Source organism: Moschus berezovskii, chromosome 6, assembly GCF_049115385.1.
Source record: "Moschus berezovskii isolate FMDL1 chromosome 6, NW_MosBer_1.0, whole genome shotgun sequence".
Classification (NCBI taxonomy): domain Eukaryota; kingdom Metazoa; phylum Chordata; class Mammalia; order Artiodactyla; family Moschidae; genus Moschus; species Moschus berezovskii.
The window spans coordinates 22171243-22315421 of NC_142465.1; the positions used below are offsets into that span (position 1 = coordinate 22171243).

At 40.0% G+C, this 144179-nt stretch overlaps 1 protein-coding gene across 4 annotated transcripts; it reads right to left on the minus strand.

Annotated features, from left to right (window-relative positions):
• Positions 1-17701: 17701 nt before the first annotated feature.
• KITLG (KIT ligand) lies at positions 17702-119925 on the minus strand. Of its 4 annotated transcripts, XM_055394360.2 has the most exons (10): positions 119728-119923; positions 78668-78781; positions 65123-65185; positions 44961-45131; positions 41968-42127; positions 41151-41234; positions 32325-32434; positions 31607-31674; positions 30536-30612; positions 17702-22015 (listed from the first exon to the last, which is right to left on the minus strand). In XM_055394360.2, exons 1-9 carry the CDS (start codon positions 119740-119742, stop codon positions 30573-30575), a joined length of 825 nt encoding a protein of 274 aa, XP_055250335.2. In that variant the 5' UTR covers positions 119743-119923; the 3' UTR covers positions 17702-22015; positions 30536-30572. The 4 variants fall into 4 exon arrangements, with proteins under 4 accessions (XP_055250335.2, XP_055250337.2, XP_055250334.2 ...); XM_055394362.2 differs by lacking the exon at positions 41151-41234 and having other exon boundaries at positions 119728-119924; XM_055394359.2 differs by lacking the exon at positions 30536-30612 and having other exon boundaries at positions 119728-119924.
• Between the last annotated feature and the right edge of the window lie 24254 nt (positions 119926-144179).

The following is a 144179-nucleotide window of genomic DNA, read 5'->3' on the forward strand; positions in this document are numbered from 1 at the left end:
GCAAAATGACAGTGACGGTGCAGATTATTTCAATTTTCAAGGGAAACACAGAAGCATCTATCAGACAAGGTGCCATTACTAGCTGAGGTAGTTCAAAACTTCTTAAGATCACACCGTATTTCTTTTAATGGTATCACATCTTTTGTACTGACTGTGCCCTGGGAATATTCTCCCATCAGGTATCTATTATGGTGGCTTACTCCCTCACCTCTTGTAGGCTTTGCTCAGATGTCTGCAATAACAAGCAAACATTACAAAACCCAAGGTGCATCAGGAAATAAGAGTAGTGTTGTCCATTATTATTATTATTCCAAGTGTTGACAAGCCATTCAAGGTCCAACACATAAAAATATCCCATTAGTAGGTAAGAATAATTAATTATTTAAGAATAAAATGAACATTTTTTCAAATGGCTACTAAGTTGTTTGGACCTAACTATCTAGTAAATGGCTTCCCTGGTGACTCAAGTGGTAAAGAATTAGCCTGTCAATGCAGGAGATGCAGCCAGGGGATGTGGGTTCAATCCCTGGGTCAGGAAGATTCCCTGGAGAAGGGAATGGCTACCCACTCCGGTATTCTTACTTGGGAAATTCCATGGACAGAGGAGCCTGGGTGGCTACAGTCTATGGGGTTGCAAAGAGTCAGACATGACTTTGCAACTAAACACTCACGCACATTTAATAAATGGAATTAAATATTTCTTTTGAGGCACCATGAACTTATGAAAAAAATGCAGAACACAGTAATTAGTCTGAGTACTGGGAGTAAAAAAGGGCAGGTTGCTATTTGAAATAGCCGGGATCGTTTGGACTTTGCTGAGACAAAGCCTAGGAAAGGTGAGAAGAAGGCAATGGCACCCCACTCCAGTACTCTTGCCTGGAAAATCCCATGGATGGAGGAGCCTGGAGGGCTGCAGTCCATGGGGTCGCTACGAGTTGGACACGACTGAGCGACTTCACTTTCACTTTCTAGGAGAGGTGAGGGAGTGAGCCACCAGGATGCATACCTAAGGGAAACTGTTTCCAGGGCACGGTCATTGCAAAAACCCCAAGATGGGAGTGTGTCTGGAATACGCAAGGAGTTTAGTGTAGCTGGAGCAGAGTGAGCCAAAAGCAAAATGATAGGAGATAAGGTCAAGTAGGCAAGTTATAGGGGCCATTAAAGAACTTTAGTTTTTCTGTGAGAAAAATACAGAATCAGTTGCATTTTAAAATAAGCTTTTAAATTCATTTGCATTCCCAAAAGAATGAATAGTTTAGAGAAAAAAAAACACATCTGACTCTTTTGATATTTCAATAAACCCTACAGCTGTTAGAGTTGAGATATAGAAAGTTTGAATTACTATTATATATCTTTCAGTGTTCATTTTATAAAATTAATAAGTGTATCCATGTGTATTAGAAAACTTAGCTCTCTACCTTTGACATAAGTTAAGGACATCATTGTTTAAAATGTAAAATGCCCTTGAGAGTATTACAGGCTACAAATTCTTCTTTCCCCACCCCATTTTCTCCCACAAAAGAAATCCTTCCAGTAAGTAGTTATACATAGCAGTGCCCAATTTTCTATGTAAAAATAATTGTGCATGAAGAGTAGACAAAGATAATTTATTTTATAGTAGTTTTCATCATCAAACATCTAAAGAGTTGTAGTGTGAGTTATTTTTAAATGGCAGTCCCAACCAGTCCATTCTAAAGGAGATCAGTCCTGGGTGTTCATTGGAAGGACTGATGCTAAAGCTGAAACTCCAATACTTTGGCCACCTCATGCGAAGAGTTGACTCACTGGAAAAGACGCTGATGCTGCGAGGGATTGGGGGCAGGAGGAGATGGGGACGACAGAGAATGAGATGGCTGGATGGCATCACCAACTCTATGGAGATGAGTTTGAGTGAACTCCGGGAGTTGGTGATGGACAGGGAGGTCTGGCGTGCTGTGATTCATGGGGTCGCAAAGAGTTGGACACGACTGAGCAACTGAACTGAACTGAGCTGAAAGTTACATTATGTTCTGAAAACTTTTAGAGGGAGTGTTATTCTGACACATTTAAAAATATTTTTAATGACTAATACTTTACATTATATGACTACTACATGAATATATTTAATTGTATACATGATTTCCTTTTGCCTAAGATTAAAATCCTAGAGAGTCTTTACAACCCAACATAAATACCACACTTGAGTGAGTTCATCTCAGAATGAGAATTATGAGGGTTACTTACAGACAAACAGGTACTAAACACTGTTCATACACAAAAATATACTTTGGGTATATTTAAATCACAGCCGAATTAGTATTAGCATAAAATCATTGGCTAAGTTTTTAACTATAGTAAACAACACTAGTCATAGAGCAATTGTCAATTAATAGAAGTATAAACCTAGGGTAAAATTTTAATATTTCCAAGCCTTTATTTGGATAATAGAAACAACTCAATTTAAAAGCATTAAGTTAGGCAGGGGTTTTGTATTTTTTTCTTTGTTTTTGTTTCTGTGGTGAGATCAAAAGTTCAGTTTTGAACATTAACTTTGAGATTACACTCAGATATCCAAGAGATAGATCTGGGCTGGATACATTAATTGAGTGTATTTGCTATATCTGTCGGAGAAGGTAAACTGACCAGGTCTAATTAGGAGTCACTAGAATTGAATACAGAGAAGGCAATGGCAACCCACTCCAGTGTTCTTGCCTGGAGAATCCCAGGGATGGGGGAGCCTGGTGGGCTGCCGTCTATGGGGTCACACAGAGTCGGCCATGACTGAAGCGACTTAGCAGCAGCAGCAGCAGCTATATCTGTGTTTGTTACTTACAGAAAGTAAATTGAATAGGAAATCACCAAGTGAGTATATTCTGAGAAAAGAGGGTCAAGGACTGAGCCATCTAGCATTCCAACCCAGACCGGACAGGAGGAAGAGGAGGAGGAGGGAGATGGAGCAACGAGGAAGGAAGACAAACCTGAGGATGAGTGGCAGAGAGTGCACAGTGAATTAGGATCTCACCTGACCCAGTGGAATTCATTGAGTAGTGATTTTGATAAGAAGAGTTTCACTGGAGTAAAGGAAATGAAAGTCTGATTGGATTAAGCAAAGAATGGAGGATTTCCACTTCAGTAATCCTGTAGGTAAACTGGATCAACCCTCCAGATAAGGAAGATAAGCTAGACAAAATGGTTTAAAAAAAATCTTTTCAAGCGACTGGTGAACTAAGACAGAAAACTCACAGAGAAATGCAAAGCATTCAGAGGTGCTTTTTTCTCAGAACTGTCTGTGAGTAATGGAATTGGTAATGGAATTGCCAGCTAAAGGATTAAGAAGTTTAAGTAGAACTAACAAGAAACTCTCAGGGCTGGTGGACAAACACTGGCATTGGGGTTTGCCAAGGAGTATGAGCCCTGGTTAAAAAAAAAAAAAATCCCCAATATTGAGTTGGGACTCTAATTTTGGAATGGATAGGAATAAATGGACCCTCCCAGGGATCCAGATAAATCTGGATCTGAAGATTTGAGATCTGAGTTTCAGAAGATGTGAGTTTCTCATGGCTGTTGTCATTCGGTTGATAAGTCATGTCCGACACTTTGTGACCCCATGGACTTCAGCATGCCAGGTTTCCTGTCCTTCGCTATCTCCCGGAGATTGCTCACACGCAGGTCCATTGAGTTGGTGATACGATCCAACCATCTCATCCTCTGTCACCCGCTTCTCCTCCTGCCCTCAAATTTCCCAGAATCCGGATCTTTTCCAAATATTCAGGACTGATTTCCTTTAGGATTGACGGTTTGATCTCCTTGCAGTCCAACGGACTCTCAAAGTCTTCTCCAGCACCACAGTTTGAAAGCATCAATTCTTCGGTACTCAGCCTTCTTTATGGTCCAACTCTCACATCCACACACGACTACTGGAAAAACCATAGCTTTGCCTAGAGGGACCTTTGTTGGCAAAGTGATGTCTCTGCTTTTTAACATGCTGTCTAGATTAGTCATAGCTTTTCTCCCAAGGAGCAAGCGTCTTTTAATTTCATGGCTGCAGTCACCATCTGCAGGGATTCTGGAGCCCAAGAGAATAAAGTCTGTCACTGTTGCCACTTCTGTTGTTGTTCAGTCACTATGTTGTGTCCAAGTCTTTGTGGCCCCATGGACTGCAGCACACCAGGCTTCCCTGTCCTTCACCATCTCCCAGAGCTGGCTAAAACTCATGTCCACTGAGTCAATGATGCCATCCAACCATCTCATCCTCTGTCGTCCCCTTCTCCTCCTGCCTTCAATCTTTCCCAGTATCAGGGTCTTTTCAAATGAGTCAGTTATTTGCATCAGGTGGCCAAAGTATTGGAGCTTCAGCTTCAGCATCAGTCCTTCCAATGAACACCCAGGATTGATCTCCTCTAGAATGGACTGGTTGGATCTCCTTGCAGCCCAAGGGGCTCTCAAGAGTCTTCTCCAGCACCACAGTTCAAAAGCATCAATTGTTCAGCGCTCAGCTTTTATAGTCCAACTCTCACATCCATACATGACTACTGGAAAAACCATAGCTTTGATTATGCAGACCTTTGTTGGCAAAGTGATGTCTGTGCTTTTTAATACACTTTCTAGGTTTGTTATAGCCTTTCTTCCAAGGAGCAAGTATCATTTAATTTCATGGCTGCAGTCACCATCTGCTGTGATTTTGGAGCCCAATAAAATAAAGTCTGTCACTATTTCTGTTGTTTCCCCATTTATTTGAATGAAGTGATGGGACCAGATGGCATGATTTTAGTTTTCTGAATGTTGAGCTTTAAGCCAGTTTTTTCACTCTCCTCTTTCATCTTCATCAAGAGTCTCTTTACTTCCTCTTCACTTTCTGCCGTAAACATGGTATTATCTGCATATCTGAGGTTACTGATATTTCTCCCGGCAATCTTGATTCCAGCTTGTGCTTTATCCAGCCTGGCATTTCGCATGATGTACTCTGCATATAAATTATATAAGCAGGGTGACAATATACAGCCTTGACATACTCCTTTCCCAAGTTGGAGCCAGTCCTTTTTTCCATGTCTGGTTCTAACTATTGCTTTTTGACCTGCATACAGGTTTGTCAGAGGCATGTAAAGTGGTCTAGTATTCTCATCTCTTGAAGAATTTTCCACACTTTGTTGTGATCCACATAGTCAAAGACTTTAGCAAAGTCAAGGAAGCAGAAGTAGATGTTTCTTGGAATTCTCTTCCTTTTTCTGTGATCCAATGGATGTTGGCAATTTGATCTCTGGTTTTCTAAACCTGACTTGCACATCTGGAATTTCTTGGTTCATGTACTGCTGAAGCCCAGGTTGAAGGATCTGGAGCCTTACCTTACTAGCATGTAAAATGAGTGCAATTGTATGGTAGTGGGAACATTGCTTGACGTTGCCTTTCTTTGGGATTGGAATAAAAACTGACCTTTTCCAGTTCCATGGCCACTGCTGAGTTTTTCAAATTTGCTGGCATATTGAGTGCAGCACTTTAACAGCATCATCTCTGAGGATTTTAAATAGCACAGCTGTCATTCGTTCACCTCCACTATCTTTGTTTGTAGTAATGCTTGGTAAGGCCCACTTGACTTCACACTTGGGATATCTGACTCTAGGTGAGTGATCACACCATCTTGGTTATCTGTGTAGTTAAGACCTTCTTATCTCTCCCTGCTATTCTCTGGAACTCTGCATTCAGTTGGGTGTATCTTTCCCTTTCTCCCTTGCCTTTCACTTCTCTTCTTTTCTCAGATATTTGCAAGGACTTCTCAGACAACCACCCTGCCATCATGCATTTCATTTTCTTTGGGATGGTTTTGTCACTGCCTCCTGTACAATGTTATACACCTCTGTCCATAGTTCTTGAGGCAATCTGTCCACCAGATGTAATCCTTTGAATCTATTTGTCACTTCCACTATATAATTGAAAGGAATTTGACTTAGGTAGTACCTGAGTGGTCTGGTGGTTTTCCCTATTTTCTTCAGTTTAAGCCTGAATTTTGCAATAAGGGGCTCATGACCAGATCCACAGTCAGCTCCAGGTCTTGTTTTTCTTGAGTGTATAGAATTTCTCCATCAGATTTCCTTGTTGACCATCTGGTTAAATTAAGACAGTCAATAGGGAGGCACCTGGATTTGCCCTTCAGAGGATATTTGGATATATCTGAGACATCTAGTATATAGAGATCAGAGATGCTGCTGAACATCAGCAGTATTACCATTATAACTCCTTAAGGGGAAAAAATTGCTTTTCATATAATTCATTATCCAGCAAGAGTTTTACTATCCTGAATTGCTTAACAAAACTTTTCTAATTGAATTGTAAGAATTAGGACCCCAAATCGTTCTCACCATAAATCTGCAAGACCAGTATTCAAAGAAGCTTAGCTTCTTGCTTTCTCCTTCCAGAGGAGGCAGTTTTCTTCTTCTCCATAGTTAGTTATTTAGTTTTTTATTTATTATTCTGCATTATGAATACAAGCAATGATACATACAATTATATTCATAATAGCTTCCCATTTCTAAGCTAAATAATAGCACAGTTACATTTTCTTTTACTACTTTTGATGTGATACTTTTGCTGCTGTTGTTACAGTTTTCTTCTTCACCTCATGAGTGTGCATGTTAAGTTGCGTCAGTTGTGTTCAACTCTTTGTGACCCCATGAACTGTGCAGGCTACCAGGCTCCTGTGTTCATAGGATTCTCCCAGGCAGGAATACTGAAGTGGGTGCCATTCTCTTCTCCAGGGGATCTTCCTGACCCATGGATCAAACCCGTGTCTCTTATGTCTCCTGCATGGGCAGGTGGGTTCTTTACCACTAGCACCACTGAGAACTAGCACCCCTCTTAACCTCATAGTAATTTAAATTTACTTCCTCAATCATCTTTATTGATTTTGTTTCACATCTATTTATTTTTTATTTAAGTAGCTTTTCAATTATTAAATAAATACAGAAATGACACGATTTCCCCAGGTGGCACTAATGGTAAAAAACCTGCTTACCAATGCAGGATACATGAGACTCTGGTTCGATCCCTGGGTCAGGAAGATCCCTTGGAGGAAGATAATGGCAACCCACCTCAGTATTCTTGCCTGAGAATCCCATGAACAGAGGAGCCTGGCGGGCTACTGTCCAGAGTTGGACATGACTGAAGTGATGGAGAATGCATGCATGCACAGAAGTGACAGAAACGGATCCTTTGTTTTACGTGTTGAATCAGGAGTTTGTAATTTCTGAATTGTTTTTATAAGCCATTCCAAAATACCTTTCCAAATTGGAGTTAAATGATGTGTCCAAATTTCATCAGTTTTTTTTTTTTCTCATGTGTTTTGATTTTTTGTTTTGGATCTTTAAAAAGTATGTGTTGGAAGTCTTTAAAATGTCATCATGTCCCAACAGCCTGATACTGGGGAGACCATCTTGTTATACAAAAGTGCATTAGAAAGTCCAAGTTTGCTTGTGTTTAAAATACTCTATTAAGAGGACCCTGGAAAGAAAAAATGTATCAGTTACAATAACCAAAGTGATGAACAATCATAGATACTGTGTGGACTGCTTTTACTCTGATGAGATTAAGGGAATGAACTGGATACATACTCTATGTTCTTGCATGCATATTTTAGAAGAATCCTGCAGCTGCTCTGTGAAAGGCACTAAGAGAATGATAAGCCACAGACTAGTAGGAAATATGTGCAAAACACATATTTTACGGAGGTCTTGCATCTAAAATATGCAAAGAACTCTTAAAATTCAACAGTAAGAAAATAATTTTAATGGACAAAATCTTTGAGCAGACATCTGACCAAAGAAGCTGTATAGATAGCAAATAAGCATATGAAAAGATGCTCATTTATCATTAGGGAACTACAGATTAAAACACTAATAATATACTATTACCTACATATTGTGAAAGTGGTACCTCGGTCCATGGGATTTTCCAGGCAAGAATACTGGAGTGGGTTGCGATTTCTTTCTCCAGGGGATCTTCCTGACCCAGGGATTGAACCCAGGTCTCCGGCATTGTAGGCAGATGCTTTACCATCTAAGCCACCAGGGAAGTCCCACCTACATATTAGGAGAGCTTAAAAAAAACTGACAATAACAATCACTGGCAAGGGGGTGAAACAGCAGGACCTCTGATTCATAGCTCCTGGGAATGTTAAAAGGTACAGTCACTTTAGGAGACAGTTTGCATTTTCTTAGGAACCTAAGCAGTCTTACCATACAGCTCAGTAGTCGTGCTCGAGGGTATTTACCTAACTAATTTGAAAACTTATGTCCACAAAAAAATTGAATGTTTACAGTTGCTTTCTTTATAATCACCAAAAACTGGAAACAACTAAGATGTCCTTAATAGGTAAATAGATGAACAAACTCTAACATAGTCATACAATGGGATAGTCTTCAGTGAGAAAAAGAAATGAGCTATCAAGCCATGAAAGACATAGGTGAATCTCTGATGTGTATTGCTAAATGAAAGAAGCCTGTCTGAAAGGGTTATCTATCTATCGCAGGATTTCAATTCTGTGGCATTCTGGAAAAAGCAAAAACTATAAGGACAAAATCAGTGGTTTCCAGAGGCACGGGGGAGGGAAGGAGTATTGAATATGTAAAGCACAAGGGGTATTTTAGACCACTGAAACAATTCTGCGTGATGCTATAATGGGGACATACAGTACAATGCATTTGTCAAGACCAGTACACTGGGAAGCCTAAAACATGTGTCCTTAAGTACAGATTCTCCGGTTCCATAAACATGGCAATTTTGTTAAATTCTATTGTGCTTCCTCACTATTAAGAGGGGGAATAAAGTATGATTTGTTTATAAATGTTACTCGGCATTACTGAGTATTTTCTGGCTGAGGAAAGATACTGCTTTTTTTTTTTCTTCAGTTGCACTGGATCTTTATTGCTGTGTGCAGACTTCAGCTGCAGCAAGCGGTGCACAGCCTTCTCTTTTCAGCGACTTCTTGTTGCAGAGCATAGGCTCTGGGTGCTCAGGCTTCACTAGTTGCAGCACGCAGGCGCAGTAGTTGCGGCTTGAAGGCTCTCGGGTGCAGGGCTTCAGTAGTTGCGGCTCACCGGCTTAGTTGTTCCAAGGCATGTGGAATCTTCCTGGACCAGGGATCAAACTTGTGTCTTCTGCATTGGCAGGCAGATTCTTATCCACTGCGCCACCAAGGAAGTCTGAAAGCTACTGTTTTGATGGAGCATTAGTGAAATCCGCAGTCTTCCATTTACAATTTACAATCATTTATGATGATTGCGACAGTTTTCCCTAAATTGGCTTCTGTTCCATTCATTTTATTTTTTATTTTTATTTTTTTTTTTATCATTGGTGATCAATCATGTCACTGCTTTTATTTTTATTAAAAAAATTTTTTTGTGTGTGTAATCAAGTTTTATTAAATTATAAAAGAGAAAGTGTCTGACATAGACATCAGAAGGGGGTAGAAAGAGTGCCCCCCTGCTATTTTCTTTTTTTAAAATTTATTTTAATTGGAGGCTAATTACTTTACAATACTGTAGTGGTTTTGCCACACATTGACATGAATCCGCCCCAGGTGTACATGTGTTCCCCATCTTGAACCCCCCTCCCACCTCCCTCCCCATCCCATCCCTCAGGGTCATCCCAGTGCACCAGCCCTGAGCACCCTGTATCATGCATCGAAGCTGGACTGGCGATCTGTTTCACATGTGATAATATACATGTTTCAATGCCATTCTCCCAAATCATCCCGCCTTCGCCCTCTCTCACAGAGACCAAAAGACTGTTCTATACATCTGTGTCTGTTTTGCTGTCTCACATACAGGGTTATCGTTACCATCTTTCTAAATTCCATATATATGTGTTAGTATACCGTATTGGTGTTTTTCTTTCTGGCTTACTTCACTCTGTATAATAGGCTCCAGTTTCATCCACCTCATTAGAACTGATTCAAATGTATTCTTTTTAATGGCTAAGTAATATTCCATTGTGTATCCATTCATCTGCAGATGGACATCTAGGTTTGTTCCATTCATTTTAAACCTTGTTTCTCCTCCATTACTGACATACTTCTGTGGTCAGTCCACAGGACACATTCACCAGAGCCTCATAATACAGCCTCTGACCACACACCTTTGGGCCATGATGCCCTAGTGCATTGGCACAGTGGGAAAGTTGCTGGAAGCCACTGCCACACAGAACACCTACTAATAACCTAAAGATAAATGGAAACGATGGCAAATTTTACAAAAATATATTTCTGTGGGAATACATTGCTAGACCCCTTCCTATGACTTATAAAAGAACTATGAAAGCAAGGACCAGGCATTTAAGCTTCTCCAGCTTCACAGAAAATCACCCTCCACATGCGCAAGAGTCTTTGGAAGTTCTCTTTTACTTTCTTCAGCTTTCAAGGTGAAATAGCAATCAGGATGGATAACCGTGAGAATGAGGTGGGTAGTTTGGGAGAGAAAATTACATATGAAGTATCTATGAGAATGGAAATAGACAAGGGAAATATAATTGTTGAATGGCATTAGGACCTACTTCATGTTCTTGGGGAGGAATTTATAGAAAAACAAGTAGGTGTGATGGTGTATTACACTCTGGCCATGTTTAGTCACACAATTATAGACCAAAGAGTGCGTGGAGAACTGGATTTGAGCAGGGGCATCACTGCCAAGCCAATATTGCAAAGTGAGAGGGGTCAAGGGGGAAGAAGATGATGCAGGCAGTGATTTGAAAACTGGCTTATGAATTTTAACCTGTGTAAGGAGAGGAGAAAGCTTATCGAAAGTTGATGGTTAGTGAAAGGTGGTAAAATCAATAGGTCGAGGGGTCTTGTGGATCAAAGGATTGTTAGAATTGAATGCTCGAGGGAGTAAGCTGGAAAGACACAGAGTGATGACAAGAAATGGGGTGCACGGAGATGAGACTCGGACGAGCTGCTGTTACTGGCAGTGACGAAGCCCACAGGGTTACCGTCAGACTGAGTGGGTAGGGTGGTGTTGAGAACGGGCTGACCAGGAGAGACATTTCAAAGACCTAAAGGGACAGGATATTGAAAGGGTCATTTATATGTGTATCAAATTCCCAAGAATTAAGACAGGAGTACAGATGAGTTGGGTGACATGAACCTTGGTGCTCATACCAACAGGAAATGAAGGAGAAGAACCTAGGAGTTAGTACATGCAAGTAACAGTGAATAGCAATGGGTATGTAATCTGATAAAATGAGATGCAAATACTTGGAGGAATTAGGGAGTAGAAAAGAAATACCCAGAAGCAGCAATGAGGAGCAGATAACCCATTTCCAAACCCAGTTATGGAAGAAATGCAGCCACCAACTAAAAAGGGCTGAAGAGGCAGATATATCCACAAAAGAGAGCCTCATTTAAATTTGGAAGAAAAATGTCTAAAAGTACATTGGATTTTGCTAAGTATGGACTGGAATTCCAAAGGGCACATTTCTATGTCCAGATATAATTTCTGGGCTATGGTAGGGGGTAGGGGTTTATGTGGGCTGATGTACTGTGTTACACATTCTTCTAATAAATGGAAAGGGTAAGGTTAGAGAATATAGTATTGCATATAAATGTATACACACAGTATTTCTGATGGCTAAACTTAAATTGAAGAAAGTAGGGAAAACCACTAGACCATTCAGATATGACCTCAATAAAATCCCTTATGATTATGCAGTGGAAGTGAGAAATAGATTTAAGGGACTAGATCTGATTGATAGAGTGCCTGATGAACTCTGGACGGAGGTTCGTGACATTGTACAGGAGACAGGGACCAAGACCATCCCCATGGAAAAGAAATGCAAAAGAGCGAAATGGCTGTCTGAGGAGGCCTTACAAATAGCTGTAAAAAGAAGAGAGGCGAAAAGCAAAGGAGAAAAGGAAAGATATAAGCATCTGAATGCAGAGTTCCAAAGAAGAGCAAGGAGAGATAAGAAAGCCTTCCTCAGTGATCAATGCAAAGAAATAGAGGAAAACAACAGAATAGGAAAAACAAGAGACCTCTTCAAGAAAATTAGAGATTCCAAGGGAACTTTTCATGCAAAGATGGGCTCGATAAAGGACAGAAATGGTATGGACCTAACAGAAGCAGAAGATATTAAGAAGAGGTGGCAGGAATACACAGAAGAACTGTACAAAAAAGATCTTCACGACCAAGATAGTCACGATAATGTGATCACCGACCTAGAGCCAGACATCTTGGAATGTGAAGTCAAGTGGGCCTTAGAAAGCATCACTATGAACAAAGCTAGTGGAGGTGATGGAATTCCAGTTGAGCTATTTCAAGTCTTGAAAGATGATGCTGTGAAAGTGCTGCACTCAATATGCCAGCAGATTTGGAAAACTCAGCAGTGGCCACAGGACTGGAAAAGGTCAGTCTTCATTCCAATCCCAAAGAAAGGCAATGCCAAAGAATGCTCAAACTACCGCACAATTGCACTCATCTCACACGCTAGTAAAGTCATGCTCAAAATTCTCCAAGCCAGGCTTCAGCAGTATGTGAACCGTGAACTCCCAGATGTTCAAGCAGGTTTTAGAAAAGGCAGAGGCACCAGAGATCAAATTGCCAACATCCGCTGGATCATGGAGAAAGCAAGAGAGTTTCAGAAAAACATCTATTTCTGCTTCATTGACTATGCCAAAGCCTTTGACTGTGTGGATCACAATAAACTGTGGAACATTCTGAAAGAGATGGGAATCCCAGACCACCTGACCTGCCTCTTGAGAAACCTGTATGCAGGTCAGGAAGCAACAGTTAGAACCGGTCATGGAACAACAGACTGGTTCCAAATAGGAAAAGGTGTACGTCAAGGTTGTATATTGTCACCTTGCTTATTTAACTTATATGCAGAGTACATCATGAGGAACGCTGGGCTGGAAGAAGCACAAGCTGGAATCAAGATTGCTGGGAGAAATATCAATAACCTCAGATATGCAGATGACACTACCCTTATGGCAGAAAGTGAAGAGGAACTCAAAAGCCTCTTGATGAAAGTGAAAGAGGAGAGTGAAAAGGTTGGCTTGAAGCTCAACATTCAGAAAACAAAGATCATGGCATCTGGTCCCATCACTTCATGGGAAATAGATGGAAAAACAGTGGAAACAGTGTCAGACTTTGTTTTTTTGGGCTCCAAAATCACTGCAGATGCTGATTGCAGCCATGAAATTAAAAGACGCTTGCTCCTTGGAAGGAAAGTTATGACCAACCTTGATAGTATATTAAAAAGCAGAGACATTACTTTGCCGACCAAGGTCCGTCTAGTCAAGGCAATGGTTTTTCCCGTGGTCATGTATGGATGTGAGAGTTGGACTGTGAAGAAAGCTGATCGCCGAAGAATCGATGCTTTTGAACTGTGGTGTTGGAGAAGACTCTTGAGAGTCCCTTATACTGCAAGGAGATCCAACCAGTCCATTCTAGAGGAGATCAATCCTGGATGTTCATTGGAGGGACTGATGCTAAAGCTGAAACTCCAATACTTTGGCCACCTCATGAGACGAGCTGACTCACTGGAAAAGACTCTGATGCTGGGAAAGGTTGGGGGCGGGAGGAGAAGGGGACGACGGAGAATGAGATGGCTGGATGGCATCACCGACTCTGTGGACATGAGTTTGAGTGTACTCCGGGAGTTGGTGATGGACAGGGAGGCCTGGCGTGCTGTGATTCATGGGGTCGCGGAGAGTCGGACACGACTGAGCGACTGAACTGAACTGAACTGAACTGAACCAGAGAGAAGTGTTTTCCTCTGGAGGAACAAACTAATGTTGGAGGGAGAATTTTACCTTTATTTTATAGTGAAATACTGCAATGTATAATGATGTGAGACAATCGAAAATATGAATACTTATTGGGTCTTTTCTTAATATTCATTTGGTTGAAGTGGGTCTCAGTTGCGGCATACGGGATTTTCATTGTGTCACGCAGGATCTTTCATTGTGGTACAGACTCTCCACTTGTGGCACACGGGCTCAGTAGTTGCAGTGTGTGGACTTAGTGGCTCCGTGTCATGTGGGATCTTAGTTCCCCGACCTGGGTTTGAACCCATGTCCCTTGCAATGCAAAGCAGATTCTTAACCACTGGACCACTAGGGAAGTCCCTTGGGTCTTTGGTATTAAAGAATTATTACTTTCTCTTAGGTGTGACAAGGATATTAGGATGATGTTTTAAAAGGCATAATTTAGAGATGCACATATATTTACTGATCAACTATTTGTAGATATCAGTCTAATATGAAAGGGGGAGTGGATAAGAGGAATAAATAGGAGACTTAGATAAAATAAGATCATTCACAAGTTGAGTAAGGTTGAAGCTAGGTTATGTTTACGTGGAGTTTCATTACACTGCTCTGTCTTCTTTTGCATATATTTCAAATTGTCCACAAGAAGTTACAGAAAATAACTTATTGAACATTGCAATAGGTAATATCTATTCAGATAAAATTTTGTTTCAATTCCATATTTTATTATTTGCATTAAATTTGGAGAATGAAAAGTCGCTCTGTTGTGTCCAACTCTTTGCTAGCCCATGGACTATACAGTCCATGGAATTCTCCAGGCCAGACTACTGGAGTGGGTAGCGTTTTCCTTCTCCAGGGATCTTCCCAACCCAGGGATTGAACCCAGGTCTACAGCATTGCAGGTGGATTCTTTATCAGCTGAGCCACAAGGGAAGCGCAAATTTGGAGAATGCAGTGATATAAATATTCAGTCCTAGTCCCTGTGTTATTTAGAACTTAAAGGGGAAAACAAACTATTAGCAAACATCCTCACCCCCACTCCCCGAGAAAAATTCTGAGGTGGGTCAAGGAGGGCCTTGAAAACTATGTTGAGTTTGGGTTCTCTCCAAAAATAATTAGAAGCTGTTTTAGGGTTTTAACCAGAGAAAAATATTATCCATTGTCTCCATATTATTCACTCTAACAGAGGAACTGATTGAAAAAGTGCTCATTAGTTGAGAACTGTGATCAATTACAAGGCTATTCTGATTTAGGCTTGTATTGATGGAAGTTCATAATATAAAACGTGAGTGGAGAGAAAATCATCAGAAAAACTGAAAAGAAATGGTGGATGAGTAAGTGTTTTGTCATAAAGCTGGAGGATGTTCTCAAGAGTCCAGTACCAACTAGGGGTTAATAAGCAGGATGATTATTTATTGCCTAAACCACATAAGCCATGGTGTCTGATCTTGCCATTCCATCCTTCTTCTCAGAAACATGCAATGGCTTACCCTAAGAATAATATGACTTCCTTGTTCTGGAATCCAAGGCTCTGTTCTCACCTCACTGTATACCTCTTTACGGGTTCCATGCTCAGGACACAACTGATTTGATTTGACGGGATAAGCTGAAACATTTTACAACTACTTGTTTTGGAAAACACAGGCTGGGCATGATTCTCCTTCTCTATCAAAATCTGTCTCATCCTTGTAAGCCTTGGCCCAAACACCAACTCCCCCATAACCATCCCTGGTCTATCCATTTCTCCTTCCTGCATGCTGCAACCATACTAGCTGGACCTCAGTTTTGCACTTAGAAAGTTCCTTCACTGTGGCTTTACGCAGTTGAAAGTGGTTTTCATATCTTCTCAACTTCCCTCATAGCTCAGTCGGTAAAGAATCTGCCTGCAATTCAGGAGACCTGGATTCGATTCCTGGCTTGGGAAGATCCCCTGGAGAAGGAAATGGCAATCCACTCTAGTATTCTTGCCTGGAAAATCCCATGGACAGAGGAGCCTGGCAGGCTACAGTCCATGGGGTTGCAAGAGTCAGGCAAGACTTAGTGACTAAACCAACTTCAATGAAGTTAGAAAGCGCTTGAGATCTAACAATGTGTTAATTCAGCTTTACTTGCTTTGATTACCTTACCTTTCTCAGTTACTTAACCAATACATATTTATTGGAATAAAATGATTCCTTTTTTAAATCTTTCTTATTGGAATAGAGTTGACTTATAATGCTGTTAGTTTCCGCTGTACAAGAAAGTGAATCAGTCATACATAAACAAATATCCACTCTCTTCTCAACCCCATCCCCAAATAGGTCATTACAGAGCACTGAATGGAGTTCTCTATGCTATACAGTAGGTTCTTATTAGTTATTTTTAAGCTTTTTTATTTTGTATTGGAGTGTAGGCAGTTGATAATGTTGTGATAGTTTCAGGAACACAGCAGAGCGACTCAGCCATACCTATACATGTATCCACTCTTCCCCACGCTACCCTCCCATCCAGGCTGCCACGGAACACTGAGCAGAGTTCCCTGTGCTGTACAGTAGATCCTTTTCAGCTATCCATTTTAAATACAGCAGTGTGCACATGTTGATTCCAAACTCCTTAACTATCCCTTCCCCACTGGCAACTGTAAGTTCCTTCTCTAAGTCTGTGAGTCTCTTTCTGTTTTGTAAGTTCACTTGTATCACTTCTTTTTAGATTCCACATATAAGGGATGTCATATAATATTTCTCTGTCTGACTTCACTCAGTATGACAATCTCTAGATCTATCCATGCTGCTGCAAATGGCATTATTTCGTGAAATAAACTGATTTCTTATCTCCTTGTGTGCATATCAGGCACTCTATCAATCAGATCTAGTCCCTTAAATCTATTTCTCACTTCCACTGTATAATCATAAGGGACAGCAAATCCTTGGCTGCGGTCAACGCCATGTGACACAGGGGAGGGGGCATCGCTGGGTGATAGCCACTGCCAGAAGGTTCCGCAGCCTGTGCCCCAGTCGAGCAGGTCAGCATGTAAACAGCAGCAGATCCAGCAGGTACTGCTGCTCCTGTGGATCTGACACGTAGCCCCAGTAATCCCGCATCACAGGGGCTGGGGGCTGCTCCGGGGGCCTGTCCTCACCTGGCCACCCTCCACTGCCCAGTCCATAGGAGCCAATTATTTATACCAGCAAAGCCAACCAAGATGAAGCAGGCAGTTCACGGACAGAGAAAAGCAAATACAAATTAAAATATGTACTCAAGGATGTGCTGTGCAACACGGGGAATATAGCCAATACTCTGTAATAACTGCAAATGGAAAGTCACTTGGAAAAACACACAAAAGATGAAAATACCCAAAACACAGAAAAAATGGTCTAGTGGTTTTCCCTACTTTCTTCAATTTAAGTCTGAATTTCGCAATAAGGAGTTCATGATCTGAGCCACAGTCAGCTCCTGGTCTTGTTTTCGCTAACTGTATACAGCTTCTCCATCTTTGGTTGCAAAGAATATAATCAATCTGATTTCGGTGTTGACCATCTGATGATGTCCATGTGTAGAGTCTTCTCTTGTGTTGTTGGAAGAGGGTGTTTGCTACGACCAGTGCATTCTCTTGACAAAACTCTATTAGCCTTTCCCCTGCTTTATTCTGTGCTCCAAGGCCAAATTTGCCTGTTACTCCAGGTGTTTCTTGACTTCCTACTTTTGCATTCCAGTCCCCTATAATGAAAAGGACATCTTTTTTGGGTGTTAGTTCTAAAAGGTCTTGTAGGTGATGGACAGGGAGGCCTGGCATGCTGTGATTCATGGGGTCGCGGAGAGTCGCACACGACTGAGCGACTGAACTGAATTGAACTGAACTGTGTGCATATCACAGCAAAATCCAGATTGATGTTTCCATAGAAAAAAATTGAGATTAGCTTAAATGCTCAATCAACCATGTTATGAACATGTGTGATAACCTTAAGCTATCAAATCACAGGACAATTTTGAGTGCATAAAATTCTTTATTTAGAACAATAAAGTATATGTATATATAATGTAATTTCAAATTCAAACCTGTATAAAAAAGGGTCAGGACATATACCTATTTTAAAAAGTACACATACAGTACATACACATACACATCACATTTTACAACTTTTTTATTTAATTAAACTTCAGTCATAATAAAACTATAGAATAGTGTTGAAAGACATTTACAATACAATATGCAAACTCCAATCTATGACTGAACTAGCAATATATCTATACAACCATCTAAATGTCTGAATACTTTAAGTCCATTGATTTAAAAAAAAAAAAACAGTGGCAAGTGGACACTATAATCACACATTAATCCTTAGAATATAGGAGAATAGGATATTTTGATTGGAAACTTTTATTGAGTCACAACTCAGAAATTAAGTAACTGAAATTACTATGGTTTTTAGTTTAAACAATGTTATAAAAAAACAATATAATTAAGATGTGATTGTAGATGGCACTTATAAATAAATTTACAATGCTTAGGAAACATTTTTAGGATCATGAATATCCATTATAATATGGATAATTTCTAAAACAATACCTTGTATTGGGAAATGAAAGTACCATTATTTTATTTTCACAAAGGGCAATTCCAGCAACATTATAAATAGCACAAATGAAGTGGTTGGAATTTCAATCTGAATGTTTGTATTTTAATGCCAATTTCAAAATAATACTGTTTAAAAACAAGCTGGCTTTCTTTAAAATTCTTATCCCATATTCCAATTTTGAAATTTAATTTATGGTTTACCCATCTCCAAATGGATTCTAAAGTATCTTTTGGCACTTAAAAATTTTATGAGCATCTTACATTTTCTGCCCTTAGCTTTTAAGAAAATGAGAGATTTAAATGCTTAATTTGGTGCACTTCCAAATGCTACACACATCTTATAGTATCTTTTCCTGGATAAAATATACTCGGTTTTCTTTCTTCAGAGGTAATCCAAAAATGTTTATTTAAGCAAAGGAAAAAGCCATCTCTTGTGTAAATGGTTATCCAATTCAACCTACAGTAGACTGAATTTCACTTTAAGAATGGACCATATTTACATTACAAACAAGAACAGCCATAGCTTTTTATGTTCAAATTGACTATTCACAGAGATCATAGTTGGGTATTTTGTATGCTATAGCTTCAGCTCTATTTTATCTATCATCTTTGTCATTCACATATCAATAGGTTTCTCTCACACTATGGTATGACCTGACTTCACCACACAGATAAATAAAAACTTGAGATCCAAAGAAGGGCAGTGATTTATCAGTACAGGTTAACAGCAAAGTGGAAGCTCCTGACAATTTTTCCTAACGTCCATCCCACTATGTCAAACTGCCTTTTTGAAAAATGTATTTTTTAGTTAAGTCAGAATAGGTAAGTAATGGCTAAAAGCCCCATACTGGAGTTACTTTTTGAAACCAGAAACTAGCTGCAGAAAAACATGAAGAACTATCTATGAATTCTGAATGGATTTTTCTATTAATTTAAAATTTCATTTGAATTAGAATATCAAAGTATGCCACAAAGTTTCTCCAAAGTACTTTAATTCTTACTAAATGTTTCATTGTGAACATACTTTATCATAAATTGTCATTTTCACATACTTAGTCCTTTTTAAAGAGAGTATTTGTTCTATTAAAGTGTTGAAAAAATCAACGTCTCTGACTCATTAAAAAGTGGCAGTGTGGTAAGCACAACAGATTGCAATACAAAATCCAGCAACACTTTATCACTGGGCAGGCATCATTTATCACAGAGCCAGTTTCTCTATAGATTTGGGTTCTACCAAAGAGGTACAAAGCTTTTAGTATAATTTAGAATCTGAAGACTTCTGAAATTATTTTAAAAGACAATTTTAAAACATTACAAAAGAAGACTATCAGATACATGGCACCAATTTATAGGGTGATTTCACTGTTTAAGATGTCAGTTGTGAGTTTCCCATGATTTATGAAGGCTATTCAGAACACATACTGGATAAAATAAAGCAAAGCTATATATATTAATCTCCAAGCAGATATGACAGTTAATTCCCAAGCAACTACCATCCAAAGTAATGTTCAGCATTTTCCTATTGTTCGTGTATTTTATTGAATTTTAGTGTTTTAAAAATTGGTATCCACACAACTGTCAATGAACCAATACATTTAATTAGGCAGAATACACCTCCCCTCACCCTACCATGCCAGATTTCATAACTTGCTGAATTTGTTTATTTAACTCTATTGATTTAAGACCATGTCCTTAAACCCAGCTACCAGTTTTGATAACAAAAGTACATTTATTGTTCTCTGAAGCTCATTAAGCAGCATTTTCACATGCCTATGAAAATCGAAACCATTGCTGAAATAAACAATTAGATTGAGAAGTAGCAATCTTCTCAATCTATACGTGACTTACACATACTCATGTTAATCTATGTCTATTCAAAACAGTATCACACACTGAGACAGGTCCTTACAGCCATTAACTTGATCTTTTATTATATCTATCACAGTTGTACCATGGGATATTTGAGGGCCTAAATAAATTCATGCAGCTTTCCAAAGCACCTGGGTTGTATCTTAGAGAAATGACTAGTATTTGAGGAACCACAGCACTTTGGAGAAGACAAGGGTCAGAGAAATCATCTGAGCTCTTTGGTATAAAAAAGAGCAAAGGCCACTTACTGGAGTTGTATTCTAATTAGCATTGAACGTAAGCTAAAATCCAACTCTACTAGAAATTCTTGGACTAGTAAAGTCAAATAAAAGGTAGCAGTTTTCCATGCCCTTCTGTGTCACTGCATTGAAGGTCATCTGATGGTGGTAGGGTATGGCAATAATGTTATCACAAGGATGAAATTAGAAGGAAAGCGTTGGATTCCTTTATGTTCATGACATATTGAAAGAATCTTCATCAAAATAAACCATAAGAAATCATTCTTTGACCTTAGTCAGATGTTCCTTTGATATAAAAAAAGAAAATTGGCAAGGGAAATTCACTTAATGTCTTCACAAGTTCTGGTTTAAAAACGCAATGTCCATCTTGGGAATTCCTGCCAAATTCACTTAATATGACAAAAATGCTGTCGCATATTTAAATAGCAAACTGACATGCATAACTACATAAAGCTGTTTTTATTTTTAATTCATAAACCTTAATGAATATAGAGTGCCTGATTTTAAATAAATGGATCCTTTAAACAGATAATGGTGATTATAGTATAAATAACTAAAGTTACCTGATTCCCTGCATTCTTGTAAAAGCTAAGTCACCAAATTTTCAACACCCATTATCAGCATGAGTGTGGTTTTTCTAATCTTAGATACTGAATATTGTAACTTATTTTTCCTCTCTCCCACAGCAGAAATTGAAAATGGGGCCTCCCATTCAGTGATTCCTCCTAAGTCCCTTTACATAACTCTGTAATAGTTTTAGAATATAAACATTTTGTATTATATTTTGCAAGCACAATTCATACACTCTAGAGTGATCAAGGGCAAAGGCCGGCTTCACTAGGGGTGCCAGATGTCCTCCTCGGCAGGTGGTTCTGCTGATCAGTGTCCACAGCTTCTTCATGTGACAACTCTCTAGGAGTCTCTTCTCTGCAAAGGCATCATGTTTTCATTCAGTACTGGCTAGCTTGTATGGATAGAGCCAGCCAGCAATGTCCATTTGTCTCGTGGGATACATGTGAGCACCTTCTGTCAGGAAGAGACCCAAGTTCAGACCCAAGTTCATCCCTCACTGATCAGCAGCTATGAGGCTGACCTGCACCCACTCCCACACTGTTTCCACTGCTTTCTAAATCAACAGTGGATGATGCTATTGAGTTTTTGTTTTTTGAACATTTTCTAGATCCCTTTGATACAAATGATGACCCCCACCCCCCACTATCCAGGCTGAAATCTACTTGCAGACCAAGATAACTATGAACTGCAGGTTGTCACTGTAAAATAAAGCTATGTGGTTTTTCAGCAGTTAGATGCTTCTGGAGGCATGCAAAATTGTATGTGCAATCTGGGACACGTGCTCTCTCTCCCAATCAGTTTGCAAGTTCTAATTGAGACCACAACTCCCCGTAGGTCCTTAAAATAGAGTCCCGCTCCATACAAGTTCTTCTTTATAGATGATTAATTGAGTGCCAGTTTCACAGTAAAACACTTTGTTCCAATTTCTCAATCATCCATAGAGAGTCATGGGTAGCAAGAACAGATAAAGATGCGGTCTGTCACTCCAGACAGAATAGGAATTTGTTTAAAGCTGCTTCATTTATGAAGCAAACATGAACTGTTACCCGCCTAGAGAAGAAAGGAAAAGAGAGAAATTATGTAGCATATCTGCTTTCTGCCTTCTTTTCATTCTCAGTAGCTAAATTCATGTGCCGACTGAATGAGCACTAGATTCACAATGTATTCTTCACAGCTTAAAACAACTTGACAAATATTTTCCTGGATATTAGCAATCACTCTCTGATCCCTCTAGTAACATTTTACAAAATCTGAAATGATCTTTTTACCTAGAAAGTCTTCCCATTAGAATGTAAGCCCTCTGAGGACATGAAGCTTTGTTGATCTTTTTCACTGCTGTATTCCAACAACTGAAACAGTGCCTGGTACGAAATCCATACAGTTATCCCCTGCTTTTTCCAAGTTCCCTTTACACTACTTTGCTTTTTACAAAAGACCTACATTAGTACCTGTTTTCAACACATGATAGAAATCTCAAGAGGATTTCTGCCTATGAAAAAAGGCAAAAAGTGACATAGCATTCAGGGTTTGTTTTGCAATAAGCCTGTCAGTGTGCTCCCCCATCAGTCAGAGTGGCACTGCCGCCAAGTTCTTTCCCCGGAACTACACTTAGAATCTCAGCATAAAGCTACTGTATCTTTGAACTGTGTCTATAAGCGTCTGTGCTTTACCTCAATTTATTTTGTGCATCCTGCTAGTAAGATGTGTCCTAAGATGACTGCTTCTTTGCTTTAAGCCATTTTGGCTTAAGAAAGCTTTCATAGGAATTCTCTACTCTTGGATAGTGCTGGAGTGGTCTGTTTGTGCGAGCTCAGTCATACCTGACTCTTGGCAACCCCATGGACTGTCTGAAGCTCACCAGGCTTCTCTGTCCATGGAATTTTCCAGGCAAGAATACTGGAGCGGGTTGCCATTTCCTCCTCCAGAGGATCTTCCAGACCAAGGGATTGAACCCATGTCTCCGGCATCTCTTGCATAGGTGGGCAGAGTCTTTACCACTGAGCCACAAGGGAAGCCCCACTCATATTTGATAAATACGTCTTGAACGTGGAGTGGATGAATGAATGCCCTGAGGCTTTCCTATCCCCAGGCACACCACAGATTATCTCCGTTTGTGATTTATCAATCTACGTAGCTGTGAATTTCTCTAACAAGACTATGGAAAGGTTGTAGTGAGGTATGAGGGACAGTGGCGGTGTCAGAGTGGAGAAGTGGAGTAGCATGAAATCTATCAGGGATCCCACAAATGACAGCCTCCCAGCCACTGAGCAGCACCAGTGTCTTGATTGCCTACCCAGGTTCTAGCAATCACGTCTACCAACCAAGGAAAGAACAGCAGCAAGATCTCCTCCAGTACTGTGAGCCAAAAAAGAAACAAAGAAATCCTGTCACCATGTCCTGACAAAGCCTCTGGGGAAGTTCATTTGGCCTCAGAGCAGCTTATTGTACTTGTTGAATCATGAAAGCCAGACTCTGTTTTAGTTTTTCAGTGCTGGGGTTAAACCGCTGAGCTGTGGACTCAGCTTTCAGATTTTTCAACTTATTATTTTAATTAATTGATAGATTTTTGGTTGTGCTGGGTCTTCATTGCTTTCTCTAGTGGTGAGTGGGGGCTCGTCTTCATTGCAGGGAGAGGGCTCCTCTGCGGTGGTTTCTTTGTTGAGCAGCACAGGCTCAAGGCACGTGGGCTCAGGAGTTGTGGTGCTCTGGCTTAGTTGCTCCATAGCATGTGGAATCTTCCTGGACCAGGGATTGAACCTGCGTTGGCAGGTGGATTCTTATCCGCTGTGCCACAAGGGAAGTCCCAGATTTTTCAACTTTCAACCAAAGTGTTTGTTTTTCCTTATCCTTTTTTTTTTAATTATAGGCAGCATTTACATCATATCTTTAATCCCAACCCCTAATAAATGTGTATTTTGCATTTAGTTTCTTCCCTGTGAAAAGTTAGTGTTAGTCATTCTGTTGTGTCTGTGTATGATCCCCATGGAGTGTAGTCCACCAGGCTCCTCTGTTCATGGGATATTCCAGGAAAGAATACATGGAGTGGGTTGCTATACCCTTCTCCAGGGGATCTTCCCCAACCCAGGGATGGAACCTGAGTCTCCTGCCTTGTAGGTGGATTATTTATCGTCTGAGTCACCAGAGAAGCCCCCTACTCTTCACCTATTTTTGTCCTTATTTATCAATCCCAGAATCAGAGGTCACTGGTTTTAAAATGTTTGAGATCATTACACAGGCTATATTAAAAACTTTATGACTGTATGAGTGGTAAGAAGTACAGTGTTTTTCCAGTAATATACTAGATGTATATAATCTCTAAATGTAATATATTTTGTATATTCTCTAAATGTAATTTACTAAAAATAAAAATATCTAAAATGTAATAATATACTAAAAACTGTATTATATGACAATTTACCAAACTCTGAAAAATAGGAAAATTATATTTAGGAAAGCAGAATTAAATCCTGAAGGAAAAATTAACAGACATTAAGAGAAAATTTCAGAAATACAAATTACCAAATTTAAAAATAAAGCTTGGTTAGAAAAGCAGAAGGAACTAACAAAAGGCATAAAAAATACATATTTTTTAAAAGCTATGAAAAATTTGAAATTCTAAACTTAAGCAGAGAGAAACAAGGTTGGAAATCTCTTCTGACTTTGTCTTTGGATCATTTAGCAAAAAAATAAAAAAGCCAACAGCTGGTTTCCTATAGAACAAAACTACTATTTTTATAATGATACCCTGGATTCTTACAACAACCTCATGAAATAAACAGGGTGAGCATTCTTATCCTTTCAGTTATATTTGAAAAGCCTGGGGTTAAAAACAACTGACTCATCCAGGAACCAACAGCTAGTCAAGGTGCAGCTCAAGGTGTGAACCTATCTAATTCCTTCTAATCCTCTGCATCACAGTGTATCAGCAGAGAGCGAGCTTCAAAACCAAACCGTCAAAGCTCTAGAAATTCTTAGGAAATATGTGGTAAAGAGTCACAGATCCGGCCCTTTGGTAACCAACCATTCCTGAGTCCTGTACATTAAATGTCTCAGCATAACTTGCCCTCATCCCTATTTCAATTCTAGGATCTCCCTTCTTCTGTCTTAGCTCAGATCCACTGGAAGTTTCCAAGTTGTGTTTCTTTTATAAATCTCTCCACCAGCCTAATTATAATAAGAATTACTTTCTCCACTTACTATGCTGGGATAAGTCTACAAACACTGCTATTTGCCTGTCGAGAGACTCATGCTTTTTACCCCCAACCAAACTGGGCTTTCTCCATGATTATGCAGCCCTTCCCCTAAGGTCTCAATTAAAATTCTTTGTAGATGACTTCCCAATCCCAAATCTACTATTTCCATCCCTGACTGTTCACTGAAGTTCCAGTGCAACATATCTGGCCACTGGTTAATAATTACTTACATCTCCTTCTCCCATTTTTTTTTCTAATGTTGCTGACATCTGGTTGGTCGTATAGGCTCCATCAAGAATCTACGTGCCAATGCAGGAGATGCAGGTTTGATTCCTGGGTCGGGAAGATCCTCTGAACAAGGAAATGGCACCCTACTCCAGTATTCTTGCCTGGAAAATTTCATGGGCAGAGGGGCCTGGCAGATGACAGTCCATGGGGCCGCAAAGAATCAGACCCGACTGAGCACATGCATCCCTGAGTGCTATAATATCAAGCCTTACATCCCATCAGGAACTAGGACTTGATTCTTTTACTGCCGTGTCTCCACAATGGCCTGTGCTTTCCTATTTCCGTGGCTGTGACCCTAGCTCAGGTTGTCATTCTCTCACATTTGTTTCGAAAATCCACTCCTAAGTGGACTTCCTGACTCCAGTTCACTACTCCCATCCATCCGGCCACAAAGTAATCCATCTGATTACTTTCCTAAACCTCTGCTTTGATTGTATTACTCACATTTTTTCTAAACCCTCCAACAACTCCTTATGTGATTCAGTAGTGTGTAAGCCCGGTATATGTAATTCAGACCATCTTTCACACTGATGTCCATCCTTTCTTAGCATCTAAACCCTCTACGTGTGACCTCCAGCTGTATAAACTCTTGAACACAGTCTGTACTTTTGGTCTTCTGATTTAGCTTATGCCATTTGCAGCACCTTCGCTACTGCCAGTAAAATTTTACCAATCATTCAAGACCTAGCTCAATACAAATGCCACCTCCATCACCTACACAATGAAGCTTTTCTCCTAGTGCTTTTGCTCCCCTGTTAAATAAGACAATTGTATCAGTTCAGTTCAGTCACTTAGTCATGTCTGACTCTTTGCAACCCGATGGACTGCAGCACACCAGGCTTCCCTGTCCAACTCCCAGAGCTTGCTCCAACTCATGTCCATTGAGGCAGTGATGCCATCCAACCATCTCATCCTCTGTCGTCCCCTTCTCCTCCTGCCTTCAATCTTTCCCAGCATCAGGGTCTTTTCCAATGAGTCAGATCTAAGGCTCTGTGGGTGGTGCAATTCTAAGGGATGCATCAATACCATTCATTATCTAGAGTTATGTTGAGGGTACATCCTCGCCAACTATATGCAATGGCTTTGCCTTTGATTCTTTACAGAGAAATTTACTGCATTTCTCTATCAGCTCCTTCTGTTGATTTTTAACCAACACCTCCTTTGGTGCTTTTAAAAACAGATTATTTATACATATGTCTTGTCTCCTTTTGCCAGCCCTAAGCAATCTGAGGACAGAACTAGGTTGTAGTAAGTTTTGCTATACTAGAGCTTGATGGTATCACATTTGTGGTTAGAATGAAGAGGAATGTGTGCCATGATCTACTCTCTCTCTCCTAAACTGTGCTACAGGCAACCTAATAAATGAAAAATTCTGGGATGTCACATACAAATACCTGTCATCAGCTAGTTGACTAAATACATTTTTAACTTTTCAGAGAGATAATTCCACATTTCATGTCAAATAATCACAGCTTTAATATATTTTCTCCTAGAGGCAACCTCTTTTTGTTTCTGGTTCATTATCTACATCCCTTCCCTGTATTTAAAATATCAAACCCTCCTCTTCATTTTCCAGTTACAGGTTGGAGATCTAACTATTCCATGTTTTCTAGTGTTCCAATATTTATCCTGGTTTAATTTGTTTTAGCTCAGGGAGAAATTTTTGCTACAAACCTGAGTCATTCCTTATATTTTCCCTTTTTTTGTTAACCAAGAAAATTTCTATAATACAAATTATATCCAGTTTTTAAAATATATAATTACAACTTCACATTTCATTTCTATTTTGATACTTTTTACTATGGTTATTCTTATTTCTTGGAAGACTTCCTCTTCCACCATGCCACAGCCTATTCTCCCTCCACCACATCCCTTTCCCCAAATTATATTCAAATTTCCTTGGCAGGTTTTAAACCTCTATTGTTACAGAGAACAAAGTTTTCTCTGTGTAATGGGTGCTCAATAAATGGTCACAAATGATACATACACATTTTGACTTTGGGGTTTGCAGATTCATGATAATGAGCTGCCTTTTACTTCCTTTTATATTTGTCTTTCCCTCAACATTTGAATTCTTATTTACTTCTACCTACACACATCTATTTTTACTACATAAAATTTATTCTCACATTATTGCAATTCTTTGATGTAGTCATGCATCTCTTCATTTATTCAACAGAAACAGTCATCATGAGTTGCATGTGCAAAGTATAAACTATATAGTTTAGTGGGATTCCATAAAGAAATTCAGAAACAAATCCTGCCCTCTCCGAACTTATGGTTTATAAGAGGCCACAAAATGTGTATGTAAGTAAATGTGATGCCTTCCTAATCTATTAGTATGGTAAGAAATGCAATATAAAATATAATTATGTGTGTGTGCTCAGTCAGGTCCCACTCTTTGCAACTCCAAGGACTGTAGCCTGCCAGGCTCCTCGGTCCATGGGATTTTCCAGGCATGAATATTGGAGTGGGCTGTCATTTCCTCCTCCAGAGGATCTTCCTGACCCAGGGATGGAAGCTGCAACTCCTGTCTACTGCATTTCTTTACCACTGAGCCACCTGGGAAATCATAGAGGTCACTTTCATTTGGAAACTCAGCTTTTCAGAGGGGGCGGTTTCTGACCTGAGCCTTGAGAGGGCTTTGCTGAGATAATGATGAGTAAGGTCACCTATTTCCCACCAACTCCTCAATTAGTATGTGACGAGTTTATTTCTGAATAATCCGGGGCTTCCTTAACCTGCTTCATTTTCATTCATTTAATTATATTTCAGATACTAAGAAAATAAGTTAGCCATTTCCTATATGGCCATCTTCCCCTTGCTGTACACACTTTGCTGTCCTGACCAAAATCAGCAACTTACACATACACATGTAAGATAAAAATAAACCTCACTGCACTTTTTAAAAGACTGTTCATCTTACTTTATTGCAGTAAGAACACTTAACACAAGATCCACCCTCTGAACACATTTTTAAATACACAACATCGCTTTTTTAAAAAAAACAAAACAAAACTCCAAGCATTATGTTGTACAGCAGATCTCTAAAACATACTCGTCTTATAAAACGAAAAGCCTTTTAAAAAAGGTCATTTCACAAGAACTATATTCCTCACCACTTGGTAAACTTTTCATTTAGGGTGTGTTTATTCCCTCGGTCACTCATTCAGTAGACTCTGACTGAGCGCCTGCAACGCTTAGGCAACAAGTGAAGCGCTCGCGAGGAGACACAGCAAGAACCACACAGCGTGGTTCCTGGCCTCGCATGTCCCCTGACTGGTAGGCACGTGTTAGGTGCTTGACTACAGCCTTTAAAATACCATCTCATCTTTTCTTTTCCTCCTAGGCCAGTGTCCTGGGCTTTTCCACCAAAATCCATTCTCCAAATGTCACAGGACAAGTACCACAATTAAACACCACATGACCCGTGTGCCAAAACAGGATCCCAGTGATGCCATCCAAAAGCAAACCACAGAGGACATTACTTGAACCTTGAAGGTTCAGTTAACCACTTAACGTGTGCTTGGTGGATGTCTGGCTTAAGGGAACTGAAACGGCAGATAGGGAAGAAGCAGTAGGTTTGTACTAGGATTCAAGGGCAGGGAAGTTAAGTTTTTAGGAATAACAATGATTTCAGCTTATAGGGAATACTGGGCCTGAAAATAAAGAGAGTCAAGTGTTCCTTTACAGTATTTGATAGGAAACATGAGTCTAGAGAGGGCTAGAATGGGAGCAGAAAAAAGAGAGGGTGCTATTCATGCCCCAGACATGGTGATCAAGGGCATGATTCAAGGTAAAAATGAAGTCTGCGTAATAGTAGGGTTAAAGTGTGAGAGGCATATGTGACATAATTACTATTATTATATGATGTTATTTTGGGTTGCTAAAAAATGACGTTTGATAAAAAGTGAGTTCCTGGAGGAGACAAGAGACTCTGTGACCCAGTTTCCCTGCAGAAGATTCAGGGTAGAGATAAATCTCTGAATCTGGGACAGAAGGGAGAGCTGGAAGGACAGTGGCATGAAGGTAAAGGGCGAAGCTCCCCAGAGACCGTGTCTGTAATAATCTGGGCAAATAAATGATCCTCCAACCACGAGGGGGTGCAGGGGGAAGAATGGAAGATTTAGAAAAATGAAAGAACACTCACACCCCACTGGAATACATGGGATTTCATGGGCAGAACAGAATTAATAGCCAGTTGGCGGCAGTAAAATGGGAAGAGCATGCATGATGTTGGGTCAGGTTAGTGCCATTCAGGGTGCTCCCCGCACCACATCTGCAACTTTGTTGGAAGCTAAGACTGGAGAGGGGAGAGCAGATGTAAGTAACAGCGCCCTCTAGTCGTGTTCTCCTGGTCTCCCTTCTCCCCAAGCCCTCCACAGACCCACACAACCACCAACCTCAGGTTGTATTCTCCCTGGCTTGTATTCAGTGCGTCCGGGGTTCTGGACTGTGATAAGGCAGTGAGGACCACTCATGTGGCAGGTGGCGCCGTACCTTGACACTTTCCCTCTCCTGACTATAAGGGATTTTGACCTTTACTCCTTTTCCTTCAAATAGCAGGGAAATGTGTTTGGTTTTTACTTGATTGAGCATTTAACAAATGAGATACTTTTCCTATCATGTTATAGTAATCACACCTAATTAAAATTGGTTTTATTTATTCTTCTTCTATTTTATTTTAGTCCTACTTTGCTCTATCCCCCTTGTTTATTTTCTGGCCTCAAAAATAAGAAGCACTTGGGAATTCCCTGGTGGTCCAGTAGTTAGGACCCTGCACCTTCACTGCTGAGGATGGGGGTTCAATCCCTGGTTAGGGACCTAAGACAAGCTGTATGGTGTGGCCAAAAACAAAAACAAAAAAAAGGAAACACTCCACTCTTAATGTTTTGTATAACTCCTGTACAAGATGAATCCACTAATCTGGAATAACACTGCTTGCCTTTCAAAACTTGAGAATGCACATTTCAATGTAACAGTTTCAGCTGACATACTGACATCAGCTTGATAGAAGACAATAAATTCTGGCATCGAGGATGCAGTGTAGTTCCTGTTGTATCTTTTAGCTTGAATTCTGAAAACTTACCAATGTACGAAAGTAACAGTGTTGATAGAAGCCACAATTACACTTCTTGAAACTCTCTCTCTTTCTCTTGCAACATACTGAAAACCAAGAAATATGCTTATTTGCTTTAAGACAGAGTCTGAAGTATACTATGATCTGGGCATTGTAAAGGGCAGTTTTTACTTTCCTATAAATACAGGAGCAAAAAGCTTGCAAAACTGGGTGAGAAGTTTACTTTTGTAATGTTACTATAAGGAGGACTTCAACACAGTCTCCCCAAGTAGTTAAAAAATTCTCTACGCATATGCAGACACATATACGGAAAATGCTTATATGTGTTTAATATGTGAATGTGTACACATGCAACTTGATATAAGAGAAAATAACACGCCAAATGGAAAAACCATAACTGCATGTAAAGCCAAAGTATTGGTCCTGGGCAGTTTGGGTAAGAGTAAAACAGTGATCAGAAGTCAACTATCATAAGTGGAAAGGTATCGTAAAACAAATTTTGTATCTGGCTTTAAACAAATAGAGTAAGTTGAGATAAGTTAAAGGCTCCAAAAGCCAGACTGAGGTCTAATATATGAAGTGTGAAAGAGAAAAGCACTGAAAATATCTTGACTAGGAGGTGATATCAAGAATGGGGTTTACAGGAGACAATGGTAGAATTTAGAAGGGCCGAGGAAGGTTCTGTGGGAGCAACTCAGACAAGATGAAAATAATGACTGCTGCTAAAGAAGGAACTAAGCATGTCTCGGTTACAGTGTGTAAAAGAGAAGGGTAAACGTGCCTCCTGAGCTCCATGACCAGGAACATGATGAGCAAGATTCTGCTGCTTATAGAAAAAGAGAGAGCATACCCTGAGAAAGGTCAGGAAGACAATTCTGTGAAGGTATTTCACAGGTAAGTGGAGATGTGGGACTGAAGAGACAATGGAAATCAGAAATGGAGCTAAAAGTTGGAAGACATTGGTTAGCAGCTGCCATCGTAAGAATGAAACACTTCTTAAAAGATGTTATGAGCACATGCATGGTATGCGAAGTGGCGAGGTCAACCTTACTGATGATCATATTTAGTAAAATGAAATACCTTATTTCATTATCCTCTTCATTAATCTGTCTGTTTTCAACTGTCCTTGTAAGATTTGGTTGTTTCTTCTGGGAAAAGAACAATGATGTGCATTGTAAAATTATCATGTCCTATTTAAGAGGGAAATAGTCTCCACTTCTATGTTTTCATCAGCAGGCAGCCTATGAAAATACTTTCACAGTAAGAAATTACGAAAAATGCATGGTATTATCACTCAAAAGTTTTAGGATGTTGGAGATGAAACAGTAGTAAAAAAAACTGAAAGATCTAAATAGTAATCAAATTAAAAAGACATTTCAAAAAGCTGACTTGCAATCATTTAGCACATTTAAAAATTTTAGACAGGCTTCAGTGAGAAGAAAGAGTAGAAATCCAAAAATAGATCATACAAACGGCATTTCTAGCTAATTTTAAGCACATCGTATATTTATTCCTTTTTATATTTAGTTCAGACTAGTAAAACCAGTTTTCATTTTCTTAAGTATGCATTCTCAGTTAGAGGAGTGGTCTTTAAAACATAAGGAGGAATGGGGGAACCTTTCTAAGGTTTATATTCTGTGGAGGCTATAAGTTTAAGACATAGCCTATCTTACTGTTTTCTTGGTAGGATCCTTTCTTAAAAAGGGCAGTTTCTTAATTATTTATGTAACGTAGTATGAACAACTAAATATGTAAACTTTTTGATTAAGGGGGGAAAAAAAAGAATAACAGCACTTACCTTCCAGTATAAGGCCCCAAAAGCAAACCCAATCACAAGAGAAAAGAATGCTGGCAATGCTACGGCTGCCCATTGTAGGTTGGAATCTTCAATGGAATTTGAGGCCTTCCCTGTAATTTAAACAGTACAGTGGTGAACACTGCAAACCCATACCCATGCCAGAGGTTTTGTTCTTATGCTGTGGTTGTTCCCAACTGTTTCCGAAATGTACTCTGGACCTATCTGTTTAAAATATTTAACAGACTTATTTTTCCACTTTCAATACAAGTTCATGTCGTTTCTGAAAGACAGAAGGTGAAAAAGAAACCTCACAGACAGAAGGCTGTCTGACTCGGTTAATGTGGACCCATACGGAACGCAGAAAACATATACCTGAAAATGATGTATATCTAATCAAGCAAGTCCATCTTCCATGCCTTTATCTTCTAACATCTTTTCACTTCTTTACACGTCACTTCTTGCCAAGAAAATTTAAAGATGACATTCTGCAACCTGATCAAGGTCCCGATGCATCAAGCTACGTCTGGCCTGCTTCAAATTTTAAGTTAATAACTGTACATTATGCTTAGGGTATTTTCAGGGACCTCAAGCTTAGGATTACGGTGTCTCTTCATTGCATCGTCAGTTGGCATTTACTGGATACCAAGCAGTGCTTTGCACTGTGCTATGGACTAAAGGTTTCAATTTTTCAGACTTTCTATGTTAGAAAGCCAGAGACTACTGAACGGGGAAGAATGGCTGGAAACACCAGTGTCTCCCCACATAACTAAGTGAGAGAGAAAACCTGTACATGAAATCAACTTGGGACACCTCCCTTCATCCTGCTTTGATCTTCCTTGAGAAGCAGAATGATTCAGGAATTAAACAACAAAACTCCCCTAAGGGTCTCTTGCTCTCATCACAAAACCTAACATTTTGACAGATTTTTCCTCTCTGTCTCCTTACAAGAAACAACTGCCTTGTTTGAGAACATGGACAACGTACGTGTCAACTTGTAAGAGTTAAACTTTCAGTTATCTTTGGAAGAGGTAATACATTTATAAATTATATACTTTCAGCCATCATATGATCAAAATGTAAGTCAATTGAGTAAAAGTGACTGTTTTGGGCTATGATATTTTGCAATGATACTTGGGTTACTGTGTCAGCCTACAGTCACCTATTTAATATTAAGTACCTAAAGTACATGATCTAAAAGAATCAAACTACTGTATGTGTATCAGCATTTCAGAGGGAAAAATAAACTCATAGATTTAACTTGAGAGGCAAGAAACAAATCTTATCTATTGTAGTGAGAATAGGAATTGCCCATTTCCCCACCATTTGTAAACTTGGAACAGGAAACTCACTAATTCTATGATTCTTATGTTTCTAAAGAGGTTCTCATAATAGTACGTTTGGGCGTGTGCTGGGGCAGAGTAGGGAAACATAGTGAGTCAGGGTGCCCCTTATACTTGAAGGAGATTGAGTAAAGAAGTGGACTCTTCCATTCACGTAACTATGAATCACTTCCCAAGCCCAGACTGACAGATATTTTGGCCAACCCCATGGGAAATATGTTTAAGGCATCTTAAAGCTCAACATGAATTCTATCACCGAAATAAGCCTGAGTTATAAAATGGGATTTGGCATAAATGAAGGAACACTATTATTACAATAATACAGCCATTTTAAGGGTTATATAAGATTATATGTGCTTGTCTGAGATTTTGCTACTATTTATAAAAGTGATTTCTATGAGGAAATGTGTTTGGAGTTACAGGCAATTCTGACCATTTTAGAAATGTTTGTATCACTGTTGGTAAACAAAAATTTAGGTATTTGTGTTTGTATTCCAGTGACATGTTCCAATTTCCATTGATGGCCAACCCCCTATGGCCCACACTGTCTATTTTGATTGCTGGCATGTGATTATGATTTGGCCAAGTGATATATCCAGACAAATATAGAGAGTAAAGGAAGCTATGAATATTTTGTCCCCAGACTAATGGAAAACTAACTAGTGGGGATGGTGCTATGGAGAACTCTGTTCCCTATGTTTAAGCAGCCAGATGCCCCAGAGTCAAGGCAGCTAGACATCTGTTCTTCCTGTTCTATCCAAAGGCCAAATCTTGAATTGTTATTAGTCAGACCAGAGGAAAGACCGCACCCACCAGCAGTAAGCCGAAGGAACTCATTACAGAGTGAAGTCCTCTGGGATTCCCCACTGTAAATCTTTCTCAGCTAGGAGGACAGCCCCCAGGGAAGGCGTTGCAAATAAAGCCAAGCTGGAGGAGAGACTAAAGAAAGCACACCTTGCTCTCCCAGAACACCGTGACTTGTTAACCAAAGTCCTACCCCTAGGACTGTGGCCCTGAACAAAGCTCTGGAATTTGACTAACACCTAGCACCAGTACTCCTGTATGAGAGAGAGAAAAGGAGATAGGAGGTGGTCAGATCCACAGGAGCTGACTTCACCTTCTACAGAGGTGTCACTTCCTTATTTCTTCTCTTTATGTAAATGGCTTCACAGCAAGGCCTTGGGTTCTCTTCAGTGATCCTGCCATCCCTCTTCCAGGAGAGAAAATCTACTTTATTAGAAAAGGCTTGCTTACACCTCCAAGGCATGATTCTCAATACTTGCTACAGCTGCTATCCATCAGGGGTCAATGAGATCTGAATTATGTGCCTCAAGGCCAAATGAAGGGAGTGTATGTGTGCTAAATCACTTTCAATTGGGTCTGACCCTTGCGACCCCATGGACTACATGGACTATAGCCCGCCAGGCTCCTCTGTCCATGGAATTCTCCAGGCAAGAATCCACTAGAGTGGATTGCCATTTCCTACTCCAGGGGACTTTCCCAACCCTTTCCCAATAGAAACTGTCCGTCTCCTGCATTGCAAAGGGCAGTTTTTTTCACTAGCGCCGCCTGGGAAGCATAACTGAAGCGTATTGGGTCCAAAGCGTTGCTTTTATATAAAAATGCCTCTAAGTTTATGGGGTGCGGAAGCTCATCTGGACAGGATTTGAGTAATCCTGAATTCCTGAGTTCTTATCTTATTAGTTGTTCTTATTATTATGAAAACTGTCCAGTGTTCAAAGTTGGTGGGAACTGACTTGTGTGGTTTGACTAATAATGCCGGACATCTGTACAAACATAGACCACAAAAACCTGTGCTACAATTCTGCTGAATTTCTTTGTAGCGTTGAGTCTGCTTATGGGCACCATGCCCAGGAATACGTCTCTTCCCGGTCCTTAGAAAACATGCAACTCAGTACTCCCCCTTGATTCAGAGCTCACCACAGGCTCACTGCTTACTGACCCAGCCGTGCTGCCTCTAATTGTTCTAATTCTTGATGAACATGTACTATACATCAGGCACGGTGCTAAGCACACATGTGCTAACTCATTTAAAACTCATAGAAAACTTATGAAGGAAAGATCATCAACCTCCGTTTGATTGAGGAGTCCAGAGCGATGAAAACATTTGCCCAAGATCACACAGCTAGCCAAGGGCTAGAGCTAGGCAGTGGTTTTTCTAGCAGATGTGTAAGGTGATGTCAAAGTAGGGATCTTGTCTCTATCATTTAAATATACTGTCTGTAAGGTTCGCAAACAAACATTTTTAAAACACACTTTAGCTTGGTACAAAGAATATTACTTTGAAAGCACAACTCCCTTTGGATAACTTTTACACTTTTACCTTATCCCATGATTCTCCCTTATAAGCTAGAGAGAGGGCACTTCCACCTCTGGGCCGCTCCATCATATGCATGGTCCTCTGACCAGCATGGCAACATTTGGGGTCTTATCCCTGAAAACAGCATGGTTTCTTCAAATTTCCCTGACCGTACTCCCCCAGATGTCTTACTTTCTTCATGCTACAACTAAAGACATTTACAAACTTCTGTTAAATATAGTATAAATAACATAAAATGTGAATATTTTTGTGTCTGCTTCTCTTATGAGATTGTACACTCCATAACAGCTAGTCCTATCCATGGGTATTCAAGTGCCATAAGGAGTGAGAACACCTGGCCAAAAGCTGCTCATCATGCAAGACTCACTTTTTTTTTTTTTTTTTTTAACAAAAAAAGAAGAAAGGGAGAAGGGGAAACAAAAAGTCTGGTCATTCATATTGCCATTTAAAAACTACCAATAGTCTCAAAGGTGTAGGACTGAACAGGTGCTTTATATTCAGCTGTCTTGTAAGTAGAAAAGATTTTGCATTCAACCCTGATGACAGCAATTTAACCTTCCCAATGTAAATAATTATCATACTAAACAAATTATACTAGGCAACTACTTTCAGACCTTGGTCAAAAGGCAATGCGAGAGTGTAATCCCTGGGAGAGGGAAAATCCAAGTGATAAGACCCACAACTGTCCCGATTTGCTGGCTGGGTGACACCTTCTGACTACTGTCTCACTGTGACAGGAAATCAGAGAATGAAGCTTAGGGCTGCTGCCTTAGCTAGAGGCAGGGCTGTTTGTGAGGTTTGTGAGGCAGGGTTATTTTGGGGAGAGGAACTGTGCAGAAAAGAAGTGCTACAAGTGTCTGGAGGAGACTCAATCATTGGTTGAATAATACGCTGTACATGCACAGGGAGAAACTTCACAAAAGCTGGCAATAAACAGTGTCCAGGAGGCTATGACTTAAACAAAGACCCTAGCAGTCAGTTCAGAGACAAAGAAGTTCTGACAAGCAAGAATGGAGAGATTTTCTAGGCATTCAAGAAATAGCTCAGTGACCCCATGCCTTAGAAATAACGCTACTCTCCCTCCACCCTCTAAGAAAGCTTAAAAAAAAAAAAAAAGCCTAGGAAGGAAGAGAAAGCTGATCTGCTAGGAACTGAACTAACTGCCTCTCAGAACAAAACAGTCACTGAAGGAATGCTACAAAATCCAGATATTCAACAACATAATACCTATAATATCCAGCATATGGTCAAAAATTACTAGCCATCTAAAGGAAGATGTGACCCACAATCAGGAAGAAAAAAGAATCAGTTAATAGAAACCACGCTGGGATGACCTACATATTAAAATTTGAAAACAAGAACTTTAGAGAAGCTATTGTAACTACATCCAAGAGCCAAGAAAGAAAATATTGTCATCATGAATATCCAGATGGAAAATCTCAGCAGAAAAATGTAAAATATAAAAAGAATCAAATGAAAATTCTAGAACACGAAGTACAAATTTGGAAATGAAAAACATGCACTGGATTCAAACCCATAGAATGGACAGCACCAAGAGTGAACCCTATGTCAGCTGTGGACTCTGGGTGACCTGAGGTGTCCATGAAGACTCCTCCATTGTACAAATGCGCCACTAGGGTGGGGGCTGTTGATAATGAGAGAGGCTATGTGTGCGTGGCAGGGAGTATGTGGAAGATCTCTGTCTATGCCCCTCAAATTTGCTGTAAACCTTAAACTGCTCTAAAAATAAAGTCTTAATAAAAAAATTTAATGGAAAAAGGAAAACTTACTGGAAGAAAAATTTAGCAGATGACAAAAAGTCAGGGAACTTGAAAATAGGTTAAAATGATTCATCTTAAAGATTAAAGAGAGGTTGGAAAAAAATGAACAAAACATCCATGATCTGTGAGACTGATTTTATCAATAATATATGTGAGATTATTATGTGTGTGATTGTACGTATGTGTGTTTCTTAAACTTACATATCCAAGAAACTTGACAAACAAGAAAACCACTCCAAAGCGCATCTTATTTAAACTCCTAAGACAGAAGTAAATTTTGAAAGGCAGAGGGGGAAAATGACTCAGTACACATAAGGAAAAACATCATATAAATGCTGGCTGCCTTTTTGTCAGAAACAATAGAAGCAGGAAGACAGTGGAGTGACATCTTTAAAGAACTCAAAGAAAAAAATTCTGTTAACCCAGAATTCCGTATCTAGTAAAAAGCACCTGCAATACTGAAGACAGTCATTTTTCTATTAAAAGAAAAAATCTGTTGGCAACAGATCTGCCCTACATGAAATGCTAAAGGAAGCTCTTCAGCCAGAAAGGAATTAATGCTAGACAGAAACTTGGATTTACAAGAGGAAATGAGGAGTAAGAAGAAATAATAAATATGGAGTAAATGTAAAAGAATTTTTTTCCTTCTCTTTAAAAGGTGGCTTTAAGAAATAATTTTAAGACTGTATCGTGAGGTTTATAACCTGCATAAATATACATGTCAACACAACACAAAAAAGGTTATAGGTAAGTGGAACTATCCTGTTGCAAGTTCTTACATTGTTTCTGAAGTGCTACAACATTAAATAGAATGTTACAAGTTAAGATGTATATGGTGATTTCTAAAGCAACCACAAAATGATGTCAAGAGGTGCTGTTGAAAAGACCACAGAGTAACTAAAATAGAGCACACTAAAAGCCACTCAATCAATGAACACAAAGGACAGCTGGAAAGGAGGAACAGAGGATCATGTGGTGCCAATAACGAAATGGTAGACCCACAGCCAACCACACCGTTAACTGTATGAAATACAAAAGGGATGAAACAGCCTAATTAATGAAAATAAGGGGCCCAACTGCACCCTATCAGAGATATGCTTTCAAAATAAAGACAAGAAGAAAAACAATGTATACGAAAACAGTAAACATAAGAAAGGCTGGCTCTACCAATGTCAAACAAAATATGCTTCCAGACAAGAGTGCTAGCAGAGTTAATAAGGAATATTTCAGTAAGATGTAAAAGTCAATTAATCAGGAAAGATATAACAATAATAAATATATAAATACTTAATAATAGAGCTGCTAAGTAGGTGAAGCAAAAACCTTTGAACCAAAACAAGAAATAACCAAATCCACAATCAAAAGGAAAGATTTTTAATGCTCCCCTCTTAGTAAACAATTAAAAATTTGACAAAAAATGTAATAAGGACAGAAGATCTGAATGTTATCAACCACTTATATCCAATTTCAGAATGCTACACCTGAAACTTTAATATTCATAAAATGTCTCAATACATTTCACAAGACTACAGTGTATGTTCTCTGACAATAATGGAGTTAATTTAGATGCTTGGGGCTGGTATTCGGGGATGACCCAGAGGGAGGATAAGGGGAGGAGGGAGGTGGGAGGAGGGGTTTGGGAGGGGGAACTCATGTACACCCGGGGCAGATTCATGTCAATGTATGACAAAACCAACCAATATAATATTGTAAAATAATTAGCCTCCAATAAAAATAGAAATTAAAAAAAAATGATCCACATCAAAAACTCTAAAAAAAAAAGCATGTAAAAAAATAGACTAAAAAAAAAAACCAATAATAAGATATCTAGAAAAATCACATATTTTTAGACAACAAACAACCCACTTTTATATTCCCATGAACAAAAGAAGAAATCATAAGGAAAATTATTTTTAAAGAAATGATAATGGAAACACAATATATCAAAATATGTGGAATTCAGTTAAAGCTGCTTATAAGGACATTTATACCTTTAAGTGCTTATTTTAGAAAAGAAGAATGGTTTAGAGTCAATGATCTAATTTTCCTACCTTGAGAAATTAAGAAGTTAGAAAAAAATTGAACAAATTAAACCCAAGGCAGGTGTAGGGAAATTATGAAAGGTAAGATTATAAATCAATGAAGTACTAACAATTTTAAAAGTCAGAAACTGCTTCTTTGAAAAGATTAATAAAATTCTTAGTAAGAAAGACCTTAACATATATAGTGTCTTCAAAATTTTTCAAATCCAATGGGTATTCAGAATTTTAGATTTTAGAATATTTCTGTCCTATAAATATTGTATATTACATGATATCCTCAATGAGGTATGAGTAGCACCCTATAGTCAAACACATTAATATTTCTTAGTGAAAGGCATACCCACTTTTCGAGGGTAAAGATTATAAATAGCCTCATCACAATTCAGGTCAGGTTTTGGTGGCAAAACGTCCAAAACAGATTGATTTTAGAGGTTTTCCTTTAAATTTCTGAACTGCAGCATTGATATTGTGGATTTGTATTAAATTGATTATTCTTTTATACAGATAGGTCTTTGATGCTCTTGAACATATAAGAGTGTCCCATCACTGACTTAAGGGACGATCTTCTCAGCTAAGATCACAGGGTGAATTTTTTCCTCCTACAGCATCCATGAGACTAGAAGGTCAGAATATTTAGTTAATCCAATGACCCTTATAGTGACCTTTGCCTAGGTAGGTAAGTGTAGTCTGTCAGTTGTGTCCAACTCTTGCAACCCCATGGACTGTAGCTCGCCAGGCTCCTCTGTCCATTGGATTACATTTGAAAAAAAAAAAAAAGGACATCAGACTTTCAGGAAACTGGATTCTTCTTCACGAACAAGGATAGAAATTTCAGAGAAAGAAGCGTATTGTCCCCCAACATATAATTTTATAGTAAAATAAAAAAAAAAACCATCAATTTTTCAAACATACAGTAGTAAATATTGTTATACGCCACAAAACAGAAGATATCAGAATTTTACACAGCCAGCACCTGTATTTTCCATTTTAAAATTCCATTTTTTGTCAGGCAAATTCCATGCAAAATATATTTCAAGTCAACAATGAAAAAAGCTTAAATCATCTAAAAGTAATTTCATGCCTTATTGAAAACTATCTTAGCAGAAAATTTATTACCCCAATTAAACATTATCTCCAGCTTTAGGGAAATCCAAATTGTGCAAACCTAATGATTTAATTCTCAGGAAAATCACAACAGGAAGAATAGTAAGAGAATAGAATTAATAGTAATGATTGTAGAAATTTCCTTTAAAGCTCATGCAATACTCCTAACAGAAGCTAATTGGAGCCATGCATGCATTAAATCAGACATATGTACTTACTATTACTGCTACTGCTGTCATTCCTAAGGGAGCTGGCTGCAACAGGGGGTAACATAAATGGTTTTGTGACACTGACTCTGGAATCTAAATAGAAAGCAATAATGTGTCAGTGCTGCATGGCGATTTACATAAATTAAAAGAGTCCTCAAAAGGTGAAGTGCAATATTAGAGTAATTTCCAGGCCTGCTTCCCAAATCTTGATTATTCAGATCCTATTTATTTTATACTGGGTCCTGCTATTCTATTTTTATTAAGAAATTCACCAAAACCACCTTACAGAACAACGATTCACTGCCTACACATGCTAATAAATGTAAATAATGCAAATGGTTGGCAATTGGTCACTTTTTCAAAATAAGTGATGAAATTAAAATTTCGTATCATAGGGATGGTAGTGGGGAGGAAGTCTCTCAGTACAGGATAAGTGGTGAAGATGAGAATTCATGACTCAGACCCCTAAGGAAAAGATTTGAGAAAGGGACATTAAGAAGACTGGAAGTGAAGAAGAATATAATTGTATATTACTAGTAAATATCAGTTGAAAATGAGTGACTATCTCATATACCGTTTACTCACGTGCAATTCTGTACTTTGAAGATGGTTAAGTGTTGTTGGGCTTGAACACCAACAAATATATAACTGTTTTGGTTTTTTTTTTTTTCCCATGCCACTGATATTTGCTTTTATATTAGGCATACACACACACATGTCTTTTTCTAGCTACACATATATTTGAGTCAGAGGTAGATTCTTACCTACACATATAAGATTCAGTATTGCTTTTTATATTTATATTAGGAATGTTTGTGTGTCTTACCTTTTTCAGGACTTGATGTTGAGGAAATCACACATTCATTCATTTTAGAAGCCAGTATCTCCAAGTCCTTGAAGGCATCGACGGATTTATTAAAAATTCCAAAGAATTTCTCAGGAGTAAACTGCCTGGGTTCTGGGCTCTTAGATGATTTTTTTACATTCTAGAAGAAGAAGAAGAAAAAAAAAAAACAAGATTATTTTCAAATAGTTTGCAGATTTAACTAATGTCAAAGTTCAGTTCAGTTCAGTCGCTCAGTCGTGTCTGACTCTCCGCGACCCCATGAATCACAGCACACCAGGCCTCCCTGTCCATCACCAACCCCTGGAGTTCACTCAAACTCATGTCCATCGAGCTGGTGATGCCATCCAGCCATCTCATTCTCTATCATCCCCGTCTCCTCCTTCCCCCAACCCCTCCCAGCATCAGAGTCTTTTCCAGTGAGTCAACTCGTCGCATGAGGTGGCCAAAGTATTGGAGTTTCAGCTGCAGCATCAGTCCTTCCAATGAACACCCAGGATTGATCTCCTTTAGAATGGACAGGCTGGATCTCCTTGCAGTCCAAGGGACTCTCAAGAGTCAAGTAATAGACTACAATATGTCCTTGACAGACTCAAGTGAAACCGACACTTTTAGACAACTTTTTTATTTTTTTAAGTAACATTGTTAATATTTTAGGAACATGTCTATTGAGTTAAATTTGAATTAGATTTTTAAAGTCTTTTTTTTTTTGCCTCTCCACAGGGCATGCAATATATAGTTTCCCAACCAGGGATCAAACTTGCGCCCCTTGCAGTGGAAGCCCAGAATCTTAAACCACTGGACCACCAGGAAAGTCTCTAGACAACTGTTTTAAAACTCATAATTCAAACTGGCACTGTAGGACAAATGATTCCATGCATTTCGGTCTGGGGCTCAATTCCGGATAAAAGGAAGAGGGTGGTGGAGGGTGAATAAGGTGAAAGCAACATCAAAACAATGAAATAATCCTGACAACAAACTATAGACTGTTCTCTTTAAAGATGTTCATTAAAATTATTACTTCTCATTAAAGATATATACAACACATGCTCCAAATATGCACTAATTAAAAAGTCTAATGATGATGAATACTGGCAAGGACCTGGAGCAGAGGGGATCTCTTATATACCAGTGGAATGACAAAAATTGGTGCTTTGATATTAGTAATGTTGGACATGCTCCCATCCTGTGACCCAGAAATTCCACTCCTAGGTAACTACTTTAAGGAAACTCTTGCAATATGTACCAGAAGACATATTAAGAAAGTTCTTGCCAGCAGTGTTTATAAATTCTAACATCAATCAACAGGTGAGTGGTTTAATAAATAGTGGTATATTGAATCAATGAAATGTTCTATGAACAGTAAAAAAAAAATCAACTACAACTTTAATAATCAATGTGGATATCTTATAAACATAACGTGGCGTGAAAGAAGCAAGTCTCAAAAGCATAAAACGAGTATGGTTTTCTATAAAATCCCCAAACAAGTCAAAGCTATATGTTAGGAATTCATAAATATATGAAAAGTGAAAGTTGCTCAGTCGTGTCTTTGTGACCCCATGGACTATACAGTCCATGGAATTCTCCAGGACAGAATACTGGAGTGGGTAGCCTTTCCCTTCTCCAGGGGATATTCTCAAACATGGTTATCTATAAATAAAAGCAGGTAATAATAATTAGAGTTAACACCTATGTACCACTTATTATGTACTACTCTGTGTTTTATATATGCTAACCTCAGAAACAACTGAGAGATACCATCTGGTATGAATCTCTCGGGGTCTAGTCAAAGTGCCATGGTTAGTAAATGTACACTTTTTGGTATCTGGAATGCTCTTCTAGATAAACTGCCATTTACTGACCAATTAATTCATCTTTCAGCCCCTAGGGCATATCTTATTTTCTTCATGACACCTTGTCTGGTATACTCTACTTTTGGTGGCTTCTCCTTATCATTGCCATTAGTACATCCTTCATACTGATATGATAAAAAGGGACGCTAACACTAAGATGTCACTGATTATATGTTCTGATTGGGAAATTAGAAAGTAAAACAGTAGAAATGATGAATTATAGTGATTAGGTTACTGGCATTATGAGAATTTTAAGATTGGAGAGTACAAATGGGATGGAGGTTGGAGTCTTAGAGAGTGACTGGAATGTGAATGGAGATGGAGTATTTGACTATTACTATACAGCATCATGGTTAAAGCCTTAGGTTTGAACTTCAAGAAGACCTGCAGGCCAAACCTTGGCTTGTGAACTCTATGCCAAAACAGGTGTGCCAAGAGGCCATTTATTATATAGACACGGTGTTATAAAATTAAGAAAAAACTGTTAACATTTTACTTTGCCAAATTTGAATGATAAAAATTCTTTCATGTAATATCCACTCCTCTTATTGTCCCCATTTTATGTGTAAAGAAGGTGAGCAAAACTATTACTGAACAAAGCCAGGATTTGACCTCTGGCATCTCATCCTTAATCTCTAGTGGGTACATTGCTTCTTTATATGCTTCGAACCCAAAGCACTGCCATACCCATACTCTGAAGTGACAACTAATCATCAAATGACCCCAATGATGTTAAAATGCACTTCTTTGTTGTGATATTATTACTACAGATAAGAGGCCAAGTGTTCATTATAGGCGATTTTCCATTTAAAGGGTAAATGAACATTGGTAACCTCATAGGAAGGCTATGAGAACATTATCCATGAGATAAAGTCAGGGTTGTTTTTATAAGTATATTGTGAATACATTTATTTTAATATTAAGTGACAACATTTAATTGTCTTAATATACATTTCAGTTGTGATATAACTACAAACATTTATTTTCTGTGCTCATTTTCAAAATGTTTTTTAATTACAAATTTATAAATTAAAAATCTCACAAACATGTTCCCACTCCTGCCACCACTAATCAGCCATACATTACAGAGAGTAATAAAAAGCAGTCCCAATACAAAGTTACCTCAAATGAGTGTTCCTCCATGCACTCCACAAGGTCATCAACTATTTTCACAAGTTTGTCTATGATCGAATAATTACTCAAGCCTTCAGAAATATTTGAAAACTTGTCCAGAAGATCTGTCAAGCTGACTGACAATTGTTCCACCATCTCTCTTATCCAACAATGACTAGGCTGTAAGAAATTAGAAGAAAAGAAGACAAAACACCTGTTTTAAGTACAGTCACTGATCACTGGACAAAAGATTTCCTTATATCAGAACAGGTTCATTCTTAGCTTTTGTTTAAGTCATTACTAACAGCTGTTTCAAAATTTCCAAATGCGTAAAAATCAGAAGAAATTGTTGATGGTAAAGATTTTGCCCTTCCATGGAAATAAAATTAAGACAGAATCCTTGACAAGATTCAGATACTGCAAAATTTAATTCTACGGAAGCATATTTATTTCTTTCTTACTGTATTCTGAAATGAATTTTAGACCCATAGAAATTTCAAAAATAGTTATAGTGGGAAAGGTTCCTATGTTCAAGGAACTTCCGGTCTTTTGGGCAATTGGAATATGAATCAGTGGATCAATAATAGATTATTTTTCTCAAGATCTTGATAGATTTCTTCATAGCTGAGTTTCTGTGGGTGTTAAAAAAAAAAGCCCTGGCAGAATGTGGTCTGGAAGAGAAACATTTTTGCTTTAGTGGTGGGACCAGCTACATAATTTGTGGGGCTAATAGCAAAATGGAAATGCATTTACTGTTCAAAACATGTTAAAAAAATGATGAATAGTTTCACAATGGTGACAGCAGAGCATGAAACCAAGTGTGGAACCCCACTCATGAAGCCAGCCCTGTCCACTGGTTAGAAGCTCAAGCCTTGGAATAAGCAAAACTGGGTTCAATTATGGCTGAGAGAGTCCCGACAAGCTACATCAATTCTCTGAACCTCATTTTGCCCCTCTGTAGAAAAATGAGGTTCAGAGAAGTAAGGTAGTTTTGAGGAAATGAGGTACATAATTTGAATGTAAGTTTCACGAGGGTAGGATTTTTTATAAAATTGTGTTCCCTGCGGTGTTCCTGAGACCTAGAATAGTGTCTGGCATATGGAAGTTGCTCAGAAACTCATTGCTTAACTGATATAGAAGTGAAAAAAAAAAAAAGTGAGAAAAAATACTAAACAGGGGTCCCAATGTTTTCTGGAAAGGGCTAGATGGCAAATTATTTTCAAGCTTTGTATGCCAAGAGGCAAAAATCAATAATATTGTGTAGGTCCAGTTATACAAGAGAAAATGAATTTCCACCCATTCTTATTACTGTTTAAAAAGTTCAGTTCAGTTGCTCAGTCGTGTCCGACTCTTTGCGATCCCATGAATCACAGCATGCCAGGCCTCCAAAGAGTCAGACACGACTGAGCGACTGAACTGAACAGTGTATATATGTCAATCCTAATCTCCCAATTCATCCTACCCTTTCCCCCATCCCTATCTTTCCCCTATATTACGCTATTGACATTTTACAATCCAGCATCTTATAACGGATAAACAGTAATAAAACAACTGTGCTTATCCAGCAAAGGATAAGTAACATAACGTATATTTAGAAATCTTCAAGAGGCTATACTTGGATGGTACTACCATCCCAATAGAGATAATTAGCTTGAAGTTTAATTATAACTATCTGTACACCTTACTCTCAAACTGAGACCTTTTAATATGCCATTGTTATGTCACTGTTCTTAGTGAGAAAATTACTCAAAGTATATTTATAGATATATAAACAACTGTTAAAAAAACTTATAAATCAATTAGTATAGATTAGGCCTAGGTTGATTCATTTCATCCTAACAACTTGTAAATTATTCAGTTCAGTTCAGTCACTCAGCCGTGTCTGACTCTTTGCGACCCCATGAATCACAGCATGCCAGGCCTCCCTGTCCATTACCAACTCCCGGAGTTCACTCAAACTCATGTGCATCGAGTTGGTGATGCCATCCAGCCATCTCATTCTCTGTCGTCCCCTTCTCCTCCTGCCCCCAACCCCTCCCAACATCAGTCTTTTCCAGTGAGTCAACTCATCGCATGAGGTGACCAAAGTATTAGAGCTTCAGCTTTAGCATCAGTCCTTCCAATGAACACCCAGGACTGATCTCCTTTAGAATGGACTGGTTGGATCTCTATGCAGTCCAAGGGACTCTCAAGAGTCTTTTCCAACACCACAGTTCATAATTGGATATAATTTATTTTGCATAATTAATAATTTAGCTTCTTTTGTAACATAGGTTTAGCAATAAGAAGAATGGAATTCTTTATTTTGGGTCAACGTTTTTGTTCAATTAGGGTTAAAAGCATTCTCTATTATCAAGTAGACTGTAAATGTTCATCTGTAAAAGGACAAACTCGGCTGGCTGTACATGTAATGTCAGCAACAGACTGGATCTGGTCTACAGAGTGCAGTTTGCCAACCCCTCTTATACATTTGCAGATAAATAAAGGTTTAGATTATTAGGGACAACTTCTTAGTATATTAGAATGAATTATAACATTTTTAAAAATTAATGTGACACCACTTAAAATAATTGGAAATTTACATACTTTGTATATTTGTAATATTTTCTTTTCTCTTATAAACAACTTTGAAGTCTAGGGTCTGATTTATATTTTTAACTGTTAAAATGTTATAATGAAAAAAATAAGATATTAGACAAAGGTAAAATGATTTTGGCTTACTAAGATCTCACATAATTTTAAATTATTTTTCTTGTAATAAAAATACATAATCAGCGAGGGTAACTGATGCCATGTAAAATGAATAAAACCCACTATACTTTATTTTTCTACTTACCAGCAGAATATCTCTGTGGGGGAATGTCATGTAATTCGTGTTTTTTAAATTACACAAGAGAGCCATTTTATATTTATTTCGTAGAGCAATTTTAATTAATATGACCCAGCCAAAGGGGAAACTGGTTTCTCTACAGATAGGTATGTTGCCATTTCTGGAAGCATTAAATGCCATTCAAAACTTTTAGGGAGTGTTGGCTCTGGCTTCAGATAAGTAGAATAAACAAACTCCTAGTGGGAATTAGTTCAATTTGGCCATTTCATTTGACTCACCAAGCAAGTTCTCAAAGCCTAAGTGTTTCCAAAATATGCTGAGAATGAACTCTTTGTTTTATAAAATCAGTGCTTATCTTAAGTACATGCAAGTTCATATTTGCATCATTAACAAGTCTCTTTACAAGCTGTCAGTCTTTCTTTGGAAGCCAATCGCTCTCTCAAGTTTCCCTCCATTTAGACAGCAATAACTCCCTTTAGATAGACATCCCTATCAGCAAGGGGCAGATTTCCTAGGACATGGGAAACAGCACATTCTGTAAATACTACTTTAGTAGTATTGATATGGTAGAACAGCCTTCACCAATTAGTTCATCCCACTGAAATTGTGCAAATTTTTCCATGGCAAGTACAGCTCATGTATTAATCTTTGCAAACTCTGTCCTTGCTCCACTTTATGAATAAGCTCGACTGTCCTTCTCTCTGATCCTCTGACGTGTAGGAACCAAAATCAAATTCCCCTACTCTGAGTGAAGGTACTGTGGTCTTTGCCTTAAATGCACAGGTTGTTTTTTCTTCTTGTTTTTTGTTTGTTTGTTGTTTTTTTGTGGTTAAAGCAGAAAGGAGCGTGTTAATATGTTTCTTAGTCTTAAACTGGGAACTCTGGGGTGCTTACTGTCACTTCTGTTTATCTCTATCTTCAGCTGAACTCTACGTTTACATTCCTCATTCAAATTCTTATTTAGCTATGACTACTTGCCCCATGGCCACCCACCCTTGTTTTCACATACCTAATCAACAGTCCAAGCAATCAACTTTTCCCAGAAACGTTTTCAACCCTCAACCTGTAATTTCTTACTGTTAAATCATGGAAATCCCATAATTGAACCCGAGCCCAATATCTGCCCCTTTAAGCTTATGAAAAATTCGTTGATATTTGACATAAACATCGAGACTACACTGCTGAAAAACATATTTCTAAACACCTTTAACTATTTCATTCATTATACATTCTTGCATAATTTTCTTGGAAAAGAGTATATAATCAATTCAAAGTTATTTCTTTTCACTAATCTGTTTATATCTTAGCTTTTAAAGTTTATTGAATTTAGGAAAGATAAAACTGAGGTAAACAATATTAAATATTAGCCAGTTTTAACTTGTCTGCCTACAAGAAAGGAAACCAGCCTTGACTAGAACATCAGACAGTTTCGCATTTTCTTTTTAATTAAATCTAGTCAATGATTTGCAGAGAGCAAAACATGGTGATCTAAATATTTCATTCGTGAGATGATATGAAGTCTGTTTTTCAACTCTTACAAGATTATTATGATTAGGAAATAGATAATGAAATGTGTGTAGTTCACAAATTTAAATTTTTCCTTTACCTTAATAAACAGGTGTTACTGTCACTCATCTTTCAGAGACCATTTTAAACAAATAGTTTTATATTGCACAGCTATTAACTCACAATATATATTAGAAGAATGTAAGATATAAATAATGTTCTCTATTTCACTAGAAGAATGTGAAAGATCAGTAAAGTTGATAGACAGGACATCAAAGAGGTGATGTAAAGAGTATGTTTCAAATTCCTGAGGTACATGTAATGTAATGTTTTATTGACCCATATACACACAAAAAGAAATACAGTTTTTTGCTTTGAAAGGGAAAACTTGTCTGGATTTTCCTTAACTTCCTACTCTTAATTTCTTACCTTCTTTTTTGGTAGCCTTTGATCTTTTTCTGGATCAATTATAACATCTCTGTTTAGGATTATTGGAGCAACATATGCTTTCTATTCATGCTTGTATGTGTATATATAAATGATCTATAACATGTGTCATTCTAGAATACTAACTGAATCAATGACATTGAATCAGTGTCCTTGACCTGCTCGCCACCACAGAAGATTTGAGTAAAAACTATGAACTTCCTAAGGATTTTAAAGTACCATAAGCACCAAATTAATGATAAGATTTAAAAAAAAACAACTATGATTGAAAGCATTCTAAACATAATTAAGAATATGACCACTTCCAAAATCCAACAATGAAAACTCTCACATTCACACAAACTTAAAATAGATGATATGTGAATTTCACAGGATGTGTGATATAACATCTCTGCAGACCCAGAACTGGTAAATTTGAGACCGTGGCTGAAATAAAAACATCTGAGAGACTTGCTAAATCTGGCCTGCCTTCTTTTCTCCATCCCCTGCTTCATTTAAGAAACTGTTCTGGTTTATTAGCTGAAAACATTTGACACAGGATTCTGCATCAGTCTTAGATGAAGAGTCTCCAAGAGCAGTCCAGAAGCCTTTTGGAACTAGAATCTGAAAGTGGACTAACGTTTCTTCACGGATATACTTGGCACTACTTTTCCATTTAGTAACTGTTCTTTGAGACATGTGTCTGCTTCATCAGGAAGCCTCGTGGAGGTATGTACACTGTGAGGGAATTCTCCACAAAGGAGCTGGGGTAAAACACCCATTAGAGATTCTGAGGGAGCAAAGCCCTGGCTCATAAACTATGAGGCTTCTGAGGAATATTCACAATGAGTCTTCCACCCATTTTCTAATCCAACTAATCTAATTACCAGCATTACCGCCCAGTTTGATTGTATCTGTTTTGTTTTCTTTAATATGTGTCAACCTTCAATCTTGCCAGAATTAGAAGTATGAATGCCCACAGGCACAAAGCACTCCTTTCTTTCCTCTTGAGCTTCCAGCATTTACCTCCTGGCTGGTCAGTTAAAAAGAATCTAGCACCATGCCACTAGAATCACAATGGTTTAGATCTGGAAGAAATGCTAAAAGACCATCTGGTCCAGTCCTACCAATTTCATAAATGGGAAAATCAAGGAAGGTCTCGAGCAGTGAAGTGGTTCACCAAGGTTACACAACAAATTTAAAACAAATACTAGAAACCAAGACTCCCAAGCACTTGCCTAGTTCTTTCATCAGTAAATACAGTCAAAACACATACAGCTGCAGCCCTTTCTTCTGCTGGGTTCTCCATGACTCATGTGGTCCCACTTCTGGATGAGACACACTGGTCCTTAAAACTCAATTAAGAGATTACTTAGGAATTAGAAATGGCTCTGTCTCATTTCAAGGAATCCAGAACTATATTATAGGAACCAAATTTCTTCCAGTAGCTGTTGCAACCAAATAGCAAATGCTAATTGCTTTTAGCAGGCTTCCCTGGTGGCTCAGCCCATAAAGAATCCACCTGCAATGCAGGAGACCAAGGTTGGATCCTTGGGTCAGGAAGATCCCCTGGAGAAAGGAATAGCAACCCACTTTAGTATTCTTGCCTGGGAAATCCCATGGGTAAAGGAGCCTGGGTGGGCTATAGTCTATGGGGTCACAAGAGTTGGACACAACTTAGCGACTAAACCATCACCACCAATTGACTTTCATGGACTCTCCTTACTCCTTCTGGTTTTTATTCTTAGGACTAGAAAGCAGACACTCCTTGCTAATCTCGAACATTTCATGGGCAGGCAGATTTAAAACATTCCTACAAAAACACTTCGTAAAATATTGTGTGCTCAAGTTACTGCTGTAGTCTCCAAAATCTTAACTCCTTTTTTGAGCTGGGTTTTGTCATGATTTATTTAGTCCTCTCTCTAAACAATTAATTTGGGTCTTCAGTGTTCACTGCAGACATCTAACTGCATTTTCTTGCTTTAATTAAAGCCAGTAGAAACCTCAATCTGATTAAGATGGTAATCAGTCCAAACACTATAAATACATGTTGTTTCCCCAGGGAGGCCTATAAATGGCCTCTGAGCCAGATACAAAATAGCCCCTGGAAGAAAGGTCAACGTGGGAGATGCCCGCAGCCCTGATGAACTACAGGCCAAGTCTAGTCCTAACTCTGTTAACACAGTTTGTGATTTTAGGCAAGTCACTTAATCTATTCAGAGCATCACTTTCTCTGTCTCTAGAATATCTCTGTCTAATTTGTGTGAGCCAACAGAGGGGCCATTAGCCACCTTCAGCTACTCATCACTCAAAATGTGGCCAGTATGATTGAGGAACTAAAATATTAATTTTGTTTAACTAATTCAACATGTTGAAAGTTAAAAAATCATTACCTGATTTGGTGACTGGAACACTTTTAAGAATCTTTGGAAAAGCTTAGGTATGTGAATCTGTGTTTTCAATTGTCAATTTTATAAACATCTAAATGAGTAAATATTTCTGATGAAAATTTAGTGTTTGAGCTGGAATGTACTGTAGATATGAAATATACAGTAGATCTGAATAAATATTAAAAATTAAAATATGTTGATAATTTTATATGGTTTATAAGGTACAGTGATAACATTTTGAATATATTAGACTAATAAACTTTATTACAATTTTTCATGTTCCTTTTTTTATTAAATGCAGCTATTGGAAAATTTAACATTACATATGTGGCTTCTGGGCTTCCCAGGTGGCACCGTGGTAAAGAATCTGCCTGCCAAGATCTCAGCCAACATGGGTTTGATCCTTGGGTCAGGAAGATCCCTTAAAGGAGAAAATGGCAATCCACTCCAGTATTCATGTTGGGAAAATCCCATGGACAAAGGAGCCTGGTGGGCTACAGTCTATGGGGTCGCAAGAGTCAGACACGACTGAGCAACTTAACAACATGTGGCTTCTATGCTATTTCTTTCATGTAGTAACAGTCTAGATGTTCTGAAAGTATCTTAATGTAATAAGATATCATTATTATAATTAACACTTACTTATTAAGATGGGCCCTGTCGTCTGAGTATACAAAAGAGCCACCTAAAAAATAGTATTTAATGTTATGTTTTACTCATTTACCTAAGATTTTATACGTATTTCTTTGAACTAAATACTATATGAGAGTTAGAAGTAGACAAGTTCAGTGTCTACCTGACTGACTTCCATTTCTCTAGGAAGCATTTCAAATCATAGGGGTGGATCCTCAGGATCCACAATTACCAACAGTGGCCTCACCCAGCAGCCACAGCTGGACTGGACACTAGAGGCCTCCTGAAACAAATGGGTCAATCAGAAAGTCCCTCCCCCAAATAGGTAGTAGTGATAAGAGCTGATAACTAGTCTCTGAGCAGGGTCAAAACTGTAATATGTAAGTGTGGGAGGCCTGGGGCAGCTGTTAGGCCATCAGTGACCGAAACACAAAGAACTGCACGGGTGAGACAGAGCAAGGCAGATGCAGAGGAGGGGACAGGAAGCCCGGAGGCTTTCCTGTCCTGGCTCGGCCCTTCCCGAGGCCCGGCTGCACCCCTCCCCTTCACCCGCGATGCTCTTCTTCAGTGTCCTTACAGTAATGGGACTGTTTTATTTTTGGTGAAGTCTGCGTTCATTACTGTTAGCAAGAACCAAAGCAATCTACACAAATAAGGTAGGCTCCCTCAAGATTTGTACATCAGACATTTTTTGGCCAGCAGTTAAACGTTTACTGGTAAGTAGCTTTTGAGTAGCTACTACCTGCTCAAATGGTAAGGAAATACAACAAAGGTTTGACCCCTAATCTTTAGATAAATACAGCAAAAAGAGAAAATATAACAACAAAATAATTGTGAGGACATAGACCAATTATTGCATGTACACTATGTCTTGGGTTTTTCACATCTTAATCATTTCTCACAACACCACCATGAGAAAGATCCGTAACACACACAGTTTTAAATAGCTGTGTAAGCAACATATGATCAACTACCCCAAATGATTAGTTTCGAGACAAATTCTAGAGAAATTCAGAGATAATAAAGTAACAGATAAGGCCCATAGAACAGATACCACATCGGTATTGCTCATCACTTTTCCCACACAAGCACCCAGCAGCACAGATTAGGGGTGGTGTCAGTTTTTACTGGCCAGTGATACAGGGAAGAGAGTATGGTCTGGGACAGTAGGAAATGGTCTTATGAGAAATAGGGATCTTAAGCTGACCTTGGAGGAGATGACCACTAAGATTCATTCAGTCCCAGAACACTGCATAATTCTGTAGAGAGAATTTGGATGAGTGGGTGGGAGAGGAAAGAATATTCCTAGTAAAGGGAAGCTATACCATGCAGTCTTGGAATTGAGAATAGAAGACAATGGCAACCCACTCTAGTATTCTTACTTGGAGAATTCAATGGACAGAGGAACCTGGCAGGCTTATAGGGTTACAAGCAGTTGGACAAGACTGAGCGACTAACACTTTCACTTCAAGGTGATTCTAGGAGGGTGACGAGTTTGGGTTGCAAAATAATGGGCATTAAGATGAGGTGGTTGGCATGGGGCAAGAAAGTTCTTATGGAAGCTTATGAACATCAGACTCAGGAATCTGGCTTTCAGCCTTCAATCATTGAGAACAATGAGAAAGTTTTTGATTAAGGAAATGACTCAATTAAAAATAGTAGCATAACAGAAGGCTCATGGAAATCATGTTTCCTCAAAATAGCATGATATTACTCTTAGACCTAAACCTCTTTACGAAATGCATACATATCTAAAAAAGATGAGTAAAACACTGAGGTGCAAATACTGTGTGATGAGTTACAGTCATTCACCGCATCATCATAATCTTACGGATTCTATTCAACTGGTACCTCAGGGAAATTACAAGATGATTACATGTTAGAGAACTTCCCTCCTTCCGTCTTCACTTTCAGCACATAAGTGCCTATCATACATTGAGTACAAAAGAAGCAGGGCAAATGCTAACAGAGTTTTGCCAAGAGGACACACTGGTCATAGCAAACACCCTCTTCCAATAATACAAGAGATGACTCTACACGTGGAGATCACCAGATGATCAATACTGAAATCAGACTGATTATGTTCTTTGCAGCTGAAAATGAAGAAGCTCTATACAGTCAGCAAAAATAAGGCCTAGAGCTGACTATGGCTCAGATTATGAGCTCCTTATTGTAAAATCCAGACTTAAATTGAAGAAAGTAGGGAAAACCACTAGGTCATTCAGAAATAATCTAAATCAAGTCCCTTATCATTTACAGAGGAAGTGACCAATAGATTCATGGGGTTAGATCTGAGAGAGTGCCTGAAGAACTATGGATGGAGGTTCCTAACACTGTATAGGAGATGGTGACCAAAATCATTCCCAAGAACAAGAAATGCAAGAAGGCAAAATGACTGTCTATCTGAGGAAGCCTTACAAGCAGCTGAGAAAAGAAGTGAAAGGCAAAGGAGAAAGGGAAAGACATGCCCAACTGAATGCAGAGTTCCAGAGAATAGTGAGGGGTTTCAAGAAAGACTTCTTAAGTTGAGCAATGCAAAGAAATAGAGGAAAACAATAGAATTGGAAAAACTAGAAATCTCTTCAAGAAAGTTGGAGATATCAAGGGAACATTTCATGCAAAGATGGGCAAAATAAAGGACAGAAATGTTAAGGACCTAAAAGAAGCAGAAGAGATTAAGAAGAGGTGGCAAGAATACACAGAAGAATTGTACAAAAAAGATCTTAATGAACCAGATAACTATGATGATGTGGTCACTCAACTAGAGCCAGACATCCTGGAGTGTAAAGTCAAGTGGGCCTTAGGAAGTATTACTATGAACAAAGATAGTGGAGGTGATGGAATTCTAGCTGAGCTATTTCAAATCCTAAAAGATGATGCTGCAAATTTGGAAAATTCAGCAGTGGCCACAGGGCTGGAAAAGGTCAATTTTCATTCCAATCCCAAAGAAGGCCAATGCCAAAGAATGTTCAAACTATGATACAATTGTGCTCATTTCACATGCTAGCAAGATTAGGCTTAAAATCCTTCAAGCTAGGCTTCAGCAGTATGTGAACTAAGAACTTCCAGGTGTACAAGCTGGATTTAGAAAAAGGTAGAGGGGTCAGATACTAAGTTGCCAACATCTGCTTGGAACATAGAAAAAGCAAGGGAATTCCGAAAAAGCATCTGATTCATTGACTGCACTAAAGCCTTTGACCCTGTGGATCACAAAAACCTGTGGAAAATTCTTCAAGAGATGGGAATACCAGACCATCTTACCTGCCTCCTGAGAAGTCTGTATGCAGATCAAAAAGCAACAGTTAGAACTGGACATGGAACAACAGACTGGTTCAAAATTGGGAAAGAAGTATGTCAACCCTGTGTAATGTCACCCTGCTTATTTAACTTATATGCAGATATGAAATCCAGGGAAGTATGACTCAAAAGCTGGAATCCAGATTGCCGGGAGAAATATCAACAACCTCAGATATGCAGATAATACCAGTCTAATGGTGGAAAGCTAAGAGGAACTAAAGAGCCTCTGATGAAGGTGAAAGAGGAGAGTGAAAATACTGACTTAAAACTCAATATTCATAAAACTAAGATCATGGTATCTGGTTCCATCACTTCATGGCAAATAGATGGGGAAAAAGTGGAAACAGGCAGATTTTGTTTTCTTGGGTACCAAAAATCACTGCAGATGGTGAATGCAGCCACAAAATTAAAAGACGCTTGCTCCTTGGAAGAAAAGTTATGACAAACCTAGACAGCATATGAAAAAGCAGAGAGATCACTTTGCAAACAAAGTTATGTAGAGTCAAAGCTGTGGTTTTTCCAGTGGTCACGTAAGGATGTAAGAGTTGAACCATAAACAAGGCTGAGCACTGAAGAACTGATGCTTTCAAACTGTGGTACTGGAGAAGATTCTTGAGAGTCCTGTGGGTAGCAAGGAGATCAAACCAATCAACCCTAAAGGAAATCAACCCTGAATATTCATTGGAAGGACTGATGCTGAAGCTCCAATACTTTGGCCACGTGATGCTAAAAGCCCACTCATTAGAAAAGACCCTGATGCTGGGAAGGATTGAGGGCAGGAGGAGAAGGGGACGACAGAGGATTAGATGGTTGGATAGCATCACTGACTCAAAGGACATGAGTTTGAGGAAACTCCAGGAGATAGTGATGGACAGGGAAGCCTGGCGTGCTGTATTTCGTGTAGTTGCAGAGTTGGACACGATTGAGCAACTGAACAACAACAGTCATACATTGGACAGTGAGGATGGACGAGCAAAATTATACAACTCCTACCCCCAGGAAGTTTACAGGTAAATAGAAGATTACAACTAAATAACTGCACAAATAAACAAAAGCATTACCATTCTGAGGAGTACTATTAAAAGTTTCTAATATGAGAGTATGGCTTCCTCAAGGAGAGTAAAGGCTTCCTTAAAGAAGTGAAATTGAAACTGAACTTGTCAGACAAACAACAAATGCTAGAGAGGGTGCACAGCGAAGGAAATTCTCCTATGCTGTTGGTGGGAATGTAAATTGGTGCAGCCTCTGTAGAAAACAGTATGGAGGTTCCTCAGAAAACTAAAAATCGAGCTACCGTATGATCTTTAGCAATCCCACTCCTGGGCATATATCTAGGCAAAACTACAATTCAAAAAGATACATGCACCCCTATGGTCACAGCAGCACTATTTACAATAGCCAAAACAGGGAAACAACTTAAATGTCCATCAACAGAGGAATGGATAAGAAGATGTGGTACATAAACACAACGGAATACTACTAAGTCAGAAAAAAGAACAAAATAATGCCGTTTGCAGCTACATGGATGAAACTAGAGACTTTCACACCAAGTGAAGTAAGTCAGAAAGAGAAAGGCAAATATCATGATATCACTTACATGTGGAATCTAAAATAAGGCACAAATGAACCTATCTATGAAACAGAAACAGACTCACAGGCATAGCAATCAGACTTGTGGTTGCCAGGAAATGGGGAGGGAATGTGGGGTTGGTTCAGTTCAGTTGCTCAGTCGTGTCCGACTCTTTGTGACCCCATGAATCACAGCGTGATGGTAGATGCAAATTATTACATTTAGAATGGATAAACAACAAGGTCCTATTGTATAGTACAGAGAACTATATCCAATATTCTCAATTAGCCATAATGGAGAAAAATATTAACGAATGTATATATATGTAAAACTGAGTCATTTTGCTGTATAGCAGAGATTGATATAACACTTATAAATCAACTACTGTTGTTCAGTCACTGAGTCGTGTTCTACCTTTTGCAACCCCATGGACTGCAGCACACCAGGCTTCCCTGTCCTCTATCTCCTGGAAACAATCAACTATATATACTTCAATTTAAAAAAACTAAAAAAAAAAAAGAAAAATCATAGAAGAAAAAAAAAACAGAAAATGAAAGAGGAGTTATCTAAAGAAAAGGATTGACCAGCACACTAGGTTCAGAGAAAGATGTGCAGGAAAGGAACAGGGGCAGCAGGGAACATGTGAGGCTGCAGGAATGCAAAAGGATCTGGAAAGGTGCCAGATCACCAGGGTCTTGGAGGCCATGTTTAAGGAGCTTCTTTTCCTAAGCGCAACCATTCAAAGTATATGAAGAGGAGGGATAAAATGACCAGGTGTATTTGTTTTGAAGAACCACTGTCTTTTAAAGAAGAGTTGAAATATCAAGTAATAAATCCTTGACTGGTGAGGGAGATGAAGACCCAGAAAGGGCAGACCAGCAAAAAAAAGGTACAAGTAGTTGAGAAAGCGAAATTGTCCAGCAGGGAGGAAGGGTGCTGCAAAGGGGAGATAGCTAGGATCCACATTTTTAGAACAACATTATGTATTGCCAAGGACTTCTTGGTTTAACCTTGACTTTAAAAAAAATAAAAACTGACATGACAGTAAAGAATGGTTCATGTAAAAATCAATCTACAAGAGAAACTTTAAGGAAGAAATGTACACGGTCTTCAAGTATCTTCCCAAAGATTGCTGCTTAGTTGTTAATGAGTAGATACAGAGGAATAGGGGGACACCTGAACCAGGAGATTAAAACAAGCAGCACCATGGGGGGAAGAGAGACACTGTGCCTCTGGGTGTGATAACTAGAGAACACATCATTCCCTCATGGAGCATCACCCCTCGGGATGCTTATTCTGAAAAGATGGTTGGATGGCATCACTGACTCAATGGACATGGGTGTGAGCAAGCTCCGGGAGATGGTGAAGAACAGGGAGGCCTGGTGTGCTGCAGTCCATGGAGCTGCAAAGAGTCAGACAGGACTGAGTGACTGAACAACAACAGGCTGAAATCAAAGTGACCACAGGTTACATGGTGTTTCTTCCAGAGGCTCTATAGAAGAATTTCCTTCCCTGTCTTTGCTAGCTTTCAGGAATCTCCCACACACCTTGGCTTGTGGCCCCGTCATCTTCAAAGCCAGTGGTTTAACACCTTCTCTCTGGTTCCTAAACTCCCTCTCATAGGGATTTATGTGATTGGACTGGGTCTACCTGGATATTCCCAGGAAACCCTCCCCATCCTCAGATCCTTAATTAAATCTGCAAAGACTCTTTGCCATGGAAGGTAATATACTCACAGCATGAGACATCTCTCAGTCCAGTTTAGTTCAGTCGCTCAGTCATGTCCGACTCTCCGCGACCCCATGAATCACAGCACGCCAGGCCTCCCTGTCTATCACCAACTCCCGGAGTACACTCAAACTCATGTCCACAGAGTTGGTGATGCCATCCAGTCATCTCATTCTCTGTTGTCCCCTTCTCCTCCCTCCCCCAATCCCTCCCAGTATCACACTCTTTTCCAGTGAGTCAACTCGTCACATGAGGTGGCCAAAGTATTGGAATTTCAGCTTTAGCATCAGTCCCTCCAATGAACACCCAGGGTTGATCTCCTTTAGAATGGACTGGTTGGATCTCCCTGCAGTCCAAGGGACTCTCAAGAGTCTTCTCCAGCACCACAGTTTAAAAGCATCAATTCTTCGGCGATCAGCTTTCTTCACAGTCCAACTCTCACATCCATACATCTTTGGGGGACCATTATTCTGCCGATCATACATAGTATCAAAATGCAAATCATGATGCTAGATTAGATCTTGTACCAGAAGAAAAACATGCCAGAAAAATTTGGTAACATTGAAATACAGCCAACAGACTGAAGTATTTTAGTTACTGCTAAATTTATTCAAGTGGACAACTGTGGTTATGTAAGAGAAAATACTTAGGAAACACACACTTAAGTATTTAGGGGTAAACAGTCATTTTGTATATAGCTTACTCAAGGGGTTTAGATATGCACATACAGAAAGCAAGAATTTATAAAGCAAATGAAGCAAAATGTTAAAAACAATTGAATCTGTATTAAAAGGTACATGGGTAAATATTCTTATAACCTGTAAATTAGAAAGTATTTTCAACTAAAAAGTTAGATTAAAAAGTGGTAAGTATGTAATTTAACTAAAAGCAGATTAACTTTATTATGCCAATACCACAAGCAACTCATAGTTTATATCATTTTAGAGAGGTCAGAATGACTGCAGATTAAGCAACTCAATTTCTGTTCTTTCTACAACATGACTAGTAAGTGAAAAGGATCTGAAACATTTAGGATTTTTAGGCTAAGAATTTAAAGGAAGTCCTAAGTCTGACAATATTATACTTTCAAAGAGTTTAAACTAAAATTGGTAATTACCATAAGATTTAAATACCAACCAGTGGATCATACCTGGCTATTTGTGAGAGACAATCTGCTGGGTAATTTTCTAAAAAGGCACTTAGAAAAGTAACCTCCCCTTTTCAGGAGTATTTAGTTGATATTGAAAACAAAACCAAAAAAAAAAAAAAAAGTATTCTATTCTAGAACTTTCTTCTGCCCAGGGCCTCCAGCAGAATTTTATTGGTTTGGCCCCAGAGAATCTTTCTGGTACCGATTCTGGCTCCCACTCCACCCTGTATTGTTTAAAGACAAAAGATAAGGCTGCCTGGACTTCAACCACTGACAAATAAGCCTGCGCCTCTCCACTGGGAAACTCCTCTGGTCTTGGAAGAAACTAACATTTTTAAATGAAGGTAAAACAAAGCATAAGACCCCCTGTTTCTACCCAAAGGCTATGTTCGGGTTTGTTTTTCTTGCCAACTGTGGTAGCCAAGAACAGAGTTCCTCCAATTGTGCCAGGATGGTGTGCCAAGACCAAATAATAGTGGACTTTTCTCAATTACAGAAACAAGGGGGAAAAAGTAGGTGGCAATGAATCAGTTTTATTTTTATAAGTTTAGCTCTTATTAGCACCAGCCAATACCGAAATATATGATTTGGCACAATCTATGATTATGCCAGCACAAAAGAATCTATTTTGCTATTTTCAGTTTAACACACTGTTTTTCAAAGAGTTGCATGATTTCTTTAAATGAGTTTGGCAGTCCCAGCCTAAGTGCTTCTATAGTCAGGAACAGGGTATGTCTTTATTACTTAGATGCTTCACTGAGAACTCTTTGCCTTGCTATTAATAGATATCCACATGAAGGGTTAAGAGTCAGATGACCTAGGATTTCTTTTAAGACTATCACTTTCTAATTGTTTAACCCTGGTCAAAATGCTTCTGGTTTATAAAGCTCAGGGTATCATTTGTATAATAAGAATCACAGTAGCCATCCTGCTTTCCTATTTTTCTAATCATCCAACGAGATAAAAATGTGAAATCATTTTACAAATAGAAAAGCATTATAAAAAGGCCAGCTACATCCAACCCCATAATTACCAGTTTTTGAAGGTTAATTGATGTATGTTTGTTTGTTTCTGAAAGTGTCTCATAAAGTGCTCGCTCCATAGTTTTCCCTAAACAAATACTTGCTGAGTGAGGAGATGATGAGATTAATTAAGGTTCAGGCTGCTATAAAATTTACATTACTATGTCCCAAGAACTTCCCTTATTCAACGGGACAGACATTGACCTAGACTTGCTAGGTCAACAAAGAGGATATAACTGGTTCAACAAGAAGGTACATATTCTAAGGAATTCTAAGGAATTTAGTAGATAGTAAAGATTTTAGCATATTAAAAAGCAGAGACATTACTGTGCCAACCAAGGTCCATCTAAGTCAAGGCTATGGTTTTTCCCGTGGTCATGTATGGATGTGAGAGTTGGACTGTGAAGAAAGCTGATCGCCGAAGAATTGATGCTTTTGAACTGTGGTGTTGGAAAAGACTCTTGAGAGTCCCTTGGACTGCAAGGAGATCCAACCAGTCCATTCTAAAGGAGATCAGTCCTGGATGTTCACTAGAAGGACTGATGCTGAAGCTGAAGCTCCAATACTTTGGCCACCTCATGTGAAGTGTTGACTCATTGGAAAAGACTCTGATGCTGGGAGGGATTGGGGGCAGGAGGAGAAAGGGACGACAGAGAATGAGATGGCTAGATGGCATCACTGACTTGATGGAAATGAGTTTGATTGAACTCCGGGAATTGGTGATGGACAGGGAGTCCTTGCGTGCTGTGATTCATGGGATCACAAAGAGTTGGACATGACAGAGCGACTGAACTAAACTGAATGAAAAGAAATATGCCTTTCAAGAGAATGCTCTTGAAATGACAACCTTACAAAGTTTGGAAGACTTTTTCAGCACAAGCACTTAGGGATGTGCTTATTTAACTTATACGCAGAGCACATCATGTGAAATGCCAGGCTGGATGAGTTACAAGCTGGAATCAAGACTGCCAGGAGAAATATCAACAACCTCAGATATGTGGATGATACCACCTTTATGGCAGAAAATGAAGAGGAACTAAAGAGGCTCTTGATGAGGGTGAAAGAGGAGAGTGAAAAAGCTGGCTTAAAACTCAATATTAAAAGAAAAACTAAGATAATGGCATGAGTCCCATTACTTCATGGCAAATAGAAAGGGAAGAGGTGGAAACTGACAGATTTCCTCTTCTTGGGCTCTAAAAGCATGTGGATGACTGCAGTCATGAAATTAGAAGACAATTGCTTCTTAGCAGGAAAGCATGACAAACCTAGACAGTGTGTTAAAAAGCAAAGACATCACTTTGCTGACAAAGGTCTGTACAGTGAAGTCTAGGGCTTCCCTGGTAGTTCAGCTGGTAAAGAATCCACCTGCAATGCAGGAGACCCTGGTTTGAGTCCTGGGTTGGAAAGATCTCCTGGAGAAGGGAACAGCCACCCACTCCAGTATTCTGGCCTGGTGAATTCCATGGACAGAGGAGTCTGGCAGGCTCCATGGAGTTGCAAAGAGTCAGACACAACCACGTGATTTTCACTTTCACATGGTCTTTCCAGTAGTCACATACAGATGTGAGAGCTGGACAATGAAGAAGGCAGAGTGCTGAAGAATTGATGCTTTTGACTGTGGTGCTGAAGAAGACTATTTGGAGTCCCTTGGACTGTGAGGAGATCAAAGCAGTCAATCTTAAAAGAAATCAACCCTGAATACTCTTTGGAAGGACTGATGCTGAAGTTCCAATACTTAGGCCACTTGATGCTAGAGCTAACTCATTAGGAAAGACCCTGCTGCTGGGAAAGACTGGAGGCAGAAGGAGAAGAGGATGACAGAGGGTGAGATGGTTGGATGGCATCACCGCTTCAGTGGTGAACTTGGGCAAACTCTGGGAGATGGTGAGGGACAGGGAAGCCTGGCGTGCTACAGTCCATGGGGTTGCAAAGAACTGGACACGATTTGGCAATGAACAACAACAATTTAGTGACATGCTTATTAACACACTTGAACTGGTAATAATTTTGATGGATGTGTCCACAGAAAGGACTCAAAGTCAACTTGCAAGAAGTCAATGTGTAATAAGTATTTTTGGTGTTATAGAAAGGTGTCAATTTGCAGAGCCCAGAGTAACCCAAGTGGTTTTACATTAACTCAAGGGAACACAATATAGTAGTTAAAGTGAATCAACATGGAACATGTTATGTGTCAAAGGTATGTTGCAAAATATGAGCAAGTTGTAAAGTCATATATGCATTATAATGGTATCAACATAAAATATGAAAATATGCAAAATACGGTATCATATATATGGATGTAGAGTTTGCTATCAAAGTATAAGAAAGAGTAGGGCTACTGTGGGCTATTACACTCAACACAACTCCGAGGGGATGGTATCCTCATGTCAAGCACTGAAAACATGCATTGGAATGAGAAACTCCAGCTCAGAATACTTATTCCTAACAGATAAGCTCTCCCTAAGAGAAAAAATGGTACTTAAGGGTATAGGAGAGAGGCATATATGGGGCTTTAATTATATTTATCATGATTCACTATTAAAAAGTACATTTGAAACCTATTTCTACGGCAAGAATAGAGATGCAGAAGTAGAGATCGGACTTGCAGACATGAGGGGAAATATAGGGATGGGGGAAAGGGTAGGATGAATTGGGAGGTTAGGATTGACATATATACACTGTTCAGTTCAGTCGCTCAGTCGTGTCTGACTCTTTGGAGGCCTGGCGTGCTGTGATTCATGGGGGTCACAAAGAGTCAGACACGACTGAGCAACTGAACTGAACAGTGTATGTATGTCAATCCTAATCTCCCAATTCATCCTACCCTTTCCCCAAACAGATCGCCAGTGGGAACCTGGTATTTATATATAAAAGCACAAGAAGTTCAGCTTGGTGCTCTGTGATGACCTAGATGGGTGGGGTGGAGGTAGGTGGGAGAGAAGTCCAAAGAGAGAAGGGATATATGTATACACATGGCTGACTCACTTCATTGTACAGCAGAAACAACACTGTAAAGCAATTATACTTCAATTAAAAAATACAGTTGAAGCAGATACTGCAAAATGGTAACATCTGACAAGTTATGTGACAGGTCCACAGGCATTACATTAGTCCCTATATGTGAAATATTTCTTCATGTCTTAATACTAACACTACACAATTAGAAAATCAATGAAAATTCTTGGTTACAGTCATAAAAGCTTACTTATAATCATAGCTATATTTTCATTGTAAATTTTTAAGAATCAGTCACACTGCAAATAAATTCAGAGATAAAACATTTTGTGTTCTCAAATTAAATAGGAGACTTATATAGGACCTTTTCAGGTATGAAAATAATTTACATAATTTTACACTTGAGCCTTTGTTTGGAGGAAGGCTGAAAGAAAAAGAGAAGTCAGTGGCTAGCTATAAAGAAGGTGATCTTATGTGCTTTGGGAGCATAGGGGTAAGACACATGCTGAAATGTTCACCCCAAACCAAAACTTAGCAGTTAGCTGAGGAAAAAATATAAATTAGAAAACTCTTAAATGGCAGATAACTTCCTATCTCAATATGAATGACCCCATCTCTTTTGTCAGCTACCACAATGAAACCCAGAAATGTACAGTTTACATACCAAAACGTCCATCCCGGGGACATATTTGAGGGTTATCATATAGTCTTTTGGAAGATTTGCCACCTACAGAGACCAAAAGAAAAAAAAATTGTAAGAAAATCCATACACATCAGTTAATCATATTGTTTTTAGTGGTTTAGAGAAAAACACCTGCAAACCTAGTATGCTTTTAAATTACCACTGATTTTCAACATTTACATACATAGTGATTTTTCATTCTTGATTTCCCTTTGCAATCAAAAGCACTCTCCAGAAATGAAGTAATAATACAAATCTTTTTTTACTCCAAATTCAGTTATGGGTGGCTAACTATAATCTACTGAGTTTGGAAACATGATTTGAATTTCAGCTTCCATCTGTGGTCTTGGAATTTCCCTTCAGGACTATTTTCCTATTTATTCCTTCAAAGGATCAGTAACACAGAGAATTTTTCTCATAAGTGGTTCTCCAAGTGATGTGTCAACGGCACCAGGGAACCTGTTAGAAATGCAAAGTCTCGGGCCACACCAGACCTACTGAATCTTACTAAACAAGTCCTCCAGGTGATTCTGATGTGTGCTCAAGTTAGAGAACTACTGTTCTATGTTAATCCTAGAAAAAAAAAGTGTTAAATTTCAAAAGAACAATGATACTTATAAGCTGCACATGCTTTATCAGTTAATTAATTTAGAAAGATTCAGTTTTGTGATATAACGCAACCTACTTGCCTGGGACTGAACGTTTGAGATGCCGCAAATGTTTAACTAGCTTCTTTTAAAGACTTTCAAAAAATATCTAACCCATTTCTATCAGTCACTGTGGCATAAGTTGAACAAGCACCTGATTTAGAACCAGGGAATTTAGAACAAATCTAAACTCTACTTTGGTTTCTCTCATCTGTAAAGTGGAGATAAAAGTACCCATGTCCTATATACACTACCATGTACAAAATATCTAGCTAGTGGGAAACTTCTGTATAACAGGGAGCTCAGTTGGTACTCTGTGATGACCTAGATGGGTAGGGATGGGGGTGAGACTGGGCAGGGGGATATATATACATATGGCTGATTCACATTGTTGTAAGGCAGAAACCAGCAGAACATTGTGGAGCAGTTGTCCTCCAATTAAAAAAAAAAAAGTACCCATGTCTAAGAGTCAATTTAAGAATTTAGATGAGTGTGCCAAACATCATAAACAATCAATCCATATTCTTTACTGAGAGCTATCCTGGAAACTGACTTCCCAGGCACAAGTCCTAGTAAGTTACAGAGTTCTAGGTTCACTTGTCTCCTTTTCTGTGTATCACCAGCTCTGACACCTCACCCTTCCAGCACAGTTAAAATTTCCTTCTGTAGAATACGGCCCATTTATTGCATGTATAAACTGACTTAGCCCGCTGGGTCTTAAAACAACAGACAATGTAAAAAAGTGGTTTTGCTCTATTATATCTTCAATGGGTCTACCTGCTCTGGCAGACTCATTTTCTGCTTTACTCTGTTTCTAAAATCATCACTATTCTCCATCGTGAGCTAGTACCTTGTGCATATTTTCAGGCTAGTTCATCTCTGACAAGACTCCCAGAACACAACCCTTAGGTTTCTTCTTGGCTTTGCCAATAGCTTCTAGAATTTGAGAACAATTTGCTGAGAAAAGAATCTAGGTAAAGGCATATTCAGTCAGAGGGGAGCCATGGGAGTAGGGGATCCCATCATGCATGCTACCATCCAACATCCAATGGAACCACTTCACACTCATCTCAGCCTCCAGCCTAACACTGACCAAATACTTACCATGTTCTAGCACTGTGCTCATTATGGGCTTATGTTGTGTGACTGCATCCAACCCTCAGAATCACTTTTACATAGTATTGCTAAATTAATGAATGAAGAACTTAAGACTCAAAGAGGTCAAGTAACTTGACTGAGGTCACATGACTACTACCTGTCAAGTCTGGACTAGAACTCAGGTCTCTGACAGCAGGGCCTCGGTTACCTCTCAGCTCAACTACACATGGTCACCCATCTAATCTCTGCACACTTGTCCTAGATATTTTCCACTCGTGAGGCTCACCAACATCCCTCCTCATGCCACCCCCAAGAAAACAGTCAAGTCTGCACTGTTTACTGAGAACATGTCTGTGCTGCCACAGAAGGTGGCATTCTTTAAGTTCAGGGTGACTTTTTACATGAACGTTCTTTCTTTCTCTTGGTCAAAATTCCCACCATGCTTCCAGGATTTCTTTTGTCTTGTGGATCTTCACCCCCATATTTGAAAAGCAGATGGACCTCATCATTTTCTGTAAACCCTGGTGGAAAACCGAGCTGACAGCTTCACAGGTATAAAAGCTGGAATCAGAATGAGCAGTACCATTCTGTTTTGTTACGAACCAACCAGGTAAGTGAAAGCCATTCCAGATGGAGAAGCATGGCACAAAACGGCGGGTGCTCTGAACACAGGTGCTTGACAATCTAGCCCCCTTCCTGAAGCACAATTAACATTATCGGAAAATAAATATAGAACTGACCAAATCAGTATTCAGAAAACTTATGATCTGAGTAAGTACCAAGAGAGCAGAGAAAATGTAAAAGATACGCTGACAAATTCTGTTTTATTACTAATTTACATGTAAAAATTGGTGCAAAGGAGTCAAAGAAACCTTACCACATTCCGGGGGAGGGGAGCATGCGGCAGTGTATCATAATAACTTCTGCCTTAAACTGATTTACTGATATTTAGTTTCTAATGGAGCTGAAAAGGAATACTATTTTTGAAAAATGCTTTAAAATTTTAACAAGTTTTGGTACACAGTCTCTGCCACAACCAAGATACATATTACTGGGCCTATTTTACTGAACGACACAGGGAGGCTCAGAGGGGTTAACTGGCATCTCAGGGTCATAGCCATGAGGAGTCCATGGCGCGAGTGAGCACACAAACCCCGGCTCTGAGTGCAGGTCTCAGCAGCTATCTGTCCATCAGTCTCCACGTTATTACTTTCTGGGATTTTGCACTGGTTCATTTCTAGTCAAATTTGGAAGAGAAATTGGGAAGTCAAGTTGCATATTTTTTATGGCCACTTCATGAATTATTATATTACTTTCTAAGCATTCATAGTATGTTGAATAGCATCCAAAAAGCACAGATAACCTTGTGATAAATTCGGTTTCTCTTATGTATGGTGAGCACTGCAGAAATTTGATAGAGTAGAGGGAGCTTTTGGCCTAGAGCCAGGAAGATAAGCTGTTCCTTCGAGGCAGTTACTTTGACGAAGGACTCACAGCACAGGTCCTGGGGACACACTGCTCAGGCTGGATCCAGGTCCTGCTGCTGCTAAGTCACTTCAGTCGTGTCCGACTCTGTGTGACCCCATAGACGGAAGCCCACCAGGCTCCCCTGTCCCTGGGATTCTCCAGGCACTGCCACGTGCTAATTCAGAGATCTTGAGCAAGTTACCAAATCTTCTTTAGCCTCAATTTCCACATAGGTAAAATGGGAATCACAGAACTGAGCTGTTGGATTTATTAAGACTATACAAGGATAAATGTAACTTGTTTAAAATACTTAGTTATTTAGTGTTGTGTGTGAACTACTACTTCCTCTGACCCTGGGATTCTCCAGGCAAGAATACTGGAGTGGGTTGCCATTTCCTTCTCCAGGGGATCTTCCCAACCCAGGGATCGAACCCAGGTCTCCTGCACTGGAAGCAGACGCTTTAACCTCTGAGCCACTAGGGAAGCTTCACTTTTACTTCAGTGAGTGAGTACTTATTATTATTAACTGCAAGGGAGAGGGACATTCTAAATATAGGAAGGAAGGGACATCTGCAAAGACACAGACATGGTAGACCAGGGACAGATCATTCAGGCTCCAGCCGGTAGGGGTAAGAAATATACCAGGAGACCACATCAGTGAGGGACCTGAATGCTGGGCCACAGAGGCAGGGAAGCAGTAAAGTTCAGTGGAACCGGTTCCACCACTAGACCCCTACAAGTCACTCTTGTCCTAGCACATCGCTTCCTCCCTGTGGAACCTCTACCCCTCATCTGTACGATGAAGAAGCTGAAGGAGAAAATTACTAAGAATTCAGTCGGATTTAACTTCCTCGTGTGAGCAGGGGCGCCACACTGAACGTGTTTAAGCAGGAAGAAAATATGACAGCCAATTAGGAAGGTTGGTTAGGAAGTACTCTTGCCTGGAAAATCCCATGGACGGGGGAGCCCAGTGGGCTGCCGTCTATGGGGTTGCGCAGAGTCAGACACGACTGAAGCGACTTAGCAGCAGCAGCAGCAGTTTGGGAGTATGTACTGAAGCAAAGAGAGAGGAGAGACCAGGGGCAGCTTAGAGACCAGCAGCAGAGTACTGAACACGCGTTAAATATTTCTACAGAGATTAGAAGCTGAAAAAGCAGAGATGTGCTTTAGATTCCAAGGAAGCATCCTGCTGGTAAGGTTATATGGATACATAACTAAGGCTACAGATTTTGAAAACCTAACTGTCCTAGTAAAACAAGTTCAGGGCAAAAATTAAAATGAAATAGAACCTAATTGGGAGAAGGAAATGGCAACCCACTCCAGTATTCTTGCCTAGAGAATCCCGTGGACAGAGGAGCCTGGTGGGCTGCTGTCTATGGTGTTGCAAAGAGTCGGACACGACTGAAGTGACTTAGCTTGCATGCATGCATTGGAGAAGGAAATGGCAACCCACTCCAGTATTCTTGCCTAGAGAATCCCGTGGACAGAGGAGCCTGGTGGGCTGCTGTCTATGGGTTCGCACAGAGTCGGACATGACTGAAGTGACTTAGCAGTAGCAGCAGAACCTAATTGATGTAAAATTTATCAAAGGTCAAGTTATTTCAATGAAAGAAATGGTTTGAAGTGTGAGGATTTAAAGACTGTACCAGATTAGAAAATGCATAAAACTTCCAAAACAAGTCACTTTGTGATATGATGGGTGGCTCAGATGGTAAAGAATCTGCCTGGGATACGGGAGATCTGTGTTCAGTCCCTGGGTAGGGAAGATCCCCTGGAGAAGGGAATGGCAACACACTCCAGCTTGGAGACTCCCATGGACAGAGGAGCCTGGCGGGCTATAGTCCATGGGGTTGCAAAGGGTCGGACACAATTGAGCAACTAACACTTTCACTTTCACTCTATTACGACACAGGCCCACTTGCTATCTTTTCATTTTTTGGATATCTTAAGTATTGATCATACTCAGTGACATGAGGGGGAAAATGCATAAGAGAAGAGCACGAGGAAATGCTGGAAACTCGGCCAAAAAAAAGTCTTTGCAAGCCAAAATGCCACTGGCTGCTCACCATGCCCTGCAGGTATTTGGACTTGGGAGAAAAAGAACTCAAAGTCAGAACATTTAACTCCCTCTCTAGATCACTGATCTAAAAGCTTTGGATCTCAAGATCCAAATGTCATTGAGGTCTCTCAGTCTTGTGAAATCAGTGGCTTTTCGGACATCCTTGGTGAGATACTTACTTGTCTCAGTTGATTCTGTCAAGATCTTGATAAGAATCAAAACGCAATGATAGTAACTCATGATTCCCTTGACCCTACATAAAACGATGCACAAACAGTTGACCTTTCTGAGGAAAGGGTCCGGTTCTCAAAGTCTCTGAGACCCAGAGAATTTAAGAATCACTGCTGATTCTTAGAGCAAAAAAGCCTTCTATGCTTATACTTAAAATATCCCAGTAATATCCCAGTTTACTCCCATGCCACAGATTAGTGTAACACTGGTTGTTCAGTCTTCAGAAATAACACAGAACAAGGCTTTTGCCTTTTTATTTCCCCTTATAAGCCATTTCTTGTTCATATTGACTAAAAATCTAACCAGGTCAATTGCTTTTTTCTTTTTTAAATAATAACTCAGTTAGTGATTTAGAAAAAACTAACATGACAACTCACAAGACTTTCTGGGTCATCTTTTCTCAGTGAAGAATACCTAAATAAGTTTAGATGATCCTTGTCTCCTTCAAATAAAAGATATTAAAAACATTTGGTCTCTACCATCTAACACAGGGAACTCTACTAAATGCTCTGTGGTGACCTAAATGAGAAGGATATCTACAAAAGAGGGGATATATGTATAAGTGATTCACTTCACTACACAGCAGAAAGACAACATGTACAACAATGATACTCCAATAAAAATTAATTTTAAAAATGTTGGTTTGCTTTATAAACACACCTTATGATGATGACTCCTGTTAAGTAGTACTAATTTCCTAATCATAAAATAAGGTGACTTCTACCTAGGAAATACAATTCAAGAGGATAGAATGATAGTTCTTAAATTGCAGTTGATATTGACATAAATTCAGTTCAGTCACTCAGTCGTGTCTGACTCTTTGCGACCCCATGAGTCACAGCACGCCTGGCCTCCCTGTCCATCACCAACTCCCAGAGTTCACTCAAACTCATGTCCACAGAGTCGGTGATGCCATCCAGCCATCTTATTCTCTGTCGTCCCCTTCTCCTCCCACCGCCAATCCTTCCCAGAATCAGTCTTTTCCAGTGAGTCAACTCGTCACATGAGGTGGCCAAAGTCAGTCAGTCAGTCAGTCAGTTCAGTCGCTCAGTCGTGTCCGACTCTCCGCGACCCCATGAATCACAGCACGCCAGGCCTCCCTGTCCATCACCAACTCCCGGAGTTCACTCAAACTCATGTCCACAGAGTCGGTGATGCCATCCAGCCATCTCATTCTCCGTCGTCCCCTTCTCCTCCCGCCCCCAACCTTTCCCAGCATCAGAGTCTTTTCCAGTGAGTCAACTCGTCACATGAGGTAGCCAAAGTATTGCAGTTTCAGCTTTAGCATCAGTCCCTCCAATGAACATCCAGGATTGATCTCCTTTAGAATGGACTGGTTGGATCTCCTTGCAGTATAAGGGACTCTCAAGAGTCTTCTCCAACACCACAGTTAAGACGTCATAAATTATGTACTGGGTTCTCATGTTCCAGAAATGGGCAGTTATGGGTTCATACCTCTATTCATCTCCCAGTTTCCAGGTGAGAATCATCAGGTTACTAACCATCACTAGGCTTCAGCTGCCTAATCAATACACTGGTGCATTAGTCAGGCTTCCCTTTGACTTAGACAGTAAAGAATACATGGGTGGGCAAAATCATTACCTCCTAGGGTTGCAATGACTGAAACAGAGAATCCACAGACAGTGCTTTGCGTGGTGCTTGGATGTTCACATGATAATATCTGCTGTAAAAAAGGCAAGGAGCAGGAGATACTGTACCTAAGTGGTTTATCTTACAAAGGAAGAACAACATTTTCTTTATGATAAGATTGACATGCTTGGCAACATAGCTAGTCAGTTTTTACAAATATTAGTTCTAATATACTCTGTCCTTTGAATACTGTTTAAGTCCAAAATTTAGCTTTAAATAGAGAAAAAAAATCTACTGACTGTAGGAGCAGAAAGTAAAATGCTAAATATCTCAAATTAATAAAAAATCAACTTTAAAAACTATCTACCTATCAAACTGTTGTTCTTCAATGGTCAAACAAAACTATGGGAGACCTCTGCTTTTAAAGAGAAGATACACTTAGAGATGGGAAAACTCAGAGACTCCAATCCTCCATTTTAATTCAGTGGTAATTCTATCCAAAGAACATTGTATTTGAAGAGAATAAAAATTCAGCACTATTCAAAACTGTCCACTTGAAGTGTGAAATTTGTTATCTAAGAATATTTTTATAATCTCCTATTATGTCAAACGGTAAGAGTCATGTATTAATATAATCTATTTAAAATAACTGCCTACTGCAAGACCAGGAAAGCCACAAATTTCTCACTTTCCCCTACTGATTTATAGACTGACCTTGAAAAGACACAGTGATTTCCACTTTTACAAGATGGGGGCTAGAACAGAAACCTGCCTTAAACATTTTAAGGAAGACAAATAATTACCCAAAAGATAAAGATAAAAATGTTTTCAAAAAGCAGCAAAGTCACATTCAATTAAACTCCCCCAAACGAAGAAAAATGATCATTAATGAAGGAAACGGTAGAAAGAACAGAAGGGAAAACTAATTTGATCTGTTTCAATGTTTGAATTCCTTTTTTATCAACACAATCATTAAGAGCTGCAGCTGAACCACCCCAAAGATACAAGTTTTTAAAGTTTGATTCACCCCCTTCCCAAATACCCTTTCTTTAGGTCTGAGTTTGCCACTTAACACTAGTCTTGCCACATTTTTTAGAAACAAAGCAAAATGTTCTGTAAATAGATGAACTATTATGCTGAGTAAACATGCCAAGAAGGATTTCAAATGGAAACCATGGGGACTAAGGTGTAGTACAAAATGTCCAAGAAGAAATTAAAAAGAAAATGACTGTAAAGTCACAAACCATGTGCTTCTGTGACATGGGAGTCACCCCAAGCAAACAAACTTAAGATTTGTGGGCAGAGTGCAAGTTGCCACCTACAGCAAAGGCGGAACTGACAGCATTGGCAAAGGAGTGATTTTAGTTGAATAAATTACAATGAGCAAAGGGTAAAAAGGTATTCTCAACCCACTTTCTTTTTCTCAGATAAAATGTACAAACATTATGCCTGCAAAGCAAATAAATCCAATCTGATATAATCTCCTTTAGTCAAGGCATAACTGGATTATTCCAACATGTACAATCTGAAGAAGTAGGACTGTGGAATAAGAGAATCTCAGGGCTAAAAAGGGCCTCCCTCAAGTTATCCAATTTGGTAGTTCTTATCTTTTGGGGGGAGGGTTACAGACTTCTCTGGGAAGCAGATGAAAAGTTATACATGTTCTTAGAAACACACATAGGGCTTCCCTCATAGCTCAGTTTGTAAATCATCTGCCTGCAATGCAGGAGACCTGGGTTCAGTTCCTGGGCTGGTAAGATCCCCTGGAGAAGGAAATGTCAGTATTCTTGTCTGGATAATCCCATGGACAGAGGAGCCTGGCGGACACAGTCCATGGGATCGCTAGAGTCAGACACAACGTAGCAAATAAACCACCACCACCAGAAACACATAAGGCACACAGCAAACATAATCTGGAATTTCATTTGAGAGTTGGAAAGTTTATGAACTCTAGATTAACTACTGATCATGTCCTAATTCCTCATTTTCAAAACCAAAAGTTGAATCCCAGAAAGGTTCAAAGATTTATTTGTCCAAAGTCACACAGTTGGGTAACAGCAGAGCTGGTATCAAACGCCCCAGTAAGCCTGACCTACTTCAAGATGCTTTTTTGCTCTACTGTTCTCCAGAGAGACGCTGTGGTTGTCTGTAGCCATAAAACTGAAAAGTCACTCATGTCCCTAAAAATCAATGAGTTTTAGGCTAAGGATGGGAATGCCACTTCTTTTCAAATATGGAAACAACCCCATATTGTAAGTTAATATTATGACCTCAGCAGTTCCCGACCTGTGCAAATGACTATCACCTGGGATGCCAATCCGACACATTAAATTCTCTACATCTGATCTCCATTGGCTGCAATCCAGTATTTCTGAGGCAGGGCCCTGACGGCTAAACTTTACATAAGGACCCTCAGAGATTGCGACTGGATGGTTCTCAAATGATATTCCACAAAACACCAGTTTGGAGACGTGATTCGCAAACATTTTTCTAGAAGCTCAATTCTTTGTTCCACCCAAGTCATATTTAGAAACTCAGACACATAAATAAAAGCAGAGCTGCTGGGGAGTCTCTTGAAGCCAGTCTGAAAACCACTGTCCTAGAAGATAATGCAGGTAATGGGACCAGGAGCTGGACTTCACTACTCATGGATCTCAGTTTTCCTATTTATGAAATTCTAAATTCTCTAAATTCAGCGCCAGTATCCTATGACCCCACAAACATGACTACCATCGCACCACCATTCTGTCCTCAGTTGCTAAGTGTGTCTAACTCTTTGTGACCCTGGACTGTATCTCACCAGGCTCCTCTGTCCATGAGATTCTCCAGGCAAGAATACTGGAGTGGGTTGCCATTTCCTCCTTCAGGGGATGTTCCCAACCCAGGAATCAAATCCGGGTCTCTTGCATTGAGAGATTCTTTACCACTGAGCCATCAGGGGAGCCCTATACTGCCACTACTAGCATAATATTTAGCAAGCACTTGCTATGTTCCTAGCACTAGTAATTTAATCTTTAAAATCACTCTATGAGGTTAAGTACAGTAGATCCTTGAACAACACATGTTTACATTTCATGAGTCTACTCATACTCCTATTGTGTTTCAATAGTACTACACAATCCACCGTGGTTGAATCCATGGATGCAAAAAACCACAGCTAGGGAGGAACCTTATGTGCAGAGGGCCAACTATAGGCTGTGAGATGATTTTCCACTGCCAACCCCTGTTGTACTATTAATCTATTATAATGATGAGGAAACTGAGGCACAGAGAGATTATGTGACAATAACTGTGGTTTTATATGTAATACACACACACACACATTCTCTTATTTAATCTACACCACAAAATTGGGAAGTAAGAACTGAGCTTCAGAAAGATAGTTTCTTATCTAAGGTCAAAGAGCAGGTCTGTCAGATGCTAAAATCCATTCTAACCAAAAAATTAGTACAAGTTGGATCCCATACTTCACCAGAAACCCTTTTAAATGGCATCCAAAAAGACAAAAAAAAAAAACACAAAAAACAAAACAAAACAAAAAATAAATGGCATCCATTTTCATGTCGTTATTGTGGTATTAGTGATCTGCTTTCATATATTCACAGAGATGGCTTAGCCCCAAACTAGATTATAAATGCTCTGAGACCAGGGATTATTTTATATCTTTCAATTTCCTACTCTATGAAATACTGGCTGTGCATTAAGTAGGTCTTTATTCAATCAGAAGTGATCTTCTAAATCCTTTTTTGTTATTAACTTGACTCCCCCCCAATAATCTGAAGCAAACACACTAATTTCATTTAGATCAACTCTTGAAATTAAAAAATTCCCCTCTGAGTCAGTTGCTGGAAGGGAGAAAAAAGACTTTTTTCAGTTTAATGATTTTACATTTGCCCCTGGGGAAAGGAATTATATTAATATTTTACTGTTAATAAGTATCTCTTTCCAGGCATTTCTTTCTCAAAATTTCTTGCATTTTTCATTGCATCAACTGATAGGTAACAGACTGAAAATAAGCAGATGGTTAAAGACAAGAACGGAAAATCTTGGAAGGTGCTTACAATACTTACTTATGCCACTTGAAAATATCAGTTTGACATTTCACAGGAAGTAGTGCTCATTAAGTAATATTCTTCAAACAGCAAAAATACTGAACAAGTAATTTTTCTTAAATGCCATTTTAATTTTGGACATGCTCAGCCTGTGGTCAGATACACCATCACCTTCCATCTGTGATTCCTTGCCCACATATTTGAAATTGGATGCCTAGGACCACTTCTGATCTCCCCTGCTCACTGCAGCTTCATGGTTCCACAAATAGCCCCATAAGAGTTGTTAATTTCCCAGCTGTGACCTACTTTAAGTCTATTTTGGAGACTCATATTAATCTAACATATATGTAAACCCATACAACATAGAAAAAGCTATGGTTTTTCCAATAGTCATGTATGAATGTGAGAGTTGGACCATAAAAAAAGCTAAGCATCAAAGAATTGATGCTTTTGAACTGTGGTGTTGGAGAACACTCTTGAGAGTCCCTCCTTGGACTGCAAGGTGATCCAACCAGTTCATCCTAAAGGAAATCAGTCCTGAATATTCACTGGAAGGACTGATGGTGAAGCTGAAATTCTAATACTTTGGCCACCTGAGGCAAAGGACCAACTCCTTAGAAAAGACCCTGATGCTGGGGAAGATTGAAGGCAGGAGGAGAAGGGGACAACAGAGGATGAGATATTTGGATGGCATCACTGACTCGATGGACATGAATTTGAGCAAACTCTGGGAGTTGGTGATGGAGAGGGAAGCCTGGTGTACTGCAGTCCAGGGGGTCGCAAAGAGTTGGACGTGACTGAGCAACTGAACTGAACTGAACTGATACAACATACATAAAACTAGTCATAATAAGAAATGCGATTAAAGTAAGGTCACAATATTTTGGTGTCTAAACTTTGACAGCATAAACCATCTAAAGCAATGGTTCTTAAATCTCCTTTAAGGAATAGCTTTAAAATGTAGATGCCTAGAGCCCTTCCTCAGTTTAAACAATGGGGCCCAGACACCTGTGACGTTCATGAACGCCACTGATAATTTTTATGCTGCACAGTGATGCACATCCTTACTTCATTCATTGAACAAACATTTCGTGAGAGCCTTTGACCCATACCAAATTTTGAATATAAACGTTTTCTTCTTAGTATAGTTCCTTGGCTCACAAACTAACAAGCAACTTGAGGAAAAGGATCATGATCTCTGTTGTGAAAAAAGTACTTCCCCCAGCCCATCCTTAAACCCAGCTGGGCATATAGGAGGCAAATGTTATACTGCTTGGATCACCAGCCCCTGAAATAAAACACGTTCAGATACTCCTTCAGATACTGCAGAGAATTTTTTTTAGCCTGGACTTTGTAGGTATCCAAAGAAATCTGCATGGTGTGTGTATGTGTGTGCATGTATGCGTATATTCTTAATTCTATATTGAGACTAAGCTAAGCAAGACTCAGATTGTAGCATTAAACTTCTATTTTGAAGCTTGGCTATGAACCCAAAATAACAACATTTACACCAGGAAATGCATATCAAGATAGGGAAGATAAATATCTCAACAAATATACTTTCTTTTTTACATACTACAACCCTCATTTCGTTCTTATTCTCACATCACTCTGCTCTCGAAATATTCAAATAACCAAGTGCCACTGGGCTCTTTTAAACCAGGAACTTACAACATGGCTTTTCAAGGTGTGTTCATTCCGAAAGCACACAAGGTAGCCCCGATGACCGCGTACCACGGCCGCTAGCCCGTGAGGCTGGGGGGGATCCCTGTCAGTTGCGCCCTCCCTCTCTGTTCGGCGTCTGGGAGAAGTGCGGCCTGAGGCTGGCGGTGATCAAGGGGCTCTAGTGAAAAGGGCTTTTGCTGAGGGAAGGGCTACGATGGGATGGGTGTGGGAGATGTGTCTGGTCAACGTCTGGTCAACAAACGATTCCAACTGTTGACTGAGGGGCAAACACCACTCGTGCGTAACCGGGTCTTAGAGCAGTTGGAAAGGGGAGAGTGAGCACCTCAGACCTCCTTTTGTTAGGCTCCTTAGAGAAGAGCAGGAAGACGTGTGGAAGGAAAATGAAACACGCCCAGGAGATAATGGGGAACAAGCTAGTGCTCACACATCAGCAGACAAAGCACACGCCCGTGTCCTTCACTGCCTGCAAAGGGGATGAGGAGACCAGCAAGGAAACAGTCCCTCAAGTGAGGTGCGGGGCCAACCTGACCAGCAAGACGCTCCATGGCCGCAGGTATCTCCTGACCTGCCCTCTACAGACCCTACAGGATAACTCAGTGACTGCTCTCCTGATCTCCAAAAGACACTAATCTGGGGCAAGAAAAAAAGGAAATCTTCAAAAAGTACAAGAGTCAGAGCAATTGAAAGCATTCCTTACCAATTTTGTAACGTCTTTCACATCATCAGTCACACGGTTCCTGCAGATCCCTTGAGTGTGGACGAGAGGATTAAATAGGAGCAGTTGAAGATAAATGCAAGTGATAATCCAAGTCTAAATGAAAAGAGAAAAAATGCTGGTGACCGTCAGTAAATATCCACAGTCACTCAAACAATTAACAACTAATATTTTCTGCCTTAATGTGAAAAAAAAGAATCTTTTTTTTTCTTTTAATATTACTGGCTTAAATACAATTAAATGCCTTACACACAAACTATGCTAACCAAATTTCTTAAAAATTCTCATTTAAAATATGGTTTGGATTTTTCATTTCAATGACAGTATCGTTAACTTTTGTCCAAAGCTTTCTATGGACAATTCCCCAATGGCAATTAGAAATGAACTTGTAGCAACATGAAAAGAATTTATCACTTAAGCTATTTTCTAAAAACTAGGGAATGCATAAAATTTGTACCTTAAGGCAGCAAAAAATATTTTCTCTACTTTAAATGTAGACTGTTTGGCAAGTAACAGCAAAACTCTGAGCATTGCTTTAACCCAATAACCTACTAGAATACCCAGTTAAAGTGAGGGAGAGATATTTAGATCTAGGAGAGAATTTAATCTAATTTGTGAGACATCAAAAGAATCATTGCTTTTAATCACAGTTTTTTAGTGATTTAACAAGGAAAAATATTTTCTTAGTCAATGAGAAGACATTTTTGAACACCAGCATGAAGTAATCACACACATAAACACACACACACACACACACACACAGGCTAACTCTCTTTCCAAATAACTCTTTCAACCATTTTAAATAGTTACTTTTATGCATGGCTTACTTTTTCTTATTACCCTATGTTTTTTAATTCCAAAAATTGGGACATCTATTTTTTTTCCCTCAGTATCTTTACAAGAAATAACAGCACCTGGAATATAAAAAATTCTTACTAAATATTTGCTGGATGAGTCAGTGATCAAGGTTAAAAAAGAGTCTAATGCTTCAAATTTGATACCTATTTATTGAACTTGAATGCGACAGGGACTGAGCCAACCAGAGAAACAAAGGTGATAAGACTCCCCTGAAATGCAGATTCAGGGAAATAAGTAATACCCACACCCTGTGATAAATGTTCTGGGAACCCAGAGGAGGAAGCAATTAATCAATTAATCTTAAGGGAGAGAACTCGTGGCAGAAAGGCAGTGCCAAGAAAAGCCACAGAGAAAATGTGACTCCAACTGGATTCTGGTGGACAGAGGAGGAATTTGCAAGAGTTGACAGGGAAGGGATGAGCATTCCAGGAAAAATAAACAAGAGGAGCAAAGGCATGGAGATGTGATGATATTTTAAAATGTGAGAATTCTTTTATGAGTTAACATTCATCTATGGCATCTTAAAATTACACAAAGGCCCATCTGCAAATGGCTAGAAATCTTTCCTACTTATTACGTAACCAGCCATGTATTAAATGGAACTGGATTATTATTTTCAGTTAATATCTGCCAGCTTAATAGATATTATACTGGACCAAGTTACAATTACCATTTACTAAAATTTCTAAGACTACAATGCTACCTACACAGATAACAATGGAGTGTAAACAAAACTTAAATCCCTTCATTGTTTTACCATTGTAATCTATGAATGTTAAGTAATCCTTCTTAATTTTGTTTAAGGCTAATTTGAGCTTGGTGGGATCCTGCTCTTCTCCCTTGGGCCAAAATAAAGACTAAATTGTGTACATCAGGGAGGGGTCCCTAACCTCTGGGATCTAATGCCTGATGATCTGAAGTGAAGCTGAGTAATAAATAATAGAAATAACATGCACAATATATGTAATATGCTTGAATCATCCTCAAACCATCTCCATCTCTACCCTGGCCCGTGGAAAAATTGTCTTCTGTGAAACTGGGCCCTGGTGCCGAAAAGGTTGGGAACCGCTGGTATAAATGATTTGTTTGGGGGATTCTGCTTTTTGGACAATCCCAACACATACCATCTCCTCTAAGAGTCTCCCTTCATGTATGTAAATGCAATGCTTAAACTCAAAGTGTCTCACACTGTCATTGCTAAAATCTGACCCTTCCTTGAAATAGATTTCTCCAACACCATCTTTCATGATCTGACTTTGGAATCCTCTGTAAGGATCTCTATAAAGGGCCAGTCTCTAATAACCTTATTCATACTCTAGGCTGTAAGAAATATAAAGGCACAGGGGTGAGGGAGGGGGAAATCGATAAAGGTGATCAGAAGGTACAAACTTTCAGTCGAAAGATAAGTAACTAGTAGGGATGTAGTATAACATGATAAATAGAGTTAGCACTGCTCTATGTTATATATGAAAGTTGTTTGAGAGTAAATCCCAAGAGTTCTTATCACAAGGAAAAGAATTTCTGCTTCTTTAATTTTGTAACTGTATGAGATGGCAGATGTTCCCTAATCTCAATATGGTCATCACTGCATGATGTATGTGAGTCAAATCATTATGCTGTACAACTTATGTAGGGTATACGTCAATTATATCTCAGTAAGACTGAATGGAAAAAAAAAGAAATATAAGGGCAGAAATTCTGTTGATTTCTCTTTACCATGTCTTATGCCTGACACTGAAGAAACACTACACAAACATTTGTTCACACATTCATTCATTCAGCAAATATTTATTAAGCACCTAGTGTTACTGTGTGCTGGGCACTGTTCTAGATGCTGGGGATATATTAGTAAAAACAAAAAGCAAAAATCCCTGCCCTTATGAAGCTTAGCTTCTAGTGAGAGAAGGCAGACCATGGCCAATAAAACTGATAAATAACCAGATTATATAGTATGTCAAAAGTGTGACATGCAAAGAGAGAAATTAGATCTCAGTAAAGGGACTGGAATTATAAGGCCTACTTTTCTCTACTAGCAGCAGGGTCTTAGGTTCAAGGTGATGGTTACACTCATGAGGCATTGGAGGCTTCACCCAGCACCAAGTGTACTACTGAGCTTCGAGAAAGGAAACAGGAGAGGCGGCAAAGAGCATGCACAGCAGAGTAGAACTCATGACTGACTCCTGCCCCATCCCTAATGTCCCCATATCACTGCACCCCTGGGGTATGTGGCAATGATTCACAATGCTGGGTGGGCAGGACCACTGCTCAGGCTTATCGCTCGCTAGTTGAGTAGCCCCTTCAGGGACATGCCATGAGCTGCCACTCATTCTCCACTATAGCTACTCCCACCAGTAACAGTCTCAACAATAAAATGCATACTGGTGATTGTTCGGCTACCTAATAACTTCAGCAGGATTCTCTTGGGTGAAGTTTAGGTATACTCCTATCAGTTACTTGAGTTCTTGATACAAAGAGGAAGGTAGAGAGGTCAAATCCCCAGGCATCTCTGAATCTAGAGAAAAGGTCACAGTACCAGCTATTAACGCCACCTCTCTTTCCCCAGAGACTGCAATATGAATGACTGCAAAAAGAATGCTATTTTGGTGGGGCCTCATTGGGAAGGCAATGTTTTATCAAAGATTAGATGGCGCTAAGGGAATTATCCATGCAGATGTCTGCAGGAGAGTATTATAGACAGAGAAAGAGAAGCCACTGCTAACTCCTGAAGGTCTATTTTGTTGTTTTCAATCGAATCTTTCAAGATATTTTATTATAAAAGTAATATATTATCATTACCAAACACTTGGACAATAAAGGAAAAACCTACTTGGAATGTCACTACCCTGACAATTTTTAGAAAGTGTATCTCCCCCCACCATTATAAAAGAAATGCATACTCATTGATTTAAGGAACCTGCTTTATTTAAGGAAGAGCAAGAAGAAAGCAGGGCTTCTCAGGTGGTGCGAGTGGTCAAGAGCCCACCTGCCAATGCAGGAGACAAGAGACCTGGGTTCTATCCCTAAGTTGGGAAGATCCCCTGAAGGAGGGCATGGCAACCCACTTCAGTATTCTTGCCTGGAGAATCCCATGGACAGAGGAGCCAGGTGGGCTACAGTCCATAGGGTTGCAAAAAGCTGGACAGGACTGAAGCTTAGCACACATGCCCGCAAGTGAGATTAAAGCAGGGAGCAATGAAGATGATGTCAAAGAGAACAGGTCAGATCATGTAGGGTCTTGTACACTCCTCTGGATTATTGACTTTCAGTGTGAACCAAGAGGGCTGGGGAGCCTGGTGGGCTGCAGTCCATGGGGTCACTAAGAGTCGGACACGACTGAGTGACTTCACTTTCATTTTTCACTTTCATGCATTGGAGAAGGAAATGGCAACCCACTCCAGTGTTCTTGCCTGGAGAATCCCAGGGGGAACCTGGTGGACTGCCGTCTATGGGGTTGCACAGAGTCGGACACGACTGAAGCAACTTAGCAGCAGCAACAAGAGGGATTCATTGCAGGATTTTGAGCATAGGAGACAGATGACATATTATATAATAATAATAAAAAAACAACTGGTTGTTTCTTACAAAACTGAACATACACTTACCATATGATCCAGCAATCATGCTCCTTGGTCCTGTCCCAAGGAACTGAAAATATATATCCATACAAAAACCTGCTTACTGATTTTTATAGCAGCTTATTCAAAACTGCCAAAACTTGGAAACAACCAGAATGTCCTTCAGCAGCTGAACAGATGAATAAACTGTGGTATATCTGGGCAATAGACTTTTACTCAGCACTAAAAAGAAATGAGCTATGAAGCCATAAAAAGACATAGAGGAAACAAATGCATATTACAAAGTGAAGAAGCCAATATGAAAAGGCTCTACACCATTGGATTCTAACTCCTCTGTCATTCTGGAAAGGGCAAAACTATGCAAACAGTAAAAAGATCAGTGTTGCCAGGGGTTGGAGCGGGAGGCATGCACAGACAGAGCATGCATGCACGTGTGCTCAGCTGTGTTCGACTCTGTGAGACCCTATGGACTGTAGCCCACCAGGCTCCTCTGTCCATGGGATTCTCCAGGCAAAAATACTGGAATGGGTTGCCATTTTCTTCTCCAGGAGATCTTCCCAACCCAGGGATCAAATTCACGTCTCTTGCATTAGTAGGCAGATTTTCTTTTTACCACTCAGTCACCTGGGAAGCCCACAGATGTAGTACAGAGGATTTCTAGTGCAGTGAAAGGACTCTATATGATACTATAATTGTGAATACATGTAATTATATGTTTGTCTAAACTCACAGAAGATACACCAAGAGTAAACCCTAGCATAGACTATAGGCTCTGGGTGATTAAGGTGGATCAGTGTAAGTCCATCAGCTGTGACAAATGCACCACTCTGGTGGGAGATTATTGATAATGGGGGAGGTCCTGCATGTGTGGGGGCAAGGGGCACTGGGGAAACCTCTGTACCTTCCTCTCAATTTTGCTATGAACGACTCTAAAAATATAAATTCTTTCCCTAAAAAAAATAAAATAAAAATTAAAAAGATCACTCTGATTACTGCAGTAAGAACAGACTCAGACCTTAATAGGTAGAAACAGGAAGAACAATTTGGGGCTACTGCTATAATCCAAGCAAGAAGGGGTTGTCGTGGTGTACACTTTACACTTCTTTACACCTTTAGACTTTACACTTACACTTTAGACTTTATACTTCTTTACACCTTTCGAGGTGGTTAGCTCAGAGTCAAGGATGACTCCAAGGATTCTGGTCTGCGCAACTGAATGGGCAGTGTTGTTATCAATATGGGATGACTGAGGGATAGAGAAGGTTTGGGGGGTCATATCAGGAGTAAAGTTTTGAATGTCCTCAATTTGAGATGTCTGTGAGATAGCCCAGGGATGAAAGTAGGTCAGGATATTTGAATCTGGATTGAGGAGGGTAGTTTGGGCTGGATATATAAATACGACAGCCTTTGATACATAAGTGGAATTTTAAGCAAAAGAGTAGATGAGACAATCAAAGGAGTGAATACAAATAGAAAAAAGAACAAATGACTGGGTCCTGTGGTGCTCCAACCTTAAGAGGTCAGAAAAAGATTTAGAACACACAAAGGAGCCCGAGAGAGAGCCAGTGGAGGAGGAGGAACCCAACTGATAAAACAGAAAAAGTAAAAGTACCTTAAGGAGGTCAAACTATGAACTACATCAAATACTCAGATCAAGTAAGGTGAGGCCTGAGAACTGATCACTGAATTTAGCAGCATAGAGGTCAATGGTGACATTAATAAGAGCATTTTTATTGAAACAGTTTGGAAAAGGCCAGGGAGGGACGGATTTGAGAGTGAGCGGTGAGCGATTAGAAACAGTGCATACAGATAGCTTTTTTAAAAGAGGTGTCTTTCAAAGGACAGCAAATAAAGAAATGAACAAATAAGTAAAAACAAAGCAAGAATGTGGTTGGTGAAGAATTAGGTCGGAATGGGGGGAGACTTTTATTTGTAAAACAGTAGAAATGCCAGGATATCTGTACACCTAGGGGGCAATCCAGGAGGAGATACAACTGACACTGTAGATCAGAAGAAAAGAGACATTGGCGCAATGTTCCTGAGGACAGGAAGGGGTGAGATCCAGGTCGCAAACAGAGGACCTGGCTTCAAATAGAGTATGTACTGTAGGCCATCAGTACCACCAGGCAGGATGCCTGAACGTGTGCACAGATGCTGCTGCTTTCTGAACAGCAGCGAATACAGCTTTCACTTACTGAATATTTACTGGGTACCAAACATTTTGTCCAACTGACCACAAGCAAAATTTAAGATTTATCTGTCTTAATTTTGAAGATGAAGAAACCAAGATAGAGATTCGGTGACTTCTACGTGGTTAGAGCTTCCCTGATAGCTAAGCTGGTAAAGAATCTGCCTACAATGCAGGAGACCCTGGTTCGATTCCTGGGTCGGGAAGATCCACTGGAGAAGGGATAGGTTACCCACTCCAGTATTCTGGCCTGGAGAATCCCATTGACTGTATAGTCCATAGGGTCACAAAGAGTCGGACACTACTGAGTGACTTTCACTTTCACTCCGCGGTGAGATCAGAATGAAAACTCAAGTGTGTCCAGTTTGAAATCCTGTCCTTTTCACCACCTCATACTGTCATAGCATTCCCAGGAAGCTGTTACATCATTGGTGAGGACTCTGACACCATCTCTCAAAGACTTAAATAATTATCTAAATATCATGCACGTGAAGACAAGCTTGTTTCCAAGTCAAAGCTGAATATTTTACATTTTTCAGAACTTTTAATTTTATAATTTTATATGTTTTTGACAGTTTAAAAATATATATTAATACAGATTTCCATAACAATTGCAAAGTAATTTCACCAGGGCAGCAATTTCTTTTGGATCAACTATATACAAACATCTGTAAAGATGACTTTGCTCAATTTATTAGAGTCTATTTGGGCAGGACTAAACTTAAATCTGTTAATACACTCAAATATTCCTGAGAGAATGTAAATTGGTGCAGCCACTATGGAAAACAGTATGGAGGTTCTTCAAAAAAACTAAAGATACATTTTCCATATGATACTACAATCCCACTCTTGGACATATATCATCAGAAAACTATAATTTGAAAAGGTACGGGCACCCCAATGTTCATTGCACCACTATTTACAATAGCCAAGCTATGGAAACAACCTACATGTCCATCAACAGATAAACAGATAAAGATGTGATACATGTACGGAATGGCATGCTAGCCACAAAATAAATGAAACAGTGCCATTTACAACAACATGAGTAGACCTCGAGATTATCACACTAAGTGAAGTAAGTCAGAGAAAGCCAAACACCCCATGACATCACTTACATCTGGAATCTAAAATACAACACAAATGAACTCACCTAGGAAACAGAAACAAACACAGACATAGTAGTTGTGGTTGCCAAAGGTGAGGGGAGATGGGGAAGGAACGGAGTGGAAGTTTGGGACTAGCAGGTGCAATCTATTATCCATAGGATGGATAAACAAGATCCTACTCTATAGCACAGAGAACTATATTCAATATCCTGGGATAAACTATAATGGAAAAAAAAACATGAAAAAGAATATATGAACATAACTGAATCACTTTGCTGCACACTGGAAATTAACACAATATAGTAAGACAACTATACTTCAATAAAATAAATTAAAAAAATAAAAAACAAGTATCTCTGAAAAACATATTCCATGAAGCACTATGTTAAAGCTATTACACTGAAATTGTAATTTGACATTGCATATACAATTGGCCTTTGAGCAATGCAGCAGTCATCCATGTATAATTTATAGTCAGCCCACCCTATCCCCGGCTCCTCAGCATCCAGGGATTCAGCCAATCTGAGACTGTGTAGCACCTCAGTATTTACTGTTGAAAAATATCCACACATAAGTGGGCCAATGCAGTTCACACTCATGTTCTTCAAGGGCCATGTACTTTGCTACTGATGAGTATTCATCTTTCATAAAATGCAATCATTCACTCAGGCATAAGGATGGAGGAGCAGTCAGGGTAGAAATGTATTGAGCATTCTGCACAGCAGTAGTAATACCTCCCTATCAGTATTTTTGGGAGAGGGTTGAAATGAGCTTACTTCTTTAAATGGAAAAGTATTTTTTCCATATTATTCTATGCAGAAATTATTCTAATATATAGTACACACACTTCCCTGATTTCCTAAACAGTGACTAGAAATATTAAACTTTGCTTTTCTTTGATGATTCATTCTCATCAAATAAAGGAAAGACTAAATGAAATAAGCCAGACACAGAAAGACAAATATCATATGATCTCACGTATATGTGGAATCAAAAAAAAAAAATGTTGAACTCATAGTAACAAAGAATAGAACAGAAAGGTGGCTACAGGGTGGAGGAAAATGGGGAGATACTGATTAAAAGGTCACAAACTTTCATTTATAAGTTCTGAAGGCCTAATGTACAGCACTTTGACTACAGCTAATAATATTGCATTGCTTACTTGAAAGTTTCTAAGAGTAGATCTCAAGTGTACTCATCACACACACAGACATACACACACATATACACAAGGGTAACTGTAGACAGTCTGACTGTAGTCATCATCTCACAACGTATTCATATATCAAAACATCCCATCATACACCTTAAATATATACAATTTTATTTGTCAGTCATACCTCAATAAATTTTCCACAGTTTGCTGTGATCTACAGTCAAAAGATTTAGTGTAGTCAATGAAGCAGAAGTAGATATTTTTCTGGAATTCTCTAGCTTTTTCTATGATCCAAAGGATGTTGGCAATTTGATCTCTGGTTCTGTGGCTGTGTGGATCACAACAAACTGTGGAAAATTCTGAAAGAGATGGGAATACCAGACCACCTGACCTGCCTCCTGAGAAACCTGTATACAGGTCAAGAAGCAGCAGTTAGAACCAGACATGGAACAATGCACTGGTTTCAAACTGGGCAAGGAGTTCATCAAGGCTGTATATTGTCACCCTGCTTATTTAACTTATATGCAGAGTACATCATGTGAAATGCTGGTCTGCATGAAGCACAAGTTGGAATCAAGATTGCCAAGAGAAATATCAATAACCTCGGATATGCAGATGACATCACTCTTATGGCAGAAAGCAAAGAAGAATTAAAGAGCCTCTTGATGAAGTTCAAAGAGAAGAGTGAAAAAGCTGGCTTTAAACTCAACATTCAAAACACAAAGATCATGGCATCCGGTCCCATCATTTCATGGCAAATAGATGGGGTAACAATGGAAACAGTGACAGACTTTATTTTCTTGGGCACCAAAACTCACTGTGGACAGTGACTGAAGCCATGAAATTAAAAGATATTTGCTCCTTGGAAGGAAAGCAATGACAAACCTAGACAGCATATTAAAAAGCAGAGACAATACTTTGCCCACAGAGGTCTGTGTAGTCAAAGCTATGTTTTTCCAGTAGTCATGTATGGATGGATGTGACAGCTGGACAATAAAAAAGGTTGTGTGCCAAAGAAGTGACACTCTTTTTTTTTTTAAGAAATAAGAATGACTTTATTTATTTTTTTTTATTTTTTGTACATATATACATTTATTCTTTTTATTCTCTTTTTTTTATTTTACAATATTATATTGGTTGGTTTTGCCATACATTGACATGAATCCGCCCCGGGTGTACGTACGTTCCCCTTCCTGAACCCCCCTTCCACCTCCCTCCTCCCCTTATCCTCCCTCTGGGTCATCCCCGTGCACCAGCCCCGAGCATCCTGTATCATGCATTGAACCTGGACTGGTGATTCATTTCACATATGATAATATACATGTTTCAATGCCATTCTGCCAAATCATCCCACCCTCACCCTCTCCCACAGAGTCCTAAAGACTGTTCTATACACCTGTGAGAACTGACACTTTTGAACTGTGGTCTTGGAGAACACTCTTGAGAGTCCCTTGGACTTCAAACCAGTCCATCTTAAAGGAAATCAACCCTGAATATTCACTGGAAGGACTGACGCTGAAGCTCCAATACTCTGACCACCTGATGCAAAGACCTGACTCATTGGTAAAGACCCTGATGCTGGGAAAGAATGAAGGCAGTAGGAGAAGGGGACGACAGAGGAAAAGATGTTTTAATGGACATGAGTTTGAGCAAACTCTGGGAGATGGAGGAGAGGGAAAGAATGAAGGCAGTAGGAGAAGGGGACGACAGAGGAAAAGATGTTTGGATGGCATCATTGACTCACTGGACATGAGTTTGAGCAAACTCCGGGAGATGGAGAAGGAGAGGGAAGCCTGGTGTGCTGCAGTCCATGAGGTCGCAGAGTCGGACATGACTGGGTGACTGAACAACCTCAATAAAGCTAGGGGGAAGAAAGGATTTTGGTTATGTAGTTGTGACTGCCCTTCTCCAAGGAGCTCCAAATTACTGTACTTGTTTGAATGATTGTTTTTCAATTTTAGTTTTAGTTTTGTTGCTTTGTGTCTTAATTTACCTATTTCTCCCATATCATCAGGTAATGATTTGCAATATACTTTTACTGTTAATATGCCCATATCTAGCCTCTTGTAGTCTCCACGGCAAAAATAACACATCCCATGGAGGGTGGGGCAGTACTTATGGTAGACAGAATAATGGCAAAAACGATGGCCATATCCTAAGTCCTGGAATTTGTGAATATATTGCCTTATACGGCAAAATGGACTTTGCAGATGTGCCTAAGCAGAGGACCCTGAGATGGGAGAGATGATCCTCGATTCTCTAAATCCAACCTAACCATACTGGTCTTTACACACTGAGAACCTTTCCAGCTGGCACAGAGATGCAATGACGGAAGAAGGGTCAGCAAGAGGTGACAACAATCAGGACTTGACTTGCCACTGCTGGCATTTAAGATGGAAGTAAGAGGCCAGGGTCAAGAAATGCTGGTGGCTTCCAGAAGCTGAAAAGTGGCAAGGAAAGAGTCTCCCTTACAGACTTCAGGAAAGCACAGGGTCTCACCTTGCTTTTAGCCCAGTAAGTCCCATTTTGGACTTTGGAATCTCCAAACCATAATATCAAAAATCTATATTGTTTTAGGTCACTAAACTGGTGATCATTTTTGTTCCAACAGCAATAAGAAAGGTAAATCAAAGATCAATAAATTTACTTTCTGGATGAATTAAGCAATGAATGGAGCACTGTGCAATGTTCAGGTTGTTCCTCAGAAGGAAAATATACTGCCTCACCAGAATTCTGGGCCCCCGATGCTTGCTTTAAGCAAGCAGCTCAGCTTTTTTTTTTTTTTTTCTGTTCTATTTGTTCATGTTTCCGGGTAAGATTTTGTTTGAACAAAGGTTTCCAAGGACAAGAAAGAAAAAAAGTTCACACTTCTGAAAACTTGTAGTGTGATGGCAGGGGACAGAAGGTGGATCCAGAAAAACCTCTGAGTCTCTCACTGTGTGACTTCAAACAAGCCAGTGAATCTTTCTGAGTATCTGTTTATCAGTGTCTACAATGACAATTATTTGTGTCTCCATGTTCATAGAGTGCTGCTGCTGCTGCTGCTAAGTCACTTCAGTCATGTCCAACTCTGTCCGACCCCATAGACGGCAGCCCACCAGGCTCCCCCATCCCTGGGATTCTCCAGGCAAGAACACTGGAGTGGGTTGCCATTTCCTTCTCCAATGCGTGAAAGTGAAAAGTGAAAGTGAAGTCGCTCAGTCGTGTCCAACTCGTAGCGACCCCATGGACTGCAGCCCACCAGGCTCCTCCGTCCATGGGATTTTCCAGGCAAGAGTACTGGAGTGGGGTGCCATTGCCTTCTCCGTCATGGAGTGCTGGTGAGAATCAAATGAAAACTTTCCAAACCACAGGTGCTGTGCAGTGATTTGTTGTGTGCCTTGTAGGTTTTGGATTGTCTAGGAAGTCAGGGAAACAACTGCTTCAAAACCATACAAATAAGAGTCCAAGAAAGGACTTCATAGTATCAATCCTGCATGAACAAAGAGCCTGATCTTTAGTGCATAGGTATTCTGACACTAATTTGGGGGTCAGATGGCTTTCTGAATTTATTTCTTAGTTCTCAGCTGTGTTGAGAGTAGCTTGGTTAGTAGACAATTGACTTCCAATGAAGTGAGGTGTTCCAATACATCGACTGAATATTTACCTTTGTGTTCTCTCCCTTTCTCTTTCTCTAACTTCTGGAAACTCCAACAAGGGTATGCGGGTGCCTGAACGCGTGGGCAGGTGCGTACACACACACCCTATGGAGATAGAAAGCTGAAGCAAAATGTCCCTCGTTTGTGACTTCAGCTCTACAATGTGTCTTTTTGGCTTGGGTAATCATCTTGCTGTTTTTTCCGTAACACTCTGCTTCTGCAGATGACATTTTTCTTTGGCTACTTTGTTTTAGCATTGTACAACTTTTCTCTCTAGGTCACGCTCATTGTACGATAACCCCTCATTTCATGATAACCTTTCACTGCACAGACACATTAAACTAATCTTATTGTTGGCCGTTTCTAGATTTTTTTTTTTTAAATTTAGAGGCATGCGTCAAAAGTGTCCCCCACGTCCTCCCCATGGCACACAAAATTCCAATAACCCTTTCATAGTTAAAAGAGCCCTCAGCTTATTTACATGATGAAAAATGAGAAATCTATAGGCACTGTTAGAACTAAAACATACAGTAAAAACAGTCCTAATAGAGGAAGGTAACAGGGACTAAAATTCACATTCAATTGTGAATGACAGGATATAGCGGGTCTTTTTCTGGGAGCAGGTTTTAACAGTGGCAAAGAGTACTGAAAAGGAACTTTAAAAGGGAAAATTGACAGAAAGATGAGGCTGGAGACCCCTAAAGCAAAGCTGTTATCTAAATCTTGTTTTTGTTGAGAACCAATCTCAAGAGACTCTAGTGGACTATTCACCTGTTCATCAATTCTTCCGAAGCAAAACAGCCTTCCTTACAATAAAGAGCCACATGCCAGAAAAAGGAGCTGCAAAGCCTCCTAAAGCAAACTATCTACTTGGTCTGAACATGTGTTATTACACAGAAGTCAGGCTGCAGACTCCTTTCCTTTAGTAGAAATTAACATGTAGACCAGAACATCAGGGCAACACATGCTGTTCAGGAAACCAGAAGATTCTAATTCTCTAAACTTGGGGAAAAAATAAACTTTTCTATGCACGTGAGAAGTGGTTTTAAAATATGCATTGCCAGGGTCCACATTACAGATTTTTCAAAGTCAAAAAGGTAAGCAGGGCATCTGTGTAGCCTTTTTCTTTATGCAGAGAACCACAGAACAGTATTAGGACTGCCCCGAACAAAACAGCAGCTGCTGCCAGAAACAACATCCATCTCCTCTTTAATCTCGCCTGCCAGCTAGCCAAGCAGGCAGTTCCCTTGTAGCCCGAATGTGCTTTGGAAGACAGCCAACTGGCTCAGCCACCCAGAGCCAGGAAAGCAAGTTACCAAGATACAGGTACAGAAATGAGTCCCGAGTTCAGATTTTCTGAGGTCATACAAACCATATCCTCCCAAAATAAACTTTACCTAAAGCAACAACCGATTGTCAGTCAGTGAATAACCGTTTAGTTCTAAATGACTTCTTCCTTCAGACTTTTTATCGCTCAACAAGATTTTACCACCCAACATTATAAAGAAAATACAGAAGCATCCTACACAGACTCGAATTCTTCTCTAGTGATTGTCTAGTAATCTCAAAGGGGCAAAAGAAGCAGCAGATTGGTTGTTTTTACCGTTATCAGGAAAGGAGATGTTAACCGACCAGTTAAGTGAAACTCAAACCAGCTTGAAGTCCAAGTTGGTCCAATACAATCCTATAAAGATATTCACTTCTCTCTCTCTCTCAAGGCAGGTCTTTTTTGAGAAGTAGAATATTTTGAAATATGGATAAGTATGCTCTTATAACAAAATCTGAACATTCTGAAGGGAACTGCTTATTTAAAAAAGGCAAACAATGACTTTAAAGTAAAAGGAGAATTTAAGGACTTAATCTATAGGGAAAAAATGGGGGTGGGAGGAGAAACACCCTGCGACAGTTTCTCCTCACTCTCTCTATAAATACTATTTAAAAGGGGAAATGACTCACATATATTGACTCCTACAAAGGGCCACACATAGCAACTGGCAGATATTTCATATGACCTTCCCATCAACCAGGTAGATTATTATTACCCCATTTTGCAGGTAAGTAAAACATGATTCAGTGAGATTAGCTAATTTGTTTATGGCCACTCTGCTAGTAAACCCCCGAAACCAAGTTTATTCTTTTAATTTTATTGAAGTATAGTTGATTTACAATGTTTTAGGTAGACAGCAAAGTAATTCAGTTGAATATGTATATTCTTTTCCACTCTTAGTTTATTATAAGATATTAAATATAGCTTCCTATGGTCGAGTTTACCTATGTTATATATAGCAATGGGCATTCTATACACCATATTTTATGTGCATTCTATATTTTTATATATAGCAATGTGCAGGTATGCATGCTCAATTGTGTCCAACTCTTTGCATCCCCATGGACTGTAGCCTGCCAGGATCTTCTGTCCATGGAATTTTCCAGGCAAGAATACTGGAGCAGGTTGCCATTTCCTTCTCCAGGGGATCATCCTGACCCAGGGATCAAACCCACATCTCTTGTGCCTCCTGCATTGACAAGCAGATTCTTTACTGCTGAGCCACCAGGAAAGCCCTTACTTACTTCACTTACTATGATAATCTTTAGGTCTTTGCTATAAATGCCTTTATTTCATTCTTTTTCGTGGCTGAGTGATATTCCATTGTATACATGTATCACATCCTCTTTATCCATTCATCTGTTGGTGGAAATTTAGGACATTTATGTTGTTGGCTCTTATAAACAGTGCTGTAATGAACACTGGGGTGCATGTATCTTTTTGAATTATTGTTTACTCTGGATATATGCCCAGGAGTGGGATTGCAGGATCATACGGCAACTCTGTTTTTTTTGAGAACCTCCATACGGTTCTCCATAGTGGATATACCAATTTACATTTCCACCAAGAATGTAGGGGGGCTCCCTTTTCTCCACACCCTCTCCAGCATTTATTATTTGTAGACTTTCTGATGATTGCCATTCTGACTGGTGTGAGGCGATACCTCATTGTAGTTTTGATTTACAGTTCCCTAATAATTAGCGATATGTTGCACCTTTTTATGTGCCTGTAGGCCATCTGTATGCTTGGACCAAGCTTAACCCAAGACCTACACTACACTGGAAAGAAAAACACTGGGCTAGTTAGTAAAACTTCTATTGTTAAGTCACTAAGTCATGTCCAACTTTTTGCAACCCCATGGACTACAGCATGCTTCCCTGTCATTCACCAGCTCTGGGAGTTTGCTCAAACAACTTAACTGTTATATCTGATGAACAATTAAGTTTTCTTTACTATGCCTTTCCTCATAGCTCAGCTGGTAATGAGGAATGCAAGAGATCCCAGTTTGATTCCTGGGTCGGGAAGATCCACTGGAGAAGGGATAGGCTACCCACTCCAGTATTCTCAGGCTTCCCTTGTGGCTCAACTGGTAGAGAATCCACCTGCAACGTGGAAGATCTGGATTCAGTCCCTGGGTTGGGAAGATCCCATGGAGAAGGGATAGGCTACCCACTCCAGTATTGTGGCCTGGAGAATTCAGTGGACTGTATAGTTTATGAGGCCGCAAAGAGTCGGACACAACTGAGCAGTCTTCACTTGACAATGCCTGTGCTGTGGACAGCATACAGGTCTCTTTAACTGCATCAATTTCTAAGTGAAACGACAATCTCAAATTATGACTAGGCTGGGTAGACAAGTAATGCAGGTAAATCGGGTTATACTTGCCATCCCTTAAAAAATTGCATAGCTAGAGGGAAGGGAGAGCTCAAAAAATGAAGTGATAAGTTGTTTCTTCTGATAAAAACAAAATTGAGTGCTTTCAGACTTCTAAGAAGAGCTACTTACTAATCATCAGATCCGTATGGAGTACCTGGTAAGTACAGAAGGTAACGATACAGAAGATATGGTCATGGCCTCCAGCAGCTCAAGCTCTTGTAACTAACTGATAGAGCATCTGAGAGGGGAAGGGCCCAGAGAGACAACGGAACCTGACTTTGGGACGGGAGAGCAAAGGAGGGGCTCAGTGACAGCTTCTGGGAGGAGACCTCTGTTTCAAAAGTGAGAGGAAGGCAGCCAGGCCAAAGGGAGCTGGGACGAAGACCTGTGACAGAGAAATTAAAGTAGCAGGAGCCTACAGAAGCAAAAGAGGCGTTTTCATAGATCTTCACGTTTATGACTGAATAAAAAATGCGTCTCAAGGAATACGCAACAATAGATGAGGGCAGAAACACAGGCAGAGGCCCTCCCAGCTTCGCTAACTGATTTGAGTTTTATCTTAAAGGCAATGGGGAATCTCCTGCTGGATTTTCAGCAAGGAGTATCAAGATCTATTTTATTTTTGAAAACTTTGTCAGTAATCGGAATAAACGATAGATGGGGTGGAGGGGGGCAAGCAATAAGCCTGGGGCAGGAGGTCAGTTAAAAGGTCAATGGAGTCATCCAGAGGCCACAGGAGGAGGCCCTTAACTCACAAGCGGCAGTGGGAATAGAGAACCAGACAAGTTCAAGAGGATGTAAAGTAGGCAGAAAGAAAGTGTGGGGTGTAACGGGGGAAGTCACAAATGACTTCCACGGGTAACTGAGGCGGAGGTGGTGCTAGTCCCGTCAGAAGTGGCAGCTGGGGATTGGAAGTTATCACCCAAAACCCTGGAGAATTCCACCATATAAAAAGAAAGAATTAGCCACATAGGAGAGGAGAAGATGAGGAGTCAAATAGAAATGAGATGCATATTAGTTGCTTTGGGGGTACCCTGGCCAATAGAGGGAGAAAGTACAAAAGGGAAAGTATAATCAATAAAACAAGCCCTAAAAGATGCCAACTGGTTGGTTGTTGGAAGAGGACCTAGAGGAGCTGACCTTGATGAGGGCTGTTTCCAAGGAGTGAGACCACGGAGGATGGACCATAGGGGTCAATGAGAGTGAGGAAATTTCAAGGGCTCACCACAACAGAGTGGCTAATGCCTGGAATGGCTAGAAAGTTACCTTTAGTCTTGGTAGATGAGAAAAGGCACCTCTACAAGAATGGGGTGGGACTTCTCTGGTGGTCCAGTGGTTAAGACTTCACGTTCCACTGCAGGGAGTGCAGGTTTGATTCCTGGTCAGGCAGCTAAGATCTCACATACCTCGAGGCCAAATAACCAAATCATAAAACAGAAGCAATACTGTAACAAATTCAGTAAAGGTTTTTAAAATGGCCCACATCAAAAAAAAAAAAAACTTAAAAAAAAAAAGAATGGGCTAAAATGAGTAACTAAGCCTTCTTCCACCTTAAATAGCCTAAGCATGGAGAACTCCCCTGTGGTTAATGAGAACCAAGTTAGCTCAGAGACTTTGCCCCTGTATGAAAATATCTACAAAGGACTTCTACCTCAGGCTAGAATCTAGGTGCTAGGTGTTCAAGTTTTACTGTTGTTACTTTTAATAGAAGCACATGTGATAGAATAAGCTTTGTGCAGCAGTGGAGATTTCATTAGAAACAATGGTAATAGATAGGGCATTGCTATTCATAAATATAAGTCTTCGGAAGTTACATCAATGCAGAGAGAAAGGATGTATTTTATAGAGATGCTAGCTGGTGACCTAATTCTAATCAATTTTAAGAGGAAGAGGATATGTAACAAACCAAACTGGTCTAGAAAACCAGTGGGTGCTAGCTCAATGTTGAACCTAGATTTACACATCTGTTGCCAATTCTTTTTTGCTATCAGTGTTCTTTTGTTTTTGTTTTTCAATAAGATCAACAGGCCCTCAACATTGGAAAGTATAGGAATATTGCAAGAAAAAAAATTGTGACAGTTCTGAAATCCACATACTCAAAAATTCAGCACTTTAGGAGCACTGATTCTTTAGGGATGGCAGTATTCACTATAATGTTAATTAATTGCTCTTGAAATTGAGTCACCATGACATACATTCTGACGTTTTGTAGCTTTCCAAAAACAGTTACAAAACCTAAATCATAATTTATCTTCTTCCATCTATGTGACTCACTTCTGGAATTGTGATCTCCTGTAAATCAAAAGTTCTTCAAAATCTGTACAATCTTTTGAACTCCAAACAATTCAGGGATGGAAAATGAGCATGGGCTCCATTTGCTCTCTGATTTCATGCACTGAATTTGGGCCGAATGCCTGAGCTTCTTAGAACTTCTTGCGTTCACCCCCCCCCGCTCCGGCTGTAATTAAATGTGCTCAGATTTCTTGTCCTATCAGCTATTGGGAGTGTGACAAGTTTGGTCTCACAGGCCCTTTTAATTTTTAAGAAGATTCAATCTGAGGAAGCAGCTCAGGAAATCTCAGACGAAGTTTCTTTTTTCCCCCACCTGAGTTTTTGGACTACACATAAACTAAATCTTTATACTCTGCTGGGACTGTTCCAAATAGCATCAAAACCAAGAGGTCAAAGGCATGAGCTCAAAGAACACTCACAATCTTGATCATTTTCTCCATCACATCAGATGACAAGCCAGATTTGCAAAGGTCACTGCATGAGCTTCCCTGATTATGCAATGTGTGCTAGACATACCAAATGCCTCTGGTTGAACTGAATAAACTGTTGAAATGTTCCCCCCACTTTCATGAAAGGTGCCCCAACTGAAACAAGGGGAATTGCTGTCTTATGTTTAGATCGAAGTATAATCATCTGGGGGTATTTATTTAGAATGCAGGTTCCTGAGCATCACGTGGAATCCAAATTTCCGAGGGTCCATCTCAGAAATGTGTACTTTTAACAAGATTCTTAGGTACTCTCTGAAGTCAGAGACATACTATTTTAGGCGGCACTAGCTCATGGGTGCTATGTCATTAGAGAAAATGAAAATGTCTGAAAAGGTATGCGAGGCTGCATTTGGTTCAAGGGTTACACGTTAGATACTCCTGATTTAGAGGAACTTGAAAAAAGAAGAGTTAAATATAGTGAGTGTAGAGGAGACTGTCAATTGACCTTTAATTCCCATTCCCGCTCTCTCTGACCATATTCTTCTGTATTGTAGTGGCTGCAAAATTAAAATTTCCATGTCTTGGACTCCTTTGCAGTTAGCGATGGTTGCAGATGTGACTTAGGTTTTAATCAGTCAGGCGCAACTCTGTAAGATTTGATATGGAAAGAAAACCCAGGAGAAGACAAGCTGGATGGATGCTGGGCATGCATTTTGCTGAGTGGTGGTGGTGGGGGTGGGTGGCAGGGAGGGCCTGCCATCAGAAGCAGTCCTGGCTGGACAGCACTGGCTGTTTGTAGCTGCTTCACAGGCTGCCTTGAACTTAACTGGGTTCTGGGTGTGGGAGTGTTCTGAAATCTCAACCTGTTCTTCTAGCCCTTCCAGTGGTTTCATACGCCATCAAATATACTTCAATATATCCCTTAACGTTTAAACTAGCTAGAGTAGATTGTATTGTCTGCAACTAAACCCCAAGCAATGCTAGGAGAGAAACATTTAAGTTACTGAGCTTTTATTTCTCACAAAGGTCAGTCTAAACTTAGGTATTTTCCATTAATATTTCAAAATTCAAATTGTAAAATAAGAATCATTTAATTTTTTTTTTCTTTTAAAGGCAGTTTTTGGTTGGCAATTCATGAGACTGTTAATGCAATTCTACCACCAGAAGCCCAGCAATCATATATCTATGGCATGCCTAAAACACGTTCCTCTGGTAATTCTACCACCTGAAGCCCAGCAAAGCATCTACTTTTGACATGCCCAGGACATGTCCCTCTGGTAACAATATATTTCAACTGCAGGTTCACTGCTTATGAAAGAGATGAGATGATGTTTAGAAAAGAAGAAAATCAGCAAAGTCAGATGTAAATTCAAATCCTGATTCTGTCACTTACATGCTGCAAACTTCAACAAATTATGGAAACTCTGAGGTTCCTTTTGGTTTTCTCATGGTGATAACATTTCTTTGGATATGTGAAAAGATTAATAAAGAAGACTGTGTTATATAAAGCTGTTAAACAAAGGAACTGGCACACAGTAGTCCAAGACATGACTGTTAAAGCTATGCATGTGTGCATGCTCAGTCACGTCCAACTCTTCGCTACCCCACAGACGACAGCCTGCCAGGCTCCTCTGTCATGGGATTACCCAGGCAAGAATACTGGGGTGGGTTGCCATTTCCTTCTCTAGGGGGTCTTCCCCACCCAGGGACTGGACTCGTATCTCCTCTATTGGTAGGCAAATTCTTTACCACTGCACCACCTGGGAAGCCCGTTAAAGCAATACTGGCATATCTTGGATCACAGGGTCAGTTCTAGACCACTGCAATAAAGCAAGCAAGTCACACTAATACGTTGGTTTCCCCATTACATACAAAAGTTGTGTTTACACTATGCCATCATCTATCAAGTACGCAACAGCCTAATATGTAAAACAAAGTACAGAACTTAATTAGAAAACACTTTATTGTTAAAAAAATGCTGCCTATCATCTGAGCCTTCGGCAAGTCACAGAAGTCACATGAAACATCACTGATCACAGATCACTGTATTATAATAATGACAAAGTTTGAGATATTGCAAAAAGCTGTGACACAGACACACGAAGAGAGCAAGTGCTATTGGAAAAGTGATGCTGAAAGCCATGGTTCAGGCAGGGATGCCACAAGCCTTCAGTTTGTTAAAAAAAAAAAAAAAAAGCAATATCTAGGAAGCACAATAAAATAAGGCATGCCTGTGGTTATTTTAACATTACTCCTGGTTTTTCAACTGTTGACTTTTAAATTAAAAACTATACCAACAGTGGATGTCACAATCCCGTTCATTTTCCACCTTCCCCATAGATTAAAGATCAGCACAACAAGGTGATAAAAAGAGGTTGTGAAACTGACCCCTGAGCTTAGATTCGGGATCAGCTCTCCCAATGTCGACAGGCTCACCTCCACCTGGAGCAAAAGTGAGACGGAATTGTTTGGGCAATGGGTGAATGTTAACCTGAATAGTAGAGTTTCAAAAGTCAACTTCAGCTTCAGCAATAAACCAAGATGGTTTTAGAAAACAGAGTATGTTGACTCAGGCGCAGAGAACAGTTATAGAGTGGGGGCTGGGAGGCAGTGATTCTACAGTCGGGCTGCTCTAGATTTAATCTCTTCTCTGCCACAGACTTGCCTCATGGCCTTTGGGAAGTTATCTTTCTCTGCTTTAGTTTCCTCACCTGTAACATGGACCTAATAATGGAACTCACCTCACAAGCTTTTTGAGGACTGAAGTTACACATGCACTTGGTATGCACAGCTAGCTCACCCTCCTAAATGTCCACTACTGTGGTTATCAATGCTGTCTTTTCAACCACACCTAGAACAAGCATCCCCAGTAATGTCATTTCCAGACCTGAAGCCTGGCGGCTCAAGCTACAACCCTAAACACCATCCTTGATCCTTCCCATTCCCCTAGTTCCACATCGACTTTGTCAAGTCCTGTTAGTTCTACCAGCAAAATAAGCCTTCAAACACTCAATTCCCTCCATCTCATCTTGCAGCACTACCACTTGTGCCCAGCTCCATCACTCCTGCCTGGAAGACTCCAGTTCAGTTCAGTCGCTCAGTCGTGTCCGACTCTCCGCGACCCCATGAACCACAGCACGCCAGGCCTCCCTGTCCGTCACCAACTCCCGGAGTTCACTCAAACTCATGTCCATCGAGTCGGTGATGCCATCCAACAATCTCATTCTCTGTTGTCCCCTTCTCCTCCTGCCCCCAATCCCTCCCAGCATCAGAGTCTTTTCCAGTGAGTCAATTCTTCCCATGAGGTGGCCAAAGTATTGGAGTTTTAGCTTTAGCATCAGTCCTTCCAATGAACACCTAGGACTGATCTCCTTTAGAATGGACTGGTTGGATCTCCTTGCAGTCCAAGGGACTCTCAAGAGTCTTCTCCAGCACCACAGTTCAAAAGCATCAATTCTTCAGCACTCAGCTTTCTTCACAGTCCAACTCTCACATCCATACATGACCACGGGAAAAACCATAGCCTTGACTAGACGGACGGACCTTCTAAATAGCCTCCTTTGCTTCCCTGCCTGCCTGCTACTCACAAGACTGTGGTCTTCAAACATTGCAAATCACCACCAGCTGCTTACAACCTCAGAATGCCTTTCCATTACCTTTATGATAAAATGCATATCCCTATCAAGGTCTCCAAGGCCCCATTTAACACAGACTCGTCCTGCTCTGTGCTCAGTCCCACCATGCCTCTCCCCTCCCCATACTCCAGCTCCACTGACCTCCTTTCCTGTCCTTAAACACCGGGGATACATTTCTGCCCTAAACTGTTGTACCACCCTTACAAGCTTTCTCCCTCTTGGGTTGTGAATGAGGAAAATCTTTCTGATCATTCAGGATTCAATTCAGATATCACCTTCTGGGAAAAACCTTCCCAGGTGACATGTCTTAAGCAGCTCCAGCACTCTCAGATCACAGTTTTATTTCCACTGAAGCACTTTTCATCAGAAATTATGAGAAAACTGTCTTGATGGCCCAATTGATTTATTCCTATCCCTGTTCCTTCTGACAAGTGGGAAAATGGGGTGAGGATGAGGATACTATTATTGTTGTTCATCATTCTTATCTCTAGCTCCTTGAACTAGAATTCAAGGAGCTTAAGCTCCCCTACCATCTAATTCTCTTTTATTAGTACAGACCTGGTGGGAGCATGCTCTAAATTGTTTACATAGAGAATAAACTCAGGTATGTGAAATGAGGCACAGGTGAAGTCAGGATAGTGTGTGACTCAGTCCTTAGAAGACGGTGTCCTTACTCACACGAAATTGACATTACCCTCCAGGCAGGCTTGTTACCCTCTGGAGAAGGAAATGGCAACCCACCCCAGTACTCTTGCCTGGAGAATCCCCATGGACAGAGGAGCCTGGCAGGCTACAGTTCATGGGGTCACACAAAGCTGGACTCAACTGAAGTGACTTAGCATGCTTGTTACTTGTCTCCTGCTCTTGAGTTTGAGCCCCATAAGGCAGGTACCTTTTGTCCCTCACTGTTTTGTCCAGGATGAGTAGCTGCTGCTGCTGCTGCTAAGTCGCTTCAGTCGCGTCTGACTCTGCGCGACCCCATAGACGGCAGCCCATCAGGTGCCCCCGTCCCTGGGATTCTCCAGGCAAGAACACTTGAGTGGGTTGCCATTTCCTTCTCCAATGCATGAAAGTGAAGTCACTCAGTTGTGTCCGACCTTCAGCAACCCCATGGACTGCAACCTTCCAGGCTCCTCCGTCCGTGGGATTTTCTAGGCAAGAGCACTGGAGTGGGGTGCCATTGCCTTCTCCAGGGTGAGTAGAGTAGTGCTGAATACAGAGGAGCTTCTCACTCACATGTATAAAATAAACCCATGCATGAGTGAAGGATAAATGAATCAGTTTTGCTCGTCCATTGGGCATAAGCCACTGTCTTTCTTCCGAATCCAGTAACTGCCAAACCCTAATGATGACACATATGAATATTGCAACATTATCTTAATTATCCAAAATGCAACATCAGCTAAATGCTTTTCAGTTTGAACTTTAAACCATTTTCTTTGTACCTTTAAATACTTCTCTAGCACCATGAAAATGGAAAATAAGGATATAAAACCAACGCTACCCTGTAAGCCCCATGAAAAGCAGGAATGATATGTTTTCTTCACTACTGTAGCTCCAGCCTCTAGCACAGTGCTCAGCTAAATGCTAAATAAACTGTTTTTAATAAACAACCAGTAGAAAATGTTTTTACTGGCAGATTTGGCCAAAATGTGGTAATAACCCAAAGTACTGACCTGCCTATAACATCCCAATTCCCTTTCTAAAGGAACTAGATGAGCATCATGGGCAGTTACTTTCTTTTATTGACTCAACAAAGGCATTAAAAAAAAAAAAAGACCTTGAATGCAGACACTTTCCTATAGTAAGTTCAGTGGAAGTCTGTAAAAAAATGTACAATTCTACACTCTTATTTAGAATTCAGTATAAGATGCATCTATAAATTTCTCCCTGTTTCCCCAGGGAGCTGCAATCCATCAAAATTTCTAAAGCAGTCATTCATAAAAAATTATTCATGGTGGCTCTGCAATGGGAAACAAATGCAGGGAATATGATTTCACTAGGGAGCAGGCACGTTCAGAAGTGATGACATAGGTTAAGCTTTTAAATGCTAATCTTATCTTTTCCCAAAGCACTGGTTGACTATCTGTCATCCCTACTGAAGCAGGCAAAAAAAAAAAAAAACAAACTCAGAACTAAATGACTTTTTTTATGTCATCAGACCCAATTCCTAGTTTGACTAAAGAATAAAAACAACTACCTTTTCTTCAGAGCAACACAGGCATAACATCACCGTTCCATTCTTGCAAGACTTGTTTGCAAGAAACAGAAAGTTGCATGCCAGACTACACAGGAGTGGACTCAGATGACACTGCCCTCACCACCACTCCCCTCCAAAATAGACGTTTTCATGCTAATAAGCATGACAACACGGCAAGCTCTTTTATTGCGATTTTTCACCAAGATATCCATAGAGTTGTGCTTAGCATTTTCCTAATATGCCTATGTAGGAAGAGACTCCGAACTCACTGGAGGAACAAAGATGTAGGACAGAAATAAAAAACGAAGACTTTTTAACCATGTACCAGGGTGTGAGGCGTGGCATCACACGCTTTTTATTATTACTAGCTTTTAAAAGTTTCTCAGTTAACAATCTTCAAGGTAAATGTCAACTATTCTGTGTTCTGAAATTCTTTCTCAGAGATGACCTGGAAGATGATCAATTAAGTTTCCTTGTATAATAAGACAAAAGAAGAATATGGAAAATATACTTTAAACCTGCAAGCCTTAACTCTAAAACAATCCTAGAGGAAAAAAAAGAAAGAAAGGAATTTCTCCCTGGGTCAGGAAAGAAGATGAGTGAGTATCCATTGCAAGACTGTTCTTTGGGCTTTTTTCAAAGCAGCTGTTTTGCTGAGGAATCAAAAGTGGATGGAGGGATACATATAAACATGGACAGTGCTTGGAGAGCAAAGAGATTCTCTCACCATACAAGAAAGAATGGGAATCCAGTTTCTCAGGAAATGAAGATAGGGCCGTGTATCCAACTAAATGAAATTTCAACGATATGCTTCAGCTGCCGTATGATTCAAGTGCCAAATCTGCATGTCAACTTTATTGTTTAATTTTTGTGTGTCATCTCCCCTTCTCAAATATGGTACTTTTTGGAGCTTTTGTTTGTAAATGGAGACAGGAAGTAGATTTTGCTCCTTATAATGTAGTATTATCCAAAACTTTAAAAGTTTTCACAGGTTTCAGAAGTGCTAACCTTTCAGTTCTACACCCCAAACCAAGCAGCTTACCTGATTAGAAGAAAAAAAAAGTAAAACTAGGGCATGCTATAAGGTTGCATAACTTTAACAACTTCAGAACTTTTGAAAACTTGGCATCAAAATAGTTTTGTCTTTAAGAACTCTGTGTTATAAGTGGTATCATTGCCTTGGGTCACTAAGATGGTAGCTTCTAATCATAGATAAAATTTGAAAATGTCACTTCATGTTAAATCCTTCTCCAACTTTCTTCCTGCACAATTAAATACATCTTTAATCCTGAGTACTGAAACATCATTTTTGCTAAATTCCTTAACCACATCAATCTTAAATCCATAAATATCACTTAGGCTGAACCATCTAAAGTTCTCATATTGTCTATTGTCTCATATTTCTGTCATCGCTTTCTTGATAGAGATTATACACATCAGTATCTAAAGCTGCACAACACCCTTCCCTTGCCTATTGTACTGGCTAACCATCAACCAACACCAACTGTGGACAGAAGTTATGAAAGGAAGCTTCTTGAATGTGGGCAAGCTGGAAAGAATTTCATTTATTCTATTTATGACATTCTTATTCATTATCATGTATCAAGAAAAACATCTTACCTAAGCAAAAAGAGAAAATGTCAGCAATGCTAATACCAAGCAAACAGACTGGGTTTAAGACTAACTAGTTGTGAGATGCTGAGCAACTTGCACAACCTACCTAATTCCTGTTCTGTAAATGGAAGGGATCACATGACCAGACTCATAAGTGGAGAGACTAGTTCAGATAAACGTATGTGACACACTTAGGTGAGGACCCGGCACAACAAATGAGAATCAGAATCCACATTTTCTTCATCATTATCAGCAGCAGTATCATCCACTAAAATCCTTTCTGGCTCTTAGACCCTGTATAATCTTGACTTAGCCAGCACCATCTCAACCTGCCATTCAACCTAGTGTGTTATTTCCTTAAAGATGGCCAGCAACTTGACCCACCCAACTCTCTTTTTAATCCATAGTTTCTACCTTCTTCTACAACCCCAAGTGGCCCACTTCTCTCTCCAAACAGAAGTATGTTTGAATAACGTATGTTTGTGCCAAGTGGTACCGGATGCACGATTATATGCATTTCCTAGGTATGACATCAATGCATGACTGATGTTCCTCCTACCTTCCAAATCGCTCTCCATGGTACCACCCCATGTGTCACCTGAGGTCAGCAGGCATTAAACTGATAAGCAGCCTGACCCATGCTTAGAATGCTATCGTCAAAGATTCAGTAAAAGATACAACTGATGTGATTCAATCACTCATAGTTTGGTTCCAAAAACCTTAAGATTTTGGTGTTGTACCACTAGCTGGGGATATCAACATGAACCAATTTAGCCAGGTAGACAGGTAAATAAGAAAATTTCGTTATATTGTTTATGTATATATTTAATGCTATAAAAGCATGGGGTAAGATCACTAAATACAGGGGGAGTGGAGGCAGGGAAGAAGGGCAACACACTTCAGGGAGGGCTTCTGAGAAGAGGAACCATTTCAGGCAGATCAACTGGAGGATAAAGAGGGGTTATTGGGGCTCTCAAGGCCAAGTGCAGCGTGGAGTAGATCACTGTTTCACTGTACGTTGGTTAGGTGACACTGGCATGAAATTTACCACTGAGGGAGCAGTGGAGATAAGCAACAGCCAAATCGCAGAGAATCCTGTACAGTGTGTTGAGGGTTTGGACTTTATCCTGCAGGTAATATAAAGTCAGTGGAGGATTTTAACCAGGGCAGCCACATGATCAGACTTCTTTAATAATCTAGACTGTGTGCATTACAGAGAATCTTTAACATGACAGAATTCACTAATCATTTCATTGAATTACGAAATGGATGCCATCAGAGGGACGAACTCTATATCAACACCACAGAGCTGAATTTAGGATGCGGGTTCTTGAGCAGTCAGTCAACTGCTTGTTTTGACTGCATTGCCCTTCATGTGCCAGGGCACACATTTTCAAGGAAAGATGCAAAAAACCCCTTTATAATATAACTCTCCTCTTAAACAACTTATAAAAATAACACATATCAGTGATTCAGTCCCATTCTCCTTTGGGCGTTAAAAAAATGGACATACCTTTTTATTTTTTTCCTTTTTCAACATTTAAAAGAGATCTTTTTGCTTTTGAGTTTCACTTGAGTCTTGACTCAAGTTGTTATGTTAAAGCCTACTCTGAATTGAGCCCAAAGTTATTTCACGCTTCTCTGGATTGATAACCTAATTGTTGAAGTCGTGAGAGTCAAAGATTCAATCAAGAAACCTCTAGAAACAGTCTTCAGATTATGCAATGTTGGAAAATAGGAGCTGTTTTCTGTCTTCCGCAAGTCAGCACTCCATCAAAAGGAACATAATAGTTTAATGTTCTGTCCAAGAAGGGAATGCTTGTTTACCTGAAATAATGGACTGATAAAAGTAACTTGCGTCTGGTCTTAACTGATACAACACTTACTTGAAGATTAACAATCAAGCCCTCAAACTCTAAAATACCATCACCCACAAGAAAATAAAACCTGAATTTATAATGCAAACGTCCCCAAACTGTTGATCCTATACCCATGCAAATTCAATACATGCAGAAAAAAACAGCAAAAAAAAAACCACAACCAACTGAATGCAAAAATGAATTTTGCTCGAAAGCAGCTAGCATTTACCTAGGTTTCCTGGGTATCTGGCATGGAACAGCCCTTCTTATGCATTGGCTCCTTTAATCCTCAAAACCACTTGATGAGTTAAACATATTATAAATGTCATCTTACAAATGAGAAAGTCAGAATGTTAGAATTAAGCAATTCAACGCCATTCCAATTTGAAGAGGTGACTCCATATCTATGCGTCTCCAAAACTATTAATACATACTATATGAAGCAGTGTGAGGCTCATTTTGGGAGATATTAATAAACTCAAAACTTTCATTATTTAGAAAGTTGGACTTATTCATGACTCACGGCTTAGAATAACAGCATGACTGTAGGCCTCTGAACGGAACAACACAGCGTGAGGAGCACTGCTCTGTTAATGATCTCTGTCTCACACAACTGGTGATGTAGCCAAGACAAGCGTCAGCATCCTTGGTTTCAAGGCAGGAGGCTGACCCACATCCAGACGCTTACTAGACGCGGTTCACAGTAACACAAGCCCATTTCCCATAATCTCTCTTTGCTTTTCTGCTTTTCAGTGACAACAGGTTTAAATAATTATAGCTGTCACACAAGTGGAGCAAGAGACAGAGCAGACTGACCCATACGGATCTGTTTGCTGGCGTATTCCCGTCCCTAAAGATTAGAGATACCACTCACTGAACATCAGTTCTGGTCAGCCAATTTCCATGCATTATCTCATGTAATCTTTGTATTCTTCCAACTGTATATTATTACCTTACCACTCTATTATACAGACAGGAACACTGAGGGCCAGAGAAAGTGGGTCTTGGTGAATAACAAGACTAAGAACTTAAGCCTCATTCTAACTCCAAAGTCCATGCTCCTTTGAGTGTCTGATGAGGCCAATGAATCAAACACTTGCACAATCACAATTTAGTGCTTAATACTATAGTGGGAAAACGTGTTCAGTCTGAAAAGTACTTTTTTATTATAGTACAATTCTGTGAGTGACGATCACAAAGCAAATATACAACACTATTTTTAGGTTAAAAAGCTGCAAAGTATTATTTCACTTTACAAGAGAGGAAATTCAGTTTAAGAGAAGGCTAAGTCAAGTTAAATAATTTGCCTAAGATCCCTTTGAAAGCTGGAATCAAGAGCTAGAAGTAAAACCTAGGTGCTTTTGACACAAAAGCCACGCTCTTTCCTTTCTCCCTCAACAAGTGGCTATATTTCTGTTGATGCAGAAAACGACTGCTCCTCCCAGAGAGGGAAAGGAGATCACTCACCAATTCAGGTGAAGGACTCATGGTCTGTACCCCCAATGCCAGGTAGAGCACAGGGCTGAGGAATGCAAGCTCTGGTTCCAGACCGCCTGGTTCCTAGCCCAGCTCCACCCTGTATTAGCACTGTGACCTTGGGCACACGATAGAAAGAAGTAACTTTGCTCTAGGTAAACTATCTTGCAATTATAATTATGCACATTTAGCTCTTTTTCAGGTTTTTGGTTACAGTAGGGAATGAAAACAATTTTGTAGGACTAAAGTGAATTCCAGGCCTGAGATATTTGGATAAATTGCTTCAACTTTCTGTTTTATTCTGACAATGGAGATTTTGCAGTGACAGTCACTTTACAACATAAGGCTTCATTGCTATTGATAAGCTTGGTTGTGGTGTGGTTTAGTCACTAAGTCATGTCCGACTCTTTGCAACCCCATGGATTGTACCCACCAGGCTCCCCTGTCCATGGGATTTCCCAGGCAAGAATACTGGAGTATTCTCCAGGGATCCTTCTCCAGGGGATCTTCCCGACCCAGGGATTGAACATACATCTCCTGCATTGGCAGGCAGTTTCTTTACCACCGAGCCACCAGGGAAGCCATCTGTTTAATATAAATGTAAGTTTACCATTTGTTTAATGCTAATGATTACTGTGAATATTTACTTAGGATTCCCTAGGTGCCTGACACTGGACTAAGGACTTTTTGGGATTATTTCATGTAATTTTCACAACTACTTTTGAGAAATGTACTGCTCTCCCTTTTGGCAGATGGGGAAACTGAGGCTCAGAGGATAAGCCAACCAAAGCAGGGCATCTAACTGCTGTCTGTTTAGTTCTGTTTAGCTCATCACACCTCTGTTCTGCTGTTTCTTTCACCTGTGTTCAAGTGATTCCAGGATCTTTTAAAGAACACTTTCATTTCCACTAAACTGATAAGTTACAAAGTGATGCTGCCACCAAGGATGCTCCAACAGTCATTTGTAGCAAAAAAATCATAACATCAATGCAGAAAATGAATTTTTACTATTTATGCAGTTGGACTGATAGGGAATTACAAAGCAAAGGTCACAACTTTAACAGCTGGTAGCTTTAGCAACTAGACATAAGCATAAAGACATTATTCAATAGTTTTCCAAAAATGATCACAGTCACTGAAAATTGTCTTCAGAAACAGCATGAAAAGAGAGTCAGAGCAAATTGATTAAAGTAATCCTTGAAACAGCTTTCTTCTCCCAAGAAGTTATTTTGCAACAATTTTCAAATATTTAACAACCTTCCCCTCTGCCAACAAAAGTACCATTTTATTTGACAGACACCAAGAACTTGGCAGTGATTCTTAATTCCATAAAATAAAATGGCATTTTTCCAGTTAACAAGGGGCCTACCTCACAATGGGTCAGCAGAGGGAAGCATCTGATGGCTAAGGAGACTGAGGACCAAGCTGGGCTCCCAGACTGTGGGAGTGTGACTGCTCTTCATTGCCATTTACACTCCTGGGTGGTCCTGGGAGCTAAGTCAGAAGCAACCCTTCACTCACCCCAGGAGCTCTGCTTTGCCTGCTCAGCCTTCCCCTTATAAGATTAAAAAACCATCATCTTCACACACACATTTTTTTTTTTTAACGTCTCAAGCCTTACAGATTATATGTATATTTAAACATAGGTGCATTCCATTGACGTGGTTCAGTGGAATCTAGTTTTTAGAATTAAACAGGCTTGGCTTCAAATGCAAACTCTTCCACTTACGTGCATTTTTCCCCTCTTATAATCTTGGACTAACGTTCTTAATCTCTGTGAACTTTAGTTTCTTTATTTGTTGAAAAAATGATATCAATAATGATATCTGCTTCATAAGATTTTTTTTTTTTTTGGCTAGAATCAGATGAGAAATCCCTGTGCAGTTTGTGGCCTGATGCCCCAGGTATGGTGAGTAATCAATGGATATTAATTTATTAACTCGTCTTCTTATTTCCTTATTCTTCCTTTTGTTAAGCAGCTTGTCTTTTGGCCCCTTTTGTATACCTGTTACTATCATAGCAAGGGGAGAAAGGAGGGAGAGGGTGTAAAATTGGAGGCGAATTCTGTTTAATCTGCTAGGAGTGATAAAGAAGGTAGATTATGTATAAGGAAGGCAGTTAAGAATAAAGCTCTTTTTATTTTTTTAACTTTTATGTTGGAGTAATAGTTGATTAACAATGTTGTATTAGTTTCAGGTGTACAAAGTGATTCAGTTATACATACACATGTATCTATTCTTTTTCAATTCTGTTCCCATTTAGGTTGTTACATAATATTAAGTAAGTAGAGTTCCCTGTGCTATACAGTGGGTCCTTGTTGGTTATCCATTTTTAAAACAGCAGTGTGTACATATCAATCCCAAATTCGCCAACTATCCCAAGCTCTATTATTTTAATTCACTTATTCATGCAAGCCCTATACCCAAAGTCAGGAAATGCGAATAATGCATTTATGTCTTTCAGTATGTGGATTTGCTGAAAGGTTCTGTGATTCACTCTTCTTGCTGAGAAGAAACTGGTTATTTACTAGGAGCAAGTTCCTGTGCCCTTACACAGTCTATCTTACTTAATCACGACATCAATACTACCCACAGGAAGTTACTTCTGCACCCATTTTAGAGATGGGAAAGTAAAGCTCAGAGAGAAATACTTCCTGAGAAGCACACTGCTAGTCAGTGGCAGAACCATGACTGTGTTTGCTTCAGCCCAGTGCTTTTTGCATTCTCACATGCCCACCAGTTTTGCTCAGTAACTAGTGCACATTCACTGAAAATTAATGCTGTAAATGGGGACCAAAGTAGCCCTTCCAATCACTAACAGACATTTCTGTGTATGACAGAGCCAGGACAGCAGTTAGAATTTGCCTTCTGTTAAAACAAACAAACAAACAAAAACACAGAAAGAAAAAGGCTTCTGAAACAGGTCATTGGCACTTAACAACCTGATATCAGGCATTTATTCATTCCACAACATTCCATTTACTTTCATTGAGCCTCTAGTATGAACCACTCTGCTAGATCCACTGGAATCACAAAATTTTTGTTGCCAAATTCTATTACAGGCAGATGTTTTTCATATCTGATTGCATTTGTTTTTGACTCAATGTTCTTATGAGCAGAACGTATATCTTTGAGGTTCTGAATAAGCTGCACTGAATAATGCCAACTGAATCTCTGGGTGTTAATCATGACCAGAAAACCCCTTGAGTTAACAAGGAAAAGACTTTATCTTGGTTTCCTCATCTGTGAAATGGGACTTAAGAAGAAAAGGTCTTTGAATTCATTCATCTTGGAACTGTTTTCTACTAAGTGCTATTTTGGCATAATCTTATTATCAGGGTGATCTGATTTTACAAAATAATCATGAAAGCTATTTAAAATGGCTACACATTTAAATGTCAAATGCTTGACACAAACTGTAGTAAATATCATTCCTTCAAGCCAAATCATTTATATGTGTGTGACATTTATACAGAAATGCAAACAATAAATGGTCAAATCAACTTGGGGGTTATGGAATTGTTTAAGAATATAAAAGATCCGAGTTTCAAATGGGGGACTATTTTTTTATAGTTCACTATTTCCTAGTACTGTTCAGACATAGAGTACCATTATGGCTACAGTACATTATAAACAAATGTGTCCTAAAGTTTTAAAATACTTTCCTGGGCAGGGGTTAAGAATTAGAAAAGATAAAAACAATATTGTTACAATTTGTTGCATAACAATGAAAGGATTATATAACCCTCCTTTGAGTTCTATGCTTTTCTACATAGAATTAATTTCATCCAGTATTAAAAACATTATGCTAATAACTTCTTTTGGATTTTTCATGAGTGTTTTCTGACTCCTTTACTATCCCAGCATTTTAGCACCCACTTTGGACCATCTGGAGGCAGAAAGCACAGAGCCAGTTCCTGCAGCGTGATAATATATCTAACAAGCAATAGAATGACCTGAGTTCATTCTCTGCCTAACAGAACACATCAGAGATCTCTGGGTAGGGCTGGCTGAAGGTAGCAGCTTTCTAAAATTTCCAGAGATCCAAGCTAAAACAATCACATTGGTTTTAGTCGATCATCAAAAATGGGAATTCCTAATGCAGTGACTATTTCAGAAGTGTTAAACTGTAGGTTTACAGAGAACCATAAATAATGGTGTGCAACTTCTAGGGTTTGTTTTGCAATCCTTGGCTTTTCTAGATCACATTAGAAACCATCTTATACGAAACATCTCTACCCTTCCTCCCTCCTCCCATCTAAAGTTCTGCAGTGAATGTCAGTTTTAACAGCCATCTGTAAGTCCCCCCACTCCAATATTCTTGCCTGGAGGATCCCATAGACAGAGGAACATGGCACACTACAGTTCTTGGGATCACAAGAGTTGGACAGGACTTAGCGCTATCTTTCTTTTCTTTCTTATAAGGACAACACATTCCAGGAGAGGGGTAAGGTCTTTATAACACAACCTACTTTCTCTGCAACACTCTTCTTGGAAATCAAGAGATGCGTGTTTTCATAAGGCATCTAGGAAGGCTTCAGAAAGGGACCCCAAGTAAACAGTTGAAAACTCAGCAAAACAGAGTCTGTGACAATAGATTACCACTATTAAGCTGTAATTTTTAGAGGCAACTTGGTTTACTACCACTCAAACAGTGGCATTTAGAAGAAACAGGCCAATTACCAGATGCAATTCAGTCCTGGACTTTTGGTAAAGACATTTGAAAGGTCCTTGGCTTCAGAGATTTTATGTCAAGGTGACAAAGAGGCAAAAGTGCTAAGAACCCATAGGGCTTTTAAACAAAAGATGAACTTCTGCTCCTGAAAGGGCAACAGAGTACGTGTATACAAGACAAACAACGGCTCCCTCCAGTTTATGCTCTTTCTTCCCCTGTCTCCAGTGGTGGCACAGTGTACAGTCAGGGTGCATTAGACAGCGGGGACACCCTTTCTGCAAAGGTGAAGGAGGCTGGGGCTTGCCTTTTCAAGTGAGCAGTGACGGAGCTTTGCTCTTGCTCTCTCGTCTTGTATGCCCTTTTGCATGGTCACCCTGGAGAGCAAAGGCATTATTTGCAAGGCAACTGTCAGATTTCTGAGCTGCTGTCTGTGTGCCAGGAACACAGAAAAGGCACCCTAATTGCCCCCCTTAGAGACTACATTCTAATCAGCTGCACTCCAAGCCCCAAGGCAACAGTTTACACCTGCAAAGTCAAGTGCTGAATTCTTGCATCCAGATAACCAAAAGATAGCCACTGCTGCTGTGTCAAGTATCTGGATCACTGCCTCAATTCTGAACATGGTTTTAGTAGGAAGCTCGCTAGATTTTGCTGATGCTGAAAGCAAATGGTACATTGCTGTCACTGTCACAGCTCTATTTTCTGCAGAATTTGTAGTCTTTTGCCTGGAAGAGGGGGGTCCAGTTGATCTTTGAATATTCTCATGTCAATCATGAGCAAAGTGGCTTCTGGCTGCCAAGGAAAACCAGCTGCTGGCTACCAGGCTAGTCCCAGGTTCCATCTCTGTCAGTCGGCAAGAGAAGCTAAGGAATAGTGAAGAGGTGTTCCAGAGCAATCCTAGACCTGCAAAAAGCCAGGACACAGAGAGACTCGGATGGCAACGAGCCATCCTCAGGAACGGTCTCTCCCAGAGGCAGAAGAGCTGCTCCCTCCTTTCTCAGCCTCTGCGTCTCCAGCTGCAGACCCTCCTCTTCACTCTCTTCTCAGGATTAACTCTAGGGCATGACAGGACTAAGACTCAATGACTTGCCCAAGACTTGTTTGAGACTCACCCAAGACCGCAGAGTCTCAGTGACTGGCCCTGGAGCCTGAGCCAAGTGCAGGACCCATACTTCGGATGCCCTCCACGAAAGCTCTTTCTATACAGGATCAACTTCTCTCCATTTCTACTCCAGGCACACCGATACTAGAGACCGCAGGGGCAGAAATGACAAGCTAATATGGGGAGGCAGGCATACATTAGTTATGTAAGAGGACCTCTCTGGCTGTCTGACTTTGCCTTAAGATTCTTCGTCACTTAAGAGAATTTAAAGATTGGAAGAGAGAAAGGAAAGATCCCCTTTAATGAGGGATACTGCTAAAATAGGAAGTATAAACACCATTCTTTACAGAAGAATATCAAGTAGTAGGTGAAAAGGCTAAAAGTAGAGCAGTCTAAAGTGAAATCTCCTTCATTTTGCCTCACTGGATTTATTTTCCATATAAGTTATATGGTTATATTCCATAACCATATATAAGACGATGGTTATGATTTATATTCACACCAAAGCAATGACTACATGAACCGCAGAACCAATGGAAGCTTAAATGCCAACTGGTTCAAATATCTATTTCACTAGAACCTTAGAAATAATTTTAGAAGTGTAAGACACTGAGACATCATCTAGTCCTACTTTTTAATTTTACAGTAGAGGAAACTGAGGTCCAGAGAGATTCAAATACCTTTCCCAAGTCATATAACATAGTATCTGTGCTAAAAAATAACTCCGTCCCCTAATAACAAAGTCAATGCAGCAACCTAGAAAAATAGGAAAATATAGTCAAAAGACAAAGAGTTATATAAAGGACAGTCTTCGTGTCCTTCCTGACACACACTGTGATTTTAGAAAAAGGTCCCTGAGGCCTAATTATAAGAAAATCACATCCCCCCCATCACCTCCATTTTTCTGGACAGGTTGAGATAGATAATGACAATTCTCTCTCACTCCCAATAAACAGTTTTAGCATGCCCATAATTAAGTGAAAAGGCAAAAGCATCTCAGTGCATCTATAAATCAGTAAGGCTACAGTCAATGGTTTCTATGAGAGAAAGTCCAAACAAAGCAATCCTGAAAGCAGCATATATTAGAAAAGCATCCTGGTGTTCCTTCAATTTGTTTTCTAAATTGTTCTGACTACACAGGTGACTAACACCGAAAAGATAGTCTCCTGCAGCTGCTCATGATTCATGTACTAGAAAACAAATATAAAAGATCATTCCTGACAGATTTATATCCAAATGCCTTACCCTAATTTACAAAAGGGAAAGTTAAGGTAATCAAGGAAAAAAAAAAATCTCCCAAAATTGCACAACGGGAAAAAAAAATGTCACCGCATGTTGCCTGGTAAAGACAATAAAGCACCCTGCAGGCACGAATCCTTGCCCTCACTCAGAAGAGCAAGTTCAAGAACATTAAGGACAAGAAGCTGACCCAATCCCTTTAGTCTAAAACGAAATAACATAAACCCTCAGATTTCAGACTAGGGGGACTCAGAAAGAGAGAGTGCAGAAATATGAAAGTGAATCAGAGATAGTGATAATATTTCCTTTTTCTGTTTTCACTCTCTCATTTTCACTGTAAAGAAAAAATTTTAAAGAATTTAGCATCTCCCATGACATGGATAGCCTTTCTTTTCACACATTCTTGATTTGATGAGTACAAACACATATCAGCCTATAAAGTTGAATCCACAGATTCAGATTATGAAAATTTGGTCTCTGTGCTTTGATGGTTAAGCATCATTTACCTGCAAAAGCTAGTTTTATCTCTGGCTTTTAAGAGAGCCGGGAGACAACTTTCTTCTAGGGATAATAAATTTAGACTGTAACCACAGCAAGCCACTGTGCTGGGATACATAAAATCTCATTTAATCCTTACAAATCTTTATAACTATTTGATAATCATTGTACAGATTACAAAATGGAAATTCCAAGACGTTAAACCATGTGCCTAAAGTCATCTTTCTCACTAGTGGTAAAAGAAGAATTAGAGTCAGTCTTGAAAAGCTAGAGTTTAAGATCTCGTCACAATTTTAAGGTGTTCCCTGGACATCGATGGGGAGGGGCACATGGAGTGGGGCTTGCAGACCATGCAAGAACCTCCCATATTCAGACTAGCTACTTGGGGAGGAATTTATTCTTTTTAACATCATTGATGGTGATGGAAAGATTTCAATCACCTATCATTATAGAATAAATGTGACTCACAATTTGCTCTCTCCAAATCAGCAGTTAGATATAAATAAAATTTGGCAATTTTAATTGGTTTGGCTCAGGCCTTCAGATTTCCATATGGTTATTTTCCTTGTTTTATGTTAAACGTAATCGATTTAGCACTTGAGTTTCAAAGTTTTGGCAGAATGTATCAATTAAAAGCTACATAAATTAGGATTGTTCAAAGCACACATTCCAAATGGAGTGATTTCTAAGGACAAGATTAAAAAATGCTCTTTTCATAAATGTTAAATTTTTTATAAACTTACATCATCACCCAGACGACAAACTTCACTCAGACAAAAAAAAGGGGGGGGTGGTGGTAGATATCTTCTTTGGAAAAACAAAAGCTAATAATCATTCTGTTTGCTTCTTCTGAGAACAAATGTGTGCCTAAAGTGGTCTTCTCTACATCATTTGCCAGATAAAATTTTCCTATCTTCATAGTTCTAAACCCGACAGCAGTTGTGAAAACTCTCACAAACCATCTCAAAACTAAAATGTAAGTACAACATCAATAAACATGGCATCAGCCCTGTTAAACTGATAGCACTTTTCTAACTGGTCTTGCAAATTAAGATGTCCAATTGTTATTATACGCTGAATATAGATGTTCTAAGCCCCAGAGACACAATTCCCTTCAGAAACCGTAAAACCACACAATAAGGATAAAATACATTCAGAAATCTGAAAAATGCAAAACACTTTCATTTCTGTAGACTTGTGATTAAAACTTAACCATTCAAATCGGTCCTCCTGCCGTGTAATTATTGCCCATCTGCTGGTCCATTGCATGTGCTAAATAAATGAAAGAATCGTTTTTTCACACCCCAAGTGGTTGTTGGTGGAATTTCCACATTTATTTAGCTTGACTGTAAGGCTAGAGTGCCTGGTGTCCCTGTGATTCTTGGAGAGCTGCATAATTCAAGTATATCATTATTAATTTCTCATTTTATATCTTGGGTAATGGAAGGGTACACAACTGTTTGCTTTATTACAGAACTCGGAATTGATTCCATCTTTATAAATGACTATTTCAACTACTGAATATTAATAGCTATTCCACCCTTTCGAGTATAACATTAGATTCACTGGAACAATTGATCTCATCTCTTAATGCCAGATTACCTTATGCTACTTTCCCTCCATACAGAGTTGCACTAGGAAATTTCTTTGTAACTTTTGGATTAGAAAATCTAACAATATGAATGAGGACCTACGCACCCTCCCCCATTTCCACTGATTACTTCATTAATTTCATATTATTTCCAGGGTCTCCTTATTCAGTGGCAAGAATGTGGAATTGCTAGAAGTATCCTTAAAGGAAACCTTGAAGGTCATTAGATCCCAGGCAATGAATGCCTTCATTCACCAAGGGCACTGCCCTCCTTTGCCTCCAGCCGGCTCTTCAGCATCAGCAAGTTCCCCCAAAGGGCTTGCACTTTTACTAAGCCTGAGCAGGTCACATTTCTAAAATACTTCACTGTCTCCAACGTCCCTGGTCAGCAGTGCTGATTCACTACCACCAAGAAGTTTCAGGCTAGTTCGACCGCTTTCTAGTTTTCAATGGAATTATTCCATGTAATCCGATTTACACAGCCATTTAATCAAAGTGAGAAAGGAGATTACAGAGCTCACCGTTTGTTTTGCAAAGCAAGCAAGGGTGCAAGGACCATCAATCCTACAGAGTCTAAACTGACTTGTTAGTACCGTCCCATACCCCACTCCCACCCCCCACCTTTGGATTGTTGGTCATTAACCTGATCTGTCTCCAGAGATCTTGTTTAAATAGGAAGGTTTGGGCTCTTTTCCTGAACTGGGAGGTAGCGGCGTTCTCCATCCAGATCTCACTACTGCCATTCATGTGAGCAGATGCTACTGTAACAAAGAATTGGTTCCCCGCCCATGCTTATTAATTTCACACAGCAGAAAGCATGTATAAGTCAAGTGATTACTTTAAAACTTCTGTTGCCAGTCTTCCACATTTGCATTTCAACAGCCCGCTGCGGCGATCCCAGGTGCTCTGCCTGTAAACTAACCTGCTCGCCAGAGAGAAACCTGCGCCGCGCTCCTCTCCTCCGCCTTGGGCAGCTGCGCTAGAGACTACACAGGCCAAGTCCCAAACCCCTGCCCTTTTCCACACAGTGTAATGGGCTCGGGTCTTTCTACTCCCTTCTGAATGCACTGGTACCCTTCCCAGACCTAGACGTCTATTGAAAATGTGACACTAAGTGTGTCATTAAATAAAGCATTTTCAACACATTCTAAACTGAAGACGTATACAATCTTTTCACCCGCCACTTCCACCCCCTCGACACGTGTCGAGAATTGCAATCTCCGGCAGAACCTCTGGGGGGTGAGAGGGCAGCCTTACCCAACCCGCAGCAGATAACACAGAAAAATTCCTAAGGGGAGAAGTAAGAAGAGGTGAGACCTGGCGAAAAGAACTGTGGATGGGAGGGCCGCGCCGGCCCTTTATCAAGGACAAGCCAGAGATATCCGCAGCAAGGAAAGAAAGGGGAGGAAAAAAAGAACACCAACTAATTGTACCCCTGGACGGTGCTCTACCCTCTGTGCTTCTTGTGCATAATGCAAATTTTGCAGCACTGGGAATTACCTCCATAACTACCACCAGAGGTGCCCATTAAAACACGCACGCGCGCACACATACACAACTTTTTCTCTTCTGTAATGGAAGAAAGTAGGGTAATACTACAAGGTGGAGGTATTGCCCTATCTAGAGCTCGCCTAAAGCTGCAAGCCTGGCAGACGCCACGGGAGCCAAGTTTCCCCCGGCTGGCGGGGCAGGTTCTCCGCCCTGCTGAGCGCGGCGAATAAGGACCTCGGGGTTGGCTCGGTTCCCGCGGCTGCACCGGCGTCCGCACGAGCCCGGCACCCACACCCGAGCCACACAAAAATCTGAGTACGCGAGTGATCGAGCGTGGCGCGTGAGGAACTGTTGTGTAATCTTCCCGAAATCCACGGGGAAATGTCTCCCGTGCAAGGACATGCCTTTCCGGAATAACTTCAACTCTCCGGCCAAAGAACAGATCCTTCTGTTTTACAGGAATTGCGGCTCCCGACTGACAGCTCCCAACTTACGGGCTATGGCTCCAAACTTGACACCCGCTCCGTCTCATCCCTCCCACTCCTCCTCTGCAGGCGCACTCGGGCCGGGCGGCTGGGGCTCGCGTCCCCCGCACCCTCCAGGCTCGTCCTGCAGGCACAGCCCCGCACGCCGGGGCAGCTGGGGCCGGGACGCGCCGGCCTCCGGGCACGGTTTTTCTTGGCGAGCTGGCGAGCTCCCGGGCGCGCCCTACTTACTTGTGTCTTCTTCATAAGGAAAGGCAGCGCTGTGATCCAGCCCAGGCAGCGGTGTGGCAACTCCGTTTAGCTGTACTGGAGCTCCAGCATACTGCATGAGCAGCGGCTGCAGATAGTCCACGCATTGAGCCCGAGCGCAACGCCCGCTCCCCTGCCAGTGCTCGGCGCGGCGATCCCCGTCCCAGCGCGAGGCGGTGAGCGAAGCCCGGGCCGGCGCGCCGCCAGCACTTTTATACGGTTCCCGCCCGCCTACTCCGGACACGCCTCCTTCCCTTCCGGAGCCCCGGGGAAGCGAGCCTGGGCTGGGGCAGGGGGGCAGGAGGGCAGACCCTGGAGGGCGGCTGGAGCACCAGAAGTTGGACAGATCAAGCGAAGCGCGTTCCGGCGCGGGGGGCCGGTGAGCGCAAGGCTGGGAGACCCCTGGGGCGCGGGGGCGCCTAGGACGAAGGTGAACACGCCGCAGCCGCCACTCGCGCTGCGCGCGGGGTGCGGAGAGTGATCAGCCTCAGCCTGGCACGGCCGGGGGACTCATGAGAAACCTTGAGCTTGGGCGAGGGCTGGCAGTTCCTTCTCTACTGCAGAGGCGGGGCGGGAAGGGTCACTGGGGGCCTAGCGAAGAATTCACCTCGTCCTGCTTTAGGGAAAAAAAAAATGTCTAAAGCTTAATTAGGATCTGTATAGTTAGGCCATTGTCCCACTCCAGTTTTTTTGAAACAATTACTTTAGTGAATGGATATTTAATCATTGAAATGATTGTTGACTCAGAGTTGAATGTTGCTAAGGGAGATGCTGTTTCCAGAGTGATTTACGGTGGCTGCTTTAGAAATTAAGATGAAAAGAGAAGCGGTAGATAACAGGCAGTTTTGAAACCTGTACTTTCTGTTGTTGGAGAAGGTTTTAGAGTCAGATAATGCAACAACAATAGCTAAAACCACTGTGTGATGCACTTAATTACATGCCAGGCGCTGTGCCTGTAAAGTGTTAGTACTTTACAGCGATTGTCTCACTTAGATCCTCTCCACAAATCTATTATATAGGTCTTGTCATTTTTATTTCCATTTTATAGTTGATGAAACAGTCTTAGGTCAACTTTCCCAAATCACAGCTAGTAAATGGCAGAACTTAACTTGAATCCAGAGTCCTGGCTATACAGCTTTTAAAAATACTTAAAACAGTTATTGACTCTTTAAAGCCCCATTATATTTGTTCTTATTTCAGACCACTAAAAAGCATTTTATTAATTCTTTGAAGAAAGTATGTGCTAGAGATTAATGTCAATAATCTATAAGAAAAAATATTATGTAAATTTAGTAATTAGGTATTTTAATGAGTAGGATTCCAAAGTAATTAATTTAGTGAGCCTTTTTAAAAAAATGAATATGCCAATTCTCTAATCATGAAAAACAAGAAACTCGGTAAAATTTGAAGCTCATAGTATTAGTTTTCCATCATTGCCGTAACAAATAACCAAAACTTATTCACATTAAACAACACGTATTTATTATCTTACAGTTTGGAGTCAGAAGTCCAAAATGGATCTCCCAGGGCTAAATGTTGATAGGGCTATGTTCCTCATAGAAGCTCTAGAAGAGAATTCCTTTCCTTGCCTGTCCAGGGTTCTAGAAGTAATCCAGAGTTTTTGGCTCACAGATATTTTCCTCTTCAAAATCAGTTATGGTTGAGTTGAGTCTTCATATCACCCACTCTGACCTTCCCTTCTGCCTCCTTCTTCCACTTTGAAGGACCTTGTGATTACATTGGGCTCACCTGAATAATCCAGGGTATGCTCCCTAAATCATCTGATTAGCATCATTAATTCCATCTGCAATCTTAATTCCCCTTTGCCATTTAGCATAGCATATTCAGATTCCAGATATTGGAACATTGATATCTTGGTAGGGGTTGGGGGGCAGCAGGTACAGGCATTATTCTATCTGCCACACTCAATGTGAGCTTCCCTAGTGGCTCATCAGTAAAAAATTAAAAAAAAAAAAAATCTGCCCATAGTGCAGGAGACTCAGGAGATACGAGTTCGATCCCTGGTTTGGGAAGGTCTCTTGGAGGAGGAAATGGCAACCCACTCTTGCCGGGAAAATCTCGTTGACAGAGAAGCCTGGTGGGCTACAGTCCATGGGGGGTCACAAAGAGTCAGATGTGACTCAACACACACCACACTTAATAGCAAACAAGTTCCGGGAGAAGATGGAGTGGAGATGTGGATTTGTTTCACTATGATCCTTCATCAGGTGCTTTACTCCAAGCAGCCACAGATCTCTGGCTAGGAGACTCTCCTCCATAGTTATGAAAATAAGTGTTTGAGAAAAGACCACAACCAAAGTTCAGAGTATTAAATCATTACTTTCAGTCAAAGCAGTGCTATAAAACCATTTAAACAGAGTGGAAGTGTGAAAACAGAGACAAATCGGACAGTAGAGGAAAATCATTTAACTGATGACTCCTCCCTGGTAATCCAATCTTGATATAACTAGCCTTTAGGAGTAATTTTGGTCTGCCAGAATCTTCCAAAGAGCTGCATGTATATTACGCACTAAGGAGTCACATTCCTGAAATGGATCATTATGGACCAACGGAAAGGGAAATGATTTTGAGGAAGGTTGATTCTATTCCAGACTCTATGAAGGCTCTATGATCTTGTCTCCAGTCAGGGATTTAACAGTGTGGCATACATAATTGTAAAGGTTCCCCAAGTGACTATAGATACTACATCTTTGTTTATCAAATGAGGATAAGTTGAAATGCGTATTGTTTAAATGTTTACTATATATTTACATGTGTAACATATATAGGGTTTCCCTGGTGGCTCAGATGGTAAAGAATCTGCCTGCAATACAGGAGACCTGGGTTTGACCCGTGTGTCAGGAAGATCCGTTGGAGAAAGGAATGGCAACCCACTCCAGTATTCTTGCCTAGAGAATTCCATGGACAGAGGAGTCTAGCAGGCTACTGTCCATGGGGTCAGCAAGAGTCAGACACCTCTGAGCAACTAACACACACATATAACATATATATCATATTAAACAGATGAGTCCAAGTTGATTGCTTTTTAGAAAAAAAAAATTAACAGTCAATTTAAAAGAAGTTTATATAGTAAAGGAAGATACCTATTGACAAAAATCATCATGGTAGAATTACTGAAGCTTGGCCAACATGTGTCTAACCATACTAATGTTATAAAACCAATAAGAGGAAATGGCCTATAGGTTAGAACAGGTTTAAAGAAACCAGAGGATTTAGACCTAGCAGAAATTCAGTCCAGTTTCTTTTCAATCAACTGGATAATTCATCTCAGTACTTGATATGCTCATCTCTTAGAATGACTTCTCTCCCTTATTCTCTCCCTTCGTCCCTTCTCCCTCTCAATTCTGTTTTCTTCTTCCACCTCCACAATCAATGGCTTTTTCGCTCCATTAATAGCATGATTGACTTTCTCATCGATAACTCTGTATCTGTTGTTTCCTTCATACGACACTACAGTTCTGATGGTGACCGCAGCCATGAAATTAGAAGATGACTGCTTCTTGGAAGGAAAGCTATGACATACCTAGACTGTGGTCACATACAGTTTTGAGAGCTGGACCGTAAAGAAGGCAAGGAGTTGGAGAATCGGAAGGACTGATGCTGAAGCTCCAGTATTTTGGTCACCTGATGCGAACAACTGACTCATTGGAAAAGACCCTGATGCTGGGAAAGACTGAGAGCAGAAGGAGAAGAGGGTGTCAGAGGATGAGATGGCCAGATGGCCTCACCGATGCAGTGGACGTGAACTTGGGCAAACCCCAGGAGATAGTGAAAGACAGGCAAGCCTGGCGTGCTGCAGTCCATGGGGTCCAGAAGAGTCAGATATGACTGAGTGACTGAACAGCAACAACAAAAAGGAAGATATCAAAACGATTAGAAGAGCTAGCATACAGATCAAAGACGGTGGGCAAGCTCATCAGGAGGTCAGAAGTGGGTCAGAAAGACTAAGATGTCTCTTCAGGGTAGGCTTTTGAGAGAAGACAAAAGCCAGCATCCAGCCCCTTAGCAGAAGAAAACCAGGAGCTGCTTAAAAGTGAACAAGAGGTAAGGCTATGCCCTAAATGGATAGGAGGCATCAGGAATTTTTTCTTGCAGAATAGTAGGCTCCTGTTGTAGGGTACAGGGAGTTCAACATTTGATACATTGGAAGAGAGTCTGTCCAGGATTATCTAGTCTTTCCTTGCAAACACTCACTGCTAGTTGGTCCATCATGCTGTTTTTGATTAATTGTTGGAAAGCTTTTTTTTTTTCTTTTGAGCTTTAACATTTGTTGTTGTTGATGTTGTTTAGAGATAGATTTAATGTAGTAAGTAAGTCTGGTAAATCTTGCCTGCATATGAAACATCTCTTGTTTATTCACCCCTTCTGATTGCCCTCTGTTAGATGTAACACTTTGATCACATAAATTCCCTCTGCTGAGAACTCTGGTGGCTTGCCATTACTCTTGGAATAAAAAAAAAAAAGCAAAGGCTTTAAATGTTCTGAGGTCTGGCTCCTCACTGCCTCTCCAAAGTCAATTCATGCTGTGCTCCTGCTCCAGGGGCAAGAGCCATTTGATATTCCTCAGAATTCTATCCTATCTCAGAGCCTGTACTTATTTGGTACTCTTCCTCTGCCTCTGCCTAGACCACTTTGTTCAACTCGCTCCTCTTCCCCTAGTAAATATCTTCTTGTTCTTTAGATCTCAACTCAGTATTCCCTAAATTCCCTTCTTCAAGTAGGTTTTCCCCAACCTCTGATTTGATCAGCTCCCTCTTATTAGAGGAGCTTCTCAGGTGGCTCAGTGGGCAAAGAATCTGCCTGTGATGCAGGAGACACAGGAGCCGTGGGTTCAATTCCTGCATCAGTAAGATCTCCTGGAAAAGGGCATGGCAACCTACTCCAGTGTTCTTGCCTGGAGAATCCCATGGACAGAGAAGTCTGGTGGGCTACAGTCCATAGGATTGCAAAGATCATGCATGACTGAAGCAACTGAGCATGCATGTCTCTTTTTAGAAGGGCTTCCCAGGTAGCGCCAGTGGTAAAGAACTCTGCTGCCAGGAGACATAAGAGATGCCCATTCAATCCCTGGATTGGGAAAATACCCTGGAGGAGAGCGTGGTAACCCACTCCAGTATTCTTGCCTGGAGAATCCCATGGACAGAGGAGCCTGGTGGGCAATAGTCCATGGGGTCACAAAGAGTTGGACATGACTGAAGTGACTTAGCACACATTCAGGCTCTTACTAGAAACTCAAGTGTGAATTCCCTCTTTTATAGCATTTATAAAACAGAGGCATTTTCACATTTGTTTGTCTGATTGTTAAAGTCACTCTGACTATCCTCACTCATTATTTTATTGTCAATGTTTAGTGCAGTGAGCAGAACACAGTGAATCTCTTAAATATTATTCTGATTAGTTTGCTGATGCTAGACAGGAGGCAGTAATTGGACAAGGCCCATAGCTTATGTGACACCAATTTCTCACGACAATCATGTAAGGGAGAGAATTTTTCTGTTTGATCAATAAGGAAACTGAGGGCCAATAAGATCAAGTAATTTACTCAAGATTCTCAATTGGTAAGTGAGAAAGGCATGATCTAATTCAGGCTGTGGACTATGGTTAGGATTTTTTACCTACTCAGCACCTCTCCTATTCTTCTTCCTCTGCTACCAGCATCCCACTTTCTTTTGTAGAAATCACACAAGATGATTTGAAGTCTTTCAGGAGGGATTGCCATTCACAAGCCTTTGTTCCCCACCTTCCCCCTTCACTGGAGGCCTAGGTTTAAAATCCTGGCCAATCCCTTGATTAGTGAGGTATGGCTGCATCACTTGAGATGGGCCAATCAGAATCCACTGAAATATTTTCCTGCTAAAGTTACTTGGAAAGGTTACTTTCTTCCTATGAATTTGCCACAAGCTACAAAAATGTGAAGCTTCCTTTAACCTATTGATGTCTGGTTTGACCAGCCTTAAAAATGCTGAAAGATAACAGTTCAGAGTATTCTTTGAAAATGCAACAGTTCTTATATTTAGGGAATACTATCAAACTCAGTTTATTTTTTCTTGATTATAGAATACAGATTAGAAAATATTGCCAAGGATAGGAAATACTTAAATAATTGGTAGTCAGCATTCTTTTCCCTTTACAGGTACCTGAAAATTAATCACGGGTCCAATTTAAAAACAACAGTAAATAATTACGTTCCTAAAAAAAAAATTGTATAATTAACTCATTTATTCATTATTGAATTAATTTGACTAATATTTTTAATGCTTTCAGTAATTATAATGTAATTTTTAATTACCTCCAATAATCTACTCTAAAATGTATTATTCATTTCAATCCTCACTACCCCACTTCAGAGCTCATGAATTTCATTTAAAACTATTTAGACAGATTCACCTAATGTCATCCCATCTCTGGTCTTTTCTTCTTCCCATCCACTTCATCATCACTGTCAACATTACATTAGCATCTATAATAATCTAGGCACAGTACCTCATAGTCTATAAATATAGTCTGATTCTCCATAACTAGAGAATAAAATCTGAAATTCCTGGCAGTTTGGCCACAGTTCGTGTTTGTAGCTTCCTAGACTCATCCATTGTACTAGCTACTTTCTTCCAACCAGCCATATTGGACTTTTCAACATTTTCTCTTTGACACCTTTGTTCCTGTGTTCACATTGTTCCTTTTGCATGGAGTAGCTTTTTCTCTATTTTCTGCCTGAAGTCTCCTTTTCATCATTCAAATCCTGGTTCAAATAACACTTCCTCTTAGAAGCAGAGTGGTTGCTCACTCCTTATAACATTCATTAGGCTTACAGTTAATGAGAAAGTTATTTGGTAATCCGTGAGCCCTCATTCAGAGGAGAGAAGGATACTCTCAGTATGTACTGAGCGCAAGAATAAAATGAGCTTTGGGAATTTGATGGGAACACTCAAACAAGAGAATATGCACATGTGGGCTTGATAATAGTTCCATGTGATTTTTTTTTTTTTTTTACTTAAAGGTTAGCAAATATGTTTTGACTCAAAGTTTTATTTTTAATAAGTATAATTATTCCCTTCAACTTATATAAATGTTTTTGTGTCTTTTGACTCCTTAAAGATTTCAGAAACAGTTATTTCGCTATTTCTAGGTTTTAAAACTAGAAAAGAATTTTGATAAAATGTGGTTTATACAGTTCATCTACAGATGAAGAATGGAGGCCACAGAAAATCTTTTTTGAATGAGGAAGAGAACACTTGTCTCCAGAATTGACTTATGAAACCCTTTCTGGCTAGTCCGGAAATACTACTTCCAAGAAATCCAGATCAAAGAGTAAATATTCTACCTTGTTTACAGTAAAGAGTGATTATTAATAAGATAATGATTTTAAGATTATTTAGAGAGGAGAAAAAGGTAGAATTGATTTTCTAATTAATACGTATTTCTAGGAATATGCATTTCTATATACATATATATGTATCCATACATATATACGATCAAATACATATGATGATCAAATACCATGAGCTGTTATAACTTGTAATATTTTACTGCAAATCCCTCTTCTCCATGACATTTAAAAGCATATTATATAATTCCACATTTTTACAGAATTTTCCTTGATAGTATGACTTCCATGTATGTCCCATAACTTTTATGTATATTAGATAAATTAATTTAGGGTGATGTTTTTGTCAGTGATGTTATTCTCTTCACTTATCTGATTTAAAACAGATGTGTGACTCGAACTGTAGCAGTGTTCGTTTTTTGTACTTTTGAAATGTGTTCTCTAATGAATCATTTGAATGAGAAGTTGCTAGTGTATGACTTATTTCCTAATTGACAAGTTTGTTATATTCAACTCTTGATCGGCACAGTTAGTGACCAGGATAGAGACATAGAGAAACGTACTAGTACTTGGTAAAGCTCTATCATGAAATGTAATGTGACTCCCCTGGTTATCTGCCTTTGAAAATTATAAACCGGGAATGGCAGAGAAGCTGTCATGTATTTGGAACTTTCCTCTTTCTTCTTCTGGAGCGTAGTGGGTGAAAAGAATTTGACATTAAGGCAGCTAGAGAACAAATAAACTTGACTCGTTATTGTAGGTTCCAAAGTCTGAAACAAGCATTGTAGGTACTTTTTTTTTTAAGTGGATGTACAACTTGCTTAGACAAGTAGCAGATTTTTCATGTCTCCCTCCAGCGTCATCAGACCACTTATCAAGTTTGGATAAAAGACTTTTGTTAACAATGTACCATATTGTCTGTGTTTTCCCTCAGCTAGAAACTATTTGCAATGACCCCATCTTTAGAGGTTATGCAGATCTTGACCACTTTTCAACCTAGTCTGCAAAGGCCTTGAGGGAAGAGATGGCTTTCAGAATTGAGAGATCCAAGCTTAGAATGGCTGGTAAGCCCTAGACATTGTCATCTTAGCCATATACACCAGCCACCCTCAACCACCGTCCTTAAAAAAAAATGGTTTTTTTCCATTCAAATCTGTTATTTCATACTATGGAGGCTCCCATGGCAAATCCTCGTTACCAGCTTTCTTATTCTGAGGCCTGCACCCAAGGTGAGACAGTAGATAAAAATAAGATAATCATTGTCATAATCACTGATTTTTAAATATGTTTTCTTTTTCGTTTATAAAGAATTCATGCTTAAATTGGATTGATTTTTGCTATGATAGCTTTCATTTACCTTAAAAATATGCAACTTGGTACTGTGTGTATGTGGAGAAGGCAATGGCAAGCCACTCCAGTACTCTTGCCTAGAAAATCCCATGGATGGAGGATCTTGGTAGGCAGCAGTCCGTGGGGTCGCTATGGACTCCAGTGTTCTTGCCTGGAGAATCCTAGGGACGGGGGAGCCTGGTGGGCTTCCGTCTATGGGATCACACAGAGTCGGACACGACTGAAGTGACTTAGCAGCAGCAGCAGCACTGTGTGTATGTTATTTGATGGAGAGTACATTCCACGTGCTGAAAACATCCTAGTCAAGAATTTTAGTCCAGGGCTGGCCAGCTAGCTTTCAAGCCAAAAGTTCCATGCACTATGAGATGCTAATGTACGCATTTCTATCATCCATATCTATGCTATCTAAATCTAGCTTATTTCATAGATGGCAAATAGGTTAGAAATAGGAATATTTGATATTATTCATAAACAGCATACTATATAACAAATAATTTTTCAGAGGTGAAAATGCTGGCTTATTGATCAACATCATTAATATAAGAGGACAGGCTCATTGGTAAAATTAAAGCTCTGTAAGATATGTGCACTGACTGAAATTGTTCTAGAAGCATAGTCACGAACAGGGTACAATAATTCAAGGAGGCCTGAAAGTTTTAGCAGGAAAAATGATGCTTAAGACTTGAGTCCTAAACAGATTGGTTACAGCTATTGGGTAAGAGAATTTCTAATGATGTGTTTGTTCTGAGTAAATATTTCACGTGAGATGTTAATGGAACACTTAACTGTACTAAGAGCTGGAACTTTATCAAGCTATAAAGAATACTTGGTGTGACCTGGTTTATGTCTATTTGTCATTATATTGGGGCTTCCCTGGTAGCTCAGAGTCTTCCTGCAATCTGGGAGACCCAGGTTCAATCGCTGGGTCAGGAAGATCCCCTGGAGAAGGTCTACATGTGTTGAACAGTTTGGTCGGTGATTTGCTTTCAACCTGATCTAGTAGCCACATAATCTACCATAAAGAATCTAAGAGTTGTTCATATTGAATTGGCTTGAGTCTGTTTGTAATGGTTTATGGAGCACTTACCATGTACTTTGCATACATTATTTAATCTCTATAGTAATCTATGCAATAATTCTCACTTTACTCCTTGCACAACGGTTATTGTTTGGTTTTGGCAAACAGGATGATGCTGGTTGTTGTCATTATTTAATTAAATCGAGTCGGACACAACTCAGCAACTAAACTACTATTACTATGAGGTGGGCATAATTACCTTTTTTACAGACAAGGAAACTATAGCCGCAGAGCAGTGAAGGGACTACTCAAGGACATACAGATAGAAAATGGCCAATCTTGGATTTAACCTGGGCCTGAATGACTTTAAAAGCCCATCCTTCTAACCATGATGTTTTACTGCATCCCCTCATGATTTTTTCTTGTTCAGAGAAGAATTTAGGGGCTAAGAAGTCAGTTAAATATTTCTGATAGTACAATATCTACTTTGCAGAGTTTTCTCCTGGGGCCCAACGATAGAAAATAATTTGTCAAGTGTAGAGCATGCTGGATAGCTATCAGGACTCTGAGATAATTAGACACTTTTCAAAGCAAGACTCTCAGCATGGAAAATGTCCTTAAGGATTTTGATTCAAATGACTGATTTCATGACAATGAAGGGCTCCAAAAGCAAAGCAGTGTTCTTTTATGTAGAGCACAGGAAATAGTTAGGCTAGCACTGAGTCTTTTCAGGGCAAACATTTTCAGGGAAGTTTAAGATTATCTGTGCTGATTTTTCCCTTAATCCACTTTATCAGGTTTCTGGATACCCGACCTTAGTATAGCTTGTACAATATCATCTCTGGAACCTTTGTGTTTGTAGGCTTATCTTGATCAACTATCAGTGCAAAGTGAGAAGCTGCCTTTCATCTGGTTTCCAATGGTGCTAACTAGGAAAAAGGGAAACTAAAAAGTTTGCATTGAGCAGAAATAAAGTAGTAAAGGTATTAAAGCGCCAACAGCTAACCTAAGAAGGCATTTTGAGGAAGGAAGGCTTCCTAGGGAGAAGGTTCACTAAAGAATATCGACAACATAGTACGTGGTGAACAAAAAGGTTGGCTGAAATCTTGATTATTTGCCATGGTACAAAGTTTTCCTATTTGAACTTCAATAAAGAGTTTTTGTCAATTCATCCTTACGCTGAAGCTGTTCTCCTAAATCGAATACATCAAAGATGTAGCTTTGTTAAGGAAGATAATCCTTGAACTCTTGGCAATATAAGAAGAACTGATTAAAAAAAAATAGAAGGTATGATGCTATATAAGCCTTTTTCTCTGAAAAAGAAACAGAACATGTATGACTTCTGCAGACCAGCTAAATCAGGTAGAAGAGCAGAGAGAGGCTTTGTAGCCAACAATGGAGGAAAAAATGAACAAGGAAGTTATAAAGTGCAAAATGGTTGATTTTACAATGTGTATTATATGAAAAGAGGAAGTATATTTTGTGTCTAATGGCCTTCCTTTTACACTGTGTGATAATGAGCATTAGCTTTGCAGTCAACAGACCTGGGATAAAATCCTGGCTTTAGTACTTTCTGCCTGGGAAATTTGGGGCAGATTCTTAAACCTCTCTGAGCCTCAGTTTCCCCATAGGTTAAATGGAACTCCCAGTATCCATCACCCAGAAGTGCTGAAGCCTATATCTGTCATAAACCTTTTTGACTTTGGGAAACTCAACTTTTCTGAGCCTCAGAAGCTCCATCTGTAAAATGGGAATAGTCATGTTTCCTGGCTCCAATCTAGAACTTTTCCTGCACAGGTGGATGAAATATATAGGACTGACTGTCTTGATGGTTTATTCTCTGTCAAGTTAGAATAAAAATGACTACCTAGTAGTTGCCTTCTAAAGATTAGAGTAATACATTTCAAGTTCATAGTTCATCAGTTCAGTTCAGTTGCTCAGTCATTTCCAACTCTTTGCGACCCCATGGACTGCAGCATGACAGGCTTCCCTGTCCATCACTGACTTCCGGAGCTTGCTCAAATTCATGTCCATTGAGTCAGTGATGCCATCCAGCCATCTCATCCTCTGTCGTCCCCTTCTCCTCCAGCCTTCAGTCTTTCCCAGCATCAGGTCTTTTCTAATGAGTCAGTTCTTCATATCAGGTGGCCAAAGTATTGGAGCTTCAAAGCATCAGTCCTTCCAATGAATGTTCAGAACTGCCCAGCTCCTAGTTCATAGAAGCAGGCAATAAATGATACACTGCTGGGATGCAGGAAATGTTTGGAGTACATTGTTAAATCCACATTAGATCTATTGGTGGGATTGGCTTACTCAATACTTGTTTTCATAGGGAAAAATATATACCATAGAGACAACATAGGAGACGAACATTTCCCATATTTAAACTGTGTTTGCTGCTTTTTGAAGCATAAACATATCCTTATGGAGAAGGACATATACATCATACCCCCTATTTTCCAGAAAAGAAGGCTGAGATCCAGAGAAATTTAGTGGTATTCTGCAGAAATGGTGTGATTCAGTAGGATCAAGGCTGGAATCTGGATTCCTGAATTCTGTCCCAGCAAACAATCTTTCCATCATAAAACATTCTCACTGTCTTATTTTTCTGGTATAACTTTCAAGAAATCTTGTTGGGATAAATTGTAAGAGCAAGAAGTAAGCAATCAAGATAGGCTTTCCTCTAATGAGTTCATGATGTGTTGATGCCCTTGGCTTATCGTTTCATTTTTTTAAATGGAAAAGTGATGATGAATTCTCTCTAACATTTAGAGAGGAACAGAGGACACACTTTGCTAAATTGAATGGATTTGTGCCACTATCAGCTTTGAGGCTTGAACTGATTTCAGACCCTTGAAAGTTGAAATAGCAAAATGTTTTGTCTTTCTTTGGGAAAAAAGACAAAATTTTTTAAGATCAGAAATCAAATTTCTCAACTTGAAATAGCAAGGAAAAAAGTTAAATATTTTGATGAATAAAGCAATTGGAATACTAACAAAATGATTAAAATTTATTTGAAACGGAAGTCTTATCAAACATGGTTACTGACTACATACAGTTTAAAAGCATTGGGTTTGTAAGAATCAAGTCCAAACTAACTTAGATTACTTAAAATAGTTTATTATCCTCAATTAACTACTTACATACTTGATATATTTTTTCTTTGCAATATTAAAATAATTTTAGAAAGTAACAAATAAAAAATGTATAAATATATATATAAAATATAATATATATTTTGGTTCAGTTCAACTGGCAATTTAATTCAACCTACAATTTTCAAAGAGAACCTATTCTCCAGGGCATGATACTGGCCCTGAGATAACACAGGTCCCTATCCTTGAGGAATTCAGCTTTATGGTAATACAACTTTACTTGCTAACTTTTATTCATCTCTTATTATGTATCAGCCACTTTACCAAGGGTTTTGCATATGTTTTCTTTTCTTTTTTTTGATTGATAAGACATGGATTTACTCAGATACAGAGAAGCACACTCCACAGAGTGTGGGCCATCGCAGAGGGAGAATGCAGTGGCAAAATATGGTGTGGTTAGATTTTTAGGCTGGGTAATTTCATATGCGAATGAGTGGGAGATTAGTCCAACTATTTTTGGGAAGGGGCAGAGATTTCCAGGATTTGGGCTGCTGCCCATTCCTTGGTCTTCTAACAGTGCCTTGGGAACCCAGAGTAACCTCAAATATGCAGATGATACCACCCTTATGACAGAAAGTGAAGAACTAAAGAACCTTTTGATGAAAGTGAAAAAGGAGAGTGAAAAACTTGGCTTAAAACTCAACATTCAGAAAACTAAGATCATGGCAACCGGCCCCATCACTTCATGGCAAATAGATGGGGAAAGAGTGGAAACAGTGGGTGACGTTATTTTTTTGGGCTCCAAAATCACTGCAGATGGTGACTGCACCAATGAAATTAAAAGACGCTTACTCCTTGGAAGACAAGTTATGACCAACCTAGACAGCATATTAAAAAGCAGAGACATTACTTTGCAAAAAAGGTCCATCTAGTCAAGGCTATGGTTTTCCAGTAGTCATGTATGGATATGAGAATTGGACTATAAAGAAAGCTGAGCACTGAAGAACTGATGCTTTTGAACTGTGGTTCAAAAAGTGTCCCTTGGACTGCAAGGAGATCCAACCAGTCCATCCTAAAGGAGATCAGTCCAGAGTGCTCATTGGAAGGACTGATGTTGAAGCTGAAACTCCAATCCTTTGGCCACCTGATGTGAAGAGCTGACTCATTTGAAAAGACCCTGATGCTAGGAAAGATAGAGGACAAGGGGATGACAGAGGATTAGATGTTTGGATGGCATCACTGACTCAATGGATATGAGTTTGAGTAAACTCCGGGGGTTGGTGATGGACAGGGAGGTTTGGTGTGCTGCGGTCCATGGGGTTGCAAAGAGTCGGACACAACTGAGTGACTGAACTGAACTGGGAACCCAGAGACCCCACAGAAAATGAGACGTAACTGTGTTTGAGTGTCTCCTGCAGAGGCAGTCCCAGGTCTCAGGGAGCAGTAGACCTGGGTATGGCATAAGCTCTCTTGGAGGAGGTTACCCCACCATTAAGCCATCTCCTGGAGGGCACAAACAAAATCTTATGTGCACCAGAACCCAGGAGAAAGGAGAAGTGACCCCACAAGAGACTGACCCAGCCTTGCCCGTGACTGTCCAGGAATCTCTGGCGGAGGCGTGGGTCAGTGGTGGCCTGCTGCAGGGTTGGGGGCACTGTCTGCAGCAGTGTGTGCATGGGACCTTTTGAAGGAGGTCGCCATTATCTTCGTTACCTCCACCATAGTTTGGCCTCAGGTCAAATAACAGGGAGGGAACACAGCCCCGCCCATCATCAGAAAATTGTATTCAAAATTTACTGAGTATTGCCACGCCCATCAGAACAGGACACAGTTTCCCCCTCAGTCAGTCTCTCCCATCAGGAAACTTCCATAAACCTCTTTTCCTTCTCCATCAGAGGGCACACACAATGAAAAGGACAATTACAGAAAACTAACCAATCTGAGGTGGCAAGAATACACAGAACTGTACAAAAAAGATCTTCATGACCAAGATAGTCACAATAACGTGATCACTGACCTAGAGCCAGACATCTTGGAATGTGAAGTCAAGTGGGCCTTAGAAAGCATCACGACGAACAAAGCTAGTGGAGGTGATGGAATTCCAGTTGAGCTATTTCAAATCCTGAAAGATGATGCTGTGAAAGTGCTGCACTCAATATGCCAGCAAATTTGGAAAACTCAGCAGTGGCCACAGGACTGGGAAAGGTCAGTTTTCATTCCAATCCCAAAGAAAGGCAATGCCAAAGAATGCTCAAACTACCACACAATTGCACTCATCTCACACACTAGGAAAGTAATGGTCAAAATCTCCAAGCCAGGCTTCAGCAATACATAAACCGTGAACTTCCAGATGTTCAAACTGGATTTAGAAAAGGCAGAGGAGCCAACATCCATTGGATCATCAAAAAAGTGAGAGAGTTCCAGAAAAACATCTATTTCTGCTTTATTGACTATGCCAAAGCATTTGACCGTGTGGATCACAGCAAACTGTGGAAAATTCTTCAAGAGATGGGAATACCAGACCACCTGACTTGCCTCCTGAGAAATCTGTATGCAGGTCAAGAAACAACAGTTAGAACTGGACATGGAACAACAGACTGCTCCCAAATTGGGAAAGGAGTACATCAAGGCTGTATACTGTCACCCTGCTTATTTAATCTATGCAGAGTACATCATGAAAAATGCCAGGCTTGATGAAGCACAAGCTGGAATCAAGATTGCCAGGAGAAATATCTATAACCTCAGATATGCAGATGACACCACTCTTATGGCAGAAAGTGCAGAAGAACTAAAGAGCCTCTTGATGAAAGTGAAAAAGAAGAGTGAAAAAGTTGGCTTAAAATTCAACATTCAGAAAACTAAGATCATGGCATCCAGTCCTATCACTTCATGGCAAATAAATGGGGAAACAATGGAAATAGTGTAAGACTTTATATTTTTGGGCTCCAAAGTCACTGCAGATGGTGAAATTAAAAGATGAAATTGCAAGATGCTTGAAATTAAAGGATGCTTGCTCCTTGGAAGAAAAGTTATGACAAACCTAGAGAGAAGGAAATGGCAACCCACTCCAGTGTTCTTGCCTGGAGAATCCCAGGGACGGGGGAGCCTGGTGGGCTGCCGTCTATGGGGTCACACAGAGTCGGACATGACTGAAGTGACTTAGCAGCAGCAGCAGCAGAGAGCATATTAAAAAGCAGAGACATTACTTTGGCAACAAAGGTCCATCTAATCAAAGCTTTGGTTTTTCCAATAGTCATTTATGAATGTGAGTTGGACTATAAAGAAAGCTGAGCACCAAAGAATTGATGCTTTTGAACTGTGGTATTTGAGAAGACTCTTGAATCTCTTAGACTGTCAGGAGATTAAGCCAGTCCATCCTAAAGGAGATCAGTCCTGAGTGTTCATTGGAAGGACTGATGTTGAAGCTGAGACTCCAGTACTTTGGCCACCTGATTTGAAGAACTGAATTATTTGAATAGACCCTGATGCTGGGAATGATTGAATGCAGATGAAAGAAGGGGACCTCAGAGGATGAGATGTTTGGATGCCATCACTGACTAGATGGACATGAGTTTGAGTAGGCTCTGGGAGTTGGTGATGTACAGGGAAGCCTGGCGTGTTGCAGTCCACGGGGTCACAAAGAGTTTGACACGACTGAGTGACTGAACTGACCTGAACTGGAACTGTCATGGCACTTCTGGGTGTGTCGTTTCACTTGCTGATTAAGGATCAGGATCTAGCCTTGTCTGCCATCTTGGCCCCATCTGATTCTAATCGGTTTACATTATGTGCTTGGGCTATGTCATTCTTTCAAAAGTTGTGCCCTGCCCCTTTCCCTCCTGTTGCATTCCCCCCACAGAGATTTTACTCCTATATTCTTATGGAAAGCAGAAGGGCCATCTTCCATAATTGCTTCCAGGCTGAGTAGAGGCATTGTCCCTGCCTATCTGGGAGTAAAAATCTCTGGATACCTGATCTAGGGGCCCCAGGGGAGGGGAAGCTCCTTGTTTTAGTCCACATGGGCTGAAATCCCTACATAGCCATCTTCTTGATGTAGAACTGTTGTAACTGGTTTCTTTGTCTTCTTATGTATCTTTCTGATGATGAAGCATTTTGTACTAGCACCAGTGTACAGATATATCTATAAATGACAAAAGACTCAAAAGTCATGGTCAAATATCTGATTACAGTGTAAGATAAAGTTTGGTTACAATAAACAGAATTACAAATGATCACATTTAACATAACATACTAAATAATAGTTAAATATTTCTCTCTGAGATTCCTCAGGAGTCCTCTAAAATATCCCAAAGTTAGTTTTTAGTCAGATAAATCATAAGTCACAGGGAGACAATACTTATTCCCTATCCAAAGTTATAAAGATCTCAAAAGCAAATATAAATCACTTCCAGGTGAGGAAACTCAGCTCAGTTTGTTTGTCAAAAGTAGCATTTCAAAAATCCTTTGAGAGAGAAACCAAATTCAGTTTTGTCTTAGCCCATTTCTAATAAAATCCATTTACCCAACTAAATCTCATCCAATCTTAGAAAATCCTGATCAGCTTCATATAAAGCCTTGATTACTTTCCATTGCTGAGCTTGTGGAATCATCATCTTTTTACCTAACATATACTATTGCTTTGACTTATTAACCCTCTACTTTTAGTGCAAATTTTTCCCTTGGTGTTGGACTGTGAAGAAAGCTGATCGCCGAAGAATTGATGCTTTTGAACTGTGGTGCTGGAGAAGACTCTTGAGAGTCCGTTGGACTGCAAGGAGATCTAACCAGTCCATTCTAAAGGAGATCAATCCTGGGTGTTCACTGGAAGGACTGATGCTAAAGCTGAAACTGCAATACTTTGGCCACCTCATGCAAAGAGTTGACTCACTGGAAAAGACTCTGATGCTGGGAAAGGTTGGGACAGGGACGACAGAGAATGCGATGGCTGGATGGCATCACCGACCTGATGGATGGGAGTTTTGAGTGAACTCCGGGAGTTGGTGATGGACAGGGAGGCCTGGCGTGCTGTGATTCATGGGGTCGCAGAGAGTCGGACACGACTGAACTGAACTGAACTTTCCCTTGGTGTATCAAAGTTGTTGCATTTCCTCTGTCAAAGCCTAGGACTTTTAAAACTGCCTGTGTTTTATCTGTTGGTATGTAAGCTGCTTTCTTTGCTTCTTGGTCAACTCGGTGATTTCCCTTTCTAATTTCAGACCTGAGAATCTGAGACTGATGTCCCCTACAGCGAACAGAAGCCATTTCTTGGGAATCTTGTATAGTAACCATTAGCTGGACATCTTTGGCCAGACCTGGGACCTCAGAATTCCACATTCCAGGGCCTAGTAAGTCTTCTATCTCAACTTCAGATTCAACCTGTCCCTCTCTGTTTTCTGTTAAAATCATTTGGCAATGAGGGTGGTTCCTTTGCCCTTCCAGAAACAGAGTGGCCCCTGACTTAGTTAATGAATCTCTTACCATTAAAGGGGTGGGACAATCAGGGACAACCAGAAATGAGTGTAGAAACAGCTGCACAAAACAGGCTCCAGAAAATCGTGTCCGTTTCTTCCCTGACAAGCCCGTTACACAGTTCTTATGACTGCGAGGTTTCCAGTCCTTTGGTTAACACTGAGAAGGTTGCCCCAGTGTCTATAAGAAATGTCACCAATCAACCAGCCACATCAATGATCACCCGAGGCTGGACGTCAGTTATGTAGACGGTGTCTCCAGGAAGAGCCACTTTTGGCCTTGGCTCCCGTCAGGCTTCTGACTGCAAACCATCAATGGCTGAGGGGCCCCTGCCGGTCTCTGGCATCGGGGCATTCCCTCTGCCAATACCCTGGCTGCCTGCAAAGGACACATCGACCACGGTCCCTCCTCCAGTGCCCCTTTGTCTACACAGGGTACACCGGCCTTGTATGGGGACCCATGAGCCTGGTGGTCTGTCAGGACCAGATTGGTGGTCTTTGAGCAGATAAAACCATTGCAGTCATTTGGGTCTCTTGCATATTTCTCTGGGTGCATTCAGCCTTTTCAGCCATATCCTGATTATTGAAAACCAAATGCGCCAACTGGATTAAATCATTCATTGGCATCTAAGGACCAGCAGTTGCTTTCTGAATTTTGTGCCTGATGTCTGGGGCAGACTGGGCTATGAAATGGATAGCTGAAAGGGCCCGCCCCTCAGGGGAGGAGGGATCCACATTTGTGTACTTTCTAAAAGCCTCCACTAATCTCCTTTGGAAAACTGCAGGATGTTCACCATGTCCTTGTTGGACCTCTTTCACCTCTTCATAATTAACAGGCTTTACTGTAAGTTTCTTCATACCCTCTATTAAACAGTTAATCATACGATCCTGTCTACCTCTGTCAATAGAATTCAGCTGGTAATTCCATTGTGGGTTTGCCTAAGGGACAGCGTGGTGCACTGCATGGTCCTGTGCATTGCGTGGTCCTGTCTGGCTCAGGCTGCCAGTATTATACCCTGGTCTTCCTCAGGGATGCAGCAATAGGATAGTAAAATCTGTAAGTCCTCCCAGGTGAGATCAAAAGATCTCACTCACTAGTAGGGTAAATTCCTCTGTAAAACATTCAGAATCCTCAGAAACACTTCCCAATTTGTTCTCTGCCAGACTTAGATCAGATATTGAGAAAGGTACATAGATTCTTATTGTTCCTTGATTTCCATCAGGAACTTCTCTCAGAGGCAAAACTGTAGGGGCAGTTGGTTGGTGACTTAGATCTTTGACAGTTCTAGCTGAGCTAAGGATGGGCCCCTTGGGTAACTCAGGGTACAAAGAAGAGGTTCCTGAATATGGGTGGGGGTCTCTTTCCATCCTTAGCTGGGTCTTCCCCCAAGGCCATGGTTCCTCCCAGTAGGTGAGGAGTAGTTGTGGCTCCTCCTTTCTAAGGATTTAATCTTTGGATGGCTCTATAGAGTAAACTCAGCAATGGCCACAGGACTGGAAAAGGTCAGTCTTCATTCCAATCCCAAAGAAAGGGAATGCCAAAGAATGCTTAAACTACCGCACAATTGCACTCATCTCACGTGCTAGTAAAGTCATGCTCAAAATTCTCCAAGCTAGGCTTCAGCAATATGTGAACCGAAAACTTCCAGATGTTCAAGCAGGTTTTAGAAAAGGCAGAGGCACCAGAGAACAAATTGCCAACATCCGCTGGATCATGGAGAAAGCAAGAGAGTTCCAGAAAAACATCTATTTCTGCTTCATTGACTATGCCAAAGCCTTTGACTGTGTGGAGCACAATAAACTGTGGAACATTCTGAAAGAGATGGGAATCCCAGACCACCTGACCTGCCTCTTGAGAAACCTGTATGCAGGTCAGGAAGCAACAGTTAGAACTGGACATGGAACAACAGACTGGTTCCAAATAGGAAAAGGAGTACGTCAAGGTTGTATATTGTCACCCTGCTTATTTAACTTCTATGCAGAGTACATCATGAGGAATGCTGGGCTGGAAGAAGCACAAGCTGGAATCAAGATTGTGGGGAGAAATATCAATAACCTCAAATATGCAGATGACACCACCCTTATGGCAGAAAGTTAAGAGGAACTCAAAGGCCTCTAGATGAAAGTGAAAGAGGAGAGTGAAAAGGTTGGCTTGAAGCTCAACATTCAGAAAACGAAGATCATGGCATCTGGTCCCATCACTTCATGGGAAATAGATGGGGAAACAGTGGAAACAGTGTCAGACTTCATTTTTGTGGGCTCCAAAATCACTTCGGATGCTGATTGCAGCCATGAAATTAAAAGACGCTTGCTCCTTGGTAGGAAAGTTATGACCAGCCTAGAGAGCATATTAAAAAGCAGAGACATTACTTTGCCAACCAAGGTCCGTCTAGTCAAGGCTATGGTTTTTCCCGTGGTCATGTATGGATGTGAGAGTTGGACTGTGAAGAAAGCTGATCGCCGAAGAATTGATGCTTTTGAAATGTGGTGCTGGAGAAGACTCTTGTGAGTCCCTTGGACTGCAAGGAAATCCAACCAGTCCATTCTAAAAGAGATCAATCCTGGGTGTTCATTGGAAGGACTGATGCTGAAGCTGAAACTGCAATACTTTGGCCCATCTCATGCGACGAGTTGACTCACTGGAAAAGAGTCTGATGCTAGGAGGGATTGAGGGTAGGAGGAGACGGGGATGGCAGAGAATGAGATGGCTGGAGGGCATCACCGACTCGATGGACATGAGTTTGAGTGAACTCCGGGAGTTGGTGATGGACAGGGAGGCCTGGCGTGCTGTGGTTCATGGGGTCTCAAAGAGTCGGACATGACTAAGCAATTGAACTGAACTGAACTGAACTGATAGAGTAAATCAGCTAAAACATCTTTTGTGTCCTTACTAGCTACACACACCTTAAATCCCTTGTGGATCTAATATATACAAGATCATGAAAATTCAAACATATGGAAGCTCACTCCGTTTAAATTTCCTTCTACAATATAAATCTAACTGCAATATAGTATCATAACTCAAGGACCCATTTAGTGGCCACTTTTCTTGGCATCCTAGCTCATATTGTGGCCAAACATGATTACATAGACTAACAAATTTCATTGGTTTTAATCCCAGTAGTCTGAATCTTTCCCAATCCTGGAGGATAAGACCCAGGAGGTATTGGTTGGGATTGATGCTGCCTGACCCATTTCAGATCCAAACCAGAGATGATGTCTCTAATTCCCATTCTATTCAAACTTTTACCCTTAAGTCAGAATCCACCACACAATTTGGTCAAGATTTGCACTTACGATTTTAGATGCTATCCCTTCCAAGGGGGTCTCCCAACTGGTTGTTAGTACCCAAAGCTGTCATGAAGAAATGGCACGAAGACATCCCCAATGGTGCTGATGATGAGCTGGACGTGGTTTCGCTATAAGTTGGGAATAAAGGGTCAACACTTGTGAAAGGGTCAGAGGGAGGAGAATAAAAGCAATCTTTTGGGGTTAACAGAAGAAACAGAGCAGAAATGAACAAGAACAAAAAATGTAGGAAAAAACCTCAGACTCAAAGAAAATACTATAACTCTGTCCTGGACCTGCTGTTGGACGTGCATAAACATTCAGAATTGACCTGCCAGTCACACATAAGCAGACAACAGCAGAGCGTTTCCCTCAATATACCTGGCTCAGGTATCCCAGGGACCTCTTTAGGACTAAGACCTGACTTTAAACCTTTTCTTACCTTATCACCATCCCTTCGTGGTCGCCAGCTGAAACCGTTTAACATAGATTGGGACTCGAACCCATGTACTGGGACTTGAACCCAGCCAATACCCAGTTTGGGACTTGAACCCATGTGGCTGGGACTGAAACCCAGCCAAAACCCACAGTACTTGGTTTCAGTACCTAATGAAGTTCAGGTTCTTGATACCTCATCACAGGAAGAATTCAGTGAGAGACAAAGTGATAGGTAAGAAATGGATTTATTCAGATACAGAGAGACGCACACTCCACAGATAAAGTGTGGGCCATCGCAGAGGGAGAATGTGGCCATGTTTTCTTATTTAATCCTTCCACGTCAATCCTTTAGAGACTGCACTTTGTTCACCGATTTTTTAGATGAGGGAACAGTGTTTTAGATTTAGTAATTTATCCTAGGACACAGAGTTCATAAATGGTTTATTCTATTAACTTAATTAATGTGTTAATACAAATATAGAGACACAAACAAACTCACACAAGTAAACACAAATACTTGCACATTCTATTTTTTAAACGACTATGAATATACTTTTACTTTTTAAAATGAAACAAAGGTGTTTGTTGTTGTTTCTCCTGTCAGTTTATGCTTAAATAATGACTATACAGTAGCAGTTCCATCCTTGTGTAGAAAGGTCAATGCATTTATAGTCACACAGAGGAGTGCTTAAGTCTCTTGTGGCTATTAACTCAAGTATCAAATGCTCTGATCCTAACGCTGCACTTTGTTCATTTTTTTTAAAAGATCAATTAAAACCAAAAGGTTATTTAAACATAGGTTCATTTCGTAATTAAACTTCTCATCTTAAACCATATTTGTGCTTTTCCTAGGGAACTGTGGAAATAACATGTTTTGAACACACTTAGAACTGTCTTTTTAAAAAGGATCACAAAGGACCTTAAACATAGGTGCCTGAGGAGCACAAGTGCAGGAGGAACATTTAGGGAAACAAGTGGACATGTCATTGGAAAAGACCCTGATGCTGGGAAATATTTAGGGCAGGAGAAGAAGGGGAAAACAGAGGATGAGATCGTTGGATGGCATCATTGACTCAATGGACATGAGTTTGAGCAAACTCTAGGGGACAGTGAAGGACAGGGAAGCCTGGCGTGCTGCAGTCCATGGGGTCAAAAAGAGTTGAACAAGACTGAGCAACTGAACAGCAACAAATGAGACTTTACAAAAGATAGACTTCTCAAAGTTTTATTTAAAAATTTTGGATAGAAAACACTTGATAGAATATTTAGAAAAATATTGAGAGATATCTAATTCCGTTCATGCATTTAAATAGTAGATTGAGTGGCTATGTTAGTTTACTAGGCTGCCATATGGACTACCACTAATTGGGTAGCTTACACAAGAGAAATGTAATTTTCTTACAGTTCTGGGGGCTGAAAGTCCATGATCACAGTGTCAGTGGGGCTGGTTCTTCTGAAACTGCACTCTTCCCTTGCAGGTGATTACCTCTTGCTGTGTCCTCACACGGTTGTCCTTCTGTGCATTTGTGCCCTAGTTTTCTCTGTGTGTGTCCAAATCTCTCCTTATTATAAGGACTGGCTTCCCAGGTGGCTCAGTGGATAAAGAATCCACCTGCGTGCAATGCAGGGGACGCAGGAGATGTGGGTATGACCCCTGGGTTGGGAAGACCCCCTGGAGGAGGGTATGGCAGTCTGCTGCAGTATTCTTTCCTGGAGAGTCCCATGAACAGAGGAGACTGGTGGGACAGTCCATAGGGTCACAAAGAGTTTGACATGACTAAGCGACTGACCACATTATAACGATAGCAGTCAGGGGTTCACCCTATTGCCCTCGTTTTAACGAGTCACCTCTTTACAGGCACTCTTTCCAAATACAGTCACATTACAGGTATTAGGGATTAAGGCTTCAACATATATAACATTTTGGGGGGACTCAGTTCGGCTCCTAAGAGTGAACTGTAGCTGCAAAGAGCTTAGAGTTCTCTCAGATCTAGAATGCATTTTCTCCAAAATTTTCACTGCATGTAAACTGACCACCATTTAATTTGCTAGTATAATGTTTTTTATCAGGAGGCAGATGACATGGTCTGGTATTCCCATCCCTTGAAGAATTTTCCACAGTTTGCTGTGATCCACACAGTCAAAGGCTTTGGCATAGTCAATAGAGCAGAAGTAAGTAGATGGTTTTCTGAAACTCTCTTGCTTTTTCGATGATCCAATGGATGTTGGCTATTTGATCTCTGATTCCTCTGCTGTTTTGAAATATAGCTTGAACATCTGGAAGTTCACTGTTCACGTACTGTTGAAGCCTGGCTTGGATAATTTTGAGCATTACTTTGCTAGCATGTGAGATGAATGCAATTGTGTGGTAGTGTGAGCATTCTTTGGCATTGCCTTTCTTTGGGATTGGAATGAAAACTGACCTTTTCCAG

What these genes read in the sequence shown, in the direction of transcription:
- KITLG (XM_055394359.2), bottom strand. An exon ending in TGGAGGAACACTCATTTGAG is followed by an intron (nt 42,128 to 44,960) that starts GTAACTTTGTAT and finishes TTCTTCTTCTAG; the next exon opens with AATGTAAAAAAATCATCTAA. An exon ending in GAAGAGGATAATGAAATAAG is followed by an intron (nt 22,016 to 31,606) that starts GTATTTCATTTT and finishes TTTCTTCTCTAG; the next exon opens with GCGGGTAACAGTTCATGTTT.